This window comes from Lytechinus pictus, chromosome 3 (genome assembly GCF_037042905.1).
Source record: "Lytechinus pictus isolate F3 Inbred chromosome 3, Lp3.0, whole genome shotgun sequence".
NCBI classification, from domain to species: Eukaryota; Metazoa; Echinodermata; class Echinoidea; order Temnopleuroida; family Toxopneustidae; genus Lytechinus; species Lytechinus pictus.
The window spans coordinates 18,659,689-18,803,867 of record NC_087247.1 but is presented as its reverse complement, the minus strand read 5'-3'; the positions used below and the strand labels follow the sequence as shown (position 1 = coordinate 18,803,867).

Genomic DNA, 144,179 nt, shown 5'->3' with positions numbered 1-144,179 from the left:
TTTATTGTATTGTGTAAATAAAACAAATTTTAATCTATGTTATAACATTCTGACTATATGTTTGATATTGAAGAAATTTTCAGTGCACATACTTGTTTCATTTTTTTTTATATTCGAATCATGCTTGGGTGGACTTGTTATTTTATATTATTTCTACAGATAATTTACACATGCTCTTATCAAATGAACTTTCTAAGAAATGGTGCAAATTACGGAAGTGTTTTCCGCTGCAAACCAAAAAAAAAAAGAAAAAAAGAAATGGTCGCTTTCCCTCACAGACCATATGGACTTTGTCAAGCATTAGACATGATGGGTTCTGACTGTCATATCACAAGTGATAATTCCTCACCATATATCAGAGTAATTCCACAAGAATATATTTAGACAAAGGGGGATAAATGCTGAGCCAGTCTGCTTGAATCTACCTGAAAAGCTTGACGAATTCAACCCCAGTATTTCTGTCTTTTTAAAGCCCTATGAGTACTTGACATTTAGAAGCAAGTTTCCAACAGTCTGCCATTAATGAGGACCATAAATTACAGAGTGGTTAAGATGTCAGAAATAGAAGTATGGTGCACAAGATGTAAGACATCAATGGGAAATGAATGGAAGTGATATAACAGACTTTTCTTTTCTCATCCCCAAGTTTGCCTTTCTAATGGACCACTAAGGCACCATGATCTATAAGGATTTGCTATTAATCCTTCTAATGATGACAGGGAGTAATATATATTTCTTTATCTGACTACTTCTGACTTCTTGAGAGTGAACAAGAGGAAAGGTCTGTAACCTTCTGGCACTCATCATAATGGATTTTAGTTGAATTTAGTTGACCTACGGAAGGTCAGAAGCTTTAAAGTGCCATTGACTTGATGAGATGGTGTTATCTCTCCAAATGGACGTACATGTATGAAAAAATGGAAGTCAACATTGCAAGATATATTTTCTTGCCAAGTCGACTTTTGAAAAGTTGTATCCCAATGTGGCAAGATAACATATCTTGCCACATTGATGAGAAACAATGCGCCTAAGACTTACATTGTACATATCTAAGTGCTAACATATTTATTATTACCCTGGTTATCAGTCATTCCCATGCACAATGTATGCACGTCATCTACTCCCTGTGGAGTATTCCAGCCAGTCCCCATTGGGTTGCACACACTACTGGTCAAACTACAATGACTTTCACATTCTACTGGGTACCCATTTAGCACCTGAGTGGAGAGTGGCAAAGTATGGATTACACGCCTTGCCAAAGGACGCTAGACCAAGGTGGGATTCGAACACACGACCCTCTGATTACAAGGCGAGAGTCAGAACCACTACACCACGGCTCTTCTATTAGTTCGATTGATATGGGTAGAAGAGTGACAAAGAAACAAGAGATATGGGTGATAGAAGCAAAGAGAAACTTGCTGAATATGAGGCCCATCAATGATAAATGTATCTTTTTAAATGATCAAATTAGATACCAGCCTCCCCCACCCCCGGTGAAAATGAGAAAAAAAAAAAATAATTTAATAATTCAAACCTGACATCAGCATATGAGTCAATAATAAAGTACAGCAATGTATACATATCTTGCCATTAGAATAGAAAATCAAACCAGTTTGACAAAGTACCCAATACTGAAATTATCTCACCAACAAATGTGCATTTCACTCTTATCTACAGTACATAACGACACAAACAAAACTGTAAATTTGTTTATGACTTGGACTTTATTGATAATAACAATTTTAGAAATAAATCAAAATTCCATTTTAATATATTCACTTGTTTTTATGTATCCACACACCCACATGTATAGACCCTCACAAAGCATCCATGGCATGACTTCATTTGAGCAGAGTTTATGGCATTGATTACTTTGGTTAATACAAACAGGGTTACAATCACCACAAAGTGCTTGCTCCCTTTTGCCCATAGAGGGAGACATTTCATTTCATATAATGTATTTCACCAAGTGCAAAGACACAAAACACAGTCCGTAATAAATCATTGAAGGGAACATCCAAGTGCAAGTAGGTGAAGGCGGGGTAAGTTGAGCCACCACCCCCAGGCCGATAATGAATGAGTCAGACATTGTGGTGGTGCCACATATTGATGACCCATCGCATAACCCCTAACCCCACCACATTGTTTTTAACTTTGAAACAAAAATAATTTTTCAGAGGGAAAAATACAAATTTCAGTCAAAAAAGTAAAAAATTGTGTGAAATAGATAAGCGCTTTTTGCCCCATATGCATCTTTAAAGATAATAAAAGCATAAGAACAATATTGTTATTCCAGGTATTGATCCTCATTCTTGTCATAGTCTTTTACATGATGGATGCACAAGAAATGTGTGGATGTGAAAATGTCGCATTAAGTTCGGACTGGGGTAGGTTCAGCCAGCCAACATGGGGCAAGTTGAGCCATGGTAATTCATATGGTAATGTATACACATATAAAAAAAAGAAACTTGAAAAGCCATTGATATGCAGGCAGAAAGGACCAAATTCCAAGACGGTCGTTTTACTTTCATAGGATGTGAGTGTTTACAGAGAATTCGCGAGTGAAAAGACTTTGAATAAAATTGTCATGCTGGTTCTTGTCCGAAACCTTTTGTACATAGTTTTTGGGGGCTTAACTTACCAAAGAAAGATGTCAAATGGCTCAACTTGCCCCACCCATGGGGTAAGTTGAGCCATTTGACATCTTTTTTTTTAAGGTGTGAGTCGGTGACTTTCAGTGTGGGGATAAATTTATATATATAAGTAAAAAAATATTTCCCAAGAATTAAATTTTAAGATAAGGTTCTGATTTCTACAAGATTATGAATCATCTAAGTTCTAACATGAAAAAAAAAAAAAATGGCTCAACTTACCCACGTTCCCCTACAAGGTTTTTATTTAAATGAAGAAGAAGAAATGTAGATCTCATTTACAAATACTTAGAGGGTAACACCAAATGCAGCTTTAATGTCTTCATAAGATCTTGTGGTAAGCAAGTGAACCACAGAGACGACGCCTCATAACAAGGTTTTAAAAAAGAATCCTCTAACCTTGGATACATTCCAAGATCTCTGCCACATGACATTACTGTTGTCACTTCATTCCTAACAAACATCAAAATATCACAGCGGTTTCACAAAAACAACTTACTTTGGATATATTCCATGAACTTTGCTACATTATTGCACTGCTGCCACTTGTCATAAGAAGGACGGTAGAATCCACAACCCTCGCATGTACCAGACATCAAAATAATCATCACAGGGGATTCACAAGTACGTCAATTATCTTGATAAATTCCATGATCAAAGCCACCTAGTTGTACTGTTGGCACATGTGGTAAGGAAGGTGCATCGCAGATTGTCAAGGAATTACTTACCTCTGATAAATTCATACCACACAAAACATCAAAATATCACATTTTCATTTATAAACCACTTGCTTTGGATACTTTACATGATCTTGGCCACATTGTTGCCACCTGCCATAAGAAATGTGTGCCACAGAAATGACCATGTCATCAAATACCAACCCTCTAAATATCACAATGTTTCCACAAATAGACCATTTACTTCAGATATTTTCCATGATCTCGGCCACAAAGTTGCCTCGCTGCCACTTGTCTTAAGAAATGAGTGCCACAGAGATATTAACCATGTTATCAAATAACAACACTGGAAATATCACAATGTTTTCACAAATAAACCACTTACCTCTGATATATTCCATGACCTCAGCCACATTGTTGCACTGTTGCCATTTGTCATAAGAAAAGTGGACCACAGAGACAACAACCTCATACCCACTGACCATCAAGGTGACATGAAGGACCTTTCTTTTGACCTTGTCTGTCCTTGAGTGGTGGGACAGGTCCTGCTTCTGAGACTTGAGGATTTGGTGTCTGCTCAGGAGGGCTAGACCTGTACTGGGATTAATTTGAACCAAAAAATGATTAGAAATATATACTCATAGAAGAATATGAATAGTATTGGACAAGAGGTACATAGTATAGAGCCAAAATGAAATTAATCTCCATGTGAAAATATGGAATACTTTGATTTTGGGTTGCCTTTAAAATTAAAAAAAAAAATTAGCTGGGGGCTTCATGTATGAGTTTGTACCAAACAGCCATTGGTGCACTAACATTAATGCTTCTGGATTGTTGCATAAATCTATAGAAAGTGCTTTTGTTCTTCTTTGATACCCTCTGGCCAAATTTGTACATAATTAATGAGTAGTAGTGCCCCCTTTTTTGAAGCAAAGGCCTTTATTTTTTTCATTGTCAATTTTATTTTGATAAAATTTGGTCCTTGTGAATCATCTTTTGTGCAGAATACATCCATTTTCTGAGCCCAATGCCCCCCCCCCAAAAAAAAAAATCTTAAGTCTGCCCCTGACTGGTGGAGAAAATTGTGAAATTTCTATCTGACATAATGGAACACTTTTCATGTATGTTTCATTATTACTGATTATACACGACAACCTTAAAAACTGTTTGCTGGGCAGAGTAACATTCCCCGACTAAGCTCCTGAATAAGAATCTACCCATTAAATTAAATGCTGCCATCTGTAGTTGATGTTACAGTCACTCCAAGAATTGAAGGCATTTTGGTAACATGCAATGAAATTGCATGAAATGAAAATATTAGATGTAATCGACCTGGGAAATTTTCATATTGTTTTTTACGTTTCTATGTTTTAATGGATAACTTCTCGCCTTTTTATTCTTAACACGGATGTTCATAGTTACAATGCGAGGAATTCTAGTATTATCAGTACCCCAACATAAGAACTACATTGCATGAAAAATTCATTGTTTCTTTTATATAGGACCACAAATATGGCAACATGTAGCCCCTGATTAAGGCAAGCAAAGCTCTTCAAGTTTTCAAATACAAATACAAAAATTTCCTATCGAACAAGTACATGTACATTAATTGAAATTGTAAATGATCTAGGCACTGTGTTTATTACGTTTCTAATTTATCTGTTGTCTTAAATGAAAAGTATTCTCTTTGTTTTGTACATGTATGTGTATCTATAACTCGTAATTTTATGATTTTGTTGGGGTAGCGATTATAAAAGGAACCTCCTTTCTGCTCACCTTACACTCCAATCACGTTTATACCTTGTGTTTTGTCATTTTAAGTCTTATATTTACCTCACCTTATGTAACACTTGTATAAATTTTGCAACACGTTTTTACGATTAGTGTTGAATGAATTTGAATTTGATTAGGGCAGTGAAGACGCAAATTCACAAAAAGATGACTCTGATGATCTCTTCTGATTCTGATTAATTATCATCGAGGTGGGTGTTTCATATAGCTGTTTGTAGCATACGAATGACTTTACGCACGACTGGTGATCCTTTCTTGTGCTACGTGATATCCCTATGACTATGTAATTGAGTTATGACCTAAGATCATGTTCCAGTCGTGCGTAACGTTACGAACAGCTTTATGAAACACCCACCCGAGTCCCATTGGAGAAAGAGTTTGTTAAAACTCCCAATACCAAATAAATGTACCAAATTAATTCATGCTTTTGGATGAAAATCAAGTTGTATTTGATACTGGCCCAGGAGAATATTAAAATAAGATTTGTGGCACCACATACATTGGACAAAATTTGGTATGAAATCATAAATATTATAATATCATCTTTTAAACATGGATTTTTGACATCATATTTCTATATGTGCTACACAGCCTACACGATCCAGTACAAAACAAGCTAGTTTCAACTTGAAAGCATTGACATACAGCTCTACCACAATCATATACCTTCATGCTGCCATTCCTTAACAGCGCCATCTCTTGGTGAATGCATGTCATGACCAAGCTGGAATGTGGACCACTTGTATTCGGGCAGCAAGAGCTCCTGGAGTTCATCGACCTGGGTTTGACGTCGCCGACTGGGGAAGCTCGGGTTTTGATCTGCCCTAACCTCCTGAAAACCAATCACATCAAGGTTTGAGGCTCTGATCTGAAAAAAACAACAACCAAAGTTCAAAATGATATCTCACATTTTAGTCAATTATAAAGTTTTATTCTTATTATCGTAGTAGATTAGATCATCAATAACAGCTGTATTTTTCACACAAATAATGATAAGCCTTCAATGCTTTGGTAATATTTGAATTTTATTTTTGATTGTACACCACATCCAATATCTTTCATTCCTATACCAGAGTGAAATGGAGGTGATTCCTAAAAGCAAATCTGCCTATAGATACTTTCACAGGAAACTATTATGTGGCATTTAATTGGTGTGTGGAAAGTGTTAAAATTTTGGTAAAAAGACAAAATAATTGAAACTCCTCAATACATGAGATACAGGGGAATGCAGACCTACATGTACATGTATTAACTGCATTTCTTACTTCACTGCTTGTAAGCTTATGGAATTGTTTGAATTCCATGTGTGGGGGGAAGGTCATGACAAATTTTGCTGACTGAACCATCTTCCATGCGTGGAAAAATTTTTGAGTTTAAAATTTTTTTTTGTTGAATACTTATTCACAAGGAGTTAATCATGGTCTCAGGTTCATATAAATGAAATTTGTAAAACAAGAAATATGATGATCGAAAGTGATTGTTATAAAAGTGCAGTTCAAATAAAAATACAAATGAATTCCACGTAACTCGGAAACTAAATATCCATTAAATTATTAACTCAAATCCAGACCTCTCACAACAATGACTTATATTAGCCTTGTGTTTATACTCAAAGTCAAAATCAAAACAGCAATTTCGTGTCATATAACGAGTTCCAGCTTTGTAGAAGTAACAAAGTCATATCGATTGTCTACTGCAACACACGTATCTAGATTTCTTTCTGTTCATTATATTGACTTTGTTCACAATGAAATTCTTGATCAAAATGGTATCCATGACATCAAGATATCAAGGCACAATCATTGCTGAATTTTAAATTAATAATCGAGTGGTATTGAATATCAACCGAGAGCCTGCTATAAAGGGTATAGATACTGCATTAAAATATTGTGTTTCAAGGTCATTGTAGATTCAAACAGATCAAATGATCCTAGAGTATATTTTGAATAAGATGTGGAGTAAGAGAAGGTAAAGAGCGAGAATAAAGAGAAAAGGAATCGCATTTATCAAAACTAGTTTGCAAGATTCATACTAATATTATTAACAGAGATTTGATAATACCAGATTCAATTGATTAAACATTGGTGAAGCCAAATATATTCTTTGAGCTGAACTAGCACTTGTCTCATTTATTATTTGTCTGTAGTATTCATGATGTATTGCAGAGGAAAAATTTTCCCCGTTTTTCAATTTAATTTTGAACGGTGTAAAAGAAGCTGGGTCATTTTACATATATAAATATATATTATACAAATGGGTGTATAATGTTATTTCATCAATGATAAGTGACATATATCTCCATGGTTACAAACCCTTTGTACTGTTTGATTAAAATGCTTTCTTGACAGCAATTCAATAACAGATCCCATACTTGACTTTCTTATAAATCTTAAATATGATTGACCTGCAATTATACTGAATATTATGGATTATTGAGATCATATGAGCTAACAGAGCTATGCAATTTGTCTCTGAAAGATTGAGTTCCTTAATTTTGTTTAATTTCATCTCTTACAACACATGTGAGAATAGCATTAAGTTGTTGGTACTGGACATGAAATGAATGACTGATATGGAAGAAATATCTGAATGTTGTCTGCTTGTATTACAATAGATTGATACGGTTTTGGGTCTCAACATAATGGGTATTCAAATCGATATATTAATCTCATTTGCTGTTATCTTGGTGGCCTCTCCATAATATCAGCTCAAATATTCAACCTTAAAAGATTCTCCTTATTAAAAAACTGAGGAGTGGTGGTTCTTACTGAAAGAAAAACGAATGTCTCCATCAGTCAATTAAGACTAGTTTCAAAAGATTCTTTTCAATAGCCTTGTCAATAACAATAGGGATAAACCAATTAGATTTTATTTTCTAGATTTCATTCTGTTAATATAATTTTCTTCAATACAGAAAAAGGTGGACTTTTATCAATGTTGCCAGACAAAAGGCAATGAAACTAATAACCCGGGCAAGGTAACTACATTGAAGAGTGCCTGCCATATGAATGGAAAGTGGGGGGGGGGGGGGGAGAGGGGTCAATCCTAAGCCAAGTCATACAAGCGACTAATAAAATGGGACCTTTTGCCTTTTTTATAATAACACTTTGTGTTATATTATAGGCTCCATTGGAAGATCGTTGAATTGCTACATGTATGTGGATAAGTAAAGGTTACTTTTTTTGTTGCTTTTAACATCATCATAATCATCATCGTGATCATCATCAGCAGCATCCTTACCATTATCACCACCACCATCATCAATATCACTATTCCTTTTAAAATTATTATAAATTTACAGATACATCAATCCATAACATTCTTATTCCAATAGCCACTCAGAGTACAGTGCTTCCCAGGTTGTATCTCCATTAAGAGTCATGATTAGCAATGACAGCCCAATAAATCAAACCATCCTCAACACCTTCATGCAGCTGACCTGGGATTTAAAGACCTGACTTAGATAGTCTTGTGGGAATGACCTCTCACTGAGCAGGCAAGTTCAATATCTTTCTGTCACTAGAAAATATTTACAAGGACATTAGTGTTTAAGTCCTTGTTCTTCTAACAACCCCTTTATATTGGACCGGACATTATCAGCATTTGAATTTAAAAACAAAGGAGTTATTTTTCCTCCGTTTTAATGACAAAACACATTATTCATTCTACCTATATTCCATTGTTTTTACACTGAATTTCTGGACATACCAAATACAGGCCCACTTTTAATATTATGCGTAATTCCAAATGAGAAAAACCCACCAAATGTCAACAGTGTGAACAGTCCCTGTAAAAGATTGATTGATGGCTTTCGCACCAGCAAAAATATTCATAATCATGGACATGTATTAAGGATACTTCCCAAAGCTGCTGCAATTTTGAAGGGTTTTTCTCTCTTTCTTGAATTATTAGTAATCTGGCATTTGTATTCAGATCATGACTGGAGGTGCTATGCAGAAGAAAGCAAATACTTCATTGTAAAACATTTCCCTACCTTCAAAAGTGTCAATAATAATTGTGGACTCTAATGGGAAAAAATGCTCCTATATCAAAGTAAAGGCATTATTTTTTTTTCTGAAAATCAATGAATTGTTCTTTAAAAGTTTATATGTTTGGAAAGGATAGTTCATGGTGTAATATGATTGTTTTCTTTAAACGTGTACTTCATAATGTGCTTTATAGCAATATGAATCCATGAAGAATCATACCACAACATAATACCAATAACACATTATTAATCAAATTAATCCAAATGAACAAATAATCAACAAAGATAAATCCCCCCCCAAAAAAAAAAAAAATGATAATATTGATAAAAAATAAATAAATGAAAAATAAAATAATAATAGTAACAATAATCAAGTCTTGCAGCAGCTAGTTTTGCTTCCTATGAACTTCTGAACAGATATTTTTCACAGAATGTACTTCCAAAGTATTTTCGTTTCAATACAAATTATAAAATCTACTAACAGAAATAGAAAAACAGATTTGATATGAATACCGGATTTATTACGACTATAACTACCCAACGTAACTGACAAGATATATGGCATATCTTTCATTCCCTTTATTTTCATAAATGGAAATTATGGCAGCTATATTTCCCAAACTGACCAACATGAACTTGAAACTATATAAGAACTAGGGCCGTAAGCCAAATGATTTCCCTTCTGTTCGATCTCTGAATATCAAATTCAAGGGCACACCCTAAATATCATGACAACTGCTCATCTTTCAGAATTAAAATGCAGCCTTGTTTTGAATGAAGATAAAGTGAGGTCTACCCTGAAAACCTTGGACACATTTCCAATCCATTTTTAGGTTAATAAGTCTTTTGTTGGCCTTACTTGTACATGCATGCCCCTCAATTCTTGGCTATTCATAATTGATGCCAGCGTTTAAGAATATTGTCATGTTTTAAAAAATCAATACTTTGTTCAATATCGAGACTGTTCATATTTGCAATACTTGTCATGTCATACACTGAACAATAATTGGATCAAGGCAAGACAGGAAGTTAAATATTACAAAGTAATTAGATGTTCTTCTTTTCATGTCCTTAATATAAAAAAATTGAAATGGAATTAGGGCGAGTTTTAATGTTTCCCATTTCCTAGCTCAAGTCAGGTACATTCGTTGGGTTATATATCCTTTCTCATTTCCATATACACTGATCTACAACTCACAAAAATGTTTATTTATGACCAGCATTTATCAAGAAAGGTTTCTGGGGAAGCCCATTATAATCGCATCTAATTTGAATGACATCATTACAATAATTATTGTACACAATTATCGTCATTCTGGTTTTAAAGAGGAATGAAACCTTTGGAACAAATAGGCTTGTGTCGAAACAGAAAAATCAAAGAATAAGAACAAAGAAAGTTTGAGAAAAATTGGACAAATAATGAGAGAGTTATGAGCATTTGAATATTGCAATCACTAATGCTATGGAGATCCTCCCATTGGCAATACGACAAGGATGTGTGATGTCACATATCAACAACTGTCCCTTTGATGGACTATAAAATACCCCCAAAATGTCCCTTTTTGCTTTATTTTAAGGTGATGCAAACTCTTTATCCATGATGTATTTTTTTATCTGTTTACATGCCCTCCTATAGAAATAACACATGATCAACTGATAAATGTGATAAAATAGGTGGTTTAAGTGAAATATATACTAAAGTAATGGGGACAGTTGTTCACAAGTGACATCCCACATCTTTGTTGCATTGCCAATTTGAGGACCTCCATAGCATTAGTGATCGCATTATTCAAATTCCGATTTTTCTCAAACTTTCGTTGATCTGTTTCTTTGATTTTTCTGTTTTCACACAAGCTATTTTGTTCCAAAGGTTTCATTCTCCTTTAAGATTGTAACATAACAACACAATACTCTTTTCAAAAAGCACTTGACCCAACTTGACCTCTCCTCCTGTGATATTCACCTAAAAAAAGCATTACTCCATGCGAGCGTATTTTACAATGAGCATTAAGATGATAGTTATGATGAGCATTTCACAATGCTTCAGCTTATTCTGCCTTGACAAAGGAAACATAATACAGCTCCCTTGGTACGGTTTCAGCAATAAGACTACGTGGTCACACCTCCTTGATATAACCATGGACCCTACCAGGCTCCATGGTATAAGTGCCAAGTGAAAGTGTCATAATCGGCTTGTTATAGAGAGACAATGAGAGACAAAGAGAGATGAGACAGACAGGGAGGAGAGACCATCAGCAATAATTGATTTCCCACACTCCACAAGACTCCCATTATCTTTCAAGCACATTGCTTCCTTTCTGTGCAAAAGGCTTGACTTACAAAAAGATATATACAATATGTTGTGCAAATAAAATATGAAATCATAAAAAAATACATATATATCCAAGGAGCTTGAAGTTCCTGGCTATATCATGCCTGATGAGAAAGGTTTCACAATAAAGTGTTTCTGCATACTGCTATTTTTCATATCATTCAGCTAAAAATTGTAAAAATAAATGTATTAATACTTGGAAAGGGTGCCATTGTATTCAGAAGTTATTAGGGACATAAAAAATGTATTGGCAACTGTCAATGGGAGAAGGAACAAATACCACTAATCTTCTGATTGAAATTACAGGTATCTTCTTCTAAGCCTTCCCAATGAAATATACCTTTACTTGTTCTTTCAAATAACCTGGCGTACTCCCCACTCAACTTTCTTATGACTCATGAAATATCGTTCCAGATTAATTCATATTTACATTTTTTTTTCCAAAGTTCTGTCACTTGTTTGATTCTCACAGGCCATACGAGGAAGGAATATCCAACAGTCATGTTCGGGGACACGCGGTTGAGGCTAGATGTTGCCATGACAACTTCTCAAACTGAAATCCTCCTTTTCCTCCTTTTTCTGAATTCTCCTCATTCCTACTCGCAAGTCCAACCTATCAGAGTCTCCTTCATCTTTTTATTTCTCTCTTTCAGTCCTCTCTGATTATGTCACATCACTAATTGGTGTTTCTTGTATTGCATCGCATTGCAAAATCAGGACTTAGATGCCCGTTCCCCTCGTCTTTCTCAATCTTCCTCCTCTATTATCCCTCATGATCTTGTGTCATATCCCCTCCATTATTCACGACCGTCACTCATAATCCCTTTTACATTTATTTCATCACTATAATAGTAACAACTAAGATTATCAATGGTACTACAGACCTAACAGTTACTTGTGATAAAGACTTTTAAACAGATAAAAAAATATTACTGCATAACAGGCCTTAAACAGACTCAGAGCTCACAGAAGAGTCATTTTCAGCATTCTGCAATTTGAAGGAATCTTGTCATTTCTACTAGATTCCATATTCTTCACCTGGGTTGGGTGCATCAAAATGAGGAGTCTTTTTTGCTGTGGGGAAATAGGAGGAATACAAAACAATGTAGAGACCAATACAAGCAGAATATTCTTCCACAAATATAAGCAACCAGTAATCAACTTCCTGCCTTCTTACTGCATCTCCTTTTTTTATATTTCTTTGAATTCTCTTTCCCAACCCACCTCCAGACCTTTTCATCAATTCAACCCATTTTATCCAAATCAACTTGTGACAATAACATAGATAGGATAAAACTAACAAAAATAGGACTCAATTCAGCACCTCAAGGCTCCACTTACAACTAATAGGAAACTGAAACTCTGTATTTAACAATTCTGGCACCAGATGCTTATTGTATAATTACGTTTCCAAATTTTCATTTCTGTCATCTGGCAAATAATACCTTTATGTGAATTTGCATTTTTTTTCACACTCGAATCATTCCAAGTTCTCTCTGTTCACTATTATGTGTGTGTGTACATTACAGGCACTGTGCCAAACCACTAAACACACACAGTAGACAAGTTTGGTGTAGGAAGAGGAGTTCTACAACAAATTATCAAACGTGTCACACTGATGTGATTGATGGTCTCAAGAATGAGAAATAACCACTTTGCTCCTTAAAGGAAACCACTTTACATCATAAGAATATTAACATAATATTCTTTCTTCCTTACCAGGCATCAGTGTTCATGTATCAAACATCATTTTTTTAGGGGGTTATATATTTCTTTGTCTGTAGCAATGCAAAGAAAATAAAAAGTTCAATAATACAGTCATGGCATCCAATCCATCAATATCTCTACTGTCTTCAACAAATGAAAGTGTGGTTGGTTTCTATAGCATGAGATGGGAGTAGTAGCATACCCCCCCCCCCCCATAAAGAAATTGAAATTACTGCAGTAACACAACCAGCTATTACACACATACCCCCATACATAACACATGATGGCCTGTATTCTGAAGTCGTGTTTAAATTAAACCCTGGTTTAAAGTTGCGGTTTAACTATGGAGAGCCAATTGGGACACAAATCCCTAACAGTACACATTCAATTTATTAACTCAAATGACACTCAAATTATCTGGGAATGATAAATGAACTTTATTGAGGTATTTTTCTTCAATATCAAATCAAAAGGAAACAAAATAGTAAACATAAGAAATATACAATGTGAAAAGAATTTTTGATTTTTTTTTTACTCCCCATAATTTTAGCACAGAGTTAGACCATTGTCTAAGTTAAACCTGACTTCAGAATATGGGCCAATGTGTTTTATAGATCTACATCTATTTCAGGCCTACACAGCTACACCTAAACATTTTTTTTTCATTAGAATGCATGATTTGGAGGACATATAACAAGGTTATATGATGTGCACTATCAATAAATATTTTTGGTATATTGACACATTTAATACAACCTTGTTCCAAAAAAGAAGCCAGGACCACATGAAAGGCATTGTGCCAAGCCATGTTGTGACAGGGAGGAAACAAGAAAGGAAGTGTAAAGCAATACAATTTTCATTAAAGGCTATCTCCATAGTGTTGGATAAAAATGTTATTGAGAGCATGCACACAGTACAATTCTATCTTTTCTTACCAGCCGTGGTAAGGAATGCATGCATTGTTGCAACAACAAAATATGATTATAATGAAATGTAGATAAAATTGATAGACACAACAAAGATAAAATTGATATTTCTCCTGATAGTTAAGTTGGGACACAAGTTTTTTCCCCCCATCTTTTTAATAGCTTAAAGAGAAATGCCGGTAGTTGCAGTAAACACTCATTTCATGAGAAAGTCTGTAAAACCAGGCTTAATTGTCAGTATATCATCTCGGATCTAGATCTGGTACAGTTACATAAACTGAACCTTGTGAAATCTTGAAATCTACGCTGAAAAATGTTCACACTGAAGATCGCCAACACAGATAGGCACACGTGGGACAGTGTATTATTATTGCTGGAATAAAGACCTGACGGAAGTGACCGAATCCGCGCTTATTTTGCTTATTTCTCAGCAATTACACAATTTCTTCCGGAATCCTTTGGCACATATTTTTTATTCATACAAACAGACACTTGGGTGGTCATTATATTAGATTCTGTACAAAGTCATTTTGAGATCGTTACCAGAACTGGAATTTATCTTTAATATCAGTAGGGTCCATGATATCAGCAAATTTGTAATATGACAGTCAATCTGGTAAACACGGCCCCCTGGCGTACAGGTGAGAGTTGCCCAGCCAAGAAGTCTCTGTGACTTTCTGATGGAGGAGTAGGATGTGGCTCACTCTCCACTTAAGAAAAACAAATCAATGAATAAATCAATAAATAAAATGATACGCAATAGAATGAAAATATATACATTATTTGTAAGAAAAATAAATTAGAATAGCAAAATGACCTCCCCCCCCCAAAAAAAAATTAAAACAGTAAATAGACAAATGAATAACAAATCTTATCAAATGAGTGAGGATGTATTGAAAAGTTCATATTGAGGGGTAATTTTATAAAACTGGGCCCCATGATACTAGTATATGAGTGATCATACACAGTAGTCAATGCAGGGATATGCAACATATATCCCTAGTCAATGCAATCAATCGCTAACCTCTTGTTGTGCATGTGTACAGCAAAACAGTTTCATAACCCCCATAGGATTTACTTACATACTTTCTCTACTATTGTTGAAGTATCAAACTCCATAAAAACTTTTAATGATCTTTGTGATTCTCTTGACCAATCATTACAACAGAAGGTGGGATATGATTTCTCTCTCTCTCTCTCTCTCTCTCATGATACAAGAAAGGGCAGACAGCCAAGCAATGCTTGAATAAAGGAAATAAAATGAGGAAGTTTCGATCAGTAAGTTTGATTAATGGCAGATGCATATGAACATATATCAACAGATAATACAGTAAGGGCTATAAGGCAGATAAAATTTTTAACAATAGCTGATATGCTCTTTCATTCAATACTGTATCTTTCAACACTTGAAGACATATTGTTATGTTTCAAAAGGGGAGAGATTTTTAGGCTTGTAACATCTGATATTGATCTTAAAGAATTAACAAGACAAAATGACTTTTGTCTCCAGACACCCTCACACTCTTTTCTCTTGTCTCTCTGTCTTTTCCACTTTCTCTGTCTTATTTATTTCTTCCACCTCCTCCTCTTCCTCTTCTCTTCTCTTTCTTCTACTACTACTTCTCATTTTTCAAATCTCTGAAAGGAACAAACATTTAAATAATTGGAGAGTAAAATGAAGCCTGAATTAAAATGATAAAACGATCGAGCATGTATTTGGTTCTGCATGGAATAAGATAAGGACAAACACGTTCTTGAATTTCTACATTTGATTTGATCTTCTATGCAAAGGGAAATGACAAAAATAGAATAAGAAGAGAGTTCTGCCATCTCAAACAGATCACACGCACAGACACATATTTCTATTTTCAAGAAAAGATCTTGATAACCATAGAGGAAGTCAATGACCTTCTGTTCTAACTATGGAATACTTCTCTTGCATCATCATAAAGTTGATAAACATGAATCTCACATCCCTCCTCAGTCTCAGACCAAAGTTCATCCATAGATTCCTCCAGAAGCCAATTATCATCACTTCAATCAGCTAACGAGAGTCTCTCTGCAAGCCCCCAGGCAGAATATGATATCTATGATAATACATGTAGCTTAGCAGTGACCCACGGTCCCCAGGGATACAACCTCCAACTCTTGATAGAAACTCACAGGAATATCAACTTGTCCCGTGCTCTACTACTTCAAATTGAAAAATGATCTTCAAACAAAAATAGTCAACGATATGCACGTAGTGAAAATATTGAATGTAATGAAGAATTACAAATCATCTTAGAAGCAAGCGCCCCCCCCCCAATAATAATAACAATAAATGAATTAATAAACAAATAGATAAATAAATTAATTAAATAAAAAAATAATAATAAATTTTAAAAATAAAAATGTTCTTGCTTAACTAAGATGAAAGCAGAGATTAAAATGGATTATCATATTCCATGTCTCAGAATATGAAACTAATATACATTGGAGATATGTTGAAACTTATATAAAAGACAAAATCCATTTAATGATCAATTCAAAGAGTGCTTTAAAAGAGTTTACATGTACATCACTTAAATGGGATAATTTCAGTTCATTATACATGTATATTCATTTGAAGATATCATGTGTAGGATGTTAAATCTTAAGGGGAATATCAAACAAAATAAACAGTTCTTTGATATCCAGGTCACATCATTCATCTCCTGGTTGCAAATCAGGGAGTGGAATCAAGACAGCTCACTTTTCAGAGTGAGTGGCTCACTGTCATCCATTCAAAAGACATTCATGGGAAGCAACTTTTGGGGTTTATGTTATTTTGAAATTTTAACAAAATGATTGGTCTTCAAGGTTTCATGCTTCACCAATGTTTGACAAACATTAAAAGCCATGAGGTAGTAAGTACATGAGGGATCATTATCCTAAATATAGATGAAATGAAATTTTAAGAACAATGAATAAGAAAAAATACACAAAATCTGATTGTTAAAGCATGCATCTCATGTATATTACCATTTCTGCAATGTGGTGCTTGCGTACATCCCAGTTGAACATGACATTCCAGATGTTGTATGTTCCCACGGTGATGGAGACAGAGCCAGCCCCGCCCATAAGACAGACCAGGAGGAGAAGGAGAAACATCCTGGTGGCTGAATGAGATGACTTTAGGAGTTTGGGTGTCAAGATTCTAAGAGCCCTCATTTTTATATAGAGATGGAATGGGAATGAGGAGTTGCTATGGTAATCCAGGTATTCTATGACATCACAATGTAGTGCATCTTCTTCCTTCTACCAACTCATAATCGTCGTATTCTTTTGTTTCCTGATGTGTGGGCATAGGTGAGAACCTGGTAATGATGCAGACATAATTCAATGAAATTATGAAAAAAATCATGCCATATTTTAATACAAGGGACACAAGCAAACATGGAAATACAAATGGGCAGAGACTTGATCGATCATTCTTCATCACAAATTACTTTTTAAATCTTTCATTTTGAAACAGTAAGGATGCAAATTTCCTAACATTAAACCATTAAGGATATCATTAATTTGAGACGGTTAAAAATTGTCATTGATTTTACATTCACAACAATAACATTATAATTTCAAAATGATCTTCAAACTTGTCAACCTGGTATACATTTGACTTGTCTTACAGCCATTCATACTAACATGGTTTGAAAAAATCCTGTCATCTATTAAATAATCAGGATATAAAATAACATTCAAATCATTGGCATTTTGGAAGTAAATCAATTTCAATCACCATACCATTCATATCATTTGAGACTGATCAAGTAGACTATTACAGGATCTCCCATGCTGTGCTGTACTGACCTAGAATTACATTGTCACAGCAGGTAAACTTAATTTACTGTCTCTTCAAATCATCAAATATTCATGTAATTCAGATAATATGACAGCAAGACACTCGTCATCTAAAAACATCATCGAGGTTTCCAAATGATGCAATCGAAATGAGTAAGTCAACTGAGTGCATTTAAATATATATATTCTCGACTAAGTTGACTTATTATTATCTAAATCAATATTGACATTATCATTAACATCACTACCTTCATCACCATTATAAATTAACATCATCATCATAATAACCTCTCTGAACAGGTAGGTATGCTAATGTAGCTGGCTTTTGTATTGTGCCAACAAGAAAAACCCATTAACCATTAGAATAATATGTATACACAGATCATGAATGAATTATACTCAATCCTACACCTTCTCTTTATTGAGTATTACACTCTATATCAAAGATTTGTGTGGCTTTACAAAAAAAAAGTGAGAGAAGACTACTAAAAAACACCATCTCTGTCCACAACAACATATTGGCTGATGGATAAAGATTCTCTAGAGCTTTTTTAATTTCCTTTCTTTAATCACTGATCACTAAAAGCAAGGAGGCTTGTTGAATGGTTATTATAAAAGTGAAGTCCTCCCAACTCAGACTGGCATTTGCACTGTGATTCTTGGTGATAAATATATTTTCATAATATGCTTTTAACAAAAGCTACTGCATACAATGGAAAAGGGTGTTCTGTGGTCTGAAGTATTGGCTTCATTTTGAACACACATATAGTTTTACCTACAACTGGAATATCCAGCCTAAATGTTGGACAGTATCTGATCTATTGTGGTTTTCTTTTGCAAATATTGATCCCCAAATGACGAAATGTAATCCCACTCATATTACACTGATTTTTTCAATAACATTCAGTTATAAATGAGCTCCTATGTTCTTAATACTGTTATCTTTTAAAGTAATCGTAATCCCAAAATAATGACTGATGTTTGTAAAAAAAAAAAACATTCTGAGCTAAAAAATAGCATTAAACTAAGAAAAATAAGTTTTCTGTACCCCTTTGGTGATTTAAAAAAAAAAAAAGATCTAATATATATCAAAGAATATATTCAATTAAAACTGAATGAATATCAAAGAATTAATTCAAATCAAATATTCTCAAATCTGTTTGTAAGTTTTAATATTTGCAATGCATTTTCATTCAAAAATATTAATTTTTCAAATCTTATTGAATTAATTCAAATCAAATCAAAATATTTTTGAAAAATGTGTTTATGCTTATACACTACAAATGTCATTTCATTACAAAATAGAGTATTGGAATAAATATCAAGTCAATCATGGACATATTGCCTCTTGACTTTGGATTTTTTCTAAAATGTATGAGTTCACAATATTCCTTTCTTTCTTTCAGTTGCAATCATTTTTACTGAGCTAAAAAAAAACTTTCATCTTAATTTTCATCAAATCTAATTGCTCAAGTCTTGCAGTTAAAATACATTTTGAGTACATAAAAGTCAGAATGGCAAATACTGTTTATCTATGGATAGCTTTATATTTACTCCAAAACCCTGCAAACAACAAAACATGAATGCAGCGCATATATATATATAAACATAAATTTTCATGGTCATGAAAGAAAATAAAAAAATTCAATAGGTGTACAAAAAAGTGTGTAAGGTACTCACCATTATCAAGCGGTGTTATTACTCGGAACAAGCAATCCGGTCTCTCGACAGACTGTGAAGTTCGTAGAACAATACCACTGCCTCTTCTACTTCTCTCTGTCTCTCCCTCTCTCTTCCCTCGCTATCAATCACAGGCAACAAGCTTTATCATGTGACCTCTACAGAGAGGGATGGGGGCAGGGATCATGCCAACACCATGCAATCCTATGTTGGAACAGCGATGCGAGAGAATGTTTGCTGTAAAGAACAGGGGAGGAAGAACCATTAGCGAGGGGATTAGGTCGTTAATCCTGAACCGTGAATAAGTTTTATTCAGTTACAACTGCCGATGAGAGATTATGTCATTGCTGCCCTGCAACTCAACAGAAATAATGCCATATTGGAAATTCGTTTTCAGCATTGCGTGAACAAAGAGCACGTGAAAAACAATATTGGCGTGTATAGTATAGTGAATTATTCTGGGAACAATTTCGATCTTATCAAGCAGTCCACTACATTATTGATCTGTCCAACTCATTATATAAATTTCTAATTTCAATGACATGTTATCTTAATCATGTTTTCATTCAATTTGTATAAGAATCTTCAACTTCAATCACGAGTACAGTCATAAATAAAACCCACTACAAATCACAACTCGTACCCAGTTTCTACCATCAAGCCACACTATACATTCCATTCAATGTGTATGTGGCAAGATTAATAATTCAATGTTTATCTCTCCAAAAAATGAAAATTATTCATGGTATCTCCATCGTCCACATGAATGAATAATAGGTCTAGTGGGTTGGGTGGTTTGTTGGCACAGCATCCATAGGTGGTTTCAGACCGCCTCGAAGTTCGTCAGTTCCAGGTATTCTCTGATCGGGAAATTTACCCCTATCAGAAAATACCAGGTATTTTGGTAATGTGAAAGCAAACTACGCGTAGTTTCCCCGAAAGAAAATACCCGCTAAATAGTAGGTACTTGGCGAAATTACGAGAACTTTCGAGGGGATTTTTCCAAGGTCGCAGGTATTTTGGCAATGTGAAAGCAATTTACAGGAACTTTTAGCCCAGCGTGTCGTTGGGCGCGGGCGCCGTGGGTGGCTGCTGGGCTAGTGGTTTTGAATCTCGCACCTTGCCTGCTTATTAGACCATACTGCGCATGCTCCTAAATTCAGGAATTTATCCCGAAGGGTATGTTTCGGGGCGGTGTGAATGCAGGAATAATTAATGGGTATTTTTTAGCCTAAAAATGTTCTCGTAATTTAATGGGGATTCTTGTGATCGATGCGGTTTGAAACCACCTCATGATACTTGGTAACCACAAAGGAATATTAATATCATGCTTCTCATTATGTCTATCTACTGCCTCTCCCCAGGGATGTAAAGTTTATACCAAAAACCTCTAGATGATTAGACTCCTCTTTCACACCATATATAATTTCAAATCTCTACTCCAGAGGCCCCTCTTTCAATTTTCTAAAATGCAGAATCTGTATTCAAAGGTGACATGTACATCTATCATGATGAAGCAATCAATACAAAAATCTTAGTTGAAACATGTTTCCATGCAAATAAAGCTTAGCAAAATCATGCTAAATACTGCAAAGTTGTTTCTATGGGCAGATTTTCCCTCAATTTGGATTTTGCTTTGCTTTCCATTAATCTCGCTTAAATTGTCATAATGCAAAATTTTTGACAAAAAATGCAATTTTCAGGAAATTCTACAAGTCTCTTTTCTCAATTCCATGATTTTTTTTGTTTTCCATATCACACTAATCTGGGGACTCTACTCTTTTCTTTTCAATAAAAGTTGCAGAATTCTTAAAGTCACCCTGGTTTTTAACATAACTTTTAAGCCTTAGTAATGAACCTCATAGATTTTCCCCCATGGGCTAAAGAAAATTATTTTTTTTTTTCCATATTGAATCACTAATCCAGTTTTCTCATTAATTGTGAACGTTCATTTAAAGATTTGATGTCAGTCATCTGATTCTACAAATTCAATGGTGACAGATTATGATGAATTGTATTAGTGCATAGAATTCCATTGCCAAACAGCCCACGATGCCCTCTTTCAATGTTAATGAATAAATCTCATATCATTCATAATTTGGCTTCATATTTCAAATGTCATTTGACTACCTTGAAATCATCTGCTGGAACAACTAATATCAGATTACTTTGGGTGGCATCAATTTGTCATCTGTGTGATGTAAACCTTTCCTTCTGCTACCAAGTTCATGAACTGGTAGGAATGTTTGAAGGTGACACTGAGGATCAGTTCTTCCAACTGAAAAAATGTACTTAAAACAATTCTTGAAATTTCTTTGTTTCTTCTTCCCACATGTTTCTCTCATCTCTCATGGGGGGGGGGGGGTTCGGAGGTCTTTCATCATTCACTTTCTTTGCTATTGATTTTTGAGTGCTAATTGGAAAAGTGCAGGAAGAAAAAGGGAAGGTCTGTTTCTATGCTCCACCCCAAAAACAATAAAATTAACAAATTAATCATTAAATGATTATTAATCAACCGGTGTGTTGGCTCAGTTGGTGAGCGTCCATCTCACAACCGGGAGGTCGGGAGTTCACACCCTGGCTGCGTCAGACCAAAAGATGTTAAAAGATGGGAGTTGGTGCTACCCTGTCTGGTGTTCAACGATTAAAGGGATAGAGCCTCGTTGATCTGGCGTTGCACAGCAGCTGCCGGACCCACGATCAATTGGGCAAAGCAAATTTTCGGAGTATTTCATTTCATGTCTATTTTGAACAATAAAATATGGATTTTTAATCACATCGTTTCTCCACACTTCATCACAAGTCATGATAACATCTCATTGATTGTTTACACTTTACAGAACAAGACAAAATAAAAATAAGTGACATCAGCAGCTTGGCACTTAAAGAAGTTCTTATTTTGAAGATGACCAGAAATAAAGCACTAATACATCAAACTTCACAGAGGTAAATGGGATGTTAACCTTTAATTTCATTTCACTGGATGCAATTAAAAATCATTTATAGACTGAGGAAAATAAACATACTTCAGTTGGTTATGAATGTTTCAATCTCCTGACTCTCATGAACACATTGCTGAGATCCACATGATAACGTCAAAATGCTGCACTAATAATTGCAATTCATGATCACTCATGCATTAAATTTCAATTTGATAATGCATGAAATTTTATCAAACAACAAACTGATCACAATTGATCATTAATTCATCACAAAACCCTCTACTTTGCAAGTTCCAAACAAAAAACCTGAAAGAAATTGGAAGGCTAATTCCAGCCCAGCCTAATTTTCATACCCTTTGTTTCAGTGGGCAGTGCTCGCTCAAGCATGAAAAGTTTTCCAACTTTTTGGTGTCATTTGAAAGTTGACTTTATTTGCTTTCAATATATAGAAGTCTTTCCCTCTAAAGTGATATATTTTTTATTTGGCAGCCATTTCAAAAGTGTATAGTTTTTTTGGGGACGCACTGTATAGATACATGTGGTTCCTACAAGAGGCAAGTTCCTTTCCACCCCCTCACTAGGTGGTTTCAGACCGCCTCGAAGTTCGCCAGTTCCAGGTATTCTCTGATCGGGAAATTTACCCCGATCAAGAAAATACCAGGTATTTTGGCGGTCTGAAAGCAAACTACGCGTAATATCCCCGAAAGAAAATACCCGATAAATAGTAGGTACTTGGCGAAATTACGAGAACTTTCGCGGGGATTTTTCCAAGGTCGTGGGTATTTTGGCGGTCTGAAAGCAAATTACGGGAACTTTTAGCCCAGCGTGTCGTTGGGTGCGGCGCCGTGCATGGGTTGCTGCTGGGCTAGTGATTTTGAATTTCGCGCCTTGCTGCTTATCAGACCATACTGCGCATGCTCGTAACTTCAGGAACTTATCCCGAAGGGTATGTTTCAGGGCGGTGTGAATGCAGGAATAATTAATGGGTATTTTTCAGCCTAAAAAAGTTCTCGTAATTTAACGGGGATTCTTGTGATCGAGGCGGTTTGAAACCACCTACTGTCCCCTCCTTTCTGTCTTTAGAATCTCCAATCCTTAAAAGACAATAATCCATTATACTGTGTGACAATCGTCCAGTTTATTCCATGTTTGGCAAGAATTGGAGTGAAAGTTGTGAATTCAATTGGACAGTCAACACACAGGAGAAAAGGAAGACAAATTTTGTTTAAAATTGAAAGAGAAAGGGGAAAGAGAAAAAAACTACAACTACGGGCATACATGTACTGTCATTGAAATAACAAAATTCTGATACGACTGAGTAATACTACGGCTGACAGAGCTAGCAGGAGAAACTGTGAACATGGGACTACTAGTAGTTTTAGTAGTATAAGATTTTCAGAAGTAAACCTATATATCTAAAAGGAAATCACACTGTTTGGCTTTGTGCCCAATCACAGACTTAACAAGTTCTATTTCTCCCTTAGAAGCTATTGATTCCATGAAACCAAATTATAGGGTTGATTTATGATCTGTATCCTATTCTCCAGGAATTGTTGCATTTCCCTGACAAAATCTTCATTGACAAAATGCAGTCATACATGCAGTTATCTTTGAATAATCACCCAATTTGTTGAAGACTTTATTATTAAGGTGTGTATGGGTTAAGGTGTAAAGATGAACAAAGTATTAAAGTATCATCATTGAACACCAAACAGATCATTTGTATGTATCAAGGGGTGAAATGACAAGCCCTTCTCCTTCCCCTCTTCTAATAAAATTATTTGATACCAAATGTAATTCAACCCCCCCCCCCCAGAAAGGATAATGTCTCTGCATAACAAGCCATCCAAGCACAAGTTTCGACAGACAGTGTAATTCCATTTTCATTTCTTCATAAAAAAAAAAAACTTTACACCAAACAACTTAATTAACCCTTTCCCAATTAAGTCTTGACACACCACTCTCTTCAACCTTTGTCGCTAATCCTATCATCTGTCAGTAACCTTGCTACAACACCTCAATCACACCCTAATCAATTGTTCGAGCAACAAGTCTGAAAGACATGTAATTGTATGAACAGGTGGAACTGAGTACAATCAATATGCAAGAATATATATTTATTCAAATCATAAAAAATGAGCATTATTCAACTGCAAAATGCACTTTCATGACACCTACTGCATGAAAAAAGAAAACTGAACCCCTGAGAAAGAATTATGATACATGAATTTGATATCACCATGAATCAGTCGGCAATGGGGGCAGAATTTCCCTATATCAATTCTCATTTCCTTTATGTTTTGTCTCACCCTTCATGTAGACCAAATTCGTCCTCTTTCTTTCCTTCTTTTTCTTCCAATTTCACTCTCTATCCTTCATCAAATTCCTATTATCTGTTTATTGGTTTATCTACCACCCCCCCCCCCCCATTTTTCTCTATCTCTCTGTCTGTCTAGTCTCTGAGTAAAAATTACTACATTCAGTCAATAATGGTACTGGAGCATTGTAATTATAGCATAAACAGTTTGCATCTAAAGCTAAAGTTCAAAGCATGCAATCTTTATACTACACATATCAAAGAATCCAATCCATATTTAAAATGTATTAAATCCATCTTTGATGATTAAAATAAAAATCAGAATATATTGCAGCCAAGCATGACATAATGCACCACCATTTCAAACAAAATAGACCCTATATGAAAAAATATTTAAACATATTTAATATATGTTTGTCCTGGATATGAAAAGCCAAACTTTGAGGTTAGTTCCAGTATGCCACATACATCAATAAATGATGTAATTTGGTCTTTAATATGCTATGGAAAAAAATAATCATAATAATTCCTAGTAAAATAATACATATGTGTGTGATTCATCACTTTAAAGAACATGCAATCCATTACCAACATGGGTGTGAGATCTGTCCCAAGGTTATACTAAAAGATACATTACAAATAAATCAATTTGAACCAAAGACAGCTGAGCATACATCACCCAATGAGTAGAATGAGATAATGATCATGATCATGGCCATAGCTGCTATGAGTTACCAGTAGTGCTAATGGATAATATCAAGGGTAGATTGGAAATTTTGTCAAATGAGGGGTCCTCTCCTTCCCCCCCCCCCCCCCCCCCGCAGAGGTAGTTAACTCCCCAGTTCCCCCCCCCTTCTCCAACAAAAAAACAAACTTCTGCAAGTGAGTGGAATTGCTTATCTCCATGTATTTCAGAGCTAAAAGGAGAAGTCCACCCCAACAAAAGGTTGATTTGAATATAAAGAAAAAAATCCTACAAGCTTAACACTGAAAATTTCATCAAAATCGGATGTAAAACAAGGAAGTTATGACATTTTAAAGTTTCGCTTAATTTCACAAAACAGGTATATGCACATCCTGGTCGGTATGCAATGAGGAGACTGATGACGTCATTCACTCACTATTTCTTTTGTATTTTATTATATGAAATATGAAATATTCTAATTTTCTCCTCCTTGTTAAATGAAACAACAATTAATTCCTCCCTGAACATGTGTAATTAGCATTGTTTAATAATCTCTGGTTCAGTCAAGTTGGTTCTGATTGTCAAATTTGTAAAAAATGATATTGTTTAATTCAAACAATAAAAAACAAAAGAAATAGTGAGTGGGGGACATCATCATTTGCATGTCACCGAGTTGTACATATCACTTATTTGTGAAAAATAAGCGAAAGTTTAAAATGTCATAACTTTCTCATTTTACAACTGATTTTGATGAATTTTTCAGCATTATGCTAGTTTGATTTTTCTCTATTTATTCAACTCAACATTTTTCTGGGGTGGACTTGACCTTTAAGGTGTTTAAGGTGAGGACCTCCTTTCCCTCCTGGATTTTGATATCTCTGATTTTTTCCCCCATTTACAATGTAAATTCAAAGCATGAATAATGCTGAAATATTTCAAATATCATTCTTAATCATTCATGTTGATTATTTGGTGTTCATTCATTTATTTAAATACAAATGAAATAAAATAACCTAAATTTCTTTTCTCTGAGTTTTATCATTCAACAATGATTGAAATGATTAGAACATCTATATTCAAATGTAAAGTGTTCTATGCATCCACCCGAGTACACATTTTATCATAGTGGCTACATGAATTACAATGCAATTATTGATATTTCGTATATGAACTTCCTTAACCGTTACTTTGCTCAGTAACTACCAGCAAAATTGATCCAAATTTGAAACCAAACCATATCCCTCCGTGGAGTGTATTCATTGATAGAGGTAGATATTTTACAGATATTTCCAACGCAATCCGCTTTGGTGTGTGTCAGTCATTTCAAAGAAATTAAAGGGATAGATCTGAATCATCAGCAGTGGGGGATCTAGGATTTGAAATAGAGGGGACACAAATAACAAAATTGAAAATAGAGGGGGCACAGATAACCGTTGTCTTAGATTTGAAGGTGTATGTTTAATAGACAAATCTCAAAATATTGTGGTGGCATGCGCCCCTTACACCCCCCCCCCCCCTGGATATATGCCACTGGTCTGCAACTTCTTCAGGGGGTATTTCATTGAAAAAATGAAAATGTCAATAATGGAGATCTTTGAAAATTGTGTATTTTGGGAGTGTATGGTTAACAGACTACATGTATGCAATGCCTGATATCAAGATATGGGTTGACATATGGTTAGCATGCATCAATGGTCAAATCTACCAGCAGTGGCTGATCCAGGATTTTAAAACAGAGGGGGTACACGGAGCAAATCTGAATCGTCCATGACTAATACAGAGGGGTGCACAATCTCTTTCACCCCAGGTCCCCACCTGGTTCTGCCACTGACCAGGAGGTTTCAACTGAAACACATTAAATTTAAAGGTCAAGTCCACCTCAGAAAAATGTTGGTTTGAATTAATAGAGAAAAAATCAGACAAGCATAATGCTGAAAATTTCATCAAAATCAGATGTTAAATAAGAAAGGTATGACATTTTGAAGTTTCGATTGTTTTTCACAAAATAGTTATATGCACAATTTAGTCACGTGATAATGTGAGAGAATCGATGATGTCCCTCTCTCACTTTTTTTTTTTTAATTATACAATATTTCAATTTTTACAAATTTTACTTGACTGAACCATAAAATTTTAAACAATGGTAATTCTACATGTTCAGGGAGAAATAAAACATTGTTTCACAGGACAATGGGGAGAAAATTAGAATATTTCATATAATAAAATACAAAAGAAATAGTGAGTGATGTCATCAGTTCCCTCATTTGCCATATTCATCAAAAGGATCACAGGTCCACAAAGTGATGATATTTCATAGACAAAAATTTACAATAGCTCAAGGATGCAATCAAAATGACAATGTTTAAAATGACAGCTCCAGATTGAATACCAGTATGAAACACCCAAGTACAACAGGATATTGGCAAATGAACAAATTGATCGCTCAATTCATCAAGGAATATCACACAATTACAGAGGATCAGTTTCTGATTGAAGCGGAGTCAGCCATGAGAGATGTCTGAATTCTTGTTTTCTCCCTGCATCAAAATATTGATGTGTGGTATATCTAGGGCTGCTTCATTGTCCATACTGGTTTTTGTAAATATACATTTTAATAAGGCTAGTTATCAAATACATTGCTTTTGGTTGTTGGCAAGGAGCATCATTATTGCTATAGTGGTATTTCGTTTTGTTTTGTTTTGCTTTATCTTGTGATTATTTTTTCACAAAAGAGTTATGCAAACTAATCACACCTATGACTGATTGTAATTACATTCGGAGAGTACTAGACTGAAGCAGGAAAATTAATTTTTCTTTCATTATTCTCAAATCAACCATAAGCAAACATAATCAACCAAAATTCCAAGTGACAGAATGAACCTGCACAAGTTTGCAATCTATGCCTTTTGACGTCAGTGGCTGTATCATCTCGTTACAATTTGTGTAGCCCTTGGGATTCATAATCACTCTGATTTACTGAGGATATTAGTTGATTCAGATATAAAACACCTGTGTATAATTTACAGTTTAAAATTCTCTTCTTCAATCTATCTTTCTCATTTCCCACTCTTATATCACTCCGAACTCTTTCATTCTCTCTCCTTAATGTACAATATTCTTTCTTCCCATATGCATTCCTCCTTCCCTCTCCTACATGTACAAGTTCCCTACCCCTCCCCTCTCTCTTTCTTCTTTCCCCCCCCCCTTTTCTTTCAATCTGTTTTAATTTTCCTACCGTAATTGAAATTATAACGAGTGTCGCTACGGCGAGCACATATTACGCCCGCCTGTAACACAGAAAATGGAGTTATTGGTCAAGCAAGAAAAGTGAAAGGTAGCAACTTGACCTTTCGACCTAAAAATCAATACACTTCCTGGGATCCATGCTAGTATCATACAAACCAAATTATTTGAGCCTAGGTTAGGTTAAACTAAAGTTATCGTGTTAACAACTTACATGTACAAGGACTTCAGAAGGGCAAGATGAAAACATGTCACTGTGACCTTGACCTTTGACCTAAAATCGATAGGCTTTCTGGGATCCATGCTAGTATCATAAGGTGGTTTCAAACCGCCTCGATCACAAGAATCCCCGTTAAATTACGAGAACTTTTTTAGGCTGAAAAATACCCATTAATTATTCCTGCATTCACACCGCCCTGAAACATACCCTTCGGGATAAGTTCCTGAAGTTACGAGCATGCGCAGTATGGTCTGATAAGCAGCAAGGCGCGAAATTCAAAATCACTAGCCCAGCAGCAACCCATGCACGGCGCCGCACCCAACAACACGCTGGGCTAAAAGTTCCCGTAATTTGCTTTCAGACCGCCAAAATACCCACGACCTTGGAAAAATCCCCACGAAAGTTCTTGTAATTTCGCCAAGTACCTACTATTTATCGGGTATTTTCTTTCGGGGATATTACGCGTAGTTTGCTTTCACACCGCCAAAATACCTGGTATTTTCTGATCGGGGTAAATTTCCCGATCAGAGAATACCTGGAACTGGCGAACTTCGAGGCGGTCTGAAACCACCTATAGACAACAAATTATATAAGCCTAGGTTAAGTTAAACTGAAGTTATCGCATTTACAAGGACTTCAGAAGGGAAAGATGAAAACATGTCACTGTGACCATGACCTTTGGACCTCAAATTCAAGAGGCTTCCTGGGATCCATGCTAGTATCATACGTACCACATTATATGAGCTTAAGTTAAACTGAAGTTATCGCGTTTACAAAGAAAAGTTAACGGACGGACGGACAGACAGATGGAAGGATGGACAGAAAGACGGACACCAAGCGTGATACCATAATACGTCCTGTCTAGGACGTGCGTATAAAAATGGCATGACTTTATGGTATCACAAATAATCACATTATAAATATGAAAAAATAAACACTGCATGAATTTAACAATTTGACACACACTGAATAAAATAAAATAATAAACTGCTACTTCTGAACCTGCAAACTTTTCAATATGTTAATATAAATCCTTGTGTAGACTTTACAACAAAATATAGGTATGCATACATTCCCTAATTATCTATTTCATAGTACAACCCATCAATCAAAATAGATAATGTGTGACTGGGGTATATAGACATCTATGGCTCGGCTCACTGCATACAAAATTTAACCCACAGCAAGTAAACCTGATGGCTTATTTCGTCTCTGTGTATGAGTCTAGAGACAGGTTAAAAACATTCACCATGTACTGTACATTGCAAACATACATCATCCTGACACACCAAGGGCGCAGGCAGGGAGGGTGCACTTGGTGCACAAGCACCCTCGCGCTGAGGCAGAGGAGTTCCAACACAGGGCAAACAAAACAAAATCCCTACTTCCGTCTGCTTTCAGCAGCTGATTTTCCAAACTTTAGTTCCACCTCCCCAAGGTGTGCACCCCCATACCACTTTAGTTCCACCTCCCCAGGATGAGCACCTCTCCATACTCACTAGTATGGCTATGCCTACGCCCTTGCATGTACAACCTTGCTCATGCAAACATAATAGCTGCTGAAATCTGTTTTAAAATTGATGTGAAGTGCATCAATTAACTAATGACACAAACAGAGTGCATTAGCAAAGTATGACAACCAGAATAGAAATAAAATCTATTAGTCATTTATTAAGTTTGCCTTCATGTTGACAGTATGATGTGCCATGCTTCCAATGATTCAACAAGAATGGATTGCATCAAAATACAAAGTATCAATGTTTCTTATTATACATCAGCTTATGCACTAGTGTCCCTAAATTTATTAATCTAGCTTTTACCATTTGATTCCTAAATTATACACCTGGAAGCAGGTTGCCTGGAAGCAACAGTAAATTGAAGACTGAAAAGGGGGAGACAGGGAGATCAAGAGGGTGTGGAGGTGGTAGTGGCCGGGGTGGTGGCATGGTGGTGGTGGCAGTAGAAGTGGGATGGGGGTGGTGGTGGTAGTGGCTGGGGTGGTGGTAGTGGAGTGGTGGCATGGTGGTGATGAAAGTGGGGTGGGGTGGGGGTGGAGGAGGTGAAAGTGGCAGTAATGGGGTGGTGGTGGTGGTAAAGGTGGGGGATGGTGGTGGTGCACAAGGTGGTGGTAGTGGGGTGGGCATAGTGGAGGTGGTGGTGGTGGAGGTAGTGCACTCTTCCCATTATGCCTAAAGCACTGAGACTCAAGACAGTGATAAAAAGATGGGGGTTATAATGCCTAAGTTCAGGATCATTACTGACATAAGACTATATAATAATAAAATTAACAATCTTTAAAAAATCTTTCTCTTATGCTCTTCCCATTAGAATTCAATAAACATTCAATATGTTAATTAATAGTAGAATGATTAGTGAACATGGTCAGGAATTTAAATTCATCACAATTACATACAAGTACAAATGTAACTGCAAGTCTGCAACTGTAGAATGCCATATTTTATTAGGCATTAAAACATTTTATTTACACTTACTCCAACTCACCAAGTTAAGCTTTTTATCTGACTAGGCTCTACTATTTTTGTGGTGGCCACAGGTCACCTAGTTGATTTGAATATTATTCTCTCAGCTCTCGCCAAGGCAGCCTCATTTTTCATCACAATGCAAAATATGAAATTTGATCTTTAATTATACCGTACTAAGTAACATTAGAAGTCTTTCATTTCATGGCGACAATAGTCAAATATGACTAATCGCCACTCAAACCAACATAAGAAGAAGTTTGCCACACAAATTACACTTTACAGTTATAAAGGAAGGCTTTTCATTGTTCATCGGTATGTAAGAGAGTGTCTTATCTCATATCAAAACTTATGTTAAACCATGTTCAACCAAAACTTACTCAACTTACCTGTATCACTCTACTCAGGTCTCAGCTCACGTCACCCTGAAAGCCCAAGTCCGAACACGAACCACGTCCGACGGAAATCCAATCAAATGCAAGCCAGAGCCGCAGGGGACCCGGTACGGTTACTATTATGCATATGTACGTACCTCACCACCAGATCAGAGGAGCGTGCAAATTATACAAAATGGGCGGAGCTCTTCGTCTATTTTCATACTGTATTCGACAATGATCATGGATTGTTAACTCATTTGATCTTGGTCCGACGCACTGAATTATAAGGCGAATGCCGCCATCTATCGGTACGAGCAGAATATAGAGCCTCGATAGATGGATCTGGAGCGCTGAGAGATCTCTATGATCTGGAGAGGTACATGTATCATACAATACTGGACAGATGGACATCGATGGATGAATGGATTGTGTTTTCCCTGACGAAGAGGACAGGAGGACCCCCGAAACTTTGGACATTAAAATTATTTTGAATTTGCATGCAATGTATTCAACGGGCATTCAATAGAGTAATTTTAATGAGGTGCCGTTTTTCATGTTTTTTTTTCCTTTTACACCCTCTTATATTTAAATTCTCATTCATTTTGTATATTTTTCACCTATTTTACACCATAAACAATAATAAACACTACAACAAAAATGGTGTGACATGCACTATTTCGCTGGAGCGGATAATTTTAGGGGAAAATGTCATTTTTAAAAACATCGACAAACATTTAACATGTTTAATTTCATTTCTTTGTCAAATTTTGTTCTCTTTCTTCATCCATCCGTTTCTAACAGTTTCCCGCAAAGTAATGGCATCATACAATACAAATAAGAAAATTACAAGAAAACGAGATTGATGCAATAATCGTCACTATACCATCACTATCATCTTCCTCCTCTCCTTTTCCTCATTATACTTGCCATAATATTGTCGTCGTAAATCATACCCATGCTTATGTACTTTAGTTTTTACAGACGTGTAACAGTCATGATTGACTGCATGGGGTTTTTCCTCTAACTCCCAAAATAAAGCTCCAAATATTCTAATTTTTGGTAAAGAAGCTCTTTGTGAGGTTCTCAGCAAATGTACATTAAAAAGGAGTTTCTTATGTATTTATCGTTTTTAGCAATTTCTTTGTTTTTTCGAATTATGTTTTTCATTGTTCTTTCGATGAACTTTGTCGGGGACCTTCAATTTTGTGATCATAAACATCATAAGATGAATCCATTTAGACCAGTAAAACTAAAAATGATCATAGATTTATGATTTTGGGTAAAAGACACAATTTACATTGACTTTGTACACAAAATTACGTTTTTGAGCAAGTTTTGGTCTGACATGCACTAACAAAATGTAGCGTAAATTCGGAACCGCGTACCCGGGTGTCGTAAAATTTGTCTCAAAAGATGCGAAAGACTTGAATGAAAGTAAAAGGTCTGCGAGCGGCACGGTCGAAAAATTTTGCGTGGTGCAAATATTGCGCGAATCGTCGAGGGGGGAAGAGCCTCCGAGGCCCCCACCCCTCCGGCGCGGCCTAGATAGGGTTAATATGGTTTTATAACCAATTCGTCTAATTCCAATTCGTCCAATTGCCAATGCGTCTACAATGATTTGGTCTACCATCCGTTCGTCCACTATCTACATGCTCTAATTGCTAATCCGTCCACTCACCATTAATTTCGTCTAATAACCAGTTTGTTTAATAGCCATTTAGTCTAATTGGAGTAAGTGTTAATTGTGCAAAAGAATGAAAATGAAACGGATATTGAGACCAACTGGTTATGATACGAAATGGTCATAGACGAAATGGTGATTAGATGAAGTGATGATTGGACCAAATGGTTGTTAGACGAAATGTTGATGGACGGGATGGCATTATACTAAATGAAAGTAGAACATGTGGTGAGTGGACGAGTTGGCAGTTTGACCATTTACTTTAATTTAATACCACGATATACCCGAAATACGGTGTGACCGGCTACCCGCGATAAACTCTTTAGGATTGTTCCATATCTGATTAAAGGACAAGTCCACCCCAACAAAAAAGTTGATTTGAATAAAAAGAGAAAAACCCAACAAGTATAACACTGAAAATTTCATCAAAATCTGATGTCAAATAAGAAAGTAATGACATTTTAGATTTTCGCTTAATTTTACAAAACGGTTATATATGCACATCCTGGCTGGTATGCAAATGATGAGACTCACATCATCCACTCACTATTTCTTTTGTATTTTATCATGAAATATTCTAATTTTCTCCTCATTGTCAAGTGATACAACAATTAATTCCTCCATGAACATGTGGAATTTGCATTGTTTAATACTATATGGTTTAGTCAAGTTGATCCTTATTGTCAAATCTGTAAAAAATGAAATATTGTATAATTCAAACAATAAAAAAAAAAGAAATAGTGAGTGATGGACATCATCGACTGACTTACCTAATTGACTATTGTGCATGCGTATCACTGTTTTGTGAAAAATAAGCGAAACTTTAAAATGTCATAACTTTCCTATTTTACATCCGATTTTGATGAAATTTTCAGCGTTATGCTAGTTTGATTTTTCTCTATTTATTCAAGTCAGCATTTTCCTGGGGTGGACTTGACCTTTAAATTGAATTGCATTGCATTTAAATTCCGTGGTCCACAACACCAATTCACCACTTACGAGTGTCGTATATAGATGGCAGCATTTCATTGGACTCTGAACGCCACTTTCAGTGTTCATCGAAGTTTTGTTATGATTTTTCCTTTCACCAATTATACTCACCGCGGGCCTTTGCATTTTGCTATCTTTATTTTGTTCCAATTATTGATGCCAAAATTATTCTTTACAAATTTGCATCTTATTTAATAAAATCACACCCATGTACTAGCAAATCAAGGACAATCTTTGTCAGAACTTGGTTCTGCAACATGTAAATTTCAACCCGTTTGAATTTCATCCAATATTATGAAAATATCTTCTTTTTGGCACTGCGTTCAGATGACAACACCTTTTCTCTTTAATTTAAACTTAACGCACTGCCTAGGCCTATGATATCAATTGGTAGAACATTCTGGGTTATAACAATAGACCGAGTAAGAACAGAATATAACTACAAATGGGCACTATACGCATGAAGAGCAAACTTGGATGAGCGAATTTGTATTTATTTCCTGATTTTCTGAGAGCCCTCTGAACTTCTCTTCGTATTATATTCTTGACCCGGTTTTGGTTGTACTCTTCATTCCCCTTCAGTAAGACCTATCCCTTCTTTTTTTTAACAATGAAAAGTCTGTTATGGAGTATTCTGAATGCCTTGCTTTATACATATCATCATAAAGAACTGGGGGGGGGGGGGGGGACTCCAGCCCCCCTCCCCCCAAAAAAAATTGTCAGTAAGCGTATACAAATACGTGAAAATGGCCGTTTTATGCATGTTCACCCCCCCCCCCCCGCGAACACACACACATTATCAAATCGTTTCGCGGCCCTTGTTTTTGCATGCTGTGGAAAATCAAGTTCCATGCTTTGACGAAATGACGAGTACCCCCGGGGGGGGGGGGGCAGTCAAATGTATTGCTGTCATGCGTGACCAAATTATTTCTAAAACAATTAACCCCTAAACGAGTTTTACTCTGTGTGCAGAATAACCCCCTAAACAAGTTTTTCGAAGGCTTCATTTACACATTTTGACCCCTAAACAAGTTGTCGCCAGAATAGGACACCAGGGAAAAGCGGCTTGGGGAAAAAACATACCATAACACGTTTGGCTAGTCTTAAAAAAAAAGCTTTGAAAAAAAAAAACCCACTGACCCCGCGATTTAGACGTTTTGGTCACGCTATTCACGCGTGTGTACAACAATATATTTGACTGCCCCCCCCCCCCCCCGGCTAGATACAGTCATTAACGTTTTCTTGTCACGATCAATGTAACAATATGGGTTTATGCCATTACCTCCTGACCATTTATAATTATCAACATGGCGAAATAAGCTCTCTTGCCAAAAATGTCATCATGGCGATCTCCATGTCGACATACAACTTTTCATGTATGTAAGTTGGCGTATCTCGCCATGTTGACATAATTTCGAATAACATGATGATCATTCTTTGATGACATCACTTGTATATAAAGTCAGGGACCGCGAAACGGTTTTGGTAATTTTTATGTTTTTGTTCAAGGTTTTGGAAAAAGCCTGGTAATAGATGAGATTATGAGAAAAGGGGGAAAGGTCAAGAGTCCACAAAACAAAATACGGCGAAACAAAATGAGGACACACCCCCAATGTGGAATTCGCGGATCTGTGACCCAGCCGAGTACAACATTCGCGACCCGGCCCGACATCGAACCGGGATAGAATACTAGTCTTGTTGCGCAGTTTCGTTTGCCGTAGTGATGCTGATAATGATGGTGGTGGTGGTGGTGATGAGGATGATGATGATGATGATGATAATGAAAATAGTAATAATAATAATAACAAAAATCATAATATTAATGATAATTATAATCATTATTATTGTTATCATACTTATCTACTTTATCATTATCATAATTGTGATGATAATAATGTGCAAATGATAGCAGTATTTGGGGTCCTTTTCTATTTTATTGCCATGATTTACATTCAAGGGTAGGAGAAGGAGGTATGAAGTGTGTTGGACCATATTCAATTTTGACCTGTGCCAGTAGGTCCATGCCTGGTCGCAAAATATCTATCATAAGCCCAGGATCAAAGCTCACGAAGACGAATGTTACCTAGCTACACCAAAAGCTTCAGTCTCTGTAAAAATTTTATTGCTTGGTCTGCTGAACTACGTTGGCTCCACTCCGCTCCACTCACCTATGGGGATGACAATAAAATGTCAGAAATTGCCAAGAAACGACGGTTATTATTCCCCCTTTATTATTCCTGTCTAAATGTTACCAAGTTATCTCTGTCCAGACTCCATACTATTTTTTCTTTATCTCTTTTTTCATCTCTAGTATTTTGTCTTAACTTTTCATCACATGAAAATCATCAAAGGTCAACCCCCCCCCCCCCCCTCCTCTACCGGCCCTGACGTTGTCCTAATTGCACTGCCACTTGGTTTCTATTTCTGCTCAAAGCTTAAAGCTAAAGGGGTCTAAATTCCAGACTATTATTCATATTATCAATACGAAAACAGTATGGCTGCCTCCAGCTCCACGAAGACAAAATCTTCCTCAAAATAATGGACATTTAGCATTCTATTAGAAGCTGAAGACGTCAAGTAATTGAACGGTGAGTTACGTAACATTCTTACCTCTCGATTGATCGAAAGTTCATCTATGTTAATTCTAAACTAGTAGGGAGTAATTCAGCAATAATGTAAATTTAATCGATATGCTCGTGAAATCTAGTAGTTTTGGCAGTGGTGTCACTCACTCGGTCACCAGTGCAGCCTCAGTGCGGTGCACTCACTCTGCTCTGCACTGCTCTGTGTATGCCACTGCCAGTTGTTGTGTGTCCGGACGATCAATTTTAGAAAATCATTTGGAAACATTTACAAGCAAAGTTTCATCAATTTTTAGTACAAAATGTTAGGAAATATTATAGAGAACAAAATAGAAGATGATTACAACTATTGAATTCATATTTTTAGTGTAAAGACAAAAAAGCACTTAACTTGAATTAATTTAAGTCTTAAATATTAGGGTCCTACTAGTTATTTTAAGAACTAAGATTAAGAAGGCTTCAAGTTTTCAAAAAAGTGTCCGGACACCCGACCTACCTCAAGTGATGTTCGTGCAGGCTCCACTCCACTTCACTACCGCTACACTACGCTCCACCTACCCGAACCTCAAGTCGGTGAACTCGTTCGGATACTCCGAGTGGCAAAGGTGGGTAAAATGCATATTTATTATAAAATTTATAGAATTTAATTCATTGAATTTAATTTCAGAATGATTTACTGGTATATTTCATTTATGAAAAAAAATATGACAGACTTCTTTCCTCTGCATACATGTAGATGATACTGATTTTCCCTTTTCTCAGTTTCTTGTTATCTCTGATAAGATCTGTCTCGAAAGGATTGGAAGTGATTGAACCAGGTGTATGTAAAGAGCATTCAAAATGACTTCGGATTCAGCGATTGCAAAGAGGCTGGTGGAAAACTTGCAGACTGATCTGAGAGCACTCTTTAATGAAACAAAGAGAAAATATCCACCTGTCAAAGAGGTACAATTCAGAGTTTAACACTCCAACCAATTAAATGAGAAGTCCACCCACCCTTTTAACATGTAAAGAAAAAAAATTACTCCGGACGCTTTGAGCATGTGAAATCATAATAATAGCTTGTTTCTTATCAAAGTTAATAAAATTGAAATTCTTAATAAAATGCAAAATGAAGAGTGAGTATAAAGTTCATATAGACATCATCAGCTCACTTTTTTATTTGATCAGTTAGTGATGAAAATGAAGTGTTTTGCTTATTTGATTTTCAGATGAATACTCATCTTTATGATGATACATTACTGGATGCAATTAATATTTTCCAATTGAATGAGAAGGAAAATAATCAATGGAATGTTTGTCCTGCTACTTGAGCCAGATATTCATTTTGTCTTACAGAAACTTGATTTTTTTGTGTCACAAAATCAACACAGATCAGTTATCAATTTTGATTGGCAGAACAAAATGATTTTTCTATTTTTGTGCTTGTTTTTTTATGATTAGGCTGCAGAGGCTGATATCTTGAAAATCAGGACTATAGTTGCAAGAAGTAAAGATGTTATTCCTGGTAAGTTAAAGTCAACTTATTTTTCCTGTATTATGAGCACTTTACTTCTGTTCTGCCCCTTGTGAACCCTTTCATATCTTGAAGGAGAATATTTTAAAGGTCACGTCCACCCCAGAAAAATGCTGACTTGAATAAATAGAGAAAAATCAACTTAGCATAGTGCTGAAAATTTCATCAAAATCGGATGTAAAATAAGAAAGTTGCGACATTTCAAAGTTTTGCTTATTTTTCACAAAACAGTGATATGCACAATTAGGTGAGTCAGTCGATGATGTCCATCACTCACTATTTTTTTTTTAATTGTTTGAATTATACAATATTTCATTTTTTACAGATTTGACAATAAGGCCCAACTTGACTGAACCATATAGTATTAAACAATGCTAATTCCACATGTTCAGGGAGGAATTAATTGTTGTATCACTTGAAAATGAGGAGAAAATTAGAATATTTCATATAATAAAATACAAAAGAAAATTTGCATACCAGCCAGGATGTGCATATAACTGTTTTGTGGAATTAAGTGAATCTTTAAAATGTCATAACTTTCTTATTTTACATCCGATTTTGATGAAATTTTCAGTGTTATGCTTGTTGGATTTTTCTTTTTTTATTCAAATCAACTTTTTGTTGGAATGCACTTGTCCTTCAACCCTAATTCTCCGGGGGGGGGGGGGGGGGGGGGGGGCATAATGGCCCCCCCCCCCCTCGACAATTTTCGCGATATATCTGCTGCGCAAAACTTGTTGACCTCGTCGCTCACTGACTTTACTTTCAAGTCTCGCGCAAATTTTTGAGACCAAATTTGTGACACCCGGGTACGCGGTTACAACATTACGCAACTTTATGTAAGTGCATGTCAGACCCAAAATTGCTCATAAACGTAATGTCATGTACAAATCCAATGCAAATTGTGTATTTAGACAAAATTCATAAATGTATCATTATTTCTACTTTTACTGATTAAACTTAATCAATTTTGCCTTGTTTATGATCAGAATTAAGTCTGGAACGATTTCCATCGAAAAAACAATAAAAAAACAAAAAGTAAAAAAACAAAGAAATACATAAGAAATTAAAAAAACAATAAAATACATAAGAAATCGGTCTTGGTACCAGAATTTTTTTCATTCACAATTGTTAGGAATGCTATAAAGAATATTTTCACCAAAGAATAGCATTCTAGGAGCTTTATTTAGTGAATCAGAGCAAAAAGTATGAGTTCATGAATAAATTAGCATAATTAATTCATATAAAATAAAAATATATGAATTCAGTGAAATTTACCAATGCAACTGCGTAGATTACGTCATTCTCTACCATCATGCAAATTTTCGTTGTGATCGTGCAATCCGCGGCTGAGATCTTAAAGGAGAATGAAACTCTTGGAGCAAGTTAGCTTTTGTGAAAGCAGAAAAATCAAAGAATAAGATTAACAAAACTTTGAGTAAAATAGGACTAGCAATAAAAGAGTTATGAGCATTTGAATGTCGAGATCACTAATGCTATGGAGATCCTCCCATTGGCAATGCGACCAAGATCTGTGATGTCACACACGTACAACTCTCCCATTTGGACACTGAAAATATACCCCAAAACATCTCTTTTTGCTCATTCTAATCATATGACAAACGATTCATCAATGATATAATGTTGTGAAACCTCTGTACTTGTCATCTCATAAAGAGAACACCTCACCTTGTGATAGACTCTATAAAAGTGAGAATATAAGTGAAATAAGTACTAAAGTAATGAGGGAGTTGTACGTGTGTGATATCACAGATCTTGGTCGCATTGCCGTTGGGAGGATCTACATGGCACTAGTGATCTCAATATTCGAATGCTCATAACTTTCTTATTATTCATTAAATCTTCCTCAAACTTTCAACAATATGTTTCTTTGATTTTTCTCTTTGATATGGATTCAGCTGGTTTCAAGGGTTTCATTCTCCTTTAAGGGGGGCCATAATGGCCCCCCCCCCCCCCGGGAATGACAAGAATTAAAATACCCCGGGAGATTTAGGGTTAAGGAACTGTCATTGAATCAGTTTTGTTCATTTATATGTATGTAAAGAACCCCAGAGGTTTTTTCAACATCTTTCTTGTACAATGTATTTGAGAACATACCTGTCAGGTGTTCCAGTCTATGTGCAGTTTATTGCCATTAATAATTTGAGGGGGTGCTGCTACATTGTACGGAATAGTGCTATCACAGGTATACATGTGTGATGTGTGTAATTACCCACATTCAAAGCAGGCCAAAAATATTTCTTATTTTTAGGGGGCTACTTTTCACAACTTACTGCCTTTATCTGTAACATTGGATGAACTTTCATTGTGCTGAATTGGTATTTCCAGGGCTCTTTGAGCATTCCAAGGGCTAATAGCCCCCAGCCCCCATGTTATATTTTCTCTGATTCAAAGAATTATCTGCGCTCTGTAAATTGTTATTTTGCCTTTGTGAAAACACAAATCAGGAGACAATACATTCAGTAAGATTTAAGTGTCCCCCCTCTCTAGTCCATCCTGGATCTGCCCCTGAAATCAATATTTATTTAACAGGTCTTAAAAAGTTTTGATTTTTTAAAATGTTGTCATTCATCCATGATAGACTGATCACACTCAACTGAATTTACAAATTTACAAGATATCATTGATAGAATTACAGAATCATGTAATTAGGGAAGGGGGCTATTTCAATATGTTTAGTAGATTGAACAACATGCAAAGTACCAGTGAAGATGCATGATATCAAGTAAGACCCCCCCCCCCCCTTCTCCAAACGAAAAACACAACTTTTGTTGATAACTAGATATCATCTTGATCATTCTTTAATATTTGAGAAATGAGGCATTCCTGTAATACAAATGCAAAGTATTGTTCAAAATAAATTTATGCAAAGTTATGACAATGTACATGTATGTTTATCAATCTCAGGAAGTTCCCCAGTTATGTTTAGTGCATTGAGATCTGAACATGTTTAAAGGGGAATCCAGTATTGGTCATAAAATGTTGTGTTGGAAAGGAGAAAGTTTGAAAGAAAATTGGACAAGCAATATTAAAGAAAGTTATGGCTGCTTTAAAATTGAGATCCCTAAGACTAGATGTAGATTTCAAATTGGCAACTGGGTAAGTAAATAAAGGGGCAAGGACTATTTTCTCATAGGCCATGTACATGTACAGTGTACTTAATTATCAGGGATTTCTGGTTTTCTCCTAAGTACCCAATCCCCTGAGGCAGTAATCTAAATATAACCCAGATAGTGTATTGTTTTATGTCCTCATGAAAGAAAAATATAATTTAAAGTAAAACTTTAATTTGAAAAAAAAAATGAAATTTTAGCAATTTCATGTATTGGAGTACATGGAAGAGTAGTCCTTGCCTTACATCTCTTTGACATCACATATGCGGCCAATTTGAAGTCTCCTTGGGTTTAATGATTACCAATACTTTGAATTTTTGAAAATTCATAACTTTCTAATTGTTTGTCCGATATGGTTCAAACTTTCTCCTATCAACTTCTCAAATTTTTATTTTCCCTCTAAAAACAAGTTTTTATTTGGGTAGGATTCCCCTTTTCAACATGTAAAGTTGATATAAGCATTACAATAATTTCTCAGCTAATTAAAGAGCTATAAGTACCAGATGATATTTCTGTGTTATGTGCTCTAACTGCAGATCTGATGTGTGTAAAGCTAAGCAGTGAAATTGAAACAAAATATGTGTATGAAACCCCTTTTTAAACAAACTTCTTTGTAGTATTATCAATATGACATGAATTTTGAATACATCTATAGGAAAATGATTTTGCATTCATCCCTGTCTAGATAAATGTAGTTGATGGAATATCTAGTTTGGATACCGGTACACATTGTAGAGTTATACTTTTATTTTTTTTTAACATGGTCTTTAGTTTAATACATGTACCTTACAATTTATACCAATTTGACTTATTTTTAAGAACTTGATATATGCTCAGGTTGGCAGCGCACTGACATTAAAGTTGTACAAATTATGTGACATGAAATATGGTAATCAATCAAAGGTCATAAACACAAATTTTGAATATTTGTTTAATTCAAGTTTAATATTGCTCATTAATACAGGTCCTGGAGACATGATTCTGATCTCATGTTCATGTATCAATTGAATTTTACACTTGATTTAAATCAAATGTTCTATTTTGAAGAAGAAAAAAAGAAAAATTGCTAATGTTTAGATAGACTGTGTACTTGAACAGTAATTTGCAAATAATGCTAAAACCAATGTTTTGTATTTGGTAAAAAAAAACCTGTGTGAATAAAAAAAAAGGGTTATACATACATGTAGTACATGTATGCATATATATGAAAAACATGAATTGTGCCCATTTTGACCATGCAACCCAAATTACAACACCTAACATGCAGAAATTTCCATGCAACTTTGATTTTCCTAATCTCCTTTGTATCTTTGATTATTTTGGGCTGAAAAAATGTTTTTGTTGTCAAAGTTCTTCTGGAATTCTATGAAATTTGTTAATTTTTGGGTTTCATGGAAATTGGGGACTCTATTAGGCCTAGGCCTAATTTTAGGTAGTGAAAAGAGCAAAATACCAGAACTTTAAAATTTTAAACCTCCTTTTTAAATACATGTATCTTTGGTTTTCAATGTTTGACTTTCAACGTTAGTGATATTTTTTCCTGTATCGAACTACCGTACCTGTAATCTTCATTATCCTATATGTAGGGATATATTTGTGCCTGTTGTGGACATGACATGAATAATGCTCAACGTAATTCAATCCCTTGGTAGTATGCTGAGGTACCCTGTTTTCAGTAAGCATGAAACTCAATCCTTCAATCAATACAATAGGGTCATAGACTGAGCTTAGATTATCAACGATTGCCTCATGCCTGACTTTAAGCCATCATTATAAATGAACAGGTCTGCATACTGACATTGCAGACTGCACAACATGGGATGCTATGGAATACACTGTATGTTCTGTTTAGTTCCTGATGGAAAGAACACCTTGTGACGGTAAATTGCCAATTCGTCTAATGCCGTTCCGTCCATCAACATTTCGTCTATCAACCATTTGGTCCAATAACCATTTGGTCCAATCATCACTTTGTCTAATTACCAGTTCGTCTATGACCATTTTGTCTCATGACCATTTCGTCTCATAACCATATGGTCTAATTTCCATTTAATTTTCCTGAATTTCGCCCAATTAGACCAAATGGTATGGACTACATGTATATGGCTATTGGACTGATCTGGTTATTAGACGAAATGGTGAGTGGATTAATTGCCAATTGGACCATGTGGATAGTGGACGAACTGATGGTAGACCAAATCATAGTAGACAAATTGGTAATTGGACCAATTGGCATTGGACCAATTGATAATAAACCCTTGTGACATGTTGTGACACAGTGTGCCTCAGTGTGGACACATACATGTAGACATGTAAATCTCCAATGAAACAAAGTCACCCTGTTGGAGTATGGAAGTTGGAACTACTACTCTGACTAGGTCCATAGTAGGGATCTTGATCTTCTGGTATCATGTAAACAGATCATTTTGAAAAGAATATTAAAACTTTTAGAGCAACTATATGTTTTATAAGAATCATCTTCATAGTTCATACATGTATAGCCTGCAATTTTTAATTTCTTTTAGGCATGATTCTTCATAAATTTGAGTATGCATACTAAAAAAATAGTATTAAAACCTTTGACTTATTCCTATGTGAAGTACGTATGTACATGTATGTGTAGTTGGACAAGGCCAATTTATGAAACAAAGTGATTTTAATAGTACACACTCAAAATGTATTGGTCTTACATTTTTTGTCTGCATTTTTAAAATTCATTTTTGTAGTTGCTTTATGTTCTATTTGGTAATCATCATTACTGTAGCTATTTGCGAATAACACAGATTGGTACCCTGACTCTCAGTTGAGTGTTATTTATTTCACTAGTGTCACTCCGTTCTTAACATGTAGGTTAGACGTAACATCCTAGACAGTACATGGAATTCATTGCATTTTCTCAGTTGTACATGGTCAAAATACTGAAAGGGATCATTGGAAGCATGCCATTTTATTTTTGATGATATTATGAGACATTTTACAGTATGATACATTCCCACTAAAAAGAAAACCAAATTAATCCCTGAGGTTATAAAAGTTATATATGTACATTAATTTTGTAATTGTGATGTTCAATACAAGCACAGTTTATAGTATTACTTGTATGTGATTTCATCATTTAATATTATCAACTTATCAACTTTAATACAGTTTAAAAAAAACAATAAAAAAAACTTTTAAGTACAGTTGTGATATGATTCTTCCAAGTCAAACTATACCAACAATGTAAATTGTCCATGTACATGTAGGAAGCTTTTTCTCTTCCCAAACCCCAATCACGGCTTATTATTTTCTCAAACTGTTATAGCTATGGTCACAAACAGTGGAGAAATCCTGCAGCCATTTCTACTCGGATGTGACACCAAAAATCTGCGGATTGTTCAGCTTTGTCTTGGATCTGTTCAGCGCCTTATCACACATGAGGCCTTATCAGCTGTGAGTATTGCTCTATTGTTTTTAGAATGGTACGTCAATGAAATATGTAATTTGTATCGCTTAGTTCCTCCCTTTTCTGTTTGGATTGTAATAGAGTGTTCACATAACAAATCTAGATATCATTGCTGGTACAGGAAGTTGAGAACTTGGCCAGAGTTTTTGAGGGTGGTGCAAACCACCTAATTCCTTCCAGCCTTCCCAAATAAGACATACATGTACATGTACAGTGTATTAAAGGTGTATCTCAGCTTCCCACAAGAAGGTTGTTACGTATATATTCAGGGCAGCTAGGAAGGAGACACACTTATGGACTTTTGGGGGCTGAGGGGTTTGAGGGGGAGTTAGAAGTGAAGTTTTTTATGCTGGTCTTGAGAAAAGTGATCAAAAATGAATGTCACATTGGTAATATTTCACTAGTCACTCCTTCTTTGAAGAATGCCAGTCACAGAGTCCCCCCATCCCCATGCCTCTGATGATCCAACATCGTAATGTCTATGATCAAAGAAGACATTGCCCCCCCCCCCCCCCGGACTCGTTATCACCTTGGAATGAAACGGAACAATTTTCTGAGCTCATTAATGATATCTTCTATCCACCAAATGCTGAATAAGTCTGGTGTTACATACATGTACATGTAGTTTTGATCAAGATGTGCATAAAGATAGGCCTTCATAATCATGTAGTACATGAATGAGAGTGATAATTTACACTTGATTGGAGCATGGACCTACTACAACTGGACATTCAACGAATCCCATCCCTTTGGCTAAAGACTGTTGCTGCTAATCCTTTTATAAACAAAGCGCAACAGTTGACGCAAGCTTATCAAGCCGGACATAAAATAGCAGAAATCATTTGTGCACTGCTCCCACACATTGCAAATTTTGTTCGTTCATTTCAAAAGCAGTATGCACAGCAGCGAACGCTAGCGCTGCCAAAATGATTGCAGAAACAAAAAAAAACAGCCTTGCATTTTCATATTTTTTACGTACATGTACATCACTTACAAGTACAACTGCTCACAGAATTCATTGCTCTCATTGTGCAGATCAGATTATCTACAATGAAATTGCAGCAAAACTTTGTCAGAAAAATGTTTGGAAAGACGTTAAAAATCCCTTATTTTAGAAGAATCCTTACCTCTAAAGTTGCTCTAACCTTCGCTTGCAAGGTGATTTAGATATGGGTGTAATATTCTACAGGATTAACAAAATTTAACCAGAATTTTTATAATGATCAGATGATAATTGCAATAATTGCAATGTAATATCATGCACTGAAAACCGGATGTTAAGAGTGCATTGCATCGATGGTAACATGAAGCAGGGGCTTCCCCGCGAACAGAACGATCAGAGCTCGAGCAATGATCGTCTCTGGCCAAAAGATGGCCAGTGATTTCTCGGGGACGATCAGCGGGTTCACAGGAGTGTTGTATAAACACGCACCATGGGCAAGGTCATAAAAACAGTGTAAAGAGAAAACTGTGTGACTTTGACAGTAATTTTGACAGCTGAAAGCAGATAATGGCTGTAAAATTTGCTCGTTGAATGTCCAGGGGTCTGTGGCAGAAAGAGTTGCGTTTAAACGCAAGTCAAAAAATCAATCGCAAGTCCAAAATGCACGCTGTTGATTGGTTGAAAATCAAGTTGCGCATGATTTTTAGAGTTGCGATTAATTGCAACTCTATCTGCAATGGGCCCCAGTTGTAGTAGGTCCATGATTGGAGGAGTTGTTATCAATAAAATTTTTTAATGAGTTTTGGGTTAGTGAATTTTGACATTCATAAAAACCTACATGTATTACAGTAGCCAACATGTCCTTCAGGCCCCCCCTAAAAAAAAAATGGTTGAATTGGCGTAATAGGCCAATGAAAATTGGGGTAGGGAGGGCGGATTTTTTTTGGGGGGGTCATTGTTGTCGATTATATTTGTATGCACGAAAGTAGCAATTTATACACCTACTTACATACAGTGGCGTAGATTAGATAGGTCCTCAGACCTTTGGGATAATTTGATGAGAGGGGTAAACCACAATTTGTTCAAATAACTCTCCCCACATACACACACACTAATATATGGACACAGAACGAGCCAGAAATTGTTGAAAAATTATCTTGAAAGCAAAGAACATCCAGGGGTTTTCCGCATTGCGATTTCAATATTTATGCAATCGATATCGGATTAAAAAATATAAAAGCATAGGGTCGGGTGGGTTACGCCAAGTAAACATTTTTTTTTTTTTTGGGGGGGGGGCTTTATGGAAATACTTGAAGTGATCTAATGTACATGTAGTTTGGAAAACCAGCATATTATTTCGCTAGAGGGTATTCATTTGTCTCGCAATCTACTATGGTCAACAAGGAAATTCGTGATCACTCTCGCAAAAAGTGTTCACTGGCTTTCTAGGAAATTCGTGATCACTCTCGCAAAAAGTGTTCACTAGCTTACAAGTTCACGAGCTTTCGAGTGCCGCTGCAACTCTTTATCAAGTGACGAAAATTATCTGATGACGTACTCTATTTATACTAATCTCCAGGACCGTACGCACGAACGCGAGAACAATAGGTGGGTATTGATCCGTTGCGTCGGTATGCGGCGCGGCCGGTAATCCGTATATGCAAATAAGCCGGGGGTATATGCAAATACGCCGTGGGTCGGCGATATGCAAATTAGACAAAATTGGCGGGCTCGCTAGTTTCCCGTGGGCGGGGGCTGACTAGCTGAGCGGTCCCTCGTTCGGGGCCGGGAACGATCGGGTCGGCGTGCACTGCCAGGCAAGGGGGTATTGTGCTGTCTGATGGTTCGCATCCAGAAGTCGGGGATGTCGATCCCGCTGTCTCTGTTGAAGTTGTTAGGACAAAGACGTATACTAATAGCCTCCTTAATCCTGCGTGTATACCAATGTCTCTCTTTGGCAATGCAATGTACACCCTCCCAATCTGGGTGGTGTTGTTTCTCCCAAGCATGTTCTGCCACCGCGGATGTGTCGGTTCGCTGTAACCGAACATCGCGCTTGTGTTCAGAAATGCGTTCAACTATCGGTCGGGCTGTTTCTCCGATGTAAGACCCGTCACATCCCTGGCAAGGAATGTTGTATACTACGCCATCACGTCTGTGATCAGGGATAGGGTCTTTGGGGTGTACAAGCTGTTTGTGTAAGGTGGTGTCCGAGCGGAAAACCGTTCGGATACCGTGACCTTCTAATCGGCGTTTAAGTTGTTGTGAGAGGCCATCTATGTATGGCAAGACTGTGCAAGTCTTGAAAACCTTCTGATCCCTTGGTGGTAGTTTTTTCTTGAAAGTGTTCTTGATAAAACGGCGTGGGTAGCCGTTGCTGTACAAGGCGCCACGTATGTGTGCTCTTTCTTTCGGGAGTTCAGGTGGGTGAGTTATGATACGCGCTGCTCTGTCGAACAGGCATTTAACAAGACCTTTCTTGACCGATTTGTCGTGATGAGAATCAAATGGTATGTATTGGTCTGTATGAGTGGGCTTGCGGTAGACAGAGGTGGAGAGTTTCCCGCCCTCGTGTCTTTGGACTAGCGTGTCAAGGAATGCTAATTTCCCTCCTTGCTCAGTCTCCAGAGTGAACTGGATGGACGGTTGCTGGCTATTCATGTATGAGAGTAGGCTGTCTGTTTCGGATCTATTTACGATTATGAAAGTGTCATCGACGTATCTCTTCCACACCCGAGGGTGGCATGTGGAAGGACACTTGGGCAAAGCGTTCTGTTCAAAACCTTCCATATATAGGTTAGCCACAACCGCTGAGACTGGGCTACCCATTGCTGCTCCTTCTGTTTGCTCATAGAAAGAGCCTCTGTACAGAAAATATGTGGATCTTCGTCCTCAGAGATAACTCACCCACCTGAACTCCCGAAAGAAAGAGCACACATACGTGGCGCCTTGTACAGCAACGGCTACCCACGCCGTTTTATCAAGAACACTTTCAAGAAAAAACTACCACCAAGGGATCAGAAGGTTTTCAAGACTTGCACAGTCTTGCCATACATAGATGGCCTCTCACAACAACTTAAACGCCGATTAGAAGGTCACGGTATCCGAACGGTTTTCCGCTCGGACACCACCTTACACAAACAGCTTGTACACCCCAAAGACCCTATCCCTGATCACAGACGTGATGGCGTAGTATACAACATTCCTTGCCAGGGATGTGACGGGTCTTACATCGGAGAAACAGCCCGACCGATAGTTGAACGCATTTCTGAACACAAGCGCGATGTTCGGTTACAGCGAACCGACACATCCGCGGTGGCAGAACATGCTTGGGAGAAACAACACCACCCAGATTGGGAGGGTGTACATTGCATTGCCAAAGAGAGACATTGGTATACACGCAGGATTAAGGAGGCTATTAGTATACGTCTTTGTCCTAACAACTTCAACAGAGACAGCGGGATCGACATCCCCGACTTCTGGATGCGAACCATCAGACAGCACAATACCCCCTTGCCTGGCAGTGCACGCCGACCCGATCGTTCCCGGCCCCGAACGAGGGACCGCTCAGCTAGTCAGCCCCCGCCCACGGGAAACTAGCGAGCCCGCCAATTTTGTCTAATTTGCATATCGCCGACCCACGGCGTATTTGCATATACCCCCGGCTTATTTGCATATACGGATTACCGGCCGCGCCGCATACCGACGCAACGGATCAATACCCACCTATTGTTCTCGCGTTCGTGCGTACGGTCCTGGAGATTAGTATAAATAGAGTACGTCATCAGATAATTTTCGTCACTTGATAAAGAGTTGCAGCGGCACTCGAAAGCTCGTGAACTTGTAAGCTAGTGAACACTTTTTGCGAGAGTGATCACGAATTTCCTAGAAAGCCAGTGAACACTTTTTGCGAGAGTGATCACGAATTTCCTTGTTGACCATAGTAGATTGCGAGACAAATGAATACCCTCTAGCGATTATTTCAATCCGCAATAATGAACCTATTTAGCATATTATTTGTTTATAAAAACTTTTGAATTGAATTGAGGATAGTTGTGTATATACCACATGTGTGTTGAAGGTCATAACTGTTGCAATTTTAGGGCATAGGTATAAAATTTAGAGAGGCGAAGGCCCTATACATATTACATGTAGAGTTTATTACATTAGGGCATGTGTAAGAGGTAGACACATCCACTGTATATATATAGAAGTCTTGTTCTCAACACTCTTGGTGAGAGAGTGTGTGCAATTAATGCCCCCCTGTGGCCGTATAGTTCATTAGTAAATGCATGTAACATGATTGTAATAGTAATGCTAGTACCAGCACCCCTGATTGCGACTATATACTAATAATCAGATTGTGGGCTATTTCTTGGGTGTGAAGTCGTAAGTATTAAAGCTCTTCTAAAATTAGAATACTCTCCTGCATTAGTAGATGCACACCAATGGTAGGTAGTTATCAGAGTGAAGATTTTCTGATATTGTTCTTTGAAATCCAGAAGCACAATGATCTGCTCTTTTTTTTTAAGCGTTTACTCAGACCTGTCAACCAGCACGTTTTAGGCGTATTTAGTACGTTTTTGCAACCAAAATGCGGCAGTACGTTTTTTCTTTAAAAAATATGTTATTTGTAATTTTGTTTTAATACAAAATCGTAATTTATTGAGAAAAATCACTTCTATATGTCTCTATTTCATAAACCGTACACAAATATGGTTATTAGATCAATGTAATTTCAGGTAACTTGTTTTTTTTTTCAATCATTTTGTTTAAAACCAGGGTGAAGATATACACATGTTTTAATGGTTTTTTTTCATCTCCAAGAGCAGTGTGCATTTTAGCTTGCATGCAGCTTGAGCGCTGCGATGAGCAAATGGATGCGCCAAGCATTTTATTATGAAATACACTTTTTTGCGGGGAAAAATACATTTTTTAAAATCACAGAATACAGTTTTTCATTCCCAGAGGTTGGCAGGTCTGTTTACTTCTTTTTGCTTTTGACAAAAAGATTTTGTCTATGCAAAAGTATAAAATAATCTTAAAAAGACGGTACTTCTTTTACTACATGTATTTACACTTTTATTGATCCATGATTATTTGTTATTCTTATTGGAGGGGTATTTTGGGTTTGATTTGTGATATATTTCACACTGATTGATACAATTTTTACTTGATGATCGTTAGCATTGTTTACTATGAATTTCCACTTTCCAATTAAAAAAAAATTAATTTAAATTTGTGTTTACTTTATTGTGTATCTTTCTCTGTCTCTGACAGTGTGCAGCAAGTAATGTGATTAATATGCTATGGGGTTTAATGGAGTGTGGAATGGAGGATCTTAAGGTCCTACAGACAACCCTGGTTATCCTCACAACCAATACTATTGTCAGGGGACCAGCTTTAGCAAAGGTAAGAACATATTCCATATTTAATAGATTAAAAGCCATGAATGGCTTCATGTGGTTTGTTTTGTGACTCCACAGCAGTCACTTGTATCTGAGATCAGGGCCCTGTCTTACAAAGAGATGCGATTGATCCGATCAATCATAACTATTGAAAGTTTATGGTGCTATCATTTTGAATGAATGTGTGTCATCAAATTGTTTTCTAAAGTGTACTCATGCATGCACCTTATTTTGGACCAATCAGTTTGCTCCGTTTCGAAAGGGGTGATGGTAAATTTCTGATCAATTTCCCCAATTGAGATAGATTGTAGATAAGTTATGACTCCATAGTGGAGAACTTGGGATTGATCAAATCAACCACAACTCTTGGTAAGACTGGGTTCTGCTGTATGCAAGTTTTGTCTTGGAAATATACATTGAATTAAGAACATTAAGCATAACAGTATTCAATTCAATTTCATTTCATTTCATTACATATTTCGTAAACATTAATTCATACAAAAATCAATTTGTTATGAAGAATATAAATATGTACATGTTGGGTTTAAAGAGGAAGGCGTATACCCTTAAAAGCTGAGGCTTGTGGCCGGATACGCCTATAGGCAAAAATACAATACAATAAACAATGAAAAGGAAAGGGCAGAGAAAAGAAGAGAAGGAAAGGAAAGAGAGAGGGAGACGTGAGCGGGGAGGCGGGCATGAATTACTAAGTTGAATTACTAAAATAATGAATTTCTAATGTAGTGCTTAAAAACATTGTGCTCTTTATAAATGTGGCGTATTAATATTTTTGTTACGATTGTTATTATAATCTACACTCTACACTGCAGAATGTATCAGGTACTTTTAATACAATTTGCCTATCATTTTCCTCAACTGAAAGTTTGAAGTACTGACTGCACTGTACAATGTACACTTGTGCATACATGTTTTCCTGTATGTACCTCTATTCTGCATGAATAAATATAAAAAGATTAGGAGGAAGCATATTCTGATATGACTTTGCAATCAGATTTCCTCATATCTTGAGGCAGGAGGAGAAGACAAGAAAGTGATCATCATTATTATCCTGGAACTCTACCTAGCAGCGCAAACACCTCGAGAGAGAGTTGAGCTCATTTTGTGGAATGAGATCCCCCTATCAGTATCAATTTCAGTCAAGAATAATTTTCCCGTTAGGCGTGGGATGCTTATCGCAGTGTTCTTGTATGTACTTGCATGATGTTTGCCTGTCTGCTAGAGTGATACTCATAAACTGTATGCTTAAAATGTAAACAGAATGAAAATGCTAATTATATGCTGATAGCTGGTGCTTAACGGTGTAAATGGTGTATCGAGAGTCTACATTGTAGATTTTCTGTTCATGTGTCCAAGGCTCATCGGGCTTATAATTATCTACCATTTTTTAAAATATGAAATTAATTGAGTTATCAAATATTGATGTTTCTATTGATGTTTCTAATAATAACAAATAATGTGTGAGAACAGAAAGTTTGGCATGTACAAGCAGGAAAAATGAAGTGCGAAGTTAAGGATAGTATATGGGTGAACAATAGTGTGGGAATAAGAAATTGCCAGAAAGGGTATTATTATTATTTTTTTTTTTTTCACCTTCCAAAATGATTTTGACTAAGCAAGATTTCATTTCTGTTTTGTTTTATTGCTTGAAGTAGGAAGAGTGTGATGATTTATTGGTGTACATATGTAAAATAGGTTGAATTCTTTCAAGACATTATTGGTATACATGTTGTAGATCGTACATATGTGAACACTTCTGAAATAATCTATTAACCATTTCTACATTCCCTTTTATGGCATGGAGAATGCATGTAGGGACTGACCCACAAATTATTGATGTTGAAATAAGATCCCATGGTAGGGTAATCCAGGCAATCGAAAATTGATTATTTGTGTGATAGGCTTTTAAGTGAAAGCCATTAGAATTTTCTCTTTTGTTGGCATCTCCTGGCATGTATGAATTATTATGAATTTGAATGCAAGGTGAAGTGGACACATTATGCCCTTGTTGATAAAGTAATATTGTTTTAATCATTTAAATTGCATTATTCCAAATTTAAATGTACATACATGTAGACCTGCTATAGACATGTAGCATACATGTAATTGATTCACATCAGAAGTCATAATAATAAAACTCATACTGTAATGTAGTTTTATTGAATGGCAAATTGTCTGAAAATCAGAACATTACACATTTTCAATGTAGTATTATTGTAGATATTTATTTTGATGATTAATTTTTAAGACTTAATCTTCTACATGTATGTGTACATGTCATAATGCTGAATTCAGTATTCCTGTGTATTTGGGCTTACATGTACATTTTTATGATATTTTGGTCCTTGTTTATTGTTGTTGCTATTTGTTTTATTGAACTAATAAACAGGGCCTCATGGAAGACAACCACTTTGGTGATATGTGGTATCCTGTATAAATACCATAAATAAATAAAAGTTTGGAAGTATGCATGAATCATATTATTTAGTTATCGCAGTTCTACTGCCTGTAAAAAAAAAAAAAAAAAAAAACTGACCATCAGAAACACAAATTTGAATCGTTCACCTTGTTTACAGAACCCACTTTTCTTTTGCAAGCCTTGTTCAGGCTTGTTGTGTTACATCAGTATGAAAAACGCAAGGTCACCAGAGCTCAAAATTATTTATTGTTAATTGGCATATTAGTGATATTACAGTGTAATTCAATTCAGCATCATACTAGTAAATAATCATGCTTAAAACTTGTACTGGCATAGTTAGGTTACTGTATGTACCTTGAATGGCTCTAGGTACTACATGTACATGCAGTCATGTACATGTATCAACAAAATCTATAACAAGGTTTTGAGGCTTTTAAATAAAGGACCTCTTCATTCATTTGCTTGTACACTGTGTACATGTATGTATACTACATTGTGGAGTATTCAAATTCAAAATCTTAGTAATTTTAGAATAATATTGATTTATAAGATGAAATATGAGATAGTAAAATAAAGTATGAATAAATGAATGTAGAGTTGTGGTTTAATTGTCAAGTGTGTATAATATTATGTTTGAAAGGGTAAGCTGCACCTTGCACAGAAGACCTGAAGATCTTGATAGATGAAAAAAAAAACAAGAGAAGGAATTATATTCTATATGACATCATGGATATTTTCTTGCCATGTCCCTGATCTACATTTATCTGTAGATCAAGAAGCGTGCATATCATTAACATATCAAAATTTGTTTATATTGCTTTTTGTTTAATGCAGTATCTCCCAGAGTCATTCCCGATCCTTTATTACAAAAAGGAAAGCACACTTAAGCAGGATTCCTGCCATAAGATAGCTCTATAAGTGGCTTAGATTTGGTAGGGTACCATTATATTTGAATTATTAATTATTTGATGGGAATTGTTTACCTTGTTTCAATAAGTAATTTTGATGAAAATGTCCATGTGAAATGTTCAAACCTTTCCTCTAGGCTGTTGTGGTGTGCTTCCGACTGCATTTCTCAAAGGACAATACAACAAGTAACACAGCTTCTGCCATTGTCCAGCAAGTTATTTCTATTGTCTTTGAGAGGGTTCTTGCTGAAGATGAAGCAAATGCAGGTAAGACAACAAGAGACATTACATGGTTTTAGGTTTTGAGTGAGAAGAAATATAATTTTTTGTCTTTGAGAGGATACTTGCAGAAAGTGGAATCTATCAAAATAAGACCAAAGAAACTGAAGTAGTTTGATAGTCAACAAATTGATGCTAGTTATTATTATTCTTTGACAAAATGAGACCAAAAGAAATTGATCTGGTTTATAGTATAGATGGTCAGTAGTTATAGGAGTAGAGAGATGAATATATTTCTCATGTAATTTTTTAATTTGTAAGTGAAAGATTTCAGTAGAAGGTAATGCAGTTGAGAATCTCCATACTGCTTTGATCAGCTTGGTTAAGGACAGAAAAAGGAACATCAAAGAGTAACTTTTATTGTTCTACTGGAGTCTAATCATCACAATTTCTAAAATCTTAGATGAAATCTCTTGTTTTGGAAACTATTTGCATTCATCAGAAAGAAAATGAATTATGTTTCATATCTATATGATTACTATCCTTGTTTCAGATGGTTCTGAGGTTGGAGTGGATGAAGAACAACTCAAGATAAGTTTGGGCAATCGAGAAGCCCCTAAGTCTCTGAGACCCTGTGCTACAGATGCGTATATGCTGTTTCAGGTTTGTACCATACATTTGGCACTGCAACACAATTGAGGTAATCAGTTGTAAATAAACAGCATCAGTTCATTGATATTTACATTTATATACCAAGATGAAGAAAAGGATAATTATGATCTTGTCTTGCATATCGCATTACAGAACAGAATTTTCTTGTATATGGTTATCTTTTCCTTCATAAGTTTAGTTTTATAGATGATAAAATACATTGGCATTGATTGGAAGCCTATTTTAATGGGGTTTTTTTGTATTGATAAAATTTGCGGTATCCTGTATTTCATAGACTGATGCAGTGAAAGCTGTTTACAGTGACCACCCAAGGGAAACACATAATATGTCCTTTATATACAAGTGACTACTACCGCATAGACAGGTTCTTATATATGTAAAATACCTTCATAGGAATCGCTTTTGTTGTCGCTATAGGGCAATTCCATAAAATATGTACGTCCAACCTCCTATATGTGGGAACTTAATGAAATTTTCTGTCTCTGATTTTTTGTTCTTTTGATAGTCTGTATTGTTCTCAAAGGACCATGACTTGGTCATTTTATGAAGTGAACTAAGACTTAAGAAAAATGGGGGTTGAACGTACAAAAAGGTTGATTATATTATGGAATTGCCCTATAGACAGGTGACTGTTGTAGAGAGAATGCTACTACTATTTCTATTTATATTTGATCTACATTTAACTACCATATTTAACTTGGTATCAAATTTTTTTTTAAACAATATCTGAATATCAACTTCGGTATGTTCCATTGGATTTGATTTGAACAGGATCTGTGTAATCTAGTGAATGGAGACCCACCATGTTGGTTGCAGGGTATGACTACAATGACCAAGAAGTTTGGTTTAGAGCTTCTAGAGTCTGTACTAAATAGCTTCCCTCAAGTGTTCCTCAGGGTAAGAAATGTATACTTCTTATATTTTGTATTAATGGTAAAGTGCAATTGTGCAGTATTCCCAATGGAATTTGTTAAGTTCATTTGCATGTATTGTGACTGAACCAAAGCATTGTGTAGCACTCATGAACAATGTATTTTAGGCCTAAAATATTAATATTTTCCATGCATGAACTATTCACTTTGATTTCAAATGGAAGAAGAAGTTTCACTCTTACTATTGGAATTGATTTATAATCAAAACATTTCTAAATTTTGTGATATCCATCTCATTCTCTTAAAATGGTTAACTCTTTGTTGCGCTTTGTATAAACCTGTAGTTATTTCAGCTGACAAACAATTCGAATTACATTGTAATATCAGAAATGCCATCTTTCCCAAGTACTATTAAGCCTTGTCAGTGAAATATGAAAACAAACAATATAAATAGATTTTCAAATTGTTTCATTATTCATAATTGACTATTTAGAGATAAATCTTTGATTTTATATTAAGAGCAGTATAAAAATTTAAAGTGACAAGGTTTTCAAAGACATGATTTAGAAAAAAATTAATCACAAGAAGTGAAAGAGACTTTTGCATCGATAAAGATATTTCAGGTTATAGTGATAACAGCAAAATAGATATCTGTGTAAATGCATTTGACTTCTGAAAGAGCAACCACCTATGATACGATCATATTCATGAACATACAGCAAAGGAAAATGTCACAAGTCAATCTCTTCTCTAAACTAGTAGTACGTTACTTTTTTCAACCTGATATGAAAGTCATCTAGTCCTTTTGAATAATTCATTATAAGCTGCTTTCCTGTGCAATCTGTTATGTATGTTGGCTGCCAAAAGTGGTTCATCGTCACAATGCGTCTACACAATCTTGTCATTTCATTATGTATGCACAATGTGTTAACATTGGGCCAAATATTCATTTTGCATTGTCCTAGATCAGAGAATTGAATAATCTTTTATATTTTTTCTGTATACATAAATAATGTGTACACCTGAAAGCAATCATTCTTTCATGCCATGCAGTCTGCTATAAAATTGGAGGATATGATGAAAAGGACCCCTTTCCCCCCCCCCCCGCATAATATTTACATTTTTATTTTAAAATATGTATTCACTTAGAGATAAGGTTTTTCCATGGTAGGTTGGTCAACTATGAAATACTTTACTATATACATGTAGTTAGGGTGATATTGAATTTGAAAGGACTCATTTGTATTGTCATGATTTCATTTTCTTTAAAATTGTGTCAGGGTGGGGGCTTCTCTCATTTTATTCTCGATCTGTACTGGGAAATAAAGATCATATGATTAAAGGAACTAATGTGAAAGGTGATGTAATAAGATTTAAGGATGTACCATGACTGATTAACAATTATTACTGAAAATTTGAATACCAGTGCCGGGCAGGGATTTGCTCAGCATTTTGAAATAAAATTGTGAGGAAGATATGTAATACAAATAATAATGATACATGTATGTTATATTTCCCCCGACCAAATGTGCAGCACACAGAATTCAGTTTCCTCCTGAAGGAGCGAGTATGCCCCCTCCTGATCAAGCTCTTCTCCCCTAGCTTGAAGCATCGTCAGGGATTATCAGCCCCTACTGCACCTGCCAACCCACCAGAGAAGCCCACCTTCCATATGAGCCTTAGGCTACTCAGAGTGGTGTCTGTCGTCATCAACAAGTACTACTCTCTTCTTGTAAGTTACATGTATTGTGTCTTACTGCTGACCAGTTCATTAGATGTGACAAGGTGTTTTTTTCTGTTCAACATAGCAAAATAAGTTTTTGTAATATTGAATTATGATTTAGAGGCTAATTCTGTGTTATTTTACTTTTCAATCTCAGTCATTTGTACAAAAAATTAGCAATTTTGCGAGATAAAAAGTTCTTTGCTCAACAAGAAAATTGTATGACCTAAGCAGGTGTATTTTATAAGGACTTTTATTTTTTATTGTTAATAATTAAAAAAATTCCAAAGATATTTGGACCTTTATTGGAGTCTTGGACATGCTGTGTCAATCCTTAATAGTAAAGTGATAGCGGTCTTGATTAAAAGCATAATTATGTCAAATTTATAGATTTATCTTCCACTTTACATCTTCTCTTGAAATCCACAATGTATATCTATGCTATTGAATTTGATGTTTGCAAGATATAGACTGTATTGATCACCATATAATCTTCTTCTCTTGATTGATTCTTTGAACTAATCATTTCTTCAAGGCTGTGCGTGTGTTGAAAGTAATACTCAGCTGCAGATCGTAATCATCATCTTGTTTATGCAAATTGCCCAAGGCTTACAGATTTCACGGCTCTACTCAGAGATTTCATAGATCTTCCCTAAGCAGATTTGAATGATCAAGTCCTGATACTCATCCAGATTGATAGATATTATGTGATTCTGTTCCTTTGTAACATCATACCTTGACATTTAGTTCTTGCTTATGTCTTAGAGAAGGGATTCCCTGGTCCCCAAAACACTTCATTCCAAGAGATTATTTCAGTGTAACAATATCTTGCCAATTTCGTCTTGTCATGAAAGAGAAGAAAATTTGTTTAGATCCCAAATTGTTATCATTGGTTTGTTCTGTGAAAATAGAGAGGACAGGTATTCTTCGAGATAGGAAAGACATATTTGTATCTCAGTATGTTTTTTGTTAGTTTTTTGTAGTTGAAACTTTGAATATATAGTCTATGATTAACATATGCTGTGTAAGAGTATGTAGTATGGTCTTGACATAGTGTTGCATGATAAAGTGAAAGTGAATTGATTTTGTATCCATTGTGGTCTAATCATCTTCCTACTTGTATTTTTTTTTCTTCAGATGACAGAATGTGAGATATTTCTCTCATTATTGGTGAAATTCATGGAAGGGGATAAACCACTATGGCAAAGAGTCATGGCATTAGAAGTCTTACACAAGATTTGTTCACAATCCAAGCTTTTAAGGTGAGAAGAATAAGAAGTGGATATAATCCATTTCATGCTCAAATATGTTTTCAATATATTGCCCATTTGATAGGGCAGGGATTCTTTTACATCATATGTATCTTCTTGTGAACTAGTGAGGTCATACAAATAATGATTGTTTTGACCTGGCATGATGGCTCAGTGGTAGAGAGATGGTCTTGTGAATTGGAGGTTGTGGGTTCCATTCCTAGCAAGGTGATACAGAAGACTATAATAATTGGCTTTCAACTCAGCATTATTAAAGATCGGAGAAGAATAACATCAACACTTTTATTTTACACAGAGCCTGCTGGTAAGGCAGATCCATAACTTAAATAGATATTGTTGTTGGTGATGGAGGTGGTAGTAGTAGTAGTAGTAGTAGTAGTGGTGGTGGTGGTGGTGGTGGTGGTGGTGGTGGTAGTGGTAGTAGCAGTAGTAATAGTAGTAGTAGTAGTAGTACTAGTAGTAGTAGTCGTAGTAGTAGTAGTAGTAGTAGTAATATTAGCAGCACAGTAATAATGGTAGTAGTAACAGTAGTTGTAGGTAGTGGTAGTAGTAGTAATTTTAGCATCACAGTAATAGCGGTAGAAGTAACAGTATTTGTAGTAGTAATAGAAGTGGTAGTTTTTTATAGTCATCTCCATCCTCCTCGTCATAGAAATAGTAGTAGTAGTCGAAGTAGAAGTAGCGGTCTCAGTATTATTAGAAGTCCTCGCTGTCCTCCTCGTTGTTGTACAAGTATTATAAGTCGTATTCGTAGTAGTAGAAGTAGAAGTAAAAGTAGTAGCAGTAATATTAGAAGTCATCGCAGTGCTCTAAAACAATATGTTCTTTGCCTCCCCTGTATTATGTTTACAGGATGTTCTGCAAGTCATATGACATGAAACCTCATTCAACCAAGATCTTTGCCAACATAGTGAATGCCCTTGGTGTGTTCACACAGTCTCTCTTCATGAGCCCTACCGCAGAAAGACAAAATAGTCAGTCATGTAAGTCACATATTATCAAAATTTTATGATAACATCTTGTGTAAATTCAAATTGTACTTGATTTTGAAGTCCAAATAATTTAAACATTGTTGTAAATATTGAAAATAATAATGGGGGAGTGGGCAGGTGTCATATTTTTCTCCTGGACTTGCAAAATATGTCTTCGGCCTGAACATGAAAATATGAAATGTTGCAAGATTATTTCTCTTTTTTTTTTAAATTTTGGATATGATCTATACATACTTATGCCTGCTGGGAGTTGATAAATGATTTATCATATTCTTTGAACTTCCTTGACCAATGTACTTCTGAATTATGTGATTCCTATCTTGGCTTTGTATAAGAATTACCTGGATCCTGTAGGCAATTAAAGATCATATGTTCTTTGCTATTGTGATGCAATAACTGTTTGTTATATATATTATAAAGTCTTTAAGAGCAATAGAATTCATTATTTAATGACCGAGATATAATGAATCACTGATAATTGGAATGAAATACAATGTAGCCATTAAACTAATAATGCCTGGGTTGCTGTACAGATATCAGACTTGGAGATTAAAATTGTTGATGAAAATTGTTCTAAAAACAATGATGACGCTTCATTAAGTTTCCTCTGGTTCAGATTTCCCCCATCAACTGGCAATCCTTTATTACCAATCATATCATTAATGTTAGTAAACGGTACAAGTATATGGCTCCAGTGATTATTATTATTTTTTTTTTATTAGCTGATAAATCTACCAAGGAGACTGGTAGCACATCTCAGAGCAGTACTGGAAGCTCACCTGCAGCTAGTATACACCCCCAAGCAGCTTTCACATACAAGGGGGTTTGGATACCACTCATTCCTGTAGCAGCATTAGGCACATCAAAGGCTTTAATGTAAGTGCTTCCCCCCCCCCATGTTCATTATATGGAAAGAGAAAGGTGAATTTACTGTATATATGCCAGGACATTCATTTCAGTCTAGCGATAATGCACTGCATTTTTTTCCCCAGAGGATATTGAGGAAAAATCAGAGGTGATTGTATATCTTCACTGTGAAATTAACATTGCGTGTGATATGGTTATCTTGTTCTATTGATAATATTTTGTTAATTTATTCATTCATTGATTTTATGGTAGGTTGGTCAACATCATTATTTGTGATAGTGATGATCTTCAAGTTTACTTTTGAGGACAGGAGTGTTAAACAAACTCAAAGGATTTGTCATCCAAGGCCACTGAAGGCCATGGCCATTGATGCTCATTTGACTGGCCTTTATGCCCTCTGCATTGGACTTGGAGATCCGTTGCATACTTTTTATTTTCCCATTCATGATATGTAGAAGTGGCCATACCCTTAACATTATCTCTGCTTTATATTCCTCCTCAACAGAATGGACATGTTAGAAAAAACGGATTCCCCTCCGATACCCGACGGGTACGCCATGTCTGTATCCTTTGCATGTCTCCTGGACGTGACCAAGAGCGTCTCTTCGGTCGTCACCCTTGAGCTTGAGGCAGAGGAGAAGAGAGTAGATAGGGAAGAGAGGGAAAGAAAGCAGATGGAACAAGGATCAGTTCTTGACAAGGATGATGATCAAGAGGAAGAGGAGGAGGATGATAGGCCTAGGAGTGTAGATAGTGTATTAGCTACAGTAAATAAAGGTGTGTGACCCCTTTGGGTCATCAATAAGAATTGATTTTTATTATTTGTTTGGTGTCACCTGTTCCTGGGAGGCAAAAAGTGAACTGGGGGCTGTTTCATAAAGCTGTTTGTAAGTTAAGAGCGACTTTAAGAACGAATGGTGATCCTTGTAGTAAATGATGCTCTCCATTTTAATGTTCATTGGTGATTATTTAGCGTGAAGAAAGGTTCACCAGTCATTCTTAAAGTCGCTCTCCAATTACAAACAGCTTTATGAAACGCTAACCCGAATCATTATGACCCACAGGTCTATCCTCGTGATTTAACTGATTAGGGTGGATGCTGCATCCCAACTGCATATCTTCCTGAGGGACACAACATAGAAAGTCTTTCCCATGGTTGTGTATATTTCTTTTTTACAGGCAAATACTTCCAACATATAAACAAAACATGGCATATGATACAGCAATCAAATTTATTGCCAGCCATTTTATCAGCGTAATCAGCTGTGACACTTTCCCTTCAATACCTGAACGAAGCGTTTTTTTTTGTCTCGTATCAATAATGGGGGATCCACATATTTAAAATGAATTGCAGGATTGAAAGTAACCCTTTTCTTTAATATGCATTGTTATCTACCTAATTGGTGTTACTCATACATTACTGTGTTATTGTTTCTTTTCACTATAGATCTGAAAGATCTTTGGGTTGAGATGGTCAATTCTTCATGGTGTGGTGTATTAGCTGCTCTGTCACTCCTCTTAGAAGCATGGTATGTAAAAGATCAAACAGTGTATATCTCTCTTTACCAATTTGTGCTGTGACTTTCAACAGGAATCATACTTTTTAATATACAGGCAATGTGTCTTTAACATTGGCTTTTCCATACTTCCCATTGTTTTGGCTATGATAAAAGTGAAGATTAGTGATGAAAAGATGCTTACAGGATTCCTGTGTGTAAAGAAGAAGCTCTGACTTTTGATGAGTTGCCATTTTGACTGTGCCCTTGTTTGATGTTGAACTTTTTATGAAGGAGGTTACTTTCATTTAGACATTTTGGTTTCAGAGTAGTTCGACCTTAGTACTATTATTGGAGTCTTTCATCCAGAATGCAGAAGTGCGTAAGGCTTAGCTTTGAGAGTTAACCTCAAGCTTATTATATCTTTAAACAATTTGGTTGATCTTGCCATAGTTGTCAAAAGTAATGTCTTCTTCCAAGACAAACGTGCCATTTATCAAAACAAAAGCAGTTATTCAGAAAGAATAATCTTCTGTCATTTATCATCTAATTGTCCATACTTGCAGAGCCCTACCATACAAATATCACCACTGACCAAGAAATACTGTCCTTATTTTTCCTTAACCTGTAGTACCGATGAAGCAGCCGCAGAAGCCATATTGAAGTGTCTTGAGCTGTATGCCAGTCTATGTGGTAAGCTTGGTCTTACTGTGTCCAGGGATGCTTTTGTGACAGCTCTGTGCAAGTCCTCCTTACCTCCTCACTATGCCTTGGCTGTACTCAACATTGCACTGCCAACCGGGATCAGTACCCCTAAAGGTAGGAACAGGTGAAACAATGTTTTAGGTAGAATGGGTTGCATGAGGGTTGAGATAAGGTACTAAATACCAGTTCCAGCTTGGGTAAGAATGTGAAAATGTTGTATTCGCAATGAGTTACTGTTTGCCAGCCAGTAGCAGAACAAAGATGCTGATGCTGAGTTTTTCATTATTAATATAAATGATAAGCAAACGAGATGTGAAAATATGTCATGTCTGTTATACAATTCTTGCCCAACATAAGAATTCCGAGTTGTGTACTCCTTTGTGAAATAAAAACGAGATCTCTTTGCATGAACACACTTATAAATTATTACAGGATATTCATAACAGGGAAGGCTGAGGCCAATTTGTTTTCTAGAAGGCCATTCTTTAACACTATTTGTGCAGAAATACAAATTCATTGGAAATCATGAGTTATGTGCTTTGCTTGATTGTCAATTTCTTTCACCTCAGATAAATTTTCTGGAACTTTCACCTTGTTATGTGCATAATTGACTTTTTTTTTGATAATTCAAACATTACCCATCAAGCAATATCCAATGAATCAAAAGATTCATTTCATTCTCTTTTATTTCATCTTCTCTTTATTGTTTCTCTCTTTTCATCTTTCCTCACTTTGCCCATCCCTCTCCCTCTCTCCCTCTTTCTCTCTTGTTTATTCTTTCCTTCTCCCTTATTCCTACCTTTTTCTACAGATCACAAGAGGAGTTCAAGCAGTGCCAGTCGTGATGGGTTTCTTCAGGCCACTGAAGGAGGTACTGCTGATCCTACAGATAGTAGAAACCAAGTGGTTGCCGTCGGCACCCCTCTTACCTCAGTTGTTGGTGGGCAGCAGGGTCCTGTCATGGTAATATTTTAAAAGAATTATTCTAAAAATATCTTTGAAATTATGGCAATTCTGGAATAATCTGTGTGTTAACAGTCACCCAAACAATAATTATTATCATTTGTGAAGAGAGGAAATCCCAAGCAGTTCTTGAATTCTATTGTGTCAGATATATCTTTTATTTATATACCCCTGATGTGCCTGTTGTCATGAAGTGTAATAATTTCAATATCAAACTGGGATGTGCTCAATTTCCCCATCAGAAAATAACCAATATTCTAAAGATAACATTGAATAAGGTTCATTAAAAATTGTTTTGTCTATTATTAATTCTATAATCTCTATTATGGTCCTAACTTCGAATCAGCATCAAAGAAAATTCTCGATCATTAAAAACCTTAATCATATATTTTCATTAAAGTGGCAAGAGTCTTTGGTGAAAGTGGCGAATGGTTAAATATTAATAAGATGATTAACCAGGGCGCGACAAAACCGCTTGCCCGCTTGACCGGGGCAAGTGAAAATGACGTGCGGGCAAGCATTTCTCAAAGTCAATTGCCCGATTGGGCAAGTGGTTGGTTTGAAAATGAAAACGATATTACAGTAAATTTAAATAATTTTTCGATAAATTGCAATCATCGGCCAATTATCTCTCATACAAAATGTCATCCCAGTAAAAAAAAAGTGGAAACATGTCAAATCAGCGCCAATTTACCAACAATTTATCGCCAACGGTCCCGTTCGATGGGGGCTGCCATCTTACTTTCTAAACTATACTGTGTGCATGCACTATTAATCGACGGAGGAGCTAGCTGGGGAAACCCCTCTCTCGCCCTCTTAGCGCATGCTCTAATACATCGGCGCTACAGTACATGTACGTACGTACATGAGCGATCGCGAGCCAGCCGACTCTCGAGCTCGATCGCGCTGAATGCATGCAAATAAACCAAATAAACAATGAGTCGTCATGCAGACTAAAAAAGGCGACTTTTGTTGTCGCAATTGGCGACCAGAACAACTTGAACAAGAGTCAAGAAAAAGAAATGCCGAGGCCAGCGCCAGTAAATCAAGTTCAACCAGGACAGAAAAGAATAATTAGGAGCAAAAGAATTTTTGAAAAAAAACCTGGCAAGCAGTTTTTTCTATCGGGCAAGCAAATTTTTTTATCACTTGCCCGACAGGGCAAGTGATGAAATTTTTTTTGTAGAGGCCTGTCCTGGATTAACCATAAAATCTTTTAAGTTATCAGTACCACCATGCATACCATATTAAAAGGAGTGCATTTGGTACCCAAGGAAGAGTCATATCCATTGGATTTGGCACGTAAAGGATTCCACAGCAGATTTCTCAATACAAACACTGAAGGATTAGAGAGAAAAGGATGCTGAGTTGATATCTCTTATTAGTAATGCCCATGAGTCACTCAGACTTTCAATAAGATGATTAATAGATTCAACATTTATCTTTTTCTTGTTTTTTTTTTCTGTACAGCTGACAGCTAAGAACATCCAATGTATGAGAGCCATCCTATCTCTAGCACACTGCCATGGTGCTATCTTAGGAGCATCCTGGCACCTTATTCTATCCACCCTTCAACATCTGGTATGGATATTAGGTCTCAAACCTACACCAGGTGGAGGTCTCAAAGGTAATAAATCTTCTTGACAATACCCGGCATGAAAGCTTTGTAACAATCATACCACATTTCAAACATGCCATTTTTTTAATTTTTATATTTCATTTCTTTAGCAAACCCTGTAGAGTTGATGTGCAGGGGCAAGATCAATTTGTCAAATTTAAAGTTGAATTAATAGATTGATACATATCATTGATCTAGGGTGCATTTCATTAAATTAATAGTAGATATGAGTTTCAATGTGTGCAGTCAAGTGTAGAAGCTTTCTTTTAGCCCTGATGAGATTAGTTTTATGGGGGGGGGGTTGTTAGATTATTTGTTTTTATTTGCGAATTATTTCAAATGTAATTTTTTTCCTCTACATTACCCCTCACAACCTATAAAAGCAATGCTATTTTGTTGTGTGAAGTGCATGTTGAGTCATCCTTTCCTGTACAACCTCAGTTTCTTCTTCCATATTCAATTTATTATTTTGTATAGTATTTTTGTTCAATGCTTGAAGATGAAGTACCCAGTAATCAATATTGGTATTCAGCACAAGCTGTTTTCCAAAGCATTTTTTTAAAACCTCCAATACTCCTTCGACATTGTAGTCAAATAGATGATTAATTTATATCCTGACCTTGTATTGATTTTATGATTTAGCGGATGAATCACAAACCGTTGTGATGAAATGTGAGTAGAAAGCGTAAGATTCTCCTCTAGCAGTTCTCTGTCATGCATACCTCGTGATTGATGCATACATGTAGTGTAGCTGAACAAGCATGCATCCTACATTTATGCATTAACCATTGTCTTTAACAGAATTGCATAATAGACTTGTCAACTTTTGTTTCAACCAGCTAACAACATTCCTCTGGTCCTGTAGATAAAAAGAAGGTGATGGGTGAAGAGAGATAATACCAATGTAAGGGTGGAGGGGGAAAAAAGGTGGCTGAAAAAAAATGGAAAAGGTCAAATTTGGAAAACGACTGAGTTTAAAAGATGAGAAGACGGTGAGGGTGAAGAAAAAAAGAAAGATTGATATTTTACTGAAATTGAAATGTCTAAACGACTGGAAAGCGCAACTGGTAGATGAATAGGAGGTAGATAGATAGAGTAATTAGCTGTCAATTTGATGGATTGACTGATAGACAGACAGGCTTGTAGATAGTAGTGTATGTAGATAGATACACAAAGAGATGGATGAATGAACAGGTTGGTTTATGTATATAAAAAAAAATGCATTACATCTGCACCTCATAATGAGATCAAGTAAGAATAAGACGAAAACACATTTTGATAGACTTTATTACATGTACAAAGAATGTTGTTCTCATATACATGTATCATCCATTCATACATATTCATTCACACAAAGTACATATCTTGTGTTTGTCAAATGTGTTAGGATATAGGGAATGTCTTTGAGAAATAGATTTAATCTTTATACTTATATATACTAAAAGAGATTCATGTAGCTTCTGTCATATTAATACAACATTAGACTTCAGCATGGATGACCATGTATAATTATATACAAATGTAGATAAGTATGAAGTGCATTTTCATTGCAATAGCAAGTTAAGTGATTTGTTAACATTGTATGGATCCTTAAAATCATTGAGAAACTAGAATATTTTGAAATTTGCACTTGACCAACTTACTTTGTATATAAGACCATACCAAAGTCAATGTACTGTGTGATATTAGTTCAGAGTTCAGTGAAGAATGATAATCAGATACAGCATATAACAGCAAATTATATTTGCATCAGTTAATATATCATTACCCCCAAATTGTTGCACTTTGCATATTTCAAACTTTGCTCGTAATTAACGGTTTTGTGGTGTTTACTGTATGTCTTTCATGAAAAACAGAATGTATCTTTTCTGTAACTGCAACCCATCCCCAACCCTTGTGAATTTGTGCAGTAAGCATGCTTTCCAATCCTACCAATATGTATTAGTTGTAGATTAGTTTAGTACTATAAGTGATACCTGATGGTGAAAATGAATCTTTATGTCTAATGAAAAAATGTTCAGTGCAGAATAAAATAATGACCCTTTGAAAAAAATAATGCTGGAAATCTCTGGTCTGTGCTAATGGTTGTTTTTCTCAATGGATGTTCTTTTCTCAAATTGACCTATGGCTTTGATTATTCAACTCTGGACACAGTGGGATTATCTGGGGATGGTTTTTTACCGGCTGGTGCCTTTGGGTTTGAACTTGAAGAGTTGACCAGGGATCTATCTCATTCTCTTTGAAACACTTATCCTAAACTGGCCTTATACTCTGACCCAAAATTTACCCCTATGTGATTCTTTTTTTTTGTTCTGATAATTGCCCTATGAAAAATATTAATGCATATTTTGTCTCTCTAAGTAGCACCTCAATGCTTCTCATTCTGCAGACTGTCTATTTGAAGTTATTATATATCTAACATATTGTATGAAATAATGCAAGGTAAGTGGTTATTGGTCCCTGATTGCAAGCAATACATATATAGAAGTTCTGCTTACAATGGGTTATAAAACAATTTAAAACAATGGTAGAAAATACAGTGAAGAAGACAAGTTACATAAAAGAATTTTCTGCAATATTCATACCCAAATATATACATGTATTAAGCAGATTTCATGTTCCTAGCTTGCACAAAGTGAATCTTTATCCTCTAAACATATTAAATCCATGAATAACGAAAGAAATGTGATATTGGCACAGCCGGTATACTGGTTATGTGGCAAATAAAGAAGGATCAAATCAAAATGATATCTATGATGTATAATAATTGCAACAAAAAACTGTAACTGTAATTGAACAAAAGCAGAAATGAGCACAAATTTGATGTTATTTCAACTGACTTTAGGTGTTTCTACTTGAACTTATGAATGAATGATTTTAAATTGTCTGTTGTTTTGACTAGTTGGAGGAGGTACGGATTCACACACCACAGTCATCACTACAGCAGCCATGACAGAGCTTCCTGTACTATCATCTATGCTTTCTCAGCTCTTTGAAAGCTCCAAGTACCTTGATGATGTGGCCTTACACCATCTTATCAGTGCTCTGTGTAAGCTGTCGTCAGAAGCAATGGAACTAGCATACTCAAATAGGGTGAGTTTGAACATTGTAACCAAGTTTGACTAGTAAGGTATAATCTGAAGAGGTGTCTAGAGCCTTGATGATCTGACCTTACACCATCTTATCAGTGCTCTGTGTAAGCTGTCGTCAGAAGCAATGGAACTAGCATACTCAAATAGGGTGAGTTTGAACATTGTAACCAAGTTTGACTAGTAAGGTATAATCTGAAGAGGTGTCTAGAGCCTTGATGATCTGACCTTACACCATCTTATCAGTGCTCTGTGTAAGCTGTCGTCAGAAGCAATGGAACTAGCATACTCAAATAGGGTGAGTTTGAACATTGTAACCAAGTTTGACTAGTAAGGTATAATCTGAAGAGGTGTCTAGAGCCTTGATGATCTGACCTTACACCATCTTATCAGTGCTCTGTGTAAGCTGTCGTCAGAAGCAATGGAACTAGCATACTCAAATAGGGTGAGTTTGAACATTGTAACCAAGTTTGACTAGTAAGGTATAATCTGAAGAGGTGTCTAGAGCCTTGATGATCTGACCTTACACCATCTTATCAGTGCTCTGTGTAAGCTGTCGTCAGAAGCAATGGAACTAGCATACTCAAATAGGGTGAGTTTGAACATTGTAACCAAGTTTGACTAGTAAGGTATAATCTGAAGAGGTGTCTAGAGCCTTGATGATCTGACCTTACACCATCTTATCAGTGCTCTGTGTAAGCTGTCGTCAGAAGCAATGGAACTAGCATACTCAAATAGGGTGAGTTTGAACATTGTAACCAAGTTTGACTAGTAAGGTATAATCTGAAGAGGTGTCTAGAGCCTTGATGATCTGACCTTACACCATCTTATCAGTGCTCTGTGTAAGCTGTCGTCAGAAGCAATGGAACTGGCATACTCAAATAGGGTGAGTTTGATAAATATAACCAATTTTGATAAATACAATACTTAAAGCTCTTCCTGAAGAGCTTTAAGTATTGTAATGATGTTGCTTTAGACCACACTGTCAGGGCTTCTATCTAAAGAAACTATTTTACCAGCATTTTCAATCAGACTGAGTATAATATTAAGTGAAGTCTTTATATCTAGATTAGTTGGCATTATACCTATTCGAGGCATAATACATTATTTATTTTAAAAGATGTATGAACAATGGCAAGTTTTGTTGTTGATGATGTTTTATTTAAAAAAGTTTAGAATGGTAGCTGACACCTTTGTACGCCATCCTTTCAGTTTGTTAACTTTCGTCGGAGTCGATTGAATTAGTCAGCTCCAATTGATTTTTCATGTTTGAGGATTGGTAGTAAATACTAGACACTCTCTCATGTATGTTCTTTTTGTGCCCAACCAATGTTTATATCCAGTCATGATGTTTTATATGAACATATTTGATCAGAGCTCTTTTTCTTAAGTCAGATTAATTCATGATTATTATTTTTAATGGGGGTTGTTGGTAACTACCATTTTAACATTTTCATCTCCCTTCTATTTACAGCAAGAGCCATCACTTTTTGCAGTAGCCAAGCTCCTGGAGACAGGATTGGTCAATTTACCTCGCATGGAGGTCCTCTGGCGCCCTCTTACAGCACATTTGTCCGAGATCTGCCAGCACCCAAATGTCAAAATGAGGGAGTGGGGAGCTGAGGCAGTCACATCCCTTATCAAGGCTGCTCTAGCGTTCAAACACAGCCCTCCGCTACATGAAAATCTGGTAAATATGCATATTCAAGCGACATTTATTTGATCATGTTATGAGAACATGGGTCAAAGGTCATAAAGGTCACTCACAAAAACGGCTTATTTTTGCAACAACTTGATAGATCCACTAAAAAAAATTGAATTTAGACTTGATTCATAAATATACATTTAGAAGTGATGATCTGTTAAGTAAGTATGAAATTATTCAAAAATCTTTAAATTTAATCTGGCAATTGCACGGCGTGAATGTTGCCTGCTTTTTGTAGAGTATTCATCTATTCTCCATTTCTCCCTGAGAAGGTTGCTAAAAGATAAGAAGTTTTCATTGTAATCATTATATGTGTTAAAAATATTAATTTGATGTATGTTTGAATTTTAGAATACTACATAACATTTGTTCAATGAATAGTTGAATTAGTAATATCAGTAATCAACAAATTTGGCATGATATTTGTTTATTTCTCCCTGCTATAGAGGTTGCAGACACTTCTCCTTAGTCCTCTCCAGGAACTGTCATTAATTCCTCATGCAGACATCAGACAGAAACAGTTAGATTGTGTTCATCAGATCCTATCTAACAATGGAGAGACACTCGTCCATGGATGGCCTCTTGTCTTAGGGGTGATTGGTGCTGTTACTACTGACCAAGGGTACGTAGTTAATATCATTGCGGGGGTTTTAAAATGCTTTTAGAGGGCAGCTTGGAAAAAGTTCAATTTTAGATGTTATGACGAAAGTGGTAATATTTTTTGCTTCATAATAAAGACTGTTTTCAGACGATATGAGGTTGCCTTCATTGCCATATTTGTAAGATACAGCTTTTCCTCAGCTGCCCTAATTTTTTTTAGATTTTGAGATACCAGGGGGGTGTTTCACAAAGATTTAAGTATGACTTAGAGTCGCACTTAAATACCGAGTTGCGTACGGTATGAAAGGCTTGACCGCATTGGTCAGATCGTGTCATGAGGACGCGCACTAATGCGTAATTATCAATAAGATCGCGCGTTGCATATCATGTACGCGTCGGCATTTAAGTGCGACTTAAGTCATGCTTAAATCTTTGTGAAACACCCCCACTGGCGGATGCCAGGGGGGGGTGGCACAGCCGGCCTTTGTCTCCCCCCCCCCCCCCTTTGAGAAGCAAAATTAAAATTTGTAATGTAAAAATGCCGTTAAAACAAAAAATATGCCCCCCCCCCTTTGAAAGTGAAGACCTTTTTTTTTTCGGCTTGTCAAATTTTTCCTTGGAAAAATGTGCCCCCCCCCCCTTTTGGAAAATCCTGGATCCGCCCCTGAACAGCCCGACAATATGGTATCCATAATAGGGCAATTCTATAGTATATACACCTGACCCCTTATAGGAGCTTCCTGAAGTGACTGTTCTCTGTTTTAAAGATCATTTGTAAAGTTATAATGCGCACAAGGTATCATTACGCGATCAATTAATGAAGTAAAGTAAGAATGGAGTATAATGGGATTTGGACATACAAATTCTGAATTTTCTTCAAAACAACAAGAAGAGAAGAAAATAAACATACTCTATGTCTTAGTAAAACAATAAAAGTATTAATGATAGTATTTCTTCTGGATGTCAAAAGTAAGTAATATCATTCTGTTTCAATTCTTTTTTTTGTTTCTGATGCATTGCAGAGAGTCATTAATTCGATCAGCATTCCAGAGTATTCAGTTGGTCGTAACAGATTTCCTTCCCATCATGCCTTGCTATTGTTTACAAATCTGTGTTGAGGTGGCAGCCAAGTTTGGATTGCAGAAAGAAGAGCTTAACATCAGTCTCACAGCAATAGGTTTACTTGTAAGTTCTGAACAAATATTGTTTATATATGGTAATTTTATTTATCAAATTCATACCCCCCTTGCCATCATCCTCCCTCTTCCCTGTCATTTTCTCTCTACACTCCCACCCCCTCATCTCTTTCCCTCCTCCCTCTTCCCTCATGTTATATTTACGCCTCTGGCCCCGTAACACAAAGGTTAGCGATTGATCGCTAATTTGAAAGAACAGTTTTGATTGGTTCCTAGTTAGCCTACTAAGCAAAATGCGAATGCAATGATGATCTTGATAGGCCATTTCATTTAGCGATTAGTGATTGCCTGAGGTGTAAATGTCATTGGCTTGTCAGCCAGTCTCTCCATTCTGATTTTGGGGTCACAAGAGTATAGAGGTCATGGCTTACTGTTACCATTAGTTATAATATAATAATAATATAGGGTATTTATATTGCGCACATATCCACCTTATTAGGTGCTCAAGGAGCTCCTATATTACCGGGCTAAGCTAGGCGTTCACAGCGCACACAGCTTCTTGAGGAATTACTTCCTACCGGTACCCATTTACCTCACCTGGGTTGAGTGCAGCACATTGTGGATCAGTTTCTTGCTGAAGGAAATTACGCCATGGCTGGGATTCGAACCTACGACCCTTTGTTTCAAATTCCGGAGACTAATCCACTGGGCCACAACGCTCCACCATTATAGATCTATTGGTTAAATCATTGTTGACCTTGCATCATGAGTGAATATTGGACTGCTAATCTAATGAGGTGATTAATATTTCTGGAAAAAAAAAAAAAGTGGAATATATTTCAGATCTGCCAATGGCAGAGGCATAGATTTTGACTGTACCCAGTTGAAAGTGTATCTAGTTGTACATATTGTTGCTATGTACCAATTAGAAGGTATTCTCAAATAAATACTTTGCCCTTCCCCACTCTCTCTCTATCTCTCATTTCTTTAGTGGAATATCTCAGACTACCTGTACCAGAACAGAGAGAAGATCAGAACGGTGCTTAGTAAGGAAACCATAGGTGGACCTAAAACCACAAGCAATGGGGAGCAACCCATTCCTCCATTTGATGCTCTTTGGTTAACCCTTTATTCAAGGTTAGTTCATCCCCTTCTGAACATTCGGATCATAGGAGTGGTGGGGTGAGCCATTGTCAAGACACAATGGTTCACCCCTCTCTACTGCTATCTGATCAGAATGATCCACCACCACTACCCACTAAAATACAATACATAAGTATATTCACCGAGGTAAGGTTTAGCCAGGTTTTAAGGGCATGTTGCAAGAATCTTTGAAATCAATGACAAATTTCTGTTGCAAGAGTATAATTGATGAATTGATTTTACCTAGGCTTAAGAATATGAATGTAGCCTCTTTGTTGCAATAAGCAGATTAACAATCGTTTGCAATTGTAAGCTTACTACAGTACCCCATAAGAAAGCATGAACATTTGTATCACTGAGTGTTTCAGGTCCTCTTTTTGAGAGATCTAATGAGAATCATTGCCTTACCAGTGTGTAAGCTTGGATAACCACACTGCATGATCGATATTGTTTTACTGGGGCTGTCACACCTCCTCAAGTGGTTCCTCCATTATGTTTTATTGTGTAATATAAAATTGTGTGTATTTTTGAACTTGCAGGTTAGCTGACCTATGTGTAGACTCCAGACCAGCGGTTAGGAAGAGCGGTGGCCAAACTCTCTTTTCTACCATCAGTGCTCATGGAGCTCTCCTCAAACATACAACATGGCAGATTGTACTATGGCATGTAAGTCTTGTAATGATAAATCTACATTTTATTCAGAAAATGTATACTTAGTGTAGGAAATTGAAGGGCAAGTCATAGTATACATTGCTTGTAGAGTGTTTTGGCATTGGCTCATCTTGAAAAGCAGCTTTCGGTTAGGATTTTAACCTATAGTACATGTTTATGCAGCAATTTGCTATATGGTTTAGAGTCTCAACCTTAAATTCAACTTTTTCCCAGCTTAAAGTGATGCTAGGACAATATTAGTCTACCAGTATGGACCTTGAATCTGATATGGGAGATACGTAATCAAGGGCATGTGTCTGATATTCCATAAATAGAGTCAAAGTTTAGAGGTTCTTCCACAAATTAAAAGGCATTATGGGATATGAATAATTTTCACCTATTTTTCCTGTCTGTCTAGGTTTTGTTCCCATTGCTTGACAAAGTAAAGAAGTGTTCGAGCGTAGCTGCTACTGAGCAGTCAGAGCCCAGTGGGAACATTCTCATACATCACTCGAGGGATACAGCAGAGAAGCAATGGGCAGAGACCAAGGTTCTTACTCTAGCTGGTGTGGCTAGGGTCTTCAATACATGGAGATATGCACTTTTACCCCTAGGTAAACCTCTACAGATGATTTTTAGTTCACTTTAATTAATTTAATGTGAAAGGAATATTTCTGTGAGTGCATTAGCAGTTTTCTGTTGTAATTAGCTGCAAGAAAATTTTTTGGGTTAGTTCATGTCTTAAATCTTTGCTCTACGTTCACTGAAACTAGATAATAGCTCCTTTATATTTGCATCCTGTGCATCCGTTGTAATTGTAATGAATATTGGATACTACTGTTATCTTTGCAGGGGATTTCCCCAGAGCATGGGCACTGCTGTTAGAGCACATAGAAGCTTCTGCCCTGAGCCCAAGCAAAGAAGTCTCTCTGAATGCCCTCAAGAGCTTCCTAGAAGTCATCCAGATGAAGACACCTAAGCAGATAGTAACAGTCATCCCAGACCCTCAACTGACCCCACAGAAATCAGGAGGAAATGGTAGCCTTGAGACATCATCACTTGCAACGGATCTTCCTATTCCAGGTAGTGAGACCATCATTCGTATGCAGCCTGCAGGCTCAGTATCAAACTCTGATGCATTTGAAATGGACAATGAAAGGACTTTTGATGAATCCAATGGAAGCATGGAAACTGCTGAAGGGACATTCCCAGGGTTTGAAGATGCTGCCTTGTGGTCCAACGCATGGAGGGTTTGGATCAGTATAGGTAGCAACAGCACCAAACCACCAGAATCCAAAGCGGATGCTGTGCTTCCTACGCAAGCTTTCCTGACAGCCCTTGTCCAGATATTCCCCTACCTCTTTGATCATGTCAAGGACAAGTTTGTGGCATCGGACTTGCAGAAGTTGTGCTTGGTTCTGCAGAGTGCCGTATCAGTGCCAGTGCAGGCAGACATGTCAGTTTTCTTGATACCATCAGCCACTGAAACTGAGATCACTACACTGCAGTCTGCTGTCTTACATGTATTTGAAGTACTCAAAAAGGTAATTTTGTTGAAGGATTTTTCCCTCATGGTCTGACTAAAATCCTTCTTTGTAATCATGAATTTAAAATCGTAATTGAGGGTACGCATGTCAAGGTCAATTATGAACTTTAGAACTAATGCTTCATCAAGGAGGTTGACAAAACGAAGCAATTAGATACACTCCATGATACTCTTAAAGTTTAAAACAGTTCCTGATACAATGAAAGCTATTTTTCAAGTTTCAAGTTTATTTATTTCATTTTCCATTAAAAAACATACAAATCCAAGGATACATTCAAATTGGGAATACATGGTCAATAATAAAACATGGTCAACAAAAGGATCAATTGGCCTCATATAATGTTGACCATTATGTTGTAAATAATTATATAAAACAAAAAGAGAGAAGTCTAATCACTTACTCTTTTTTTTTAACTGAAGCCAATAATTTTTCAAAATCTTGAATGGGATGATTTTAAAAGGATAAAAAGAGAGGAATAAAAGATAATTAAAGATCTACAAGAATTCTATGAACACATGATATAGCTCTATGACAGGTTTGACTAAATTTAGGTATCCACTCTTTATGTTGCTGATGTAATATACTAAAATGATGGCAATTTCATTCTCAATTGAACCCCCAAGGCTGTTGCAGAAGGCAGTGAGATAATGCAGTCTATGTATCCAGCCATCTTTGATCAACTCTTAACCTTCATCACATACTCCTGCCAGCCTCCGTCATTCGGTCATATTGAGACCAAGGCTATCACTAAAGCTGCTCCTAAACAGGTAAGAAAAGAAAATAGTTCTCATATTTGCACAATCTCACACTATGAAATAGGACATTTAATTCTCTAGTATTGGATACAAATTGAATTTAAATTGGAATGTACTTTCCCTTTTATCTAAGCCTGCTTTTCATTTTGTACTTCATATCATGTTGCTACATGGTTATAGAATGAAGATTATAACATGAAATGGAGAAGAAGTCGCATTTATTCTTCTTTTTGTTACTTGTCAAGGCAGAAATTGAAAGAAAATAAGGTATCAAACTTAATATAAAAATGAAAAACCCAGAAATAATTTTTTTTCTCCAATTTAGCCATTACTCAGAGTGTAGCTGTATGTTTAGAATATGCTTGAAGTGTGAAATAATACACACTTTAGTTAATTTTGTTAAAAAGTGCATTGTCTGCAACTGTTGCCTCTGTAGAAATAATGCGCCAAGCTTAGTATATAAATTAACTGGTTGATTACTTCATTCAGTAATTTTCGTCTGGGCTTTTTGCAGGGACCTCTCATTACCAATAGTTGTTTTTAACTAGTATTTAACTCTTAGTCTACTTTAAAATTGAAAAAAATAGCTTTACAATGCTAAAAATGTAGTTATTAAACAATTCATTTCACTTCTAAATGAAACTAACTTCTCTATTTTTTTACAATGTAGTCTTAGTTTGCATTTTCTCATGGTAATTATCTGCTTTACTTTTTCTAAATAGGTTATTTAATTTCTTTTTTTTAATTCCCAATGTTTTTAGTAGTTGACAGGTTATGCTGCAGTAGGATAACAATGACCATCTGTTCCACAATCAGTTCTTTATTCAAATACTTATAAAAATGAAAGTGTCCTTGTCCATTATAATTACTAAAGAAAGGAAAATCATGTACTATTTCTTTGTGCACTAGAGTGTAAATTGTATCCTGAGAGTTGGATCAAACAATACCCCCACCCTTCCATGCCCACCCCCCCCCTCTCTTTCACACACTCAGACATATTGCTTCCTGGATTACTAGTTGTGAGGAGATGTAAGAAAATGGAACAAAAAGTGAAGACAAACATTTCCTGAATAATAACATGATGTGTGTGGTCTAGCGTCACCAAAAGGGAAATAATTACACCCAAAAGTGCATTGTCTATCCTCTGGAGTCAATGCATCACTCCCAGCCCAATTTAGATGTTTGGTTAGATTAAGATTCTAGCACCAGCTGAATTATAGCATTGAGGGACCTGAATGATTTCTTGAAATATTTAGCTGTACATAAGACTTACATGTCATAAGTATACAGAAGGGAAGGATGATACATTTTCCTGACTAAGCAATGATTTTGATATTGTAGAATTGACTGATATTTACCTCCAATCTATTTTGAACATGTAAAGATAAAATTTGCTTTATTAACTACACCCATTGGTTGTTCATAAATCTGTTTGTAAGTAATTTGTGACTTCATGAACGACTGGTGATCCTTATGTGGTGTATATGATTTACTACAAGAAAGGATCACCACTCGTTTGTGAAGTTGCTCCACTTAAACTTGCTTGTTACTTATGGAAAGCTTTGTGAAACACCCACCAGATCTTATATCTACTTTATAATGTCATAAGTCATGCATTTGTTCTAGGATAAACTGATTTCACATCATATATTTGGGTTTATTTCTCCAAAGTACATGTACATGGGCATTGTTCTCCATTAGTATATTGTTCATGTATGTGTATGCTATATACGTTCATAATTCAATATGTGTAGATTTTCCAAGTTTCTATTGACTTTAATATCCCATACATGTACATCATCAGTTTACTGATTGTGATTGTTGGACTTTATGGCAATATAAATGATGTCCCTTTAGACCATGATCATTGCCACATACAGGACATCCTTAAAATCCAATCCAGAACAACACGTTTCCTGTTGTAAAGTTTACTTGACATTCCATCATCGTTCACAATACGCCATTCCCTCGAGTTTCCTCTCTGGAAGGGAAAACCACACACACGATTCTCATGTTTGAGTCACCTAGGAGTCATACTTACATTTCCTTGTCTTTTATATCCAGGTAATAGACATTCAGTGACTTTAAAGTGGTGAATTGCCACGTGGTCTATTCCCATTTTGTCTACAACGTATCCATCTACTATGTACATTTGATGTAGTTGTCATTTAGCTCATTGACCATTTGGCCTAATCTACAATCAGGCTAAACCCATTTCATCTAGTATCCATGTGATCTAACACCAATTTTTATATGATTTATGATCTGATTATGAATCAAATTTTTATTTGACAATTGAATAATATTTAGTAGATATAGTGAAAGTTAGAATGTCGGGGCATAAGACTAAATGACAGACCTAGTGATGGTTTGACCAAACAGTACAGAGATCGCATTTATAATAGACCAAGTGGTAGACTGAAAAATCAGTCTATTTTGGTCAGGATATGCTCCGCTGAGACTTTGTCTGGCTTCGCGGCATCCCCTCCCTCCATAGACCATCATCCCATACGCGCCGCAGTGGTGGTGGTGGTAGACATTGTGCCGTGATATGGTAACACAAACACGATTGGCTGGTGCATCCGTATGTACTAGCTGCATTAGAAACGTTATGACAAACGATCAATGAACCTGACACCGGCACTTTGGAATAAAAATTTTGGATTTTAAATCACATATTTTAAGAAACTGGTAAGCTGATTGTATTCATAAAAGTTGGATTTTAAGGAGAAATCTAAGAGGGTGATATAGTGCATCCTTTTTGCCCATTGATGCAGTAGTTAGGCCTCGCATGAACCACCACCATTACAAGTCCTAAGGGAGTCTTGCGTCTACATGTATGTAGGAGGAGGGCTGAAAAATCAGAAAATATTAAAAATCTCCTAAACGGCAGATTTTTCAGTCTAACCAAGTGGATACTAACCACATACATACATATAATTGATAATGATCCATGTTGGCCTTGTAAAGTTTAAGAAACCCCATTTAATGAAATAATATACCGATAATTTGAGAAGTATTGTATGTATTCAGCAACCTTGAAAAAAACAATGGCACAGGTGCAAATTATCTCATTTGATCCCTTCATTTTGAAAAAAAAGAATCCTTTTATTTCTTGATAGTGCTCAGTGTTATCTGATAAATTACATCGTTACTGTGTGTATGTGTAGATTACCTTTGTTTTATTGACATGAAAAGGGAATTATTTTATCGTTGCAAAGTTATAGAAGAGGAAGTTACTGTTACAGTAATCCGTAGTATTCAAAGAATCAGGAATTGTGTGTATAGGTACTAGATTATGAATTACTTTATTTTTCTAGACATCAAAGGGGAAATATTTAACATACCAAAGTGCATGTGTGCTAACTTAAGGAGGAAGTTGTTGTTTTAATGATTTGGTAGTATTTGAAGGTTATAGTGTTCTATCAAGCAAGGACAAACTTAAACCTTTTTTTAACATTGTCAAGAATAGAAAGGTGCATGAAGAATATCCTAGAGCCTATTTCATAATGCTTTTATTTTTTGTTTGTGTTTATAATGAAAATTGATGCTCTTTTTTCCTTGAAGTTTGTTCATTTTAATGGGTCTGTTAATAAAATGCTTCTCATGTTTTATTTGACTTCCCTGTTTGTTTATCAATAGAAAAAGACTCAGGTAAATATGAGAAATTTGTATTGTGCATGGAGAAACTAATACCAAAATCCTAACATATTTGATGCTATTAAAGATGAGAAAAAGAAGTCTGTATATTCCCGCTTCAATTCATTGCAAAAAGAGAAAATGGTGTTAAATAGAGATTATGCACGTAAACTGAAACTTTGATTTATGGTCTAAACTCTAAAGTATTATTTCATTTTCAATATAAAAGTTTCTTGGTTTTGTGACATTTTAATTTTTTTTATATGTGTGCCGGATTTACTCCAGCATATCTGAAAAATTTAAAAGCTCATTCGAATATCAAAATTATTTTTGCCGTGATCATTTTCAAAACATATCTCCTTTGCATGGGAAGAGACATTAAACTCTTACATGGGTTTTACTCAGCCATATTGTCTCTCACATGGTCAGAAATTATGTGGGCCAATTTCACATTCCCTTCCCCAATTATCACTCATGTATAGACCATCAAAAAAGAATGAGTGAACTAACGTTTTCATTCACCAATATTGCAGTGATTGAAAAAACCATTGTAAATAAATCTAATCCAATACATCGTACTAACCACTCCCATCTTCATGCTTCTTTTCCCTTCATTTAATGCGACATTAGCTCTATCAGGGAATATTTGATTCTAAGGTACACTGTACATTCTTGTTCATGTTCTGTCGATTTTTATTTTCAGTATAATTTGTCCTCTTTTATGCATGTAGTCCACACCCCAGTTCCACTGAAACACCATTACTTAGTTAGCCTGACCAATTGAGCAATAATGTCTAATCCACATACCTTGCCAGTCCCAATGACATTTTCTACTTGCAGAAAGACCAAATGGGCCAGGTTTCATAAAACTTGTTCCTATCCTATCACAGATTTAATCCAATCAAATGACATGGATTCCATTTTGATTAGCTCTGAACATTGATATTGTTCACAAATTTTGTAAAATTCACAAGAGTCCAAGGTGCTGAAATTATTACTTAATTAATTATAAAATCCAATTGCAAATGTAAACATTGAATATATTTCATGTTTATGATTTATGATTACATGTATGACCTACATGTACCCCCCCCCCTTTTCTGTCAGTTACATAGTAGGAACCTTATTCTTGTAATACTTGTCCTTTTCATGTAAGACCATGGCTATGCTTGTATACATAAAAAGGGATAGTCCAAGATTAAGCAAGGGCTATTTCGAGAAACATACATGGGGCTTTTCATTCTACCTTCCTGTAACTTTATATAGCATTGATTGAAATGAAATGAAGATAAGGACATAACAGCTAATTGATAATAATAATAGATAATTTTTGAAAGTGCAGAACAGTTGTTATGATTTTATCAATTTAATTTTTGTTTTTATTTTGTAGTTGAATCTATTATCTGTCCACTTTTCTTTATTGAAAAAAAATGACAATGACTAAGAAATATGTGTTGGGTGTGGAATCCTTTTCTTTAACTTTATTTTATTCCATCTTTTTATATATAACCAAATGTGCCTGTGTCCTGATCATGCTATATTTATTTGTGTGATTTTGATAAGTTTTTTTTTTCTCAAATTCAATATTTCATTTTCATGCATACATTATATTGTTACATTATTCTTGTTTTTGTGTTTAGCTGCAATTCATTGATTGTGTTGTTGTTATTGTTGTCATCATGTTTGATTTGGTTCATTTTAAAATAAGCTTGTTTTTCAGGTATGCATCCAGTTTTTTTTAAAGTAACTCATTGTCACTTATTCACTTTTTCTTTTTCAAAAATTGTTTTCCATCTAAAAAAAATATATGAGGGATTTTGATTCCTGTAGATGATAATTTTTGTACTTTCCATTTGTTTGAGAACATCATTGTGTTTCCTAGCAAGTGCTTTTTCATAAAGCTTTATTCTGTGATTAAATGCACCTTTCTTCACTTTCATGATATGATTTTGTTTAAAATGTTCATCTTTACTTATTGCATATTTCATATAAATAATGCATGTAACTTGAGTAGGTTTCTTAGGTTCATGGCACACTGAATGTTAGCTGCTAAGGCGAGTGCCCATTGTGCACTATCTGAAGAAACCAAGTTTCCAATCATTGATGTCTACACACTCCAGGACAAGTGCTCTTTTGTTATTAGAGTAGTTTCTGTCCTTAAAGGTCAAGTCCACTCCTTAAAATGTTGATTTGAAGAAATAGAGGAAAATAAAAATAGCATGACCCTGAAAATTTCATCAAAATCGGATGTAAATTAAGAAAGTTATGACATTTTTAAATTTGGCTTATTTTTCACAAAACAGTGATATGCACAACTGCAGTGACATGCAAATGAGACGGTCAATGATGTCCCTCACTCACTATTCCTTGTGTTTTTTAATTGTTTGAATTATTTTTTATACAATATTTTATTTTTTTACAGATTTGAAAATAAGGACCAAGTTAATTGAACCATATAGTATTGAACAATGGCTAATTCCACATGTTCATTGAGGATTCATCGTTGTTTCACTTGACAATAAGGAGAAAATTCGAATATTTCACATAATAAAATACAAAAGAAAAAGTGAGTGGATGGCATCATCATTCTCCTCATTTGCATACCAACCAGGATGAAATAAAGCAAAACTTTCTTTAAAATGTCATAACTTTCTTATTTTACATCCGATTTTGATGAAATTTCAGTCTTATGCTTGTTGTATTTTTATCTTTTTATTCAAATCATCTCTTTGTGGGGTGGACTTGTCCTTTAAATAAGCTTATAATATTTATTACCTTTCAAATGAATTTGATCATTGTTATTTCACCACATTTTTGTAAATTTATGTCACTTACCAACATGAAACAGGAGAAATGGGAGAGTTATAGATCTGCCACACAGGTATGTAGATACTGGTTCTGTGGCCTAATGTGATTTGTATTCCCCTTCCTTTGACTGCAGTGTGTTTTCTATTAACCCCTGTTTGATATGATTATAGATTTAGCTTTAATTACCAAGAGATGCTATCTTTGTCAAGATACATTCGTTCATTAGCTATTATATGACGAGAAAGGAATGAGGAACTAAAAAAAGGTGTTGGATTAGTATTTAATTGAAACATTTATATGCCTAAACAATCATCACCTGGAAATCATGGCTGGGATGGGAAAAGGAAATACAGGTCTTGGTTTAATAATAATGCAATATTGTAACAAGGGGGCAAGCTAACATTTCAGGTCATGCGAATGGATTAAATTTAAACTTTTTAAAATTAAATTCACCCTTTTTTCTAGATAGTGTATTTCCATAGCATTTTGTGGTATAAATGTAACTATTTTAAAGAATTTTTTTTACAAGATTTAACACATCTTGAATTTGTGAAGTGATGTTGGTTCTAAGATAATTGATCTGTTATATTTTATGTAGCAAAGTAACTGTGAGATCATCAGTCAATTTATAATAATGGGATATATTTACCTAGTAAAAATTATAATAATGGGGACAGATTGTGATGTAGGTGAAAGAGATCTGGGGGGGGGGGGGTGCGAAAGCCCTGAATGCATTAATAGTCAAGTTCAGTGTATGTATGGATCTATCCATGGTGTATCCCATTTTATAGCAAATAAATGCAAAAATGCCAACTCTTTACAAAACCATAGTATATTTAGAGATAAGAGAATAACATAGTCAGGACTGAGTTGTGTGCGAAGTTTTTTAGCCTAACTTGCCGAAGATTTCATAAATATATAATATTGTATCCCATATTTAAGGGAGGATTAGCAAAAAGAAAGGAAAAATTATCATGTACAGAGAAGTTTACATATTTGATGAGAAAGAGAAGATGAATCATAACAAATGAAATTGAATCTTTGTCAAAAGTGTCCATATCCATCATTACTATATGATAATAATTCATTATATGGAGAGGAAATTAAATTCACCAATAACTGTGTATATACAGTTTATATTCAATTGATGTGATACCAGCTGTAAATATTTTGCTTTGAGACAATGACCTGAAAATAATGATCATGTTTTTAATCCAATTATGTGGTAAATTCTGTTGTCTTAATTAAAAATATTTTTAATGAGAATCATCACCAACATCACCACCCCCAAAAAAGTAAATAAACACCACCTTAAGTTAATGATGACAAGGATAAATATAGAATATTAGCATGTCTGGAATATTGTTATTTTATTTCATTAATTTCAAAATATAATCCAAGAACTACAAATAAAATGTGTGGTGTACTTGTGTACTTACCAAGCCATTAATATACTCTGTTTATCTCTCTACTTCCAAGAAAAGTGCACGGTTGTGGTATTCTCATTTAAGTAGTATTAGTAGACCCTTGTTTTTATGATAAAATTTATGTTTTTATTACATCCTCATTTCTTTATTGTGTTTGTAGGTTGTTGTTGTTTTTTGTTGTTGAAAATAACCTTTATACTGTTTTTTATTCATATTTTTCATTCCCTCAATGTGTCTGACCTTTTTTGTTTATCATGAATCATGTTTTCATTGATTTGAAACTAATATATTTTCATTGTTTATTACTAACCATCCTACAAATGTTTTTGTTACATGTATCATTTGTATGTCTGTATGTTTTATAGCAAGGTGCATGCTAATATACAAAAAAGTGTTATTTTCAGTCATGTGGTTTTAATATAAAATATATTTTTTTATCATTCATATTTTGTTTCATCATCATGTCAATGTAATTGTTGTACATTCATGGTATTGAAACAGTATCAGATCTCTTTCATTCTCATGGGTTTATCCATATCAAATGAGTATCATCAGACTGCCACATTATACCACAATCAGATATTTGTTAATTTATTCATGTTATGGCATGTATCACTGTGTCCGACTTATTTTGATGATACATATATGCTTTATTAGCCCAGCTAACTTCTGTCTTTAAGAAAGACTATTTTGCCATGATTGCTTTGTTGTTTTTAATAGCACTATTAAAAACAGAAACTAATTCTTAATGCAAGCTGTGGTTCACAAAGTTTACTGTATTTTTTCTCTTCATTCCATTTTCGCCTGGTATCATATACGTTTCTACTCATTCATTTTCCTAAGTTAGAAAATTTACTATTGAAAAGCAAGGGTGGAAATCTCTCCCCAAATGGGGGACCAGGGGCTGGAAAATTTGACAAGCAAAAAAAAAAAGAAAAAAAAGGTTATCACCCCAAATGTAAGGTCATTTTGACCAAATTAAATTTGAAAAGCAAAAAAAAGGTTATCACCCCAAATATAAGCTTATTTTGACAAAAATGAATTTGACAAGCAAAAGAAAAGGGTTATCACCCAAAAAGTAAGGTCATCTTGTCCAAAATACATGTTTTATTTCGATTTTGAATGATGTATTTCTTTCCATCATAAAATGCCAAAAATAGTAGGGGACATTTGATATTGTGTCCCCCCCTACTGTTATTGGTAGGGGGACGCGTCCCCCTTGGGATTTCCGCCCATGATGAAAAGAACTCTTGTAGTATTTTGTATGCCAAAGTGTAAAATGATAAATGGAATCCTTAAGGATGGAATTTGGGGGCAATTTGGGATTGTTAATTTAATAAAAGAATTACGTAACCTGCAAGATAGATCTTTTTTTAAATGTTGATTTTCATTTATATAAATTGTTTGATGTGCATGTGAATGTACAATATTAACATGCATGCACTCATATTATAATTTTAAAAAGAAAAATTCATATAAATATGTTTTTAAATTAAATTGACTATTGTTTCTTTTAAAGGTGAAGTTTGCATTGACATCCAAATTATTGTAATAGAAATAGCAAAAAGATGCATTAGTAAAGATTTGGCAAAAATCTATTGCAAATAATATAAAGTTTATGGAATCACATGTGAGCTGCCTCCCCATATGTCATGTGACATAAATAACACAAATTGCAGTGCCCTCATGAAATTATAAATGATTTTCCTTGTCATTTCAACATATCATCAGACACACTATTTCAAACACACTTACATGAGAATACTTTTTACATGAGAACAATGATTTCACTCGTCATGGAGTCCATATTGTGGAATTTATATCACAAATGGAGTAGCTACCCGTTTCACAATAAAAACTTTTTTTTTAAATCGTAACTTTTTTTTTTCTTTTATGGATTTTGTCAAACCTTATGATTTTATTTTATTTTAAATTTTATTTACACCAACATGCTGCAGGGTGAGCTTCCCCTTTTACACGCATGCACTGCTTACTGCTTTAGTCACTTCTCATGATTTTGGTCTCATTTTATGATAAACTAATAAATTCATCATTTTTATGACAAAAAATTGTGATTTAAGTTGCATCAAAGAAAGCATTTTCTTAACATAAATTGATCTGATCATGTTTACATATTTTAACTGAAAGGAAAGTTCACATCAACAAAAAGTTGATTTGAATAAAAAGAGAAAAATTGATCAAGTAACACATTGAAAATTTCATGAAAATAGGATGTAAACATCAAACAATAAAAAACAAAAGAAATACCGGTAGTGAGTGGGGGACATCATCGACTTTCTCATTTGCATATCACTGACATGTACATATAACTGTTGTGTGAAAAATAAGCAAAACTTTAAATGTCAGCACTTTCTTATTTTACATCCGATTTTGATGAAATTTTTTTTTAATGCTTGTTTGATATTTCGCTATTGATTCAAATCAATATTTTTCTGGGGTGGACTTGACCTTTAATGATGAACCAAATCAAGATTTATCACAGTTATGTACAATATTGTTAGAAATTGGTTTATCAATGTTTTCTCTGTTAATTCGCCAGTCTGACTGGGTTGCCATGAACTATGTGCCGTTTGCTGAGAAGGCCTTACAATTAACCTCTGACCTGTATAGGTCAACGGCTGAGCATCCATCCGTCATGAAGCAGCATGTCCTGCAGAATATACTCAGGGTAAGTGCTGTATTTAATAAAAATATATTTTGAAAATTCACCATGTTTTTTTACTTATTTATACCAACGCAGCCATTCAGTGGATTTATGATATGAATACGGTGCGCCACCTATCGGTTGCAGCGGACAGGCCAGTTTTTAACTTCAGGGTCGACATCCCAGGCGCAGACAACGCACATTGCTAGTGTACTGTAGTGTCACGGTGTGCATGTGTTTTTACCGAATTCACCAAAAACAGTCTGAATTTTGTGAATTAAATATGCGACAAATTTTTTCTCCCTCCTCCTGGACCCTGGTTGACAGCATATGCAAGCCAGCCGGCCGAGCCACACGGGCCAGCACAGCAAAATCGCATTCATGCAGCACGCGCCACAGACATTAATTTTAAAAGTCGACCTTTTTCCCCATGAGGCTTTGCGAACTTCACCCTGTCCGCATTGTGAATCCACTGAATCCCTTGTTGGTGAGAACTAGTTATGGTGTAAGTGGAAATGCTCATTGGATTAAACTACATGTAGTCAATCAATTGTGACGGAAACTGTATTTTAGGTACTATTATGATTGTCCATCTGTCATTCCAGTTGTCAGTCCATTGTCAACATTTTGGTATTGTCTAGTCTATCAGTTTATTTGATTTTAATGCTTTAAGCATTTAGGTTCATATTAGATATTGGTGTACTTCTATTTGATGGCCATCCTTCTACAAATATAGATGACTGTCTTGAGTTGAGAGGTCAAGTTGGAAGGTCATTTCTGGTATTCAATATGTTCTGTGTTCGGACAGATGACTGGTTTTGGATGTCATCTGTATTTCGATTTTCTTATGATTCATATTAGTCGGGTTGTTACAGCATGCCCGAACAGGATCAGGCTTCCACAGCTTGTGTGAACAGGGCCAGGTTTGAATGATTCAATTTGTAAGATGCTTCCAAAGCTTGTGTGAACAGGGCCTAACTTGAATGATTCAATTTGTAAGATGCTTCCACAGCTTGTGTGAACATGGCCAGGTTTGAATGATTCAATTTGTAAGATGCTTCCAAAGCTTGTGTGAACAGGGCCTAACTTGAATGATTCAATTTGTAAGATGCTTCCAAAGCTTGTGTGAACAGGGCCTAGCTTGAATGATTCAATTTGTAAGATGCTTCCAAAGCTTGTGTGAACAGGGCCTAGCTTGAATGATTCAATTTGTAAGATGCTTCCAAAGCTTGTGTGAACAGGGCCTAGCTTGAATGATTCAATTTGTAAGATGCTTCCTGTAGAAGGTTCAAGCTTGATGAGTACTTGTCTGAAAGGTCTAGCCATACTTTGCCCCTGTATCATAAAGCTTAGCAATTAATCATGGGCTGATTTTTAGGATTTTATCTTGCATAATAATCAATGCAAACAATCATAGAAATTATCATCATAATCAATCGATAAGCTTTATCCTTTCGGGGCCTAGGTCATCAGCTTGTGGGCAAAAGAATCCGCTGCTTTGGTTTATTTGGAGGAAGGGGGTAAACAGAGACTTGTAGTTGTAGAGTCATGTGCATCATTTATATATGAGTTAATCACCATTTGCATAATATGTAAATGGATGGCAAAAATAAATCCAATGGCTGTGCAAGGAACTCATTGTATCAAGGGTTATTTATTATTCTGGGCCCGTTTCATAAAACTTGTTATAATAACAAAATTGCAATAACAGGTGAAAGCTGCTGAAATCCTATGTGATTGGTAATTGGCTTATGGTATAAAATTTGTTATAGAAAAATTGTGCATTTGTTACTATTATAAGTCTTTTTGAAACTGGACCCTGTGCCCTGTAACACAAAGATTAGTACTGATCGTAGAACATTTTTTATGATTGATTCCATTGACTACAATATACAATCAATCATAAAAATCAAGCATACATGTACAAGTAATTGCTATTAACCTGTTTGTGTTTTGGGACCCTGGTCTCTGTATTTTCAGTTACAGTTTCAATAGGGGGTTCCTTTTTTTAGCACAGCCAAGAAATTAGGGGAGAAATTTAAATAAGACTTTGTTTGGTGTTATAATTGCAGCTTTGGCCTTGACTTCGGGGGAAGCTCTTATTCCTTATTAGTGAGAAGGATAGAATGGGTAGAATTTTGTTATGGATTGTTTTATGGATTATGTGATAGCCATTGTGTAGCCAGAGTATGTAGAGTCCAATTTGCAGAATCTTGTTAATTGATACTGACATGTGTTTGGTTAGACATGTGGTTTGGGGATATGTGGGTGAAAAAGAGGGAGGAGGAGGGGATAGACAAGCTTAGGAATGGGGATCGAATCAAGCACACTATAAGAAACGTACTGTAAGTCCTGTCAAAATCTTGTTAATGTTTGTTGTTATTGCTTTTTGGATGGCTTAAAGGTAAATGGGGGACAATGAAAAAAAAAACATTGGGCTCTAACTAAGATAGTGAAAGAAGAGAAAGTGTGAGGGCTGTGGAAAGAAGGAGATTAATAATTTAGAGGAGTGAATCAGCTAGAATTGGAATGAATTAAAATAAGGTTACTAGTAATTAACAGAAGAGAACTTTTAGTATATACATGTAGCAAAGAAACAGAGCAATAACAAATTAGGGGTAATAATTGAAAAATAGTAGATTTATTTCAAAGGGAAAGATGGATGAAAGAGAGAAAACTGTAGAGAAACATGTGAGAATGAATGTACAATGCCCATTGAAAAATTATATGAAAACTAATAATCATACAGTTGTATAATGAAGAGAGAACTGCACAGACCCAGGGTACAAGTGGAGAGAGATTTAGAGCCTGGATTTATCCATGCTTAAATCGCATGCATGGGACATGTCTCACAAGAGATAGTAATTCAAGCTGACATGTTTTGAACTTGTGTTTGGGGCTCTTAAGGTCAATCAGAGTTTGGCTGTCAAGTCTGTGAATTGTCTGTGATAAGCCAGGGAAACGCCCTAGCCAGCCCCTTGGAACACGAGGGAAAATAGGACAATGCTCTACACTAGGAATAGTGACATAGGGCTCATTGTTGTTGATGATTTAATATGTGTCTTTATCAGACAGAGACCTAATCTCACTTGATTTTGTGTGATTATTGGAGCATGGCAGACAGTGTACAATCACTTGAATTCCATGATTTTTCTTTTCTCTTTCTTTTTTTTTTACTTTCAAATAATTATTGCATTATTTGTAGGGGAAGAGAAGATGGCTCAAGGAAGGTGGAAACAAGGATTAACCCCCCACCCCATTAAAGTAGATGATGATTAAAACTGAAATAAAAGATAAATTAAAGTGGGAAAATTTAGGGTGACAACGACATTCAAGGATTTAGATACAGTTGAGGCCAAAAGTTTACATACACCCATGGAATTTAGTGAAATTTGTTCGCTTGCCAAACATCTTAAAATTAACTATATCTTCAGAAATATAAATAATACTATGATGAATTTGGTAACGAATGAAAGAGTGTATTAGCTCTTTCACAAGAAAAGGATGCCATTGGGATTAAAGTATATTTCAGGTGGGATTTTCTCTGAAGAAAAAAAGTAATATTTTTGCCAAATGTATTCTATTGTTATTCTATTATTATTATATTTTCAAACATCATTTCATAGAAATATATAAATGTCAAATCTATGATTTATAATTACATTTATCATGATATGTCACCACTGAACAAAAAAGTGTAATCTGAAATGTTTGTGAACATTGAGAAGTAACTAGCACAAATATGAAATGTATTTGTCCAGTTTTTACTTTAAATTTGTCTAAAATATCAAGATATTTTTGGGGAAAATGACACCTAAATATTTTTCAGCTCCTGATGACAAAGCAATGTGATGAAGGGGCATGACATACTAATTTGTTTGATATCAAATTTGTCACGATAACACAAATATTTTATAAGATACAGTAAATTTTATGATGTTTGGCAAGTGTCAACTTTTCTTTGAATTTCCTGGGTGTATGTAAATTTCTGGCCTCAACTTTATATACATGTAGTCTAAAGAAAAAAAAAACTGACAGACACAATTTATGAAGTATGCATGCACATGTGAAATAGCAGAGATACAGAAATACAAAGGTAAATTGAGACGAATGGGACATGTTTATAATATGAATACATTTTCATCCAAATTTTGTTTAGCCTTTAAGTTTAATAATATACTTTTCTGCATGATTCAATTAGATAGAACCTTTCATTTCATCATTGCATAGGTTTTCCAACTGCCATTGGGTTTGAAGTACGCTTGTCCAGCCCCATCAACATGGAAACTTGCGGTACAGTGCCTACTTGATATTCTACATGTGGGACTTCCAGTAGCCAGGAAACAAGAATTCACTGCAATATTTGAAGACATGTGGATGGATTTAGCTGCTTCCCTTGAATTATTCCTCTTTTCAGAACAGTGAGTAGCAGTATGATGGGTTAGAAACTCAATAATGATGAGGATGGTGATGACGCTTGGAAAAAAAAGATAAAAGGGATGAGATTCATGATATCGATGGTGTTTGGGATTGTGATAGTTTTGAGACAAAAAAAAATTGATTGAAAAAAGTGGTGATGGTGATGGTGGTGGTGATGGTGGTGGTGATGGTGGTGGTGGTGGCGGCGGTGGTGGTGGTGGTGGTGATGATGATGATAATGATGATGATGGTTATTAAAATGTCAATGATAATGATGGTGAAGGTATTATGGATGATATCAAGTAAAGACAAAAGCAAAATAGAAGTTATTGTACAACTTATATTTGTGATATATGTTAATATAGTGATGTGTTGATGAAGAGGAGAGGATGCTAATTAAGGTGATTGTGATAGTGGTAGTGTTGTGAAGAAATAAAGAAATTGTTATCTCTGTTAAACTCTGAAAGTCATTCATTATTTGATCCTCTATTTCTTAGCCCTACACCTTCCACTCTTTCGGTTGAGGAGCAGCAGAAAGACGAAGGCATGGATGTAAAGGTTGTGCTCCTGATACGTGAGGAGATTCTACCGTTTTCATCTAGTGTTCCTGAGCAGTTTACAGCTCGTATCATGACTCTTCTCAACAGAGGGTCTATCCATTCAGCAAGTACAGCAAGCTTCTTAGGTGAGATTGAAAAAAAAACTCATACACTTATGATTATCAGTACTCAGGATCTTGCTATTCAGCACCATTGTCCAGATATGGTGCTGCTACTTTGCGATGTGGCTCGCTAGGTTGTCAAGTGCTGTTTAGAAATTTTGGATGGACATTTTTTTTTTTTCATGTGTGTGGATAGAGTGTTCAAAAAACAAACTGTGCAGATGTGCATGGGCAATGCATTGAATACGGCCGACTCTTTATATTGCACTCTGTTGATGAGTCTCTTCTTAGGAATGAGTGAGTCAATAAGAGACACCATCTGTGCAATACATTCACAGTTTTGAAAAAATAAACCTGTTGTTTTTATTTATGCTTAATACTTATCCATTTTTTTTTTCATTTTTGTTAGACTGAAGGTGCTCTTTTAGCTCATGATGACACTTTAAACCTTTCAAGTAATCAACAGCCTTATTAATTATTGAATATTATAATATATGAATATGAATATGATTATTCAGTATTATATACTTAAAGGTATTGTTTAACTTTGTGAGCAGCCGATTTAAAAAATTCTCAAACCAAGATGAAACATGTGTACAAGTGCATGTATTAGAACTAATAAACCCTGAAAACAACCATTATTGAGAATGAAAAGCTAAAACTACAAGGCAAACCCCGATTTTGTAAATAGGCGTCTTATAGACGCCTAAATAGTACACATAAGTGTATGGGCTGAAATTAAGATGGTGTTTTCGGTCACTTTATATTTCAATTTTTGAAGCACTAAATAATTATTTTCGAACGCAATTTTTTCTGGGCTTCATTTTTGTAACATATCACAGACACAGGTGACAAGTGTGACCTTCTAGCTCAGATTTTTTAAAAGTCAAACCAATGTTAAACAATCCCTTTAACCACATGTTTCTTCAGACATAATCTTGATGATTGTTATGGTCACTTTGAATTTGTTGTGTAATTATCTCAAAAACTAAAAATCATTGTTTCTCTGCAGATGTTGATAATCGTCAGCTACGAGAGGAGTTTGCCAAGGCTTGTTTTGAGACCCTTCTCCAGTTCTCGTTCATCTCCCAGACGAAACCTCTCCATGATGCAGCAGACGAGGGAGCCCTTACCAAGATGGCGCTGGCTTCCTTGCTCCAGAGATGCCAGGAGGTGCTGAAAAAATATGTTGAAGATGAGAGGTTGAGTGGCAAATGTCCTTTACCAAGGTAACATCAACTATGCTTCATCTTTGAACATTTTTCTCTCAATAACACGACTAGTATGTATGTTGGTAAATTGCTGAATGGTCTACACCCATTTCTTCTATCCATTTGATCTCATTCCGCATGGTCTAGTCCTAGTTTGTCCACAACTGGTTCATCTCCCAACCATATGGTCTAATGGCAATTAATCCTTATTAACATTTTGTCTAATATCCAATTTGCCTGTACACCTTACGTCTAATATCCACTTGTTTTAAAACCACTTATTTATTGTTTAATAAGCTTTTGATGACCAAAATTTTTATTCGACATATTGAAAGATAATAAGTAGACAAAATGGAAATTTAATCATGTGTTGTGTAGACCAATGGTAGAGACCAAATGTGTTTAGCCCATGTGATATTAGACTATCTGACACATGACCAACTGCATGTAGACCAAGTGAGTGTAAATGTATGTTCGGCCTTAAGATTTGTCTCTGCAATGAAGTATTAAGTGTTATGGGAGATATTGATGTATTCTTATAGATATTGCCTGAATTTCACATCTGTTGCATATTCTTCTTTCATCTTTATTTCAGGTCAAGAATGACTGAGATGTCATTTGTTTTGCAAGCTATAACAACCTTGATGCAATCACTGAAGAGGGCTTCCCCCGAAAACGGTATGCTATGTAATCATAATATGAGATATCCCAGAATTATTCCTATTGGCTGTGTCATAATATTGACTTTGTTCTCTTTAAAACTTGTCTGAAGCTTTAGTAAAGGTTCAGGATCATGAATTATACTGGAGTATCTTCTAGTATTCTGATCATCCAAATGTGTAAAGACCATTGAATTTCTTTTCATCCATTGATTCCTTTTGATGATATCTTGTACCCTCTTTTTTATTTTTTTTATTTTTTTTATTTTCATTTTATAAAGGGTCCTTTGAACACTTATCTTTGGTGATTGCATGTTTACTAGGAAATTTCAAACAAAGAATATATTATTGAACATTCAGCCCTTAGTATATGTATGGTATCTGGACAGAATTTAATTTTGATGTAAAATCACCATTCACCAGAAGCATCCAGTAAAACATTTTTTCTTCATATTGTTTAAGTAATAACATTTTTCAGACAAATATTCATATTTTCATGTTTCCATGAACTGGAGAAGTGGCAATCACTCTTGGATGGATTTACCAAAACTTAAAGAGAGACTTTGAGCAAACTGTAACTGTTATTGGGGGAGAGATTCAGTCTTTCACTCTTTGTGTACTCTATAGTTGGTTGACACAAACCGCACATTTTCCCGCGATGTATTCATTAAGGTATTCATTAATGTACACCTATCCATTATTCAAATATCTCATCAAATGAAGAGTGTATATGGAGGTTTCATGTTTGTTCATTGTGATAAGTATTCATAGACAACTCTGTTCTACTTGTTCGACCCACTTCTCTTTTACCACTATTACTTCTCATATCTTTTCATTGTTGCAGTTGACCAAAGTACATGGAGCCAGGTCATTGGTCTGTACCCATTCCTAGTGGACTGCACCACATGTACGTCGTCCCAAGTCTGTAAGGCACTCAAAGAAGCCCTCTATCAATTCCAAGAACTCCTTGTAGCTCCTCATCCTCCTTCCAGAATGGTGAATGGGAAGTGATGATGGGTCACAACCCAGTCCTTGTAAACTGTACTACCTGTCTATTACACCAAGGTGGTGTTTCACACTAACACCAACACCGCTATGGTGTAACGCATAAACTCATTGATGGATGAGTTGTATACCGCACGCAACTGGGAATTTTAGTGTGATATTAGGTCACTCTTAAATCTTCGTCAAACACCCACCAGGACAACCGAAGAAGACATCAGTTCCAAGAACTCATCTTGATACCTACCATGATGGTGAATCAGAATAGTGTTCTGTAGTATAGCATCTCATGACCAATGCCTCCATGCAGAGTTTGCAACATAATTTCCAAAATGATCATGCAACGAACTTGTGGTATCTACTGTCAAGTCTTCACAAGATGTCTACTCCAGCCCTGGATCTAATCCTCTGCATGATCATATATTAAATCTGAAACCTTAATCAACGGTAGCTGGGGTTGCCGCATGGTCATCACATCTTTTGTGGTGGACACTTTGAAAGTGAAAGATGAATATCAACTAACACTGTAATAGTATTCTTGTCTACTGGACTTATAATTCAAATGAGATCGGTTTTATGTCAGTTCCGGCACGTTTCTACAGCTTGTTTGAGTTTATTGGCACCAATCAATAATTGTTGTTAAGTCTTATGACATGACCTGAAATGCAGAAGATCTTGTTAGTTGCCTATAAGCTCTATCCATCTCTGGTGATCAGAGTTGGTATGATTAATGCCTGTCATAAGGCACCAGAGGGTTCTTTAGAATCATGTTAATCCATTTAGTAGCCATTACATACACTATCAATGTGAAAAAAATTGGCAAGTGCAGCCTTTGTTTACACAAAATCCAAAGATTCATTATTATTTTCACCTTAAAAGGGCATCTTTAATTATGATAATGGAATCCTGGAATCATTATCATTTCCTTTTTTTTGTTAAAGAACCTTTAACGATTTATGTTCGTTGTATGCTCTAAAGTCATCAGAAATTCTACAATCTTTTGTCATTCCAAACCTTGATAAAGAGTGACTACTAGATTTGAGAATCAATTGACTTCTTGAACACATGTTGAGAGCAATATAGCCAAGTAGTAATGCATCGGTTTTAAACTTAATCTGAAGTTTAAGGGTTATACATTGTAAAGAAAGAATGAGTTTTAGTGGAGTACTTTATAAAGCTACTAGATAGACTTGCCTATAAATTGATTGTATACAGTAATGTGTATTATTCATATTTTTGTACAATGTGGGTGTATGTCTGTGAGGCACAAAATCAGTGAATAACTTATTCTTTGATAGACTGCTCTATTATAGAACAGGGAATTCTTCTGAGAGAAGGACTATTTGAATAACAATATGGTAATTTAAGTTGACATTCTAAGGCCCTAAAATTAATCGTGGGTTACTATTCTATTCATCATATGAATTTACAAGGAATATTGATTTTTTTATTTGTACTTTGTATTCATTCTCAGACAGGCTAATTATTCACTCTGAAGTTTGAATGCAAGCACCTCCCCAGGAGACAAGTAATAGCATCTGGGAGACATTTTTGTACTTTCATTCAATTTAAACTTCATCCCTCTCCAGTTTTTAAATTCACATGGGCTGCAATACATCAATTGCACATTATTTTGCTTTAAAAAAAGTTAATGTTACAAAACAATAGGAGTAATAATTTGGTTCAATCCTATTTCATGTTTTGCAACTGAATGTACAGAATGAACTTTCATTTAATCTGTATTAAATTTAATCCTAGTATCACAATTTCAAATAAATCTAACAGATGTGGTATCATGTGATATTCAATATATAGATTAAACAAGTACTACAGAGGAGGCTTAACCTCCTATATTTAACAGTATGCTGCATGTAAATGCTTAGTAGTTTCCCTTGTTTTATTATGTTTAGTTCATGCTTTGCCAGTGAGCTCTATCACAAAGCGCTTTGATATTCTTTAACGCATTTGGTTTGTCCTGAAAATTAACAGTAACATTGTTTTAATAGGCGACTATGATATCTCTTTGAATCAAGAAATTTTTATTGATATCATTTGAATTATTCATTTATTTCACCATGAATAGCAATGTGGTATATAAAGAAACATCAATACAATTATAAGAAAATTAAGAACCGCCAACGAATTATGATGAGTATTATGGTCAAGGTCTCTAAGAAGTAAGGCTGCTTTAAGTGCTGCCCTACATACAAACATTAAGATACAATACTTACTCGCACATATACATTTATACAACAGGATTAACAAGTTAAGTTCGTGACCTTTTTTATTGTGACCTTATTACAAGGTATTCCACTAATCTCTTTATTATTAATTAAATAATCCTGTATGGTAGTGCATACATTATTAGCGATAAAGGCATTTTTCAAAATAACTTAATGATTTCATCATAGTCATATACAACATACACTGGTGTGTAAACTCATTCCAAAGAGGTAAGGTAATATGGCAGAATATGATATATTATCATCTATATAGAGTGTTTTAGCGAAACATTAAAAATGTGTATCTTTGGTCTGCATAATATGCCCGTTTAATACCAGAGCGTATCCCTAAAAGGACCAAAATCTGACGAATATCCCAAAGGCTCCTGTACAAAACTTGCCATTGAATATGAGACCGTATTCAAAGTCTAGGGTGCATGCGGGAATGCGTGAAATTTACAATGTGTACAACAATGAAAGCAGAGCGATGCACAGCATAGATCACAATGACACTCAGTGACATCATAGTGAACTACATGTAAGTCACCTAGCCTGTCAAAGACCAAATTTTATGTTATGAAGTGACAAATTCATATCAATTTTTTTTTGGGGGAATGGGATAGATGATAATATTATTGGATGACTTTATATCATGGAATACCAGAAATGTTCCACTCATTAGGGCCAATATTCCACTCATCTGCAATTCGTGGAATATTTGTCCAAACTCTTGGAATATTTCTGGTATTCCATTCTGAACCATCCAATATAATATAATTATCTAGTTAACAAAAACACTGTATTGTGAAATTCTAAAGATGGAATTACTTTATGTATCTATATCAAACCATGTTTATGTATATTATATTTACGTATGTAGTGCAATTTTATGTTGATATCTATTTGAGTGTATCTTTGAGAAAAATTGTGCAAGGGAGAGACATTAGATGTGCTATTATTTGTCTCAAGGTGTAAAGTGAATACAATTATTTCTGATGTGGTTGCATGTGTATTAAAGTATTCACCTGATTTTGAGCTCTGTGTTATATCACGTAGGTATTTTATGTTGCAAAGTTTATCTTATCTGTTCCGTTATGTCAGTTGAAATTTGAAATATACATTCCTCATTCTGTTTTCCAGCTGTTTATGAGGACCATGTTGTGTATTAGTTTGGTGGGCTGTGATTTTATCAAAATTCTTGTAAATGGGTCAAACTCCAGAATATTGTTTGTGAACATTCATCATCTACAAAATTGAAGACTTAATAAAAATATTTCACCTGTCCCCAAAAGAAGACTTCTTGTCGCAACATCTGATGATGAACTTCATATATTCTTTTTTTTTTTTTAAATTAATAAATCAATGAAATTAGAATTTTGGATAGGATACATGTATATTTTATGTTATTACCATGTCACTTTATCATTGGTCTGCTAGTTAGACTCCAACTCAAATCATTTCTGTGATTTAAGATAACAACTTTCTCTTGTCTTTCTCTTTAAATCTTTAGGTGTTATAATTTATTTTTGTGAAATATCTAGAATATGATGAAACTATACATTGATATTGTTAAGAACAGCAAAGTAATGGCCTGTCGAAATAATTATAGTTTTGGTTAGATTTTCCTTCAACCCTGTCTAGAAAGGATTTTATATACGTTTTTTTTTCTCTCTCCATTATCGGAACCTCATCCATGGATGAATACTTGATGAAGTAAAAAAGATATATATCTACATGTGAAGATTTCTCTTTGCTTAAAGTAGTAAATCTACACCCCCTTGCCAAAAAATCCTGGAATTCAGTATTATGTGATTATACACTGATTGTTTGTATTTTAGTCACGAAGTAGTAAATATGAAGCTGATTCACTCCCCCTTCCCCCAGAAATTAAAGCAATCAATTAGAATTTATCAAAGAGATATTTAAGGAAGTAAGAATGACCCTCTTCCTCCCCTTCTCCCCTCACCCCCTTCCTTTGTTTACCCCTTATGTAAAGGCCAAAATTGAATTTCATGTAAGTTTTGTACTGTAGTATTTAAAAAGCAGAGAGAAGTTTCACACCTTTGTATGTTGTTTTACCTCCCTTTGTTATTTCAGACAGACTTTGGGGTTTGGTGGAGAAGAAATGGCTATATTAATCTATAACACTAGAGAGATATCAGTATTACAGCTGTTACAGATCAATATTTTTCTATCGGTGATTATTTCTTGTCACCTTATTCACATGTATCAACTGATGGCCATGTAAACCCAATTTTAAAAAACTCTTGCGTCCATCCATCTTGAGAATCGACTCTGAATACATGTACCATACAAATTCGACAGATACATGTACCTCTGGTAAATATACGTGTTTTAAATGATTTAAATAAAGGACAGAAAATTGTTAGACAACAAGTGAACTACTGCGACTAACTATATATGTGTGTATATATATATATCTCTATATGTATATATATAATGTATAACTATAACATTGTAATATTATAGACGACTTACGATTATAACCAAGAGTTTGCTAATAACTTGGACATTTATTTTATGAGCATTTTAGAGTAAAGGCGTTGTTTTGTGAATGCCATTTTGTAAGTTGAAAAAAATATTTATATATGCCATCATATGGTTATTATGAGGATGTTTGTGCATAGGATATGTGCAACTCAAGCTTACAATATTTGTTTATATTTAAATTTCATATAGTGATTATCATGGAAACTATTTACAGAAATCTTATTTGATTTATGTACATTCATTTCATTAGGGAAAATTAGTAATTGAAACAGCAGTATATTAGTTAAAGGTGTTTAAAAGTGACTTCTGAAGTCTATGTAGTATTATTGTATTAGATCATTTGATCATATTTTGAAGGATGTTGTCTAATACTAATATAATAAACCATGGGGAAATATTCTAATGAATTATAATGGACCCAAGATTGTTTTAGTATCTTTATTTTTATAGTCTAATTTCTCATCAAAATTAAATTATAAAATTATCTTAAATAAGTATCATTTTTGTCTTGCCTGCATTGCAGAGCAAGATATAGGCGCCGCTTTTCCGACAGCAGCTGAGGCGGCGGTGTCAACATTGAAATCTTAACCAAGGTTAAATCTTTGAAATGTCATCATAACTTAGAAGGTATATGCACCTAGTTCATGAAACTTGGACATAAACTTAATAAAGTATTACTGAACATCCTGTCTGAGTTTGAGGTCACATGGCCAAGGCCAAAGGTCATTTAGGGTCGATGAATATACATCATATTGGGAGAAATCAACATTAAAATATTAACAAAGGTTAAGATTTTGAAATGTCATAACTTTGAGAGTCTATGGATCTGATTCATGTAACTTCGACATCAGGGTAATCAAGTGTCACTCTACATCCTTTGAGAGTTTTAGGTCACGTGACCAAGGTCAAAGGTCATTAGGGCCTGCACTGCTGCTATACTGAATCAAAAAATGCAGGTGAGACTGGTTCTGCTGGTATAAGTTTTGGATTGGTATATGATTTGTCAATTTCACTGTTGGGTTTGGTCAGGGACTTTGAGGGTGATATTAGTGACAATCAATTTTGCAATGATGGTGGCAGTAACAATAAAGCAATATTGACTGGCCTCGGGGCGATACGACATATATCGCCCAAACTAGATTTATATCGCCCGAGTCGTAGACGAGGGTGATATCAATTTAGTGAGGGCGATATATGTCCTTTCGCCCCCAGGCCAGTCAATATTGCTATTATTAATCAAATCAGACATCTAGAGCAAAAATCTTTAAAATTTAGATATTTTAAATTTGTAGAATGAGAATCTAGTTTATCATGTTGAGCAGACTGGGCCTCTGAACTTTACCATTGTGACGTAATTGAAATGACGCGTCCCTGGCCTAGGGACGCAGTATCCAGCGTTGTCTTAACTTGATTACCATTATGACGTAAGCACTGCATGGTTCAAGGACGCGTGCAAAAACGCGTAGAATACCCGGATATTAGTGCTGCCTTTTATTGCCCGCTACATTTCCACGCATTTTCACATTGACTTTCCTGAGCGGGCAATAAATTGGGCCCGTGGATAAACAATTGGAATTTTATTGACCGGCCATTGATCCCAGTCTTAAGCAGGCAACAATGTTTCAAAGTTGCCCTGCTCAGATGTCTGATACGGTTAATAATAATGATGATCATGTTGAGGAGGATCCTGGTGCTGGTGATGATGATGATAGTGATAATTATAATGATGGTATTATATATTGCATATTACCCGTATCAGACATCTGAGCTGGTCATTTACAAAACCGCATTGCCCTACATTTTCTGAATATCGGGAAGGGATAGGTATATTGTTTGTATTTTCCTGTCTCAATGCGGGTATTTGTTTTGTATGCAGAGACGACGCAAAATAATACCTTTGGTCTCACATCCGAGCATTTGAGGATGCGTATAGAGAGATACGCTTCATAATGATCTGGGCACCAACAATATACTTCATAATTAAGACAACGTTATGTCTGGGCGCTTGCAAGTACGTCATAATGGTAAAGTGGAAAGCCTAGACCCTGATATTAACATGACACAATAGAACTCTATTTTTAAAAGAAAAATCACCATTATGATTTTTGCTCTAGCTATCTGATTTGGATGATAATAAAAATATTGACTGGCAATTCTTTCGGGGAACATAAAAAATATTGCCCTTAAAAGACCCATATTGCCCTTGACTTAAGACTCATGCCAATATAATTCTTTTGCTGGCAATATATTTGATGGTCCCCTCAAGGCCAGTTAATATTATATAAATAACCAAGTGGGCCCTACATGGGGAAATTGAGTATTGTGCAATAACGAAGTGGACCCTGCATTATAAAAACGTGTATTTATATTATATGGATGGCTTAAAAGACAAGTCCACCCCAACAAAAAGTTGATTTGAATAAAAAGAGAAAAATCCAAAAAGCATAACACTGAAAAAATCATCAAAATCGGATGTCAAATAAGAAAGTTATGACATAAAGTTTCGCTTAATTTCACAAAACAGTTCTATTCACATCCTGGTCGGTATGCAAATGAGGAGGCTGATGACGTCATCCACTCACTATTTCTTTTGTATGAAATATTTTAATTTTCTCCTCATTGTCAAGTGAAAAAAATGATTAATTCCTCCCTGAACATGCGTAGATAGAATTGTTTTATACTATATGGATCAGTCAAGTTGGTCCTTATTGTCAAATCTGTAAAATTGTATAATTCAAACAATAAAAAACAAAAGAAATAGTGAGTTGATGGACATCATCGACTGACTCACCTAATTGTGCATATCACAGTTTTGTGAAAAATAAGCAAAACTGTAAAATTCCATAACTTTCTTATTTTACATCCGATTTTGATGAAATTTTCAGCATTATGCTAGTTTGATTTTTATTTTATTCAAATCAACATTTTTCTGGGGTGGACTTGACCTTTAAGAATGGAATATAAAAAATATTCCAAGATTTTGGGCAAATATTCCACGAATCGTAGATGATTGGAATATGGTCCTAACAAGCTGACACCATAACCCGATGTGATGGCACCAGCCGCTTCATACAAAGATCCTGTTTAGATAATAAACAAGTGGAATGCCTCTGGCAGTCTCACCTGCATTACAAGATTCGATATAGCAGCAGTGCTTTCTTTATGCAAGAAAATTATGTTTTGCTAAACCCCCAAAACAGTTCAAGCGAATGACATTCTATACATGTTCACTGCAATACCCCTCCCCCATCATGGTGCATGAATTAATAATAAAGTATTACTCAATTACAATATAGTGGATACAGAACTAAATTATTTACCAATTACTATTCAAACTTGGACACACTTATAGGACTGTCTCAGTTGCAAAGTTTGCTCTCGCTGATTTGTTTTCGGTATTTTTTTTGCCCATCCGCACCTCCCATTACTCTCCATACGCTTCCTTCATGTCCATATTTGGTGATGAGAAAATTTTTCTGTTTCTCATTTAATCGACAAAGGAGTTTCAGCATTAACTTGCTGTGAAACAAGCCCTGTGCCACTGCACACCCTGTACCCCTTTCATCGACTGGTGGTACAAACATTGTTGTGCAGGGAAGCATGTATTTAACAATAGATTCTCCCATTCCACACATGCCAGCGCAATGAGGTCATCCCTTTAGAAAGTTTACAAGTAAGTCAACAAAAGAATGACTGACTTTGCCAACCCATATTCAGATTGCGAAGGGATAAAGTTAATCTAAATACACCTTTTAATAGGATGTCTTTGAAACAGTATGAGATTAGGCTGAAGTTAGGCAAAAACATCCTGTTTGTGTCAAGCCCAATTGATGTATGAGATAGTTGAGCCTAATAGGATGGAAAAAACAACATATTTGGACAGTTGACCGGGGCATTATACTAAAGGTTACTCATCTTGTGCTCTCCCCACTCAATGGTAACTATCTCTTTCTTCCTCTCTCCCCTCTATTTCTTTCTCCCCCCCCCTTCTCTCTGTCTGTCACTCTCTCACTAAGTTTGAATTTTTCCTGATCTAAAACCTCCCCCCCCCCCTCCCCGAAGTCCTGTTATTCAACTTCCTGTAATATCTATTTTTCCAAGCCACAAACATGCTTTGCAATTCCATCACTCTCTGAAAATAGCCTAGTCTGAATAGCCAAATTCATATCCCAAGCAGTTCATTGTTTGAGAACCTTCCCTTATTTCTCTGTTTTGGTACTGTTGTACATGCATGAATCATGGAAGGAAGTATTGTTCAAGTTTATTCATGCAAAAAAAAAAAAAAAAAAAACCTCAAACACTCAATCTTCAAACACTTCCATAATTATCAATGTGACTAATCTCAATCATATAATTAACTGACCATACATTATCAGGTGGCAACACCCAACAACAGGATGTTCTGTCATTGACACACTACAAACTTGCCATGGCAACATACAAACATTGAATACAATTTCATCAGGAATTTAATGTTTTTATCTTTCTTTGTGTGTCTTATCTACAACCTCATATTATATTCATAACCATCAAAATTTCCCTTTCCAATATATGCATAAAGTATATATATACAAATTACCAAAGCGATATATGAATGGATACTCCCTTCCAACAGCAAAACAGAACAAGAAATGTCTTGTAAAAGCATATTTGTTAAAAGTATATAAAAAAGAGTTTGCTCGAAAGATAATTGTCATTGAAGCTTTCAGCGGAAATTCTTTTGTTTTGATTCTATCAAAACAAGTCAACAAATATTCTGCCTGGATAGGATACAAATACATGGGAGTTTTACAAATGTCTCTCTTTGTGATCATCCTCAAATGCTTTATTTCCTAATTCATCACATCTCTGCTACTATCTGCCAAAAGTTGATTATATAATGTAATTTGAAAAAAAAAAACTTACTCATACACTAGTGGTAGACTTTGCCTTTAATACTGATTAATACAGCATTATAATTAAAGTACCTGACAAAAGTTGAATCATATTAAGGCACTGAATCACTGAAATGAATGTAGAATATACTATATGGAGTTTATTTCCTACATGTACAAGTATCGAAAGACGGAACCACATGGTATTATTTTTAAGATCAGATTTGAATTTTCAATTTCATCCAACAAGACTTATACGTCAAGTTCAAACAAAACAAAAATCTTTGAAAGACAGCTTTCTTGTAAAGTCTACTGCACATGAACCCCCCCCCCCCTTGATGATTCATTAAACATGCCCATACACTCACAACATACATGTACATGTATTTAAGCAGTGATTATTTCTATCATGTATGGTGGTGGCTCAAAAACAATGAGATGCACAAAACAAATCCAGGAACACACTAGGATGTAGCGATTTTCCTTATTACATTATACAGACTGTACATACTCTGATTATAATCCATACTTCAAAACAGAATAAAAAGAGAAAATCGGCAAATACATGTACATAGATGAAAGCCTTGGAAAGGAATACCCTTTTCACCTCTTGGCAATGTTACGATACATACATACATGAAGATCACAGTTGAAAGAAATTGTACCAAAAAATCCCCTCCCTAAACCCAGAATAATTTCTCAATTGCAAACGTTACATATTAAAAAAATGTAGGATGGCATTTCAGTTTGAAAAGGCACATAAAAATCTTGCTAAAAACAACCATCATGGGTGTCTTATTCTTAATTACAATTTGATACAGTATATTATGCTTACACAAGTACAGATGTGTGATGTCATGGCCACGCTTTCAAATGGGGGTGACTCAATGACCACCCCCCCCCCTTGAAAAGGACAGTAGGTGTTATCTACACCAGTGCACACTCACTTTCTCACACACAAACAAGCATTATTGATAATTTACAAGAATCTGCCATTTCATCAAGAGACTTTTTAAAGCTCTTTTTTTTTTTTTTTTTAATATAATGCTTAAACATGTTTTATGCTTTTAATAGCACAATAAGTTTTATGTTAAACATAACTGTTAATACATGTACATTATCACTGAATAAATAAAGCAGTGAAAATCTTATATACCTCTATAAATTTGAAAGTGATTACATGTAAGTGAGATAACAACATACATGTAGCATTCATGCACAGAACCACAATCCCTGCAAACAATATACATACATACACAACATATTCAGTTTTGTGTAATCTTCCCTATCCACGAATTACGGTACCACTTTTAGAGAAAAATAATACAACTGTTGCAGTGAGTGTTGGATTCAGTTTCAATTTGCCTTTTTCAACAGTAACTTTTTAGAGTCATCTCTTACCCTAGTTTCAAACAGAAAATAAATTGTATTTGTACATGTATGTTTTATTACCAAAGAGGGGTTTTAGATGATTTGATTTACTTATGTTTGTACTTTGTAAGCTCAGCTGGCCATACATATTTTACATGAAAAAAGGTTTATACTGTCACCTACATGTACATGTACAGATGTACAGTATAAAACCTCAAGACACTTATAATAGGCAAGGCATAATGTAGTTCACACATTACATTGTGAATAACTCCAAACTTGGTAAAACTAAGAATTACATCTGCAATGTAGAATATCACTGCAGTAAATTTAACTCTTCAAATGTTCTTCCTGCAGAATGTCCATATCTCCTATTGGCATCTCACATGGATGATCTCACATTACTCAAGGATTCACTGAAAATGTGCCTTTCCCAAAAGCTCAGTCTTTGACTGAAATAGTTTTATAATAAGTGCATGTTTTTTTTAGAAGATCTGGCACTTGATTCTGTTCTTCTTCTTCCTGCTCTGCAGAGCTTGTCTGGTTGCCGTTTCAAAGACTTCTCTCACTCCATCATTAGTCTTGGCTGAGCACTCCATGTACTTGGCAGCACCGCTCTTCACGGCCATCTGGTGACCTTCGTCATACGAGACAGGACTTTGCTTTGTTCGCTGTAGCTCCAGCTTGGTGTGATCATCATTTCGAAGGTCCTTCTTGTTACCAACCAGGATAATAGGGACGTTGGGACAGAAATGCCTCACCTAGATACAAAGATGTAACAAAAGTATGAGGAAAATATTACCATACAGCTTTTTCCTCTTCATATACAATTTTAAAAAAATAGCGGAAAATATAAATCGAGAAAACATTGGTAATTTGAATTTTGATCCTTTTCTTTATCCATGATTCCATGAACACCTGGGAGTGTTTCATCAACGTTTTTGTCCGACAAGTTGTCAGATCTGACAACTTTCCTGGATTTTGATTGGCTAAGAAGCACTGTTATTATGGTAACTGTTGGATAAAACGTCTGACAAGTACATGTACTTCATGAAATGCTCCTCTGGACTAATCGTAACAATTTTGCTAAACAGACTACTTTATAAGAAGTGGGGCACTTACCTCTGGTGTCCATTTCTCAGGGATATTTTCCAAGCTGTCTGGATTATCTATGGCAAAGCACATGAGTATAACATCTGTGTCTGGATATGAGAGTGGTCTCAGTCTGTCGTAGTCTTCCTGACCTGCAGTATCCCATAATGCTAATTCAACCTGTACGAGTAGTAATAGACATAATATATTTTTTTAAATGCAATAATTTTTCAGACACATGATAATATAAGATTAAATACCTGTAAAAATACAATGAATGAATAACTTTGTGTGAGTTAAACTAATCATTTCGACTCTATTTTGTTAATTACTTGATGTCATATTCAAAATATGATTAGTTTTAATACTACAGGCAGCAAGTTGAAAAAAAAATTATAAACAAGCATTTATGTGCATGATGGATATCTCTGCCCTTGATATGTGATACATGGATTAGTGTGCATGGGTGTGGGCTATTTATTTCCCCCTCAGAGTATTATTCTAATCAAAGAGGCATGTTTTGGCCTTTCATATAAATTTGTAGCTCATAAAATTGAAAAGAATAGTAAATCATGTTTTCATGTATACATGTACCTAGTTGTAAAAATACATTGCCTCATTTCATAATACTCAAGAAAGAAGTTGAGTAAGTTCGCATCTACTTGGCAGAAGTGTCTGCATATAGAGTAGGCCTACATCTGTACCTCAAGAATATGTTTTTAATATATTACTAGTAAAAGACATCAGATAATTCAGTAACACACTCCTCAAGTGAAGATATTACATTTAATGTATGCTAAATAAACATTAGGGAAAAGACTACTCCAAACTAAGAGTAAGTTGAAATAATTAAGAAAATGAAACAAGCATACATGTACTGTACATGTAGCATTGAAAATTGTATAGAAATATGATGTAGTACATGTAGATCTATCGATTCATCACAGATTCCTTTTGATTCCACTTAAATTTCAAATTTGATGAATTTTCAGTGTTATGCTTTTTTTTTATAATTGTTCAATTTTTACAATTTTTTCTGGATAGGGCCTACATGTACATGATGTACTGTTCAGCGTATGCATATTTCGTAGGACAAGTGTGTTTGTATAATGGGTAGTTGCCCTCTTCTATTCTGAAATCTTGATGAATCAGTCATAATGGGTGTGTAATACATGTACATACATGGTGGGTTGGTGGGGGTGTATAATTTGTATGGCATATGCTTTAAATAGTCAAACTCCACCCACAATTCTAATAACTGAAAGTTCATTCAAGAAAGAGAATGATTTTTTAGAGGGTGACTACTGTAACTCAGTACTCAAACAATAAATTTGCTCAAATCTCAATCAATATTACCTACATGTGCAAAACTATACAAAGAGAGATATTAATACTCTGCTTGAAAGTGAAAACGAGGATATCATCAGTTCATGTTTTTTTTCTTTATCAATTTTCTAAGAATTTTTAATTAGGAGATCCCGTCTTCCAGACTTGTCAAGAAATGTGAAAACATTTTGTACCTCAAACGCAAATTACATGAGGAGGAGAATAAGGCTAATCACGTATTCTGCTGCCATCAATTTTTTTCTGGGGTGACTGTGTAGGCTATTAAATCACTAAGCATCTTTGAATACTGATTAAAGACTGAATTGCAAAGATGTTGTATAATCACCCAAATAGGTAATTTACACATACATGTACCTGTACTGTATGAACATAGGCATACATACATGTACATAACGTGAGTGTCACCAAGAGTGATGATTATTCCCTAATAACAAGACACAAGCTCAAACGATTAACAATGATCAAGAACAGGAACCAGGTATGAAGAATGAGGAAATGGTGATTGACGATCCAAACTCAACCACTTCCTTCTTTTCCTTTCAGCAAGATGTCTTCTTCTACCCTGTCTGAAATAACTTTCACGATGATTTTCGTAGGCCCCTCCGTCAGCATTAGATTTCAATTTATCCCTAACTCATTCTGATCCCACAAACTACCCAGATGAGAACAATCTGGAGATTACATGTACTTGTAATGAAGATAAGCAAAAAGCATTTAGTATCCATCCCAAGGTTACATAAGGGCTGTCTGCACCATCCCGAGTTCAAATTAGCGCGCTATTTCTGATCCGAAAAATTATCCCGATCTGAACAATCTCGAGATTATTTGCAATGGAGAGTGGAGACGCAATTATCGCGCTAGTTCGTAGGATTAATCTCGAGATTGCAATCCCAAGTCAACTTGGGATTATTTGCAAAATAGCGCGCTATTTTAAGAATTATCGCGCAAATTCGTAGGTGCAGACGCACTCGGGATTATTTATTCACGTAGTTAGACCATAATGCATCGATGCCTCGCTCGAGAAGGGATCGCTCTTCTTGCGATGGTGGAGACGGGGTTTCTTGAATCTCGAGATTAATCGCGAAGAGGGCAGCACAGCCTATGGGCCTACTACTGTACATACCTACATGTACAATCCAGAGTCAACTAGATCGTGTTTATACATGAAGATACTGTATAGTGTACAATATGTACATGTACAGGGAGGCCTACTGTACATATGTAGACTGGCAAGACATTTGGTGAATTCTCCAAAGTTTGTGAAGATACCCCCTACTAGTATTCTAACGTGGTAGCCCCTAGTTTTAAATCAACAATATCCCTGATTCAAGGGCAAATTAATGAAGAAATGTATGTAGTGTTCCTAATACCCCTGACTCAAGGGCAAATTAATGAAGAAAAATGTAGTGTTTCTAATCAAACTCGGCCTGATGGATATTTTTTTCTTTTCATTTTTCAGACTCATGTACTTGGGCCTATTACCAAATTTATGTGGATAGACTAATGAACAAACAAGCTTGTTCACTGGTATGTTTTTTTCATTTGTTAATGTACAAAGAGTTACAATGTAGCCTACATGTACAGAATACCCATTGTCCTTTTGGTAAAAAAAATCATGCAATGTACAGGAGCTCTATTACAGTAGAAATGCACACATTCCTTTGTAATGATACTATTGATTTTGTTTGGGAGCAACATTGCGTACTGTAGATATGGTGTCGGGCGGCCTACAGGGAAGTTTCTACAAATCCATAACCTAGGGCGTTACCCGCTAATAGTTTACTACACTTTGGAAAGCTTATTATACTTTGCAAATTGCAAAATTATTATTATTTTTTTTTTCATAATGTCCAGTAAAGTGATTGGCTTAGCTCCAATTGATATTATTAAAAAAAAAAAGCACACACACCCACTTGACCTGTACAATTCTTTTCCATAGTACACAAAAAGTTGAGTTTCTTGAGAAAAAGGGGGAATACATTTTCTGTCCGATTTGGGTGAATTCTAATTTCCAATTACATACAGTACTGCAGATAATTAATAATCCTTTGCAAAATCTAGTGTAAAAATATGCTTTACTTTTTTTAGGCTATCATTTCATATGCTGATTAAATTTGTCACTGTGAGACTTTGTATCTCAAATATTAGTTTTAAAAGAACAAATGTTGTATAGAGTCTCCATGTTTATTAACCCTGTACTAAATAATAATGAGGCAGCTATGCCTGACCAAATTAGAAGATTATCCTACATGTATGGGATACAAGGTTCTAATTAGTAGTTTGAAGAGGGAATTGTTGGTGGATAAAATTTGAAATCCCCACCTCCCTTTTTTTTATCACAAAGAATAATTTTTTACTTTTCAAATTTCATTTGCAGTTTTGGCCATTGGAAATTTTTTTGACAAAAGATACAGCTCTATATAAAATCCAGTATTATGTACAGCAGTCAAAATGAAAATGCATCTGATGCAAAACAAGGAGAATCATTCTACATGTATCTATGTCACACCTCTTCTCTCGCCTGGGAGACCTGTTGTACATGTATTGATTTTTCTTTGTTTGTAATGCATTGTGCAATAAAAAAAAATCTAAACTAGATAACAAAAAAAAGGTGTGTATACGTGTACATGTAGCATGCACATGTAAAGTAGATGTGGGTGTGCAATCATAATGATGGCCTACAGTATACATGTACATGTACATGTAGGCTACATGTGTATGTTCCAGTGTGGGAATTTATGTTGCAAAGTTTGCTACTGACAAAATACACCACTGTACAATCATACTAGCCATGTACAGTACGTTCATCCTGAATTTATTTTGTTATTTAAAATTACAAAAATATTTATTATTTCTATAAGAATCTTCACCAATATCTTCCTTCTCTCTTTCTGCTTTTATCAAAACATCTTTATCGTCAAGGTGAACTTTCCCTTTGAAGCCATTCTGAACCAAAACAAGGAAATCCCAAGTGAATTCAAGCAACATGTACATGTAGGCCTACTATAGACATTCAGTCCCATCGAAAGCTAGTAAAAGCAAGCTAAAAGTTAGATTTAAGATCAAGATTACATGGTTCAAGACACGGCCAAATATTTCTAGGTCAGTGGCAAATATGTTTGCCTTGAAAGTACCGAAACTAAGCCACACCCAAAACAACAAGTTGAGTATTGAGGGTGTGTGTGTGCATGGACCTATTTGTAATACATGTACATGTACATTTGGTCCATGGTGTGTGGATGTGTATAGCAAAGGCTCCACAAATACTACATAAACAAAGGTATGGAATGTGGGAAACTGAAGGAATTTCAAGGTGAAAATAAATGTATATTTACACCAGCAATGAATGTGAAAATTTAACTGGGGATGATGTACAAGTACTACAAGCTAAGTTATTATTTACCAGCATTTGACTTGAAATGATGACTGAATTAAAGCAGCATTGTGCTCTGAAGTAATGCCTTAGTACAACTGCAATTTCACTAGTATACACCTACGTTGTCTACAAAGTAGGCCTACATGCAATGTAAATTTACATTAATGATGATGGGTGCATTACATGTATGTAAATTATCTTTCCACTTGAAATTTTTAAAGTAGATGTATGAAAACACTTGATCAAATACATGTACATGTAGGCCTACATGTGTAGGCCTAAAGTACTACAAGGAGGTGCAGGCTACAATACATGGATGGATGAACATGTACTTTGCATTTTGTACTGAAGGGTATTTCCAAATGTAAATATTGTCTGTAGACATGAACTGGGAAGTCATTATACAGGTACCACAGAAAGAACAAGTCTCCCAGGCTCTATTTACATTAGGGCGTATTTTGTATGATTAAAACTGAGACTTTGTCCATGTGCACTGCACCGAAAACTTTCGTGGGCGGCACTGCCTGAATTCTTTAGCAGACAGATAATGAATTTGAGAAAAGGAACTTATAAAAATTGATAATCACATGATGTTTCATATAGTTGCAGTATCATGTTCCGTAAACCCTATGCAAACACATGAAAATAATGTTATGAACGAGAATGCAGAGTGTATCTGTCTTCAATTCTTCAACAGGATAGAAGAAAGGGAGATTTTTATTCTAACCATGAAGCTATTAAGAGAACTAATTTAGGCCCTCAAGTGTACATACATGTACCGTACATGTATATGTACATACAACTGTACATGTACAACTTCCAAGTATGTATTATTAAGGAAAACAAAATAGCATCTCTGTCAAACAAAAGCGACAATGCGAATCTTTATTGGAGACTGTTTTATCATGCATGTACATGTACACATGTCAGGCCGAAGTACTACATACATGTACTGTATCAGGGTGCTACATAAATTTTTTAGAAGGACTTGCCCTCTCAGGCAAGTAAAATTTTAAATAGTTGGAATATACTTGCCCGAAAATCTATTTCACTTGCCCGAAAAAACCTTCAAAAAAAGACGAAAATATTGCAGTTTTATATTAAAGCCATTGGCCTTTTTCTCTCTCTTTTGACATGAACTGATGTATCCTTGTTATTGCATTTCTTTTTCCAATTGAGATTTTATCTTGCCTGCCATGACCAAATTTAGGGTCAATATATCATATTGTTTTTGGTTATTCTACTGTGAGAACTTTGTTTGCCCAATTCGGGCAAGTAGTTTTGGTCTTTAATTCAAAACACTGGCCCGGCTCTAACTTTTACTTGCCCCGGGCAATCGGGCAAGTGCTTATGTAGCACCCTGTGTATATAAGAGAAATGCTAGTTGGGGATAATGGGGAAGCAATTTCAAAATGAGTTACTACAGAGAAATTAGCAAAATAAGCAAGGAATTCCATCTACCGGCAATTGTCAGATCTTTTTCCAAACAATAATAATACACTAGCCCACAAGCACTTATCTGTGTTGGCGATCTTCAGTATGATGTTTTTCAGCGTTTAATAGACTTCATGATTTCACAAAGTTCTGTAAAATACTTCAGTTCAAATGTACTCAGAGCTAAATCTAGGATGATTTAGTAACAAATTAACATTGGTTTTACAGACTTTCTCATAACATCATGTACATGTATGTACTTTCATTTTAATATCTTTTAGGGCAAATCTGACTAGAAGGTTGTGTTTGTAAATTTACAGGTCTTCAGGTACTGGCCTAAATGTATGTAAATGTATGCACTACCAGCTATTGTACATACATGTACATGTACATTTGTACCGTGTGTAAATTTCAGTGTCAAATAAGGCTACATTGTAACTTGTGTATTCACTACCAGCACAAACCCTGATTGAAACATTGAATCAACAGGTGAGTTCTGTCAGAGACTTGTCTACTTTATAAGCACAACACAAATTTATTTCAATTTAAAATTCCTGAGTTATAAAATACAAAGCTTAAATTTGATATCCCTGTCAGAATTATTATAGTTTAAAAATTAAATACACAAAGTGGGTCTCAGGAAAGACTTGCACAACATTTGTGATAGTTTACCACACAGGTCCAATTATGACCAGGAAGGCTGAAAATTCAGATCATTGTTTATCATGGTTTCAACAAAGCATTTGCCGAAATATCATGGATATAGATCCAGTGCATGCTAAAATCTAAAGGCAGAGGATTACATGTATTTACATCCATGCAATGGAGTACATGTACATGACTACATGTATGCGCACTGCACAGTATATCCTTTAATTTGTGACAAATGTATCCACTATCCAGGCATGTCCAATGGATAGCGATGACCTAACAAACTCCACCCACCAGTGGTATGCATGGTATGTAAGCAACGTAAGAATGCAGGGAGCAGAAAACAGTAACCTTCCATCTTCACTGTCAACTCATCCTATTGTTTAGTAACAATAGGTGGCATGTGTCCAACAGGATTTCAATAGAGGGAAGTGAATATAGATGTGTGTTGATCATTATTAACAGAAAAACATGAGCAGGGATTTCAAGAACCAAACCAAACATGAACTGTATACACGTACTTGTATCAAAGTTCATATCAAAACAGAAAATTTGAAAAACAGAATGGGATCCAGTTTTCTTGAACCTGAATACTGTACACTAGGGGGAAAAAATTACATGGGGGCTCGGGGCAATTTTACCCCCGAAATGCACAAATTCAAAAGAACCATGGAAACGTAAATGTAAAAAAGAGATCTGGAAAATTCCCATTCATTGCAAGGTTAAAGTTTATCCAAGGTACAATGTAGGCACCACAAACACTGGCAAATCCAGGGGGAGGGGCACAGCCGGCCTGTGCCCCCCCCCCCCCTTTGAGAAGCAAAATTAAAATTTGTAATGTAAAAATGCCATTAAAATAGAAGACTTAAGTGTGCCACCTCCCCCCCCCCCTTTTTTTGTTTTTTTTGCTTGTCAATTTTTTTAGGACAAAATATCATTAATTTTTGGTTAAAAACTTTTTTTTTTTGCCCCCCCCCCCCCGTTGGAAAATCCTGGATCCGCCTCTGCCCACGAAAAAATAAAAATATTCTTTTGCCTGCTGTACAAAAACATGTGGGCTACATGTATATGTACATGGAAAGTTTGGATAATCATGTTTACAAATATTTTCCAAAACTGAAGAGTGTCTAACTCTGCATTCTGCAACGATTGATTAAAAAAAAATGCCCTGCTACATGTACAGGTACATGTAGGAGTGATGCTAAGCATGTGACTTTGGTTATCACTTTTGGCATACATGCACCATGGACCTGAAATTCGAGGACAATCAGATTAAAATAAATCTTAACCACACCACAGCTCATTCATGGACTTTATACTAAAACATGGCAACGTGCAATGCATGTAATTTGGTGTACTGCAAAATGCTTTTTTTTATTGTGCTGGATTCTATTTATCTTGAAATAATACAGTAGTTAAAAAATGACTCACTTGTTTATTATCTACTTCAATATCAGCTACATAGTTCTCAAATACTGTTGGGACGTAAACTTCTGGGAACTGATCTTTGCTAAATACTATCAGCAAACATGTCTTTCCGCAAGCACCATCTCCAACAATGACCAGCTTTTTCCTAATCGCAGCCATATGTACTTGTTTCGGTGAATCTGTAAAATCTCGCCCTGTGTATTAAAAGGAAAACAATAAAATTCTTAAGTGGACTACCAACAAACTAATAATGTTCAATCAGATTACAGGCCATTAGAATGACAAAAATTACAAAAATACACACATAATATTTAATCCATTTGCATGTAAGTAAACATTTTTTTCAAAAATGCATACCGGTATGTAGTTTGCATACAATATAACACAACATATTTCATTCAAAAATGGATGTGAAAGTATGACATATCAAATTCACTTATTTTTCACATAACAGATCTAGGCACATAACTGCTTTGTAAAATTATAAAGTGAAACTTTCAAGTTTTATCCATCTTGGAGGATTTTTCAGCCTTAAGCTTGTTTGATTTTTTCTCATATTTTTCATTAAAATCATTTTTTTGCTGGTGGTGGAAGTTCTACTATTGATCTTATATATAAACAAGATTAATTTCTAATAACATTCCACAAAAAAGCATCATTTGATATTGTTTCTCAAATTCTAAAAAGTGTGCCAAAATTCTATTTATCTTGAAATAATAGTAAAAAAATGACTCACTTGTTTATTATCTACTTCAATATCAGCTACATAGTTCTCAAATACTGTTGGGAAATAAACTTCTGGGAACTGATCTTTGCTAAAGTGAACTTCAAGTTTTATCCAACTTGGAAGATTTTTCAGCCTTAAGCTTGTTTGATTCTTCTCATTTCATTTATATCACTTTTTTTGCTGGTGGTGGAAGTTCTATATACATGTACATGTATATGATCTTGTAACAAGATAAATTTCTTTAACATTCCACAAAAAAGCTTCATTTGATATTGTTTCTCAAATTCTAAAGTGTGCCAAAATTCTATTTATCTTGAAATAATAGTAAAAAAATGACTCACTTTGTTTCTCAAATTCTAAAAAGTGTGCCAAATGTTTAATATGAATATAAAGATTAGAACAAGAAATTTCTTTTTTTTTCTTTACTAAAAGCCACAGCAAGTGCCCTGCACTTGTACATTTGTAAGATAGAAACATGGTGCCCTACATGTCTGCGCACACGTACATGTATGTGTATGGTAGTGGATCATATTACCAAACACTTTTCATGAATTCAATCATATAAATAAAACACGATGGCGATGTTCTAATTAGGAAAATTCAACAAACTTTCACCATAAACACACAAATTTGTACAAAATATAAATATGTTAAACTTCGCTGAAATCTTTTTTTTTTACGATATCAGCTTCTTATCTTTACTTGAAAATGGTATCATATTACCAAATGGGTGTTTTCTGTGGGAAAAGTCGAGAAAACAAAATACAACTGTACACTGATGACACTGATCAGCTATTTTTACAATATCTTATTATTTTGAGAATACAAAGACTTTGGAAATGTGTTTGACCATTTTCATCGTCTTTCTAATTCTATCAAAGTTCCATTTGGAAGGATGTTGCAATGTTTTGAGCGTATGAATTATGAAATCATTTTCTGACGTGTATATGTGTGCGTATTCGCCTTGCAAGGCCAGTCAGTAATACAATCACTCACTATACATACACTGTACACTGCATGAATCATGAGTTTTCATTTTTTCTCTTTCATATGAATTCAACAGGTTTCATTCTCTTCTCCTTAACGTTTCCGGAATCCAGAACAGTTTAATGCATACATGTGATGTACTCAATGACTGGAGTAAATTTTTGAAAATAAAATTACTTCCCATCTGACGGCTATAATTTTTCATTCCTTGTACTGTATTTAAAAAAAATTGTGAGATCTGTTCCAGCAATCAGAATGATTAGAGTCTACCTACATATAGTACCTACCATGAATAAGTGTCTCTTCTCTGAACATGTATAATAAGGTTTTACCCATTCAAGAAATACATACATGCACCTGTTTTAAAGTATATATTTCCTGTTGCTACTTTTTGTTGTTTTGTCTATTTATTGATTATAGATAATCATTATTACAAGACATTATCCTAATGTTAAAATTTCACTTGTAAAATGTTAACTAGAATCTTAGTCTAAGATAACTCAAACTCACTCTAACTCGCACGAAGCGCAAGACCACTTTCCAGTCAAGCCAAGCTTTTGATTTTCAATTTTTACCTAGGGCCTAGCCCTAGCCTGGGCCTAGGCCCATGTAGACTGTAGTGTATAGTGAGTGATTGTATTACCGACCGGCCTTGTATTACCGAACGTGCGCATCGTAGGCGTAGCGTCAGAAAATAATTTCATACGCTCAAAACTTTGCAGCATTCTTCCAAGGGGAACTTGAATAGAAAGATGATGAAAAATGGTCAAAAACACATTTTCAAAGTATCAATATTCTAAAAATAATAAAATACGGTAAAAATGGCTCATCAGTAATTTTTGTTGTTTTCTCAACTTTTCCCATAGAAAACACACGTTCGGTAATACGATAGGGCAGGGCAAGCGCAACTAGTTGGAACTGAGCTGAAGATAGCGGTTTGTTTTTGGTGAAGTTTTGTTTATATGCCATTTTGACAAGAGTTACTGCAAACTTTTGTACATATCATAATTATCCTCTTTCATATCAGAAGGATACAAAAAAAATATTTTATATATGTATACATCATATTGGTAATAATATTATTATGTGAGAAGTGAGATTTTTTTTATTAATAATGTCAATGGCGACAATAGTCAAATATGACTAATCGCCACTCAAACCAACATAAGAAGAAGAAGAAGATACCTTTTTCAAGTGACCAAAATATTTCACATGCGAAGAGGGGTCCGATTGGAAGCTAATATCGTAAAAAGGAAAAACGATTTCTACAAAATTTTTACATATTTATATTTTGTAGGTAATTGTGTATTTATGGTGAAAGTTTGGTGAATTTTATGAGAATAATGTGTTTGATATGTCTGATTGAATTCATGAACAGTGTTCGGTAATACGATCCACACTACCATGGTTGGTACTACCGAATGATGCAGCAAATAGCAAATGCAGTAAGGTAGCGACTCCAGCTGCAGCTCCCCCCGCGACTCCCTCGAGCTGAGGTCTCGCAAAGAAGATCGTTAGAATAGAAACTGTCAACAAGTTCTAGCAAACTGTATAGAAATTTGAATGAATCAAATCTGAACTCACCAAAAAGTTGCAATTGCAATGCACAGGGCATCAAATGTATAACAGCGTAGGTATAGTGCACAAAATTCGCAGTTACTATTGTGATAAAATCATAAATCCATAAAAAGATCCGTTCCTGACTGTGTTCCTGGCCCTTTTCTCTGCTGCTGGCAATTGCACCTGAAATTGGATTGGTTGCTAAATAAAGTCGGCGTACCGTAGTAGTACGGTACCGTAGGTGAGCTGACTAGCTGGCTTCGCTTTAATTTTGCATTGATTCTATGCGATCATACGGAGTTTGTATGCATTTTATACGTTTTGGAGTGCACGCTAAAAATAGCACGGGGAAGTCATTTCATTGGTTGGAAGCAAAGTGACGAAATCTTTCAAGTTTTTTTTCTTTCTATCTTTTTAGACCTTTGTGGTTTTTATCAAGGAGCTTGGAAGCTCCTTGTTTTTATTTACCGGTACCTATGAAACGTTGTTACTTCTATCATTGTAATTTACATTCGTAAGTAAAAGCATTGGACTACAGTATTTATTTAACAAGCATTAATTTGTTGTGAAGGGGGTACCCGAGGGGGTAACTAAAGTCCCCCTAAAGTAAAAAAAACGCAGTATGACCCTATATGGGGGAATTGGGAGAGGGGAATGGTAAAGAAAAAGGGGTGCAAAGGTAGATCATTTTTGTCATGTCAACATCTCCCCCAAATTCGATTTTTAGAAAGGCCAACAATTTTCGCTCACTTGCTTCTCTCGCTCATGAACAAATTTTGCCAAAACGCCATGTCGTGCCCTATCAACAATTTTAGCTCATATAACACCACTGCTGATATTATAGGGTGTATCATTAACCCCATCAGGCGGGATCCAGCATCGCCCAATGGCACGGGAGGCGGGGGGGGGGGGGGGGGGCGGAACCCCCCCCCCCCCATCGGCTCGCCTTGAAGAACAATAGGGTTATTGTTATTTGGTCATATGCAAGAAACTCTGTCATTATATATAAAGAATGAATTTTAAGTACTTTTTGCCTTTATTTTATTATTATTTTTTTTACAAACAATGGATATTTCCAACTAGCCTATCGGAGACTGCAAGAGTGAGTTGAAGTGTCTTAGTTATACATTATTACAAACGGGGACATTTTTTTAAATTTAAATTCTTTATCTATTCCCCCTGTTTTCTTCTGTCTTATTTTTTTTTGGGGGGGGGGGGTGCCTCCAACTAGGGCCGGAAGAGGGGATGACGTGGCCACTTTGGCTCCCTGTATCCACAAAGGGCTTTACAATTTACAATCATGGAACGTCTTCATTCTCAAATTTTGACTTGTAATTAAATATCATACTAGGCCATGAAGTAAGGGGGCAGGGGCTGCGTAAAATGGCCATCTCTGGGGGTGGCATGGTAAGACCACACTCCACTCACCCCCCCCCCCCCCGCGGATCCTTCCCCTACACACATTCAAAACCATTCTCCTGATATGGGTCATACATACAAAGAGTGTACAAAGGTGATGCAGGTCACATTTTATTTTTCCACTTAGCCTATTACTTTAAAATTCTTAATGAGACGATTTCCCTTGCCCCTTCTAACTCCAATCCTGAAGTCTGAATGCCACACAATAACAAATAAAAGGGCTTAACATAGTGTACAAGAAAATATGGAATGATAATAGTGATATTCATGAAAATCATTGTAATGCTATATAGGCATATGGAGAAAGGAACAAATTCTAAAAAAGATGAAAAAAAAAAACACCCTCGCTATATCAACCTATCAAAATATTCCGTTGCCGCCTTTGAATGAAAACAAGAAGACCGCTGATAAACTGTTTCCACTTTTATTTCACATTTGGTTATTCAATGTTTTCTCTCATAAATAAATTAAAATATAATGAAGTTTCCAATTTGATAGAGTGTGTGTGTGTGTGTATTTGAGTTTTGTCAGACGTGTATCAATCAGATACGATTATTTAGAATTGACAACATGTCTATTAATAGGACTTAAACTGCTCAAAGACAGAAGAAAAGAAGTTACGAACCAGAGAGGTCTCTGTATGGGTGTGTACTTATGATGACTCATATTGTTTTCCAGGTTTTCGTTCGTTGCAAATCAGCTAACGAGATGGCGCTGTTCAAGTAGATCAAATCGATCTGTGGAGCGCAATTAAAAAAAAATCTTAATTGGAAAATTCGTCACTTCTGAAAATCATTTACAGTCACAGCTTAAAAAGGAATGAGAAATCCTGTGGGGGGGGGGGATAGTCAAAAGTCATTGCTGTACACATGCGTGGCCAAATTATTTCTAAACACCACCTAAACAAGTTTTTCTCTGTGTGCAAATATATAAACAAGTTGTTCGCCGCGGCTTCATTTACACATTTTGGCCCCTAAACAAGTTGTCGCCAGAATAATATCAGAATATGACCCCTAAACAAGTTTTGTCTACTTGCTAACAATAAGCCCGGCAACAAGCTTAAAATGGACAAAACTATAACTTCATGGGTATTGCATGTCCCCAGTGCAGCGGCGTAACAGGGGTCGGTGGCCAGGGGGGGGGGGGGGCAAGAGCCAAAAATTTCCCGGTCATAATTATGGTATGAACAGGCGTAATGGAGAAATGAGGCAACAATTTTTAAAGGGCCAGATAGGCCTATTGCGTATCGGCAGAATTTATCTTTAAAAAAAAATTTGCGAGCGAGCGAAGAGAGCGAGCAAAAATTTTGACATTTTTAATCCAAATTTTTTTTTGATATGCAGAGAATCATATATTTCACCTTTCTCTCTTTCCATTCCTTGTTTTCGTGGTCTGTACGCCACTATGAACAGGATTCTTTGCGGCAGTAACGTGATGAGTATTTAAAAACAAACAAACGAGGGGCGCAGTATGGCGCATGTGTTAAAAAAAGCTGCTTAATATAAGTCCCGAGCGAGCGAAGCGAGCGACAAAAAAATCACCTTTTAATGATAATTTAACTTTGAGATATCTTTTGACATAATATTCAGTAAAAAATTATATCCTACACTTTTCCTTTGCCTTCCTTTCCTCCTTGTTTTTTGTTCTTGGTTGTAGAACTTTTTGGGGCCATGGCCCAACCCTACCATACTCATATACGAAGTGCTATGCGATTGGGGTCGGGGGTGGAGCCCCCGGAACTTCTTGATATCAAAGCCATTTAAACCTCGCAGATTGCCGCTATTTTTAATCAAATATCGCGGGTATATACAGAATATAGCTTTTATACACAACACATTTATTCAGCCCAGTTGCGTAATGAACCAAATATTTTGAGGGGGGGGGGGGGCAATGTGGGAATATCATTTTAATAAAAGTCGCCAGCGAGGAAAGCAAGCTGGAAAAAAAGATTGCCTATACTGAACTTAAATTCTAATTATGTGATATATAGATTTTTTTCATTCAGTAAATAACAAATTTCATTGTTTCCATTTGTTTCATTATACGTTGTCTCCTTTAATTTCTTTTATTTCCTTTGGGTTTGGAACCAAGACCCCCGGGCCTGTACGCCATTCATTGAACGTAAAGCTAAATGTAAGAAGGGTCCCTACAGGGAGAAGTTATATAGAGCCATTTGAAGGTTATAGATGAAGAGCCCCTACTGCGTGGGGTCGGGGCAAAGCCCCGGTATCTTATTTGAATAAAATTTAGCAAGCTTACAGCGCAATGTTGTATGCAGTCCATCTTTCTTCCCGCTCTTCATTTTCAATCATCGGCAGCCCGGTCGTGTTATTAAGTGTTATGTTTTTCTTGTCCCTTTTCTTCGTTTTCCACCTTCAGCTTTTGACTAATTCCCTTCTAACTTCATTTCCCGCTATTGTTTGTCATTTGTCATCTTTTAAATCTATTTCCCATCACACTATTGCATTACATAGGCCTATTTCGGAATGATTTATCCTTTCTCAAATGTTCTTCTTTCGTTCCTTTTCCCGCTGTCCTTCCTTCCTATTCTGTTAAAAAAATATATATTTATCTTCGTTTTCTTTTCCATTTCCCTTTCCTTCTCCTCCTTTCCTTTCCCCTTTCCCTTTCTTTCTCCCTACCTTTTTTCTTTTTCCCGTTTTTTTTAATTTTTCCCGGTGAAATCCGCCAGGGGGGGGCAGCTTGCCCCCCCCCCCCTGCCCCCCCCCCCCGCCTGTTACGCCACTGCCCCAGTGGTTCGGGAAGAACCAGGTATACTTTTCAGAAACCAGGAGGAAAAAGCTCCGGGGAAAAAGCTTGGGGAAAAACATACCCTAAACACGTTTGGGAAGTCTTTAAAAAAAAGCTTTGAAAAAAAACATACCCTAAATACGTTTGACCCCGCGAATGCACCATTGATCAGCCTTCGGTTGAGAAGTTAGCATTTCAAAATGCCAGAATATCCCCTTTCTGATGAATAGATTTATTTTTTTTAATAAATGAAATAACGATGAGCTGTAAATTAAAACCTAGTATACTAGGGCGAATTGTTATACATGTATATATAGTATACTAATAACGAAAGTCTGAAAATCTGACAATTTTATCTACAACAATGAAGAAGCGGTTCTACAGGGGTGGATTTGGGGACTCACGTCCCAACCCCCCAACCCCAACCCCAACAAAAAATGACAAGAAAAATATACGCATATATAGACCTGCAATTAATTCTGCATTCATGTTGTCAAGTGCTCTAGCTAAAATGACCTTTTTATAATAGGCCTATACCATTCGAATTCGAAAATTTCCTGGCTCGGTCGCCACACGCCCCCTCGCAAAACGTTAATTGCTCTTTCATCATTTACCTGCAATAAAGTGAACTACCGTAAACCCAGTTGGTCATGAATTAAGAAGCGAGGAACCTTTTTTTTCCAACGTAACCATCGTACTCCCCAATCGTGAAAATAAAATATTCATGTAAAAGTGGCGTAAAATCGACGTTTGAATCCTAAAAATTTCCTCTTTTTTCAAAAGCAGTTTTGTCATACCTTAGTAGAGGCATTATAGTTTCTCTGTTTGGTCGCTATATTCTCCCTGACCGAGCCTTTTTTAATGCACTGAATTGACTGAAAGTGATCATAACTGTCTTTATGCACTACGTATTACGGTGTTCTTTTCACCATGATGCCAATCAGGAATTTGAAAATGTTGTAGATATATTAATTTGGAAGTTCATATCATTAAGTGCTCCAAATGGAAAGCTTCACTGTGAAATCCCTTCCTCACTCCTCAGTCACCACGTCTAAATCCCTATTCCATGCACATTTTCCCTACAATAGCCTGTTGTATCTCATTCGTTTATAAAGTCTATAAAATGTGAAGTATATATAGTTCTTCAAAGTAGGAATTTTCTGGCCCATTAGCCTCACTTACTAACTATTGAAACGCCTGCGGTTAGGCATGTTAGGAGCACAGGCCCGCTTCCCGAGTGCAAGTCAGTCCCCCTTATCAAAGCGAATTAAATGCCATGCCCTGAAGGATGTTAGTGGTTCTGAAAAGCAGTTCGAATATATTTTTTTCGCTCGGTCGCTATGCTCCATCGCTATCATAATGGTTAGTCGCGTGCATTTGAGTGTCCGAAAATCCACACACACAGCTTCAACACAGGGAACAGTGGTTTTCATGCATGAACGTAATCAGTGGCGTACCGTGGGTCACGGCATTGGGGGGGCACCAGCAAAAATTTCGAGTCATTTAGGGAGCGCGCGAAGCGTGCTCAGTTGCCAGGTATACTGACCTAATAGAGACATTTTAAGGACATGCAGTGCCATTAAACGGATATGTATCTCACTGATTTAATGCGAGCGTGAAGCGCGAGCTGAAAATTTTTGATATTCAGACCTAAAAAGGGACATTATAAGCAAATTTTTTGTAATCTTGATACGTACCTGCCTCGCTAAACAAACAATGCGAACGCGAAGCGCGAGCTGAAATTTTTGTATATATTGACCCCAAACAGGGAATTTTTGTATTTTAGGAATCCATTAAGAGTATACATATCTCAGCATAGTCATCTAATGCTAGTGCCATCCTTTGCTGATTTTGTTTGAATTACATCTAAAGACATTTAGCACTTTTTGTAGACATGGCAATCATGATTATTTTACGCATCTCACTAATCAAATACTGCGAGCGCGAAGCGGGAGCTGAAAATTTAGGAAATTCAGACCTGAAGAGGGGCATTCTAAGGCTTGTTTGCAGGAATTCACTAAGACCGTACGTATTTCACTAACCAAATGATGCGAGCGCGAAGCGCGAGCTGAAAATTTTTGATATTGAGATCAGAAAAATTGACATTTTAAGGACTGATTTTAGGAATTCATGAAGAGCAGACATCTCACTAATCAACTAATGCGAACATTAGCACAGACAGGAAATGTTTTATATTAAGACCTTAAATCGGGCAATCACTTTAAGTAGTCATGAAAAAGAAGCAAATATCACTACATCAAATAATAACTCGAATTGCGAGGTTTTAGTACAACAGGATTATATATCTCGTTAAACAGTCTATGCGAGCACCAGGAACAATAAAGACATAGGCCCTGAGCAAATAATGTTTCATAAAGTTATGAAAAAATGCTTCATATAACATAATTATAATATAATATAACATTTATAATGAACATAATTTCTTCTTTCCCCACTACGTTTCTCTTCCTTTCTCCCTCTTTTTCTCCTTTTCCCCGTTTTTTTTTTTTTTTTGGCCAGCCGATGCCCCCCCCCCCCCGTAGTTACGCCACTGAACGTAATATTGCAGAAATCCGGGTATATCTTTATAACTATTAATAGCTCACACCACATTGATAATAGTGTGAACATTTTATCCAATTCCATTAATTTGATGTAAATATTATTACAATTAATTCACTATTTACGTCTCGCTGTTTATTTGAAAGTGTCCATGTTCACAACTCTTGTTATGGCAAACGGTCTGAAATCATCCATATTTTCGAGACTCTGGCACCTTTGTTTTCCCACTGAAATATCCCTAAGGGTAAAAAAGGTCGAGATTGATTGTCATCCGAATGCTAAATAGATTACCTATAGTTTGATGTATAATACTTTATGACTGGTGTAATGGTTACATCTCATTTTTCTCCCAAACTTTGAGGTCAAGCAGGCAGAACATGGCATATTTCTGTGTACAACGTCACGTGACTAACGTATGATAGTTTCCGTTCATAGACCCTTTTCATTTGAAACAATTAATACAGTCCAAACAAACTTAATTAACGCATTTAATGTTGAAAGTAACAATGTTCTTGTACTATAAAGCTTTGCCTACTGATATTTATAAAATAGCTACAGTTTGAGGAAGCAAGTATCGAGTCCAAAATTGATTTTAATTTGCAATAGGGTCCACGTAAGTATACTATATACTACTAGGCTAGCATCGTCTGCTACGTAAACCAAATGAGCGAACATGACCGACACTAACCATTATGAATTTTTCCGGGGGGGGGGGGGGGAGGCTGGTATTACAGACACAATTAATTCTCAGCTACTTAGTAGACTACCATAAATTATGACGGTTTATTTCCAATAGGTCTAATGCCAATTCGTCCAATTACCAACTCGTCTACTATCATTTGGTCTACCACCAGTTCGTCCACTATCCACATGGTCTAATTGTCAATTCGTCCACTCACCATTTCGTCTAATAACCAGTTGGTCCAATAGCCATTTAGTCCATGTACCATTTGGTCTAATTGGACTAAGTGTTAATTGTGCAAAATGAATGAAATTGAAACGGATATTATACCAACTGGTTATGAGACGAAATGGTCATAGACGAAATGGTGATTAGACGAAGTGATAGTTTGACCAAATGGTTATTGGACCAAATGGTGGTTAGACGAAATGTTGATGGACGGAATGGCATTAAACTAAATGAAAGTAGACCATGTGGTGAGTGGACGAGTTGGCAGTAGACGAATTGGCAATTTACCCCTATATATGACAGACCATTTTCCTTGTATCAAATATCAGATGAAAGGGAAAAAAATCTCAAGCACCCGGAAGAAGCCCCCAATACATTTAGTTTAAAAACGCACCTATAAGCCTAATAGCGATGGTATGAAATTATATGGTGGGAGGGGGGGGGGGTGCTCATGCGTCTCCTATTTCAGATGACAAAAATAACAGACTTTTTCATGCTTTTGGTTGATTGCTTGAATTTTATTCTTTTTCATTTCAAAGTCAAACAGAATATCAAAATAAGTACAACACAGAATACAAATAACAGAAATGAAAAAGGGAACTTACTGGAAAGTTAACGGTGTAAAAAAAAATCATGACATACATTCATTGTAGGTCAGCATCAACTCTGTCCAAAATTAAACAGAAAATTCTAAAATTTTGATAGTCAACATGATATCTTTGAACACTTGAGGAAGGCTTAGATTCGGATGTGACCAGTGGCGGCACCAGGATTTTTAATTTAGGGGGGCAAATGGGGAGGGGGTCAAAATAACATTTTGGGGAGCAAAGGCGGACATGAATTGTTTTGCCCGTTTCACAAAATCGGGCACGAAGAGCGAGCTATTTTTTAAATACTAAATTTTTTTTTTTTGGGGGGGGCAAGTAGAGGGAGCAAATGCCCCGCCCTCTGGTGCCGCCACTGGGTGTAAAAGCATTTGCTCATTATTCGTATTTATAATTTCTGAGGGGATTATGACTACCTGCATAACCGCCTTTTTGTCTCTTCCCCTTTTCTTCTCTACTCGTTCTTCTTCGCCCCTCATCCTCTCCTGATCCTCTTTCTCTTCCCTTTTTCCTGCTCTTTTTTCTTCCACTCTTGTTTTATAATCTTGTTTATCCCATTTTGTAACAAGACACTGCATTTGAAACATCTATTCGTTTTTCCACGGTCCTGGGTTTCGGTAACAATTCTTTGTTCTTATATTATATTTAATAACAATGACAATGTATAGTGAGAACTGTGAGAAATTGCACTTTTTATAGAAACAAAAATTTGCCATCAAAATACACTGAAGGCTGCAGGATCACCAACACTTCATGCATATCATCACCTATCGAGTTCATTTAATGCAAAATCACGATTCCTTGTGTACTGAAAATTAAGATTCAAAAGGGTAGACAGGGTAACCACAGAATAATGTCATCTAAAAAAAAAAAGGCAGAGAGCTGAAAAACGTTTTTTTTTCTGAATCGCATAAAAGGCAAAATGAATGCTGGTTGAAAAGATGAAAACCAGGAAGAAATTGGGTAAAGACGAATCAAGATGCAAATATGCACCCCTAACGCTTAGAAGATGATTACTCAAAACCAGTGAAATTCATGACTTTTTAACTACATTTTTTAAAAGGATAATGGACGAACACAAAAGAAACTGCATGGAAAGTAATGATTTGACTCCACATACTTCTGTAATTTATTAATCATATGCACATGTATTCTGCTCAGTTGATCCATAAGAATAATAGCAAAACATTGATCAAGATATGGAACATGAACATAGTTGCTCTAAATGCAACATCTTCAGAAATAGTTATATATATACTGGTACATGACACTATTACTACTTCTAATAGAAAATGAAAAAAGGAAATAAAATACACAAGTTATTTTCATCACGCTGAGAGAGCATGTTATACACAAGATTATAATATGCATTTATCTAGAATATTTTTCATTTTGTCAAGAGTAATACTCAACTATTAAAAGCAACTACATTCTAGATACTCATTATTTATGGATTACATTTCTTCCACTTTAAAACTCCAGTACTGAAAAATTCAAAAAGTGTGAGGGGAGAAAATGATAAGAAAAGGAATAGGTATATAAAATATATATATATACGCAGGCACAAAGACAACATAATGTTAGCCATTTGTACCTAAAAGCTAACAATGCAGTGTTTTGTGCAGTTAATGTAATAGTGATGCTTATTTTCTTCTATTCTTGATTTTAAAAATCTACATGTAAATTAATTCACAAACATACCAAAATGTTACAAGTCAGTTTTCTATGCAAAGCCTAGTTAGTACATCTTTCAACAATGAATAAAACACAAAGAAAAAAATGTGGAAAATATGATGCAGTTTAGTCCTCTTTCATCACATAGGAACAAAAGACACGACAGTGAAAACATTAACAAGACAGATTCATTTGGGGGAATTTTCCACACAATGTCAATATGACTGCAATACCTCTCAGGCTAGTGTTTTAAAATATTTTATATAAATAATCAGTAAGTCCAAATTTAACAAGACTTTCGAAATTCAAACTCATGCTGAAATGACATAAAGGTAAATTAAAATATGTTGTAACTCATAATAAATGTTCCATTACATTTCCTAATATTCTTTAGTTTGATATTTACTCTGAATATTGTTCCCATGTAAATAAATACCCTGACCATTCAAAATCAAATTGAAAATAATCCATGGAAAAAACATCTTTAAATGAGTTGAGATAAAAAAAGAAGAAAAAAAAGGTAAATACATATAAATTTATATCTGTATCTTGTTTAGGGGATAATATACAAGAAACAAAAAGACAGCCACAGGGCAAAAATTATTCAGTTATAAAAACATACATTACATTTTAACGATGAAAAAATAAACCAATCAAAGGACATTTTGAATGAAAAAAAAAATGCAGAAATCACATTTTTTATATATATTTGGACAGGTTCAGAGTAGCTTCCTTACTGCCTTCCTGTCCATTATCATTCTGCAAATTATCAATCAAACATTCAAACTTGTAGAAACATATGCACACACACATTTGAAAATACATAACAGCACTGAAATTCCAATTATTGAGAGAAGAAAATGAAAATGACATCAAAAGGTTGAAGGACTTGTATTCTCTTCCTGCCAATAAACAGCAAAACCAATGATACCAGAACTCTATGCATTTTCCCTTTAAAGGAACCAAGGATCCTTCAATTACTGATTCATCATACTTCACTTACAAGAAACCAAAATATTACAAGAGAAATGGAATGTTGACTGCTTTTGCTGTTTAGAGGTAGTCCATTTCATTTCACCCCATGCCAAGTTGCATACATTGTACCATCGAATCAGGCCTTGTTTCATAAAACTTTTTTTTTTAATGAAACCGTATTTAATTGAGAAACTAAACACATTTATTAGTATTAATGCTAAGTTTTATGAACAAGGCCCTTCTGAAATTACTTTGCATGGAATGGAACTTGTCCAGTGACCAACACTTTGCTGTCATTTACAAATAAAGATATCACAAAGTTTAGCAAGCTCCTGCAAGTATGTCATAAGCCTCACATCAACTGAGCAAGTAGTGAGCAAACAAGGTCTAAAAAATAACATTTTCCCATAAATATAAGTATATGTGAATGATACAAATATTAGATATTTATGACAAGCAGTGCATGGGGATAATGGTAGAAATATTGAGTCTTGGTGTTACTATATTTAACTGTCACCATCATTGCCATATTTTCATCACTTTTTAAAAATTTAGTCTGAAGAATCACAATCATTATACACTAACACACAGCTACCACAGTTTACATGTACTAGTTATTTACGACAGAACTCGTATAAAAACAATGTACAGTGTATAACTATATAATATCGTTTTGCAAACGTAGTGCAACAACTATCATTGCCCCTTGGTCAAAGATTCCTGTTTGATTGAAAACAGGTGCAAAAAGCTGTTGACTTTAAGATCAGTGAGAAGTCAGCTATCTCAACATCTTGCCTTTTTTTTGGTTACTACATACACGATCAATAACTTGTGTTTGTCTTGAAAGTCAACATAGAAAATTTCTATCAATTCACTGAGATTTATCACAGCCAGATTATGCGTTTTTTTTTCTAATGTAACATATTCTGTAGTAATGCATCTTAAACTCATTCAGTCAAATTGGGTCAGCTTCCTCCCTTATATTGTGCTACAGGTACACCAATCACAATAATAAATAGCCATTCCGCTTTCCTTACAACTGTACTACTTCCAATTCAATATTCATTCTATGAAAGTCTCCAAAAGCAAACAAATAATGCAAATAAATGTAAAAAGCACCCTTTGATACGACTAATGCAAAGCTATTTTAACAATCATTTCCCCCTTTTTAGTCAATTTTACAATTTCCCAATAATTTACACAGGTGCAGAGTCATCAAGTTGCAGATGCCACACACCATATCCATTCAGCAAGATATCCTCCTTGCTTTGAATATCCTTCCTTCCCTGTTTCCTAATTCATTTATTCATTTTTCTTTTTTTTTTTACAAATGGAATTGCTGGAATGCTTGGCAGGATGTTCTTCCTGTCCTACTCAGCCAAAAACACAATGCAGAATAGAGGATCAAAGAACCCCATAATGCAAAAACATGGCTACTGACTGAGAAAAAAATACCTCCTTGCATAGAGCACTAAGTGAAACAGCCAACATTTCAGTGATGGTCTCTGAACGAGATAAGTGTTCACAATATGTAATCCTGCTTAAGCAAAGGATAGTGGGATGCCTCCAGAAAGATGTAGACCATTCCTTACATACAATAACTGAAAGTGCTCTGACATGACGTCCAATGGGTGGCAGACATGATGAAGGTCAAATGGGCTTATGCACGATAACAGAACAGTAACCCTTTTAGTTCAGTAAAATATCCCCACCACAATCAAGAAGTGCACATTTCCCACATGGTTAAGAGTGTACAATTTTTTCTTCAATAAATATAATGTTATATGGGTCTGCAAGCTGAAAAGCTTTCACCAAATATATGTTGTTTATGCTCATTGAGCACCTTCAAAGGAGATTTCAATAAAGCGACAAAACATTTGTAATATCATATCCACAATGGAATCTGAATATGAATGTAGATTCAATTGTTGTTTTGCTAAAAGCATACAACATAGAACCATCACAGCAAACTACTCATGTTTTCTCCTTGTAAAACTGAAATATAAGAGGTCTTGAGTTATTAAGGGTAAAATGCAGTGATGTATCTAAATATATATCTTTTGTCTCTTTCCTTGTCAGGATACTAAATTTCTTCAATTTATGCATATAAATTGAACAAATCAGTCAGTCTTCTTATATAATAACCATGGAGTACTTGTTAAAGCTAGGTCCACATTTTCTTGATCTTAGCTAAATGGCACCAAGCCTTCAGGGGGAAAAAAGAAAGAAAAGTGGTTTCATAAACCTGCAACTACAAATTAAGCCAATTGTCTCTTTATTACCACAATAAGCAATTAAAACAATGTATGCTGGTACTACTGCTGTCTTTGACCTTCCAAGCACGTCCAAAAATATTATATAATGGCTCTCTCTTTCCCCAAAACATATACATGTACATCAAATGCATTATTCTCTTGAGGAGCTCTTGTTGACCACTAACATGCCTTGCCAGCTTGTATGAAGACATCTCTTACAAGAGATTGCATTTTGATTTATTCTTCTTTTTGACTTGTAGTGCTGCCCTGGTAGCTGTCTCAAACACTTCCCTGACACCATCGTTAGACTTGGCTGAGCATTCTAGGTATTTGTAAGCACTGATCTTGTCTGACATCGACTGGGCATCAGCTGTTCTCACCGGTTCCTGTTTCATCTTCATCAGTTCTCGTTTAGTGTTTTCATCCATTCGGAGATCTTTCTTGTTTCCGACCAGGATAACAGGTACATTAGGGCAAAAATGCTTCACCTATTTTAACAAACAGAAGAGGACAAACTTGCATATTCGTAAAAAACACAATTTGGGAATCTTTAATAATAATACTTACTTATATAGTGCCTAATACTTACTTCATCAGAAGTCTCTAAGCACTCTCAGTAATGCAGCATAATTAACCTGGCTTTAGTAGAGTAGCAATAACGCACACTGTTTCAAAGAATAAATTCCTATCAGGTATCCATTCACTTCACCTGGGTTGAGTGCAACACAAATGTGGGTAAATTACTTGCTGAAAGAAAACATGCCAGGACTTGGAATTGAACCCACGTCCCTCAGATTGAGAGTCATAACCAGTAGACCACAATGCCCCCTTTAGCAGTTACATCTTCAAATGTTCTCCCATTATAACAAAAAATAAAATAATGGTCACAAATATTCTAAAATTTATAACTGAATCAATAATAGGACAAAAGCTTTCAGAGACTAATAGATCTTAAAACATTTATTGAACCGATGCAAGTTCAGAAAATACTAATTCAAAAAGGGCAAAAGCCAGGATTTCAGTTGGAAAAGCGTACCGTCTGTACTGGGGCTTAGTTTCCTGTAGTAAATACAGGAAATCTGTAGCAGTAAGCATCTCTGTAACATGCATGCATCCTAAGTGCACCGAAATCTGATGTTCAGAACACTGCAGAATGTGGAATTAAGAAAACAGAAAACTGGGGACTTCCAATAGATGTACATGTAGCCTTACCTCAGGTGTCCATTTTTCTGGGATATTCTCTAAACTGTCCGGGTTGTCAATTGAAAAGCACATGAGTATAACATCTGTGTCTGGATATGAGAGCGGTCTCAGTCTGTCGTAGTCTTCCTGACCTGCAGTATCCCATAATGCTAACTCAACCTAGGTAATAATAAATTGGAGAATAATCAATTCAACAATACCAAAGATGATGCACATGTAATTTCAAATCATTTAGTTCCTGAATGTATAAGTTCCACCAAAACCTTTTAATAATAAAAAAGAAAACTTCCAGGAATTCCATTATGGAGCTTACATGTATTTTTATTGGAACATATGATATTGGTACTACTAGTTTACAAAGCAGCTTTCAAAATGATGCACTACTGTAAACTCATTTATGCCCCCATCTTAAATAGCATAAAATCAAATCTGGTAGAATATATCATTCATCTGGAAATGAATACCACCATCCTTCATGTTGTTAGCTGGCTCATGACTGGAGTGGTATTCTGGATAACTGTCATTTCTTTTGTCATTTCTCTCGAGATGAGAGACCGCTATGATTGTCACAAATCAGTATTCTGAAGAAGATTGTCTTTTCTCTGCCATATCTCTTTCAGAAGTACATGAACTACCCGCCAAAAACTGGTAGACCCTGTCGTATTAAAGTTTTATCATGATTTTTGCAAGTAATAGGATTATGCTTGTTTATGAAACCACACATTTTCTGTGCGCGCAAAAGAGAAAGTCAACATAAAAGTTATGAAGATACTGATGACATATACATGTAAGTTATTACATCCACCAGAACGCTAATTTACATTTAGCCATATCGAGAATTCATGTAGACAGTGTTCAAATAACTGCCCCAGGTTGTTTCAAGTTCCAAGACAGTGTCAATATGGGTATAAAATGAGACCATATTCCGAAAAACAAACAAAATTATACCAAATTTAAAAAATCTTTCATCTTGGCCTCATATATTGATTATATTCATTATTTTATATCATCATGCTTAAAAAGTACAGGAGAAAATAAACAATAATCAAACTACATGTAATACTCTTCACTCACCTGTTTACCATCTACTTCTATATCAGCTACATAGTTCTCAAATACTGTTGGGACGTAAACTTCTGGGAACTGATCTTTGCTGAATACTATCAGCAAACATGTCTTTCCGCAAGCACCATCTCCAACGATGACCAGCTTTTTCCTTATAGCAGCCATTGTCTTAGTTTTTCACACTGCAACGAAAGGAGAAGTAAGAATATGGAAGAATTAAACCTTACCCATTTTCATTTCTGAATACTTTAAAGATTGCCCAAAGATAGCATATACATGTACTGTACATGTAAGTATATACTTAAAAAAATGTTTTCCCCAAAATCTGGTGACCGGTATTAAGAAAGATAGATGTAAGAAATTTGAACACACAAAACAACGAGTGGAACGCTTCTGGCAGTTGAAATTGATTTCCAAACTATAATCAATCAAATTGGAAGCAAGGTTAGCATGCCACTCCTCCTCACTTTCCTATCCTAAATCGCTGCTCTGTAAGATGTCTCCATATCATGCACTACATGTATTTGTTACCAGAAGGCCATTTTGTAATCTCAAAATTCATTGCACCCACAAGGTGCGCTGCATCAAATATGACCATCATTAATTATAAATGATATACAACGCCAATGAATCTAGACAAAACACAACATGCCAATGCTTCCATAGTTTGATGAGTTTTGAATTCGAATGTCAATATTAAGAGAAAGCTTAATTAAACATACCAAGAATAAAACTCTGAGATACTGTAGATTTTATTATTATGCTAAGTACAGTTACTTGTTTCATCAGAACACTGGCATGTGGGAAAACATTATTGGAACCTGATCACATCGAACAAATTCAAGTATGCTGTCCTTTCTGACCCTGGCTACATGGTCATGTAAGTGTTAGTTTCATTTCAGTTTAACTACAGCTTCAGGTCTATCTTTCTAAATATATGATAAAGTTTGGACAAACGAGGTTGGAATGGGTATGTACAGCCACTTTGCCTGATTAACTAAATGTTTCTTCTGTACCAGCTTGGCATTATACCAGCAGAAAGATGTCCTGCCGAGTTTCTACAGGAGTTACCACAAGAAAAACATACAAGTATCTTCTTCTGTTTCACAAACACTGTTTATTATACAGGACTAAAAACCTTACTAGGCCTGGATTCCAGTAATGTATAACCTTTCAAAATTAGAATAAAGCGAAACTAAATGTACGGGATAATTATGAAATGAATGAAAGTACAAGAGGAAGTCTTCACAAAACACACACATGCATATGTACATGGTATAACTTACACAAGTACATGTACAGGTATATTTCATAGAAAGAAAGAGAATGAGGGGGAAAGCATGCTTGTGACTTTGTGCCCAAGCGCATGTTGCGAGTGTACATGTACAGGGTTGTATGTTTTGTGTGTGTGAGATGGGAGAGTGAGAGAGTTGGGGGGGGGGGGTATAACTATTTAAAAAAAATTGCCACTGTCCATTCACCAGAAGAAGTAAATGATAGAGAGACTAGCGTGTTGCAATGACCTGAAACTCTTCTCTGTATGGGGCCTGACTCATATTATAGTCAGCAGCAAAATACGGCAACTCCCTTTAGGAATGCAAGAAACCAATCTGCATGTACCAGGAATTATTTCACAATAAGTACACGTAAATGCAGTATGCACATGTACTTTGAAAACAAAAACAATGAACAATTGAATATACAGTATTTATTGAATGTGCATGAATAGCAATGATCACTTTTTTGCCTTGGAGTTCTTCAGGTGGAAAATCATATAATTTGAACAGATAGCAGCACTCATACATGTACACCGGATTACAATGTTACAGTCTGATCAATTCAAGCAAAAACTTAAGATATCCTAGTTGGTACTATCATAATTGTAAGATTGTTTTTGAATATTTCTAGAATAGCCTTGTTGTTAAACATTAAAATGAAATCTCAACTGGGTTAATACTAAAAGACAAGGGATTACTGAACTACACATTTTTTTCTTTGTCAACATTTTGAAAAGTGTTACTCCATCAAATATTTTTGGGAACCACCTCATGACACACAACCAAGGGAGCATTTCATGAAAGGACATGTCAGACGTAATGTATAATGTGCTGATACTGGTTTCTATCAAAAGGCTTGTGTTTTTGCACCAAAAAGAAACTTATAGTTTCGTTCCATATTGTTTATGACTTGTAAAAACCACTTTGAAGAATGTATGTAGTAGTTGAGAGGAAAGACTTTTTTACATGAAATTATGAAAGAAAATGAAGAGGAAATTGTAAAAAAAGATTATCACAAAGAAAGATTGAGGTTGCCTCGCCCACTATGCCAAGATAAATGAATTACGTTCATAACAACCCTTCATACCCCCCTTCCCCCAAACTCACTTGTTATATTTTTTGGGCTTACATTTTTTATATCTTTTGGATTTTTTTTCTACAAATCTAAGTTTTGCCCCAAAATGAAAATCACTGCATGTATCTTACTTTTTTTTTTACAGTGGTTGGGTAAAAGATTTAAACCCTTCCCTTTGAGTTGCCTGATTAAAAGAAATAGCTACATGTAGATGAAGCTTGCTCCTGACAATTTTTTTTTAAATTAGAAAAAAAAAAGGCCATGGTAAATTCTAAAAACAAGTGGAACGCCTCTGGCAGACTCGCCTGCATTACGCAATTTGATATAGCAGCAGTGCTTCCTTTGAAAACAGCTAATGAATAATTATTCACAGAAGAAAACACAAATATGATAATAAAATATTATGTCCAATGACCCAAAATTACCTTTGACCATGATCATGTGACCTAAGACATGTGCAAAACAATCATCCATACTTGATTACCCTTATGTCGATGTTTCATGAGCTAGATCAATAGACTTCGTAAGTTATGATGCCAATTCAACACATACTCCCAACATGGCCAGAGTTCATTGACCTTTAAATTACCTTTGATCTTGGTCATGTTCCTAAAATGCACATAGGGTATTCAAGGATACATTGCTGCTCTTATGTCCAAGTTTCATGAACTAGATCCATAAAATTTCAAAGTTATGATAACAACTCCTCAAATACCCCCAATATGGCCAAAGTTTGTTGACCCTAAGTGACCTTTGACCTTAATCATGTGACCTGAAACTCAGGCAGGATCTTCAGTGATACACTATTACCCTTATGTCTAAGTTTTATGAACTAGGTCCATATACTTTCGAAGTTATGACATTTCAAAAACTTAACCTTGGTTAAGATTTGATATTGATTCCCCCAACATGGTCTAAGTTCATTGACCCTAAATGACCTTTGACCTTGGTCATGTGACCTGAAACTCAGGAAGGATGTTCAGTAATACTTGATTACCCTTATGTCCAATTTTCATGAACTAGGTCCATATACTTACTAAGTTATGATGACATTTCAAAAACTTAACCTTGGTTAAGATTTCGATGTTGACGCCGCCGCCGTCGGAAAAGCGGCGCCTAGTCTCGCTCTGCTATGCAGGCGAGACAAAAAATTGCTTGGGTGATTTTCCATATGGCTACCAAAAATAAAGTAATTCTAAAACCTGGTGATAGCAGTGCTCACCGTTTACTTACAGCTCCACCTTAGGATAAATATTGCACATGTACAGATCTGACTTTCTTGTGTAAATCAAAGAAATCCAAAACAAACTTCTTATTGTTTGTGGTGGTAGAGTTTATTTTAATATGTTTAATAGTAATTTAAGGTTTTATTCAATCTCCAATTTTTTGCCATATTTCTTTGGGCTACCAAAAAATGAAATAAGATGATTTTTCTATGGCACTCAGCCCTGCAATCAATCCCTTACCTATCTGATATAATTTGCAGTAAAATTTTTTACTGCAAATTATATTTTTCTTTCAAGACATAAAACAATATACTACCTGGGTTATATTTAGATTACTGCAGTCATCAGTCTATGCGCATGCTTAATATAAATTGGCTTGCGATCATGGCTGGATGAAGTCATGTAATACGCAGTGTATATGTATGCCGACCACTTTGGTGAACATTATATTATTCTTCTATGGTGTATGCCAAATTTCGTTGTGTTGTTGCTTTCGGATCTTACTTCATAGTGAAATCGTGTTGCACAGTGTGCGCTGGAGGAAGAGAAACTACAAAAAGTTTTCAAATATTTAACAAGTGGAGCACCTCTGGCAGTCTCACATGCATTACGCGATTCAATATAGCATCAGTGCTGACATTGAAACTACTACAAAATAATTATTCACAAAAAAAACCACCATTAATACAATACTGAACAACATTCATTGACCCTAAATGACTTTTGACCTTGATCATGTGACTTAAAGGTCAAGTCCACCCAAGAAAAAACCTGTTGACTTAAATAAAAAGAGAAAAATCAAACTAGCTTAATGCTGAAAATTTCATCAAAATCAGATGTAAAATAAGTAAGTTATGACATTTTAAAGTTTGGCTTATTTTTCACAAAACAGTGATGTGCACAACTCATTGACATGCAAATGAGACAGTCGATGAAGTTCAGTAATACTTCATTAACCTTATAGTTTTGCTGTCATTTAAAAAACTTAACCTTCGGTTGAGATTTGATATTGACGCCGCCGTTGTCGGAAAAGCGGCGCCTATAGTTTCACTCTGCTATGCAGGTGAGACAAAAACTCCTCCAAACAGACGGACTTCAGCTGTCTAACAGTGGCTCCGCTGAGACTTTGTCTGGCTCTGCGGTATCCCCTCCGTAATAGACTAATGACGCCATGACGGCCATACATGTACATGTAGGACTCAAAGCAGGGTTGGCCAATTTAAATCATGTTGATTCAAATCACCATGATTTTTTTTTAAATCATGGATTAAAATAATAATAATGATAATAGGCTGTGGCTTTAATAGGCATTTACATGTATATGGCGCCATCTATCTAGAAATAATCTATTCCGATTATTACCCTGGCTTTAGCTTGAGCTACCTTTCAGCGCTCAGTGCATTCAATATATTAAATTTATTGCTGAAGGAAATTAAGCCATGGCTGGGATTCGAACCCACAACCCTGTTTCAAAGTCTGAAGACTAATCCACTGGGCCACAACGCTCCACAAAATCACTTCCAATGAAAGTTGAAACATGTACAAAATTGACATTTTGTATGTTTGTGGCAGTGTTCTTTTTTTTACCCAAAAGAAAACATTTTATCAACTTTATATCATCAAAACATGAAATAAATCCTTCATATCTACTCAGAACAATTGAAACCAAGTCAATAAAATAAGGTTAATCTTGCAAAAGCAAATAAGTACATGTAGCCTATATTGGTGAACTCTTTCCTAAGCCAATTTTATAGGTGGACTAACAAAATTTTTCCCTGTGAAATTTTTCTTTGTCGATAGTAATGCAAAGTTCTTTTTTCTTTATGTCAAAATCCAATAGTGTTTTTAGAGGACAGTTAAGAAAATATAACTTAGTAAAGGGTAGTTGGTAATTCTTCTACTTTTATCATTCACATGAACTTCTCTTGCTGTGTCAAAAGAAAGATGAATATTTTGTCAACAGATTTTACATTTAATTGTTATTCCTTCTTGTTATCAAACAACTGATGCTTTCAACAACGAAAATAAATATCAATGCAATTAAAGTCGCAATTTATTTTAAAAAAAAATCTCTTATAAAGATATTTTAAATCACTCTTGGCTCATTTCATTCTCAATTGCAGTGCTACAAATATCAACAGAAATTTTGCATCCGCATAAATATATGACGAAAGCTCTATAAGTACAATTTTCAAACTGAAAACAGAAATTGTAAAAATAGGTTTTTAAGTAGCAATCAGTATCAGTTATAAGCTGTGTCAGATTGAAAAAATATTTCTTTTATATGAAGCTCTGCTGCAGTTTTTATCCTTTGAGTGAAAAGTAATCAAACCCAATATATTTGTGCTTCTTACATGTACATGTAAATGTATGTATCACACTTTTCTTTTTAAATAAACTGCTGTTTAACTGAAAACAAGTGGAACGCCTCTGGCAGTCTCGCCTGCATTACGCGATTTAATATAGCAGCAGTGCTAACTTTGAAAACTACTATAAAATAATCATTCACAAAAACACCATTCATATAATGACATAATACCACGTTCATTGACCATAGATGACATTTGAACGGTGACTTAAGACTTGTCAACTACACCCATGTCCACATTTCATTCACTCTATCCATAAATTTTCAAATTTGAACGGTGACTTAAAGACTTGTCAACTACACCCATGTCCACATTTCATTCACTCTATCCATAAATTTTCAAAGTTATGATGGCAATTCAACAATTACCCCAACATGGCCTAAGTTTATTGACCTGAAACTCACAGGGGATGTTCAGCGATACTTGATTACTCTTATATCCCAAGTTTTATGAAATAGATCCATAAACTTCAGAGTTAGGATGGTAATTCAACAAATATCCCGAACACGGCCAAAGTTCATTGACCTCAAGTGACCTTTGACCATGGTCATGTGACCTGAAACTTGTACAGGATGTTCAGTGATACTCAATTACTCTTATGTCCAAGTTTTATGAACTAGATCCATAAACCTTCAGAGTTATGATGGTAATTTAACAAAGACCCCCAACACAGCCAAAGTTCATTGACCTTAAATGACCATTGACCATGGTCATGTGACCTGAAACTCGCACAGGATATTCAGTGGTACGTGATTAACCTAATGTCCAAGTTTCATGAAGTAGATCCATAAATTTTCAAAGTTATGAAGGTAATTCAACAAATACCCCCAACTTGGCCAAAGTTCATTGACCCTAAATGACCTTTGACCTTGGTCGTGTGACCTGAAACTCAGGAAGGATGTTCACTAATACTTGATTAACCTTATGTCCAAGTTTCATGAACTAGATCCATAAATTTTCAAAGTTATGATAGTAATTCAATAAATACCCCCAACTTGACCAAAGTTCATTGACCCTAAATGACCTTTGACCTTGGTCATGTGACCTGAAACTCGAGCAGGATGTTTACTAATACTTGATTAACCTTATGTCCAAGTTTCATAAACTAGGTCTATATACTTTCTAAGTTATGATGTCATTTCAAAAACTTAACCTTCGGTTAAGATTTTGAAAATAATTCTCCCAACATGGTCTAAGTTCATTGACCCTAAATGACCTTTGACCTTAGTCATGTGACCTGAAAACTCAGGCAGGATGTTCAGTAATACTTGATTAACCTTATGTCCAAGTTTCATGAACTAGGTCTATATACTTTTTAAGTTATGATGTCATTTCAAAAACTTAACCTTAGGTTAAGATTTGATGTTGACGCCGCCGCCGCCGTCGGAAAAGCGGCGCCTCTAGTCTCGCTCTGCTATGCAGGCGAGACAAAAATGAAAATAACTCTACACCCTAAATTATGTCTCTTGTATATTGCTCTCCAACACCAACAAATTGTTCATATCTATCCATACTCGGGGGCACTTCAGAACAAAAAAATATGTAAAAATCTAAAAAGAGGAATTAAAAGAAGAAACCTTGAAGGCCTGAACTCATATTAGGCTGAATTCCAACAGAGGATGGGTTTGTACATGTACCAAGGCCTGTTCAGACTTTCTGTATACGATTGTGATTTCATTCAGCTGGTACACCCAGAAAGATTCAATAATACATGGCAAATCATGGCAACAACCACTCAAGGTTTCATCACATGCCGCCGGCCATGCACAGGAAAATCAAGGCACGACACATGCAACTCTCTATCTGAGTTGATCCTTCCACTTCTTTGGAGATTCCTGGAGTCCAGATGAAAAACTTCATGGGATTGCACGAAATAAATTACCTTGAAGAAATCTAATATCTAATCTAATTGAATTGGTATGGTTTATTGAGAAAAACAAAACCCATTTCACTTAATACCGTTCGATATAAAGCCCCTTTGGTGACTTCTTTCAGCACTCTGCTCGAAATAAACATTATCTTTCTTGATCTTGACGTCGCTGCCTGTAAAACCGCGACATAAATTTTTGGCCTAAAGAGGGCGCGCGATTTATATTCATATCAAAGACACGACGAGGAAAAGACGAGGCACCTAAACTATTTTACACACAAATTGACACAAAGCATTACACGAAGTATGTGAATTGTCCAAACTTTTCATTGTATAGATTTTGTGGACCGTATTATTGACAAACGAACAAAGCTTGTACTGCTGCTTTCGGTCAAGGTACTTAGATTTTTCAATTTTTTTAAAGATTAGTCATCGTTTTGAATTATTTGCAATAAAAGTGTAATCATTGCCAAACTATGTTTTTGAAGGTACATGTATTTCATTTATTGGTGTCCATATGGGCATTTTCACCACAGATGGACACAGAGGCAAAAAAATAAAGTTGATATTCATGTCAAATGCTTTATGTTTTTTAATAAAACAAGACCTGAAGTTTCTGAGACAAAATTTTTTTCCGACTCTGGCAGCCATTTTTTATTTCAAAATGGCTGCCAAAGTATGGATACAAATTAGTGTTGAAAATAGTATATTGATACATATTTTGTTTTGACAGATTTTTAAAGAACAGGTTTGATCATGATGTTTTCGCCTTTGATTAAGCTTGCTATTATAACACTTTTTAAAATCCCACAGAAAGAAACTCCAGTAATTCATTCATCTGATAAAAAAACATTGATGAAGTATGTGATATGGTATGTAATGTCAGTTACCGAAAACATGAACTTTTTTTTCTCATTTCCTGGAAAAGAGGATATATTATATGAAACTTGGTAGATTTCCTCTCTAGGTAACACCCCTCCCTTCTACACCAAAATTAAAGATTACCAATTAACAATGAAGCAATATGGTACCATTAAATATATGTAATGTCAGTTACCAAGTGGAAAATGTAATGTCAGTTACCAAGATGTAATGTCAGTTACCATGATAAAACGTTGGTTACCAATATTGAAATGCAAATATGTGGTCAATTTTATGGTGAAGAAATATTGTATACTTGTTATTTAACCCTAAGAAGACTGGGGGGGGCTGATTCAGCCCCCCCCCCCTCGACATTTTTCGCGATAAATCCACTGCTCGAATGTTTTTGACCGCGTCGCTAGCTGACTTTTTACCTTCAAGTCTCGAGCAACTTTTGAGACCAAAATTGTGACCCCCGGGTACACGGTTCCGAAATTACGCAACATTTTGTAAGTGCATGCAGACCCAAAATTACTAAAAAACGTGAATTTGTGTACAAATCCAATGCAAATAGTGTTTTCAGCCAAAATTCATAAAATGTATCATTATTTTTCCTTTTACTGCTAAAATCAATTAATTTTATCTTGTATAGGGCCAAAATAAAGTCCCTGACAATTTCCATTGAAAAAACAATAAAAAACAAAAAGTCCAAAAAACAAAGAAATACATAAGAAATTTAGAAAACAATAGAATACATAAGAAAATAAATGTGATGTTGAAATTTTTGAAAAATAAATTTGATCAGATGCCTATCTAGAGTATGTGAAACAAAAATTAGCATTTTAGGGTCATTATTTTATTAATTAGATCAAACTTATGATTTTACGCATAAATTAGCATAATTAATCAGCAATGAGATTTTCTGCAGAATTTGATTTTATAGTTTTGTAGATAATGCCATGGGTAAAGCGCGTGCCAATTTTCATTGCGATCGCGCGATCGACGGCCGAGATCATAAAGGGGGGCTGAATCAGTTGCATTCCCATCGTGCAAAAAAAATTACTATGAAATTGTTTTGTACATGCACTTTACCAAGTACCTAATT

The 144,179-nt window shown here is 35.5% G+C and overlaps 4 protein-coding genes across 4 annotated transcripts in view; 1 reads left to right on the top strand and 3 right to left on the bottom strand.

The window, feature by feature from the left end:
• Positions 1–11,978, bottom strand: part of LOC129255823 (uncharacterized) — a 24,827-nt gene extending 12,849 nt beyond the window's left edge. Inside the window, exons 1-3 of the mRNA XM_054894153.2 lie at positions 11,910–11,978; positions 5,786–5,987; positions 3,714–3,920 (exon numbers count right to left, since the gene is read on the bottom strand). Of these exons, the coding sequence (XP_054750128.2) occupies positions 3,714–3,920; positions 5,786–5,987; positions 11,910–11,978 (478 nt within the window). The remainder of the gene's footprint in view (positions 1–3,713; positions 3,921–5,785; positions 5,988–11,909) is intronic.
• Positions 11,979–36,969: 24,991 nt separating this feature from the next.
• LOC129257688 (protein MON2 homolog) lies at positions 36,970–97,794 on the top strand. Its single transcript, XM_054896069.2, has 35 exons — positions 36,970–37,097; positions 37,854–38,036; positions 38,535–38,598; positions 45,046–45,173; positions 51,410–51,541; positions 55,020–55,149; positions 55,655–55,764; positions 56,545–56,670; positions 58,180–58,377; positions 59,506–59,630; positions 60,492–60,622; positions 61,354–61,507; positions 62,004–62,275; positions 62,946–63,027; positions 63,626–63,813; positions 64,511–64,662; positions 66,133–66,289; positions 66,923–66,952; positions 69,183–69,373; positions 70,844–71,059; positions 71,521–71,696; positions 72,697–72,859; positions 73,802–73,947; positions 74,493–74,619; positions 75,023–75,218; positions 75,457–76,148; positions 76,775–76,918; positions 81,176–81,202; positions 83,394–83,426; positions 87,341–87,469; positions 91,676–91,866; positions 92,362–92,549; positions 93,538–93,754; positions 94,332–94,414; positions 95,240–97,794. Exons 2-35 carry the CDS (start codon positions 37,932–37,934, stop codon positions 95,404–95,406), a joined length of 5,370 nt encoding a protein of 1,789 aa, XP_054752044.2. The 5' UTR covers positions 36,970–37,097; positions 37,854–37,931; the 3' UTR covers positions 95,407–97,794.
• A 6,787-nt stretch (positions 97,795–104,581) lies between these two features.
• Positions 104,582–119,518, bottom strand: LOC129257689 (rho-related GTP-binding protein RhoA-B-like). Its single transcript, XM_054896071.2, has 4 exons — positions 119,002–119,518; positions 115,707–115,897; positions 107,498–107,647; positions 104,582–107,136 (listed from the first exon to the last, which is right to left on the bottom strand). The coding sequence occupies exons 1-4, from the start codon at positions 119,030–119,032 to the stop codon at positions 106,861–106,863; spliced, it is 648 nt and encodes a 215-aa protein (XP_054752046.1). The 5' UTR covers positions 119,033–119,518; the 3' UTR covers positions 104,582–106,860.
• An 8,811-nt stretch (positions 119,519–128,329) lies between these two features.
• LOC129257690 (ras-like GTP-binding protein RHO) lies at positions 128,330–137,047 on the bottom strand. Its single transcript, XM_054896072.2, has 3 exons — positions 134,406–137,047; positions 133,341–133,490; positions 128,330–132,616 (listed from the first exon to the last, which is right to left on the bottom strand). Exons 1-3 carry the CDS (start codon positions 134,559–134,561, stop codon positions 132,344–132,346), a joined length of 579 nt encoding a protein of 192 aa, XP_054752047.1. The 5' UTR covers positions 134,562–137,047; the 3' UTR covers positions 128,330–132,343.
• Between the last annotated feature and the right edge of the window lie 7,132 nt (positions 137,048–144,179).

Excerpts from the sequence above, each read along its gene's own strand:
- LOC129257688 (XM_054896069.2), top strand. The coding sequence starts at position 37,932 with ATGACTTCGGATTCAGCGATTGCAAAGAGGCTGGTGGAAAACTTGCAG. Across the intron at positions 69,374-70,843 it reads AACTAGCATACTCAAATAGG|CAAGAGCCATCACTTTTTGC; the intron begins GTGAGTTTGAAC and ends TTCTATTTACAG. Across the intron at positions 76,919-81,175 it reads CTAAAGCTGCTCCTAAACAG|CTCTATCAGGGAATATTTGA; the intron begins GTAAGAAAAGAA and ends ATGCGACATTAG.
- LOC129257689 (XM_054896071.2), bottom strand. The coding sequence starts at position 119,032 with ATGCCCTGTGCATTGCAATTGCAACTTTTTG. Across the intron at positions 115,898-119,001 it reads ATTGCAATTGCAACTTTTTG|GGCGAGATTTTACAGATTCA; the intron begins GTGAGTTCAGAT and ends TTTAATACACAG. Across the intron at positions 107,137-107,497 it reads CTGAGAAATGGACACCAGAG|GTGAGGCATTTCTGTCCCAA; the intron begins GTAAGTGCCCCA and ends CTTTGTATCTAG.
- LOC129257690 (XM_054896072.2), bottom strand. The coding sequence starts at position 134,561 with ATGGCTGCTATAAGGAAAAAGCTGGTCATCGTTGGAGATGGTGCTTGC. Across the intron at positions 133,491-134,405 it reads TAGAAGTAGATGGTAAACAG|GTTGAGTTAGCATTATGGGA; the intron begins GTGAGTGAAGAG and ends ATTATTACCTAG. Across the intron at positions 132,617-133,340 it reads CAGAAAAATGGACACCTGAG|GTGAAGCATTTTTGCCCTAA; the intron begins GTAAGGCTACAT and ends TTGTTAAAATAG.